General features: G+C 45.0%; 4 protein-coding genes and 4 non-coding genes across 9 annotated transcripts; 3 read left to right on the forward strand and 5 right to left on the reverse strand.

Annotated features, from left to right (window-relative positions):
* Positions 1 to 7,323: 7,323 nt before the first annotated feature.
* On the forward strand, positions 7,324 to 15,754 carry NCOA4 (nuclear receptor coactivator 4). Its single transcript, XM_053451248.1, has 10 exons — positions 7,324 to 7,410; positions 9,118 to 9,252; positions 10,150 to 10,290; positions 11,559 to 11,647; positions 11,778 to 11,886; positions 11,997 to 12,098; positions 12,189 to 12,335; positions 12,801 to 13,760; positions 15,009 to 15,101; positions 15,403 to 15,754. The coding sequence occupies exons 2-10, from the start codon at positions 9,124 to 9,126 to the stop codon at positions 15,406 to 15,408; spliced, it is 1,776 nt and encodes a 591-aa protein (XP_053307223.1). The 5' UTR covers positions 7,324 to 7,410; positions 9,118 to 9,123; the 3' UTR covers positions 15,409 to 15,754.
* A 2,286-nt stretch (positions 15,755 to 18,040) lies between these two features.
* Positions 18,041 to 26,761, reverse strand: LOC128469422 (mitochondrial import inner membrane translocase subunit Tim23). Its single transcript, XM_053451246.1, has 7 exons — positions 26,521 to 26,761; positions 25,228 to 25,286; positions 24,493 to 24,586; positions 23,274 to 23,358; positions 21,822 to 21,880; positions 20,999 to 21,109; positions 18,041 to 18,535 (listed from the first exon to the last, which is right to left on the reverse strand). Exons 1-7 carry the CDS (start codon positions 26,627 to 26,629, stop codon positions 18,420 to 18,422), a joined length of 633 nt encoding a protein of 210 aa, XP_053307221.1. The 5' UTR covers positions 26,630 to 26,761; the 3' UTR covers positions 18,041 to 18,419.
* On the reverse strand, positions 20,670 to 20,870 carry LOC128469530 (small nucleolar RNA SNORA74). The gene has a single exon (XR_008345951.1). It is a non-coding gene; the product is annotated as a small nucleolar RNA SNORA74 (small nucleolar RNA).
* On the reverse strand, positions 21,588 to 21,789 carry LOC128469529 (small nucleolar RNA SNORA74). The gene has a single exon (XR_008345950.1). It is a non-coding gene; the product is annotated as a small nucleolar RNA SNORA74 (small nucleolar RNA).
* LOC128469528 (small nucleolar RNA SNORA74) lies at positions 22,356 to 22,560 on the reverse strand. Its single transcript, XR_008345949.1, has one exon. It is a non-coding gene; the product is annotated as a small nucleolar RNA SNORA74 (small nucleolar RNA).
* LOC128469526 (small nucleolar RNA SNORA74) lies at positions 24,002 to 24,200 on the reverse strand. The gene has a single exon (XR_008345948.1). It is a non-coding gene; the product is annotated as a small nucleolar RNA SNORA74 (small nucleolar RNA).
* A 131-nt stretch (positions 26,762 to 26,892) lies between the features above and the next one.
* PARG (poly(ADP-ribose) glycohydrolase) lies at positions 26,893 to 71,023 on the forward strand. Its single transcript, XM_053451132.1, has 20 exons — positions 26,893 to 27,172; positions 31,501 to 31,567; positions 34,456 to 35,005; positions 35,098 to 35,211; positions 37,762 to 37,874; positions 42,067 to 42,208; positions 42,741 to 42,860; positions 42,944 to 43,031; positions 43,681 to 43,751; positions 50,135 to 50,227; positions 53,799 to 53,953; positions 60,217 to 60,296; positions 60,400 to 60,460; positions 61,072 to 61,147; positions 62,225 to 62,372; positions 65,101 to 65,179; positions 66,178 to 66,286; positions 68,363 to 68,468; positions 70,285 to 70,413; positions 70,896 to 71,023. The coding sequence occupies exons 1-20, from the start codon at positions 27,028 to 27,030 to the stop codon at positions 71,006 to 71,008; spliced, it is 2,559 nt and encodes an 852-aa protein (XP_053307107.1). The 5' UTR covers positions 26,893 to 27,027; the 3' UTR covers positions 71,009 to 71,023.
* A 17,483-nt stretch (positions 71,024 to 88,506) lies between these two features.
* On the forward strand, positions 88,507 to 120,582 carry OGDHL (oxoglutarate dehydrogenase L). 2 transcript variants are annotated; one of them, XM_053451240.1, is made up of 22 exons: positions 88,507 to 88,740; positions 92,545 to 92,736; positions 94,323 to 94,422; positions 98,201 to 98,316; positions 98,406 to 98,560; positions 98,722 to 98,868; positions 99,742 to 99,832; positions 99,944 to 100,123; positions 100,208 to 100,336; positions 100,860 to 101,039; positions 101,245 to 101,397; positions 101,965 to 102,067; positions 102,146 to 102,274; positions 103,230 to 103,380; positions 107,877 to 108,004; positions 111,392 to 111,570; positions 113,052 to 113,123; positions 118,101 to 118,226; positions 118,314 to 118,386; positions 119,381 to 119,544; positions 120,091 to 120,245; positions 120,364 to 120,582. In XM_053451240.1, exons 1-22 carry the CDS (start codon positions 88,534 to 88,536, stop codon positions 120,485 to 120,487), a joined length of 3,054 nt encoding a protein of 1,017 aa, XP_053307215.1. In that variant the 5' UTR covers positions 88,507 to 88,533; the 3' UTR covers positions 120,488 to 120,582. The 2 variants fall into 2 exon arrangements, with proteins under 2 accessions (XP_053307215.1, XP_053307214.1); XM_053451239.1 differs by lacking the exon at positions 94,323 to 94,422 and adding an exon at positions 94,507 to 94,609.
* Positions 120,583 to 127,915: the final 7,333 nt, after the last annotated feature.

The raw sequence follows: 127,915 nt of genomic DNA on the forward strand, positions 1-127,915 counted from the left end.
GTAATATATCCCCCAGCGCTGTATACAGTAATATAACCCCCAGCACTGTATACAGTAATATAACCCCCCAGCGCTGTATACAGTAATATAACCCCCAGCGCTGTATACAGTAATATAACCCCCAGCGCTGTATACAGTAATATAACCCCCCAGCACTGTATACAGTAATATAACCCCCCAGTGCTGTATACAGTAATATAACCCCCAGCGCTGTATACAGTAATATAACCCCCCAGCGCTGTATACAGTAATATAACCCCCCAGCGCTGTATACAGTAATATAACCCCCAGCGCTGTATACAGTAATATAACCCCCCAGCACTGTATACAGTAATATAACCCCCAGCACTGTATACAGTAATATAGCCTCCAGCGCTGTATACAGTAATATAACCCCCAGCGCTGTATACAGTAATATAACCCCCAGCGCTGTATACAGTAATATAGCCTCCAGCGCTGTATACAGTAATATAACCCCCAGCTCTGTATACAGTAATATAACCCCCAGCACTGTATACAGTAATATAACCCCCAGCGCTGTATACAGTAATATAACCCCCAGCGCTGTATACAGTAATATAACCCCCAGCACTGTATACAGTAATATAACCCCCCAGCGCTGTATACAGTAATATAACCCCCAGCGCTGTATACAGTAATATAACCCCCCAGCGCTGTATACAGTAATATAACCTCCAGCGCTGTATACAGTAATATAATCCCCCAGCGCTGTATACAGTAATATAACCCCCAGCGCTGTATACAGTAATATATAATATAAACACCACACTGAACTGAGGCTTTATGGCGATGGTAATGAACTCCATTCCTCCATAGGCTTTTATTTATCAGAGTGTCCGTCTGAGTGATTAAGACCGAGCTATTCTATTGCTCCCCACAGGCTGTATGATAAGGAGTCGGGGTGTTTAGTAGATCGGGGATCAGATAACAGAGGGAGAAGCTCATATAAGTGGCTGATATGCAGCTGCCCGAAAACATTATGCAAATCAACAAAAATAACCTCTGTTTTGGGGAAAAAAGCAGAATATGCGGCGTTACTTCCTCCCGTTTTGCTGATGTCGGCAGAATTCCCTTAACGGGCTGAATTCGTGGAAAGAAAGGATCGGCTGCCGGGAGGGAATGTTCCTGGACTCCGTGTCCTTGCTTTGTCCGCTGCCACCCCAGCCGGTCCTCCTCACCTCGTTCACCATGAATGCTCCTGCCAAGCTTATCTCCCTTACCCCTTGCTCTCCCTCTCCCCTCTGTCCCCTCGCTCCCTCTGTCCCCTCAATCCCCCTCTCCCCTCCTGTCTTCTGCCCCGATGTCCACCTTTGGTGCTCCTATAACAGAACGTCTCAATGTTATCAGACTCAAGTCCTTCAAATAAAATCCCTTAAGAGCCACTTCTTCTGGGAAGTGAATCCGTGTTTACTCTGGGATACTCTTGCATGGCTGGTCCATCTTAAGCACTTTGCACCTTCACCTCTTGTGTAATATACACCCCCCATCCCCCCCGCATCGTTTAGCCGGTCCGTCCTCGCCATTTGTTTCTGTAAGTTACATCGTGCGACGCCATGGACTATGATGGTGCTATGACGATAAGAACCAATAATAACCATAAGAGTGATGATGTCATATCGCTGCCTGCTGATGCGTTCATCTGAGGCATCGGGAAGAATTCTCAGGATCAGGTTGATAATCCTGATTTGCTCGGGTTATAAAGGTCCAGCCCCGGCTAATTTCTATGCAAGAAGGGCTGAGCTGGCCCTGCATAATGTATAGCGCAAACAGGGATCGCTTTGTGTACATCCCATAATAATAAAGATCCCTGCATGCCGGCAGCTGATCTTTTTGGAGATTTTATACTGCAGCATTGAAGAGGTTAAAGATGCTCTTCCTTGCATATGATAGCTGAGTGGTCCCTTTAATCCTTTATATAAGGCGAGTGACCCCCCCCAGAGACCACCTGTGCGCATGCATACAAATATATCTTATGTATTTTAACGAGGGTGCTTGCCTGCCGCTGATAGGTTACAGGAAGCATATGAAGGTATATCATACCTGGGATGTGTTATTAGATCATTCCTCCATTGCGTTAGCCTCTATTACTGTATATAGCGCTGGGGGGAGGTATATTGCTGTATACAGGGCCTGGGGGTGTTATATTAGTGTATACAGCGCTGGTGGGTGTTATATTAGTGTATACAGCGCTGGGGGGGTGTTATATTAGTGTATACAGCGCTGGGGGGTGTTATATTAGTGTATACAGCGCTGGGGGGTGTTATATTAGTGTATACAGCGCTGGGGGGTGTTATATTAGTGTATACAGCGCTGGGGGTGTTATATTAGTGTATACAGCGCTGGGGGGGTGTTATATTAGTGTATACAGCGCTGGGGGGTGTTATATTAGTGTATACAGCGCTGGGGGTGTTATATTAGTGTATACAGCGCTGGGGGGTGTTATATTAGTGTATACAGCGCTGGGGGGTGTTAAATTACTGTATACAGCCCTGGGGGGGTGTTATATTAGTGTATACAGCGCTGGGGGGGTTATATTAGTGTATACAGCGCTGGGGGGTGTTATATTAGTGTATACAGCACTGGGAGGGTGTTATATTAGTGTATACAGCATTGGGGCGGTGTTATATTAGTGTATTCAGCGCTGGGGGGGGTGTTATATTAGTGTATACAGCGCTGGGGGGTGTTATATTAGTGTATACAGCCCTGGGGGGGTGTTATATTAGTGTATAGAGCCCTGGGGGGGTGTTATATTAGTGTATACAGCCCTGGGGGGGTGTTATATTAGTGTATACATCGCTGGTGGGTGTTATATTGGTGTATACAGCGCTGGGGGGGTTATATTAGTGTATACAGCGCGGGGGGTGTTATATTAGTGTATACAGCGCTGGGGGTTATATTACTGTATACAGCACTGGGGGGTTATATTACTGTATACAGCGCTGGGGGGGTGTTATATTACTGTATACAGCGCTGGGGGGGTGTTATATTACTGTATACAGCGCTGGGGGTTATATTACTGTATACAGCGCTGGGGGTTATATTACTGTATACAGCGCTGGGGTTATATTACTGTATACAGCGCTGGGGTTATTACTGTATACAGCGCTGGGGGTTATATTACTGTATACAGCGCTGGGGGGGTGTTATATTACTGTATACAGCGCTGGGGGGTGTTATATTAGTGTATACAGCGCTGGGGGTTATATTACTGTATACAGCGCTGAGGTTATATTACGGTATACAGCGCTGGGGGTTATATTACTGTATACAGCGCTGGGGGGTGTTATATTACTGTATACAGCGCTGGGGGGGTGTTATATTACTTTATACAGCGCTGGGGGTTATATTACTGTATACAGCGTTGGGGGGTGTTATATTACTGTATATAGCGCTGGGGGGGTGTTATATTACTGTATACAGCGCTGGGGGGGTGTTATATTACTTTATACAGCGCTGGGGGGTGTTATATTACTTTATGCAGCGCTGGGGGGTGTTATATTACTTTATACAGCGCTGGGGGTTATATTACTGTATACAGCGCTGGGGGGTGTTATATTACTGTATATAGCGCTGGGGGGGTGTTATATTACTGTATACAGCGCTGGGGGGGTGTTATATTACTGTATACAGCGCTGGGGGGGTGTTATATTAGTGTATACAGCGCTGGGGGGTGTTATATTAGTGTATACAGCGCTGGGGGTTATATTACTGTATACAGCGCGGTGGGGGGTTATATTACTGTATACAGTGCTGGGGGGGTGTTATATTAGTGTATACAGCGCTGGGGGGTGTTATCTTAGTGTATACAGCGCTGGGGGGTGTTATATTAGTGTATACAGCGCTGGGGGGTGTTATATTAGTGTATACAGCGCTGGGGGGGTTATATTACTGTATACAGCGCTGGGGGGTGTTATATTACTGTATACAGCGCTGGGGGGTTATATTACTGTATACAGCGCTGGGGGTTATATTAGTGTATACAGCGCTGGGGGGTTATATTACTGTATACAGTGCTGGGGGGGGTTATATTACTGTATACAGCGCTGGGGGGTGTTATCTTAGTGTATACAGCGCTGGGGGGTGTTATATTACTGTATACAGCGCTGGGGGGTTATATTACTGTATACAGCGCTGGGGGGTTATATTACTGTATACAGTGCTGGGGGTTATATTACTGTATACAGCGCTGGGGGGTGTTATATTACTGTATACAGCGCTGGGGGGTTATATTACTGTATACAGCGCTGGGGGGTTATATTACTGTATACAGTACTGGGGGTTATATTACTGTATACAGCGCTGGGGGTTATATTAGTGTATACAGCGCTGGGGGGTTATATTACTGTATACAGCGCTGGGGGGGTGTTATATTAGTGTATACAGCGCTGGGGGTTATATTAGTGTATACAGCGCTGGGGGGGTGTTATATTACTGTATACAGCGCTGGGGGGTGCTATATTAGTGTATACAGCGCTGGGGGTTATATTAGTGTATACAGCGCTGGGGGGGTGTTATATTACTGTATACAGTGCTTGGGGCATACGGCTCCTGAAGACGAGACCAACGACTGATTAAGGTTTTAGTCTTTACAAAAGGAAAGAAACAGGCAGACTAGACAGGGCCAAAAGGGGCCGACTCGCCGGTAAATTTTTTTGTCTATTTTTAACCCTATAATAGAGGTGTAGAGTCAGAGTGGGACCTCATCGCCATCCAGTCCCAGAGACAGCCACGAGAAGGTTAAAGCTGCTGTTCCACCTAACTGAACTCCGTGGGATCTTTGCTGCTGTAAGGACCGTAATCAGTCGTTGGTCTCGTCTATCCCTCTCACTGTATTACCCTCTACCACCTCTGCTGTGTGGCTGTTCCATTAGAGCTTACAGGGGCAGAAGGGGTTAGCAGCGGTTACCAGGTCCCCTGGACCCCTTCCTAGTAGCCAGACCCCTCCAAGGCCATATTCTGACTTAAGGCGATGTTCCCATCTAATTGGGGTGGATAGATTGGTTATTGATTAGTTTTCCTGTGCGAGACGCTGTTGGATCATTGAGCGCTTCGTAATTCTAGAATAGGAAAATTGTATTTTTTTATTTTTTTATTTCTTTTCGAGTGGCCAGTGACCCTCCCGCCCGCGAGTCATTTCGTTATACCGGGCCAATGCAGTTTAAGCGTAACATTTCCTCTCGTTCCTGATTTTGCCGGGACCGCTCAATTGTCATGTGACTTAAAAGCAGGCTCTGATAGGCCGCAGCTGTGCAAAATGGGAAAAGCTTTGTTTTTTTTTTAAACGCTTGTGGTGGTTTTGTGCGTTTAAACCTTCGGATGAGAAGATAAAACGAGCGGGCGACCCGTTTGTGTAAGTGGAACATCGGCTTTAACCATTTGTTTGCCGGAGAAATAAATATATATATTAAATATGATTTTTAGCTTTAAAAAAATTGTATTTTTTTTTTTTTTTTAGCACTCAGTTAACCCCAAAACTACTGACCTACGTACTTATAATTTATGTCTTATAATTAAAAAAGGAGCCCGAGTTCGGCTGCCATACCGGACGCCAGAGTTATGTTGCGCCCTCTTTTTTTTGGGTGTGGGGGGGAGTTGCTGTTGCTGTATTTCCTGATAAAAGTGAAAATAAAAAAAATCTATTTATACTCCTGATGATGAAATACGTTCTGCGCGTGAAAACGAACTTCCTTAACGCGGGGAAACTGACCGAACTGAGCTCTACCAGACACGGAAACATAGAATCCGCTGGCAGATCGGCCCCCATCGGCCCCCATCTGGCCTGCCAGTTTTTCTGACCTAAAGTCTCAGACCTTAATCAGTGTTTGGTCTCTTCTTAGATTCAGGAGCCGTACGCCTGTCTCCTGTGTGTGTTTAACCCCTTCATGACACAGGACGTATTACCCGCCGGTATTATTATTATTGTCTTTTATTTATATAGCTTGGGTATCCAGAGACCCTCCCAAAAAACCTCTGAGAAAAAAAAAACAAATTAAAAAGGAAAAAAAACAGACTGCTCTGATGTCACCATGACATCACAAGGGGTACTGTCTTGTTCCAAGAGAGATCACTCAAAGACCTTAAAGGGATCTACAGTAAAAATGAATAAAAAAAAAAAAACCCCTTAAAAGTGTGTATATATATATATATATATATATATATATATATATATATATATATATATATAAATGGCCCCTTTCCCTACAAATATACCTAAAAATATGTTTTTTGGTCCCCCAATCCAAAGTTCAAGAATACTAATAATAATAAAAAATATAATAATAAAAAAAGAATGTAATAATAAAAAGAATATAATGATAAAATAATAATTATTATTTATTAAAGCTTTATTAAAGCTCCGGTGACTTAGAGGGGTTAAGTTCTCGCACTCTGTTAACCGCTACCACCCCCCAGTAAAAAAAATAAAATAAAAAGATATTGCGTTTCAAGTTATGCCTTGGGAAAGAACTCCTAATTATGTAAATTTCTGGGATTAGCACATTTTAGAATAACAGACATAACGAAATACATAAGGGAAGGCAGCGCTATAATTAGCAATCAGATAATTAATTATGCTGTCAACCAGCAATTAACCCCTCGTCAGCCAGCATCCGTTACAAAGTGTTAAATAGCGTTCGATGTGTTAAGCGTTGTTATTAGTAAAATTATTTATTATTATTAGTAAATTATCGAATATTTTTGTAATATATATTTTTTCCTCTTTCTTGTTTATATACATAGCACGCTGCTTGTATACAAAGAGTTAATCTTTTCAGGGGTATTTAATTATTTATCGGGTATTTTATATTTTTTTATTAACCCTGCTTTAAAAAAAATAGGACTTTGCTTGTATACAAAGAGTTAATCACAAAAAAGGGAACTCATTTTGGGTTATGTAACCATTTAGTGGGCATTTTAGATTTTTTTAATATCCTCTGCCTTTAAAAAAAAAAAATAAAAAAAAAATTGTGTTAAACTTTTTGGGAGTATTTAATCATTTATTTTGTTCTCATTTTTTAATATATATATATTTAATGCTTTTCTTAAATATAGGACGTTTTGGGTTATTTAATCGTTTATTGTTTATTTTATTATTTTGTATATTTATTGCGCTTAGACCTTTGTGCAAACAGGTGATTACTTCCAGACAGCGCAGCGACTCCCTGTCGTCCCTCGCGTTCCCCCCTTTAGGTTCCCCCCCTCAGGTTCCCCCCCTAGCACCTCCCCTGTTTCTCTGCTGCGTACGTGAGCCGGAAGGCTGCTCTGGTGGCCGCTGTCTGTGGGCCCTGGCTCCGCCCACTCCTTGCGTCATCGGCCTGTCTTTAAGCCGCTGCACATCCGGCGCCGGTTTTTTCCAGCTGCAGCGGGATCCGGGGCTTCACGGCGAGCCAGGTACCGGCCGGCGCTGCGTGTTAGGGCTCGGTGTACGGGTTCCGGGATCTGTATCGTGTGCAATATATATGTATATTGGATCTGTTTGTAGCTCGGTAATCGGTGTTCCGGCGCGCTCTGTTTATGCTTCCCCCGGTGCGTCACTCTCCTGCGTGTGTCCGTTGTCGCCGCTGTCAGCGCTGTCGCCTTTGTCATGACATTGGACGTGACGTGTGCTTGAACTCTAATATCCCCCTTATGTCACCCGTAGAGAGCGCCTGCAGAGGCCGTAGCGTTGTCTGTGTGTTTTTTTTAACCGTTTATGGCGCGTGTGACACGTCTGCCGTTTGATTTTGGTTATGTGCAGCGCTGCGGTATGTGTTTGCGATATGTAAATGAATAGCTAACGTGTAATGTGAATAATGCGTGACTTTGTTGCTGTTATACGCGTCCCAGCGGATCCGCAGGCTCAGTAGCTCTATGCCGTGACTCTCTGTATTATGTTGTGGTTCTATGAGAGGGTGGTAACTAATGGAACAGCCTCCCAGCAGAGGTGGTAGAGGCAAATACAGTGAGGGTATTAAACATACATGGGATAGACATACAGCTCCTGAATCTAAGAGGAGATTAATGACTGATTAAGATCTGACTATTTACAGCAGGAGAGAAGGGGGACTAGACGGGGGCCGAATGGGGCCGGCAGGTTGCGTGTAAAAGGCATGTTGTGGGCAGCGTTCCTTTCTCGGGGGCTCCGGTAAACACGCAGGAATTTGTGAGGCAGCGGAGCGTCTGACAGCTGGAATGTCACATAGTCTGCCCCTTCATTGTGTGTTAAAGTACATGGAGCTCGCACTCATTCACACGCACACTCGCACTCATGCCCGCACACTCACACTCATGCCCTCACACTCATTCACACACACACACTCATGCCCTCACACTCATTCACACACACACTCACTCTCATGCCCGCACACGTATGAGAATTCCCAGTGCAGCAAATCTAAATTCACCCCAGATGTTTTCTTTTCATTGATCACTCGAGGGGTTCTTTATTGGCATGTATTGCCCCAGAGTTTTTGCCCCAATCTCGTGCCCCCAGTAGCTTATGGTGGATATCCCTGCTTGAATGCAGGTGACTCCATTCCGCGTGCCCTCCAATTGCCACGAGGGCCGGTATTCGAGACGGTTGGTGAATGACTACATAGAATCTTCGTGTATAAAAGGGTTAATATTCCGGGATCACCGAATGCCCATCCCATGCATGCTTAGATTCCCTCGCTGTATCGGCCTCTACCACTTCTGCTGGGCGGCTCTTCCGCTTATCCACCCCTTCTCAGTAAAGTAAAATGAGTGGAGACTCGGATTGGTGCGCCCTAGGGGCCGGGAGGAAAGTTTCAGAGGATTAACCCCTTGTTTATATATATATATATATATATATATATAATATAATTGTGTATGTAATATACAGATATGTTGGCCCGTTGTACCGTGCTGTGGAATATGTTGGCGCTATATAACTGGATGATATTGCTGAGCTTCTGATAAAGTCGGCGGCCGCCGGGCACCGTCTCCTGCCCCGCCAGCCTCGCCGATAACGAATGCATATAATAGATGAACCTCCTATCCGGGGGCCGGCTTTGGCTGGCAGACTCGGCCCTCCGGAATCCCTGCGCGCGTCGGTCACACAAGTCGATTCACTCTCCTGTCTCTGTTTTTTCTTTACAGAGGGACATGGACTTCCAGGTGGGCTCGTCTGCCGGGGATCCGCTCTCCAAGTGCCTCCGCGCAAGGACCGAGCTGGAGGGGGCCATTTCAGCCGTTCTGAGGGCCGAGCATGAAGTGAAAGACAACGGGAGAGAGGTAGCGCCTAAAGGAACACTCGCCCGTCGGAGTGCCTGCGCTCCGAGCATTAATAGGGCTGCTCGCCCGTCGGAGTGCCTGCGCTCCAAGCATTAATAGGGCTGCTCGCCCGTCGGAGTGCCTGCGCTCCGAGCGTTAATAGGGACACTCGCCCGTCGGAGTGCCTGCGCTCTGAGCGTTAATAGGGCCGCTCGCCGTCAGAGTGCCTGCGCTCCGAGCGTTAATAGGGACACTCGCCCGTCGGAGTGCCTGCGCTCTGAGCGTTAATAGGGCCGCTCGCCGTCAGAGTGCCTGCGCTCCGAGCGTTAAAGGATCTGCGCGCTGATGATTGGGATGAGTGAGCCCCGAGCCCCTGTTTGTTTGTTTTTTGCCGAGCGGCCGGTTTAGTGCGATAGAGCGAGGTTACTTCATCCCGCCTCTGGTGATAAGAGACACTCAGCAAAACTCGCCAAGTCAGCTGGATTGGTATCTCCCAAAATATTGGTATCTCCCGACATATTGGTATCTCCCGTAACCCCCTTTCTTTGTGTTTAGATAAAGTCCTCTGGTTCGAGTCGATGATGTCATTTGGTAACTAGTGATGAAATTAAGCAAATAAGTAGCTGAAGGGGGAGGTGTGGATAGGGTTAAATACACATGAAAGAGTACCCCCCAGCCCCCCCTCCCATAGGGATCGATATACGGCAGCACTGAGGGGCAAATCTGAAGGTTTCGAAGCCAATTGCTCTGTTTGGGAAAAGATCTGGGAGATCTGTGTATGAGGGTCCTATATATCCGTATACAGCTTAGTCGTATGGATGAGGGTCCATGTTGGCAGACCCTATATACCCGTATCCAGCACGTGTTCATCCCGTGGCCTTTGTTGGCTTCTTCTATAGCATCTGTTTCTGCTTTCAGGTAAAGGCTCAGATCCACTCCTGCGTCAGCCGTCACTTGGAGTGCCTGCGCAGCCGCGAGGTCTGGCTCCTGGAGCAAGCGAACCTCATCCAGCAGTTGAAGGAAGAGACCCTCCAGCAGCAGGCCCAGCAGCTCTACTGGGTAAGGCAGCCGGACCCCCCCCACTGCTCGGCACATAGGGGTCCTCACACCCAGTCGTTCTTAGAAATAACCCTTAATCATGTGACATTTTGCTTCCTGCTTTATTTAACGGGGGACACACTTAATTGTCACGTGTCATGAATAATAACCATGTGTAATATGTATGGTGTGTGATATGTATAGTGTGTGATGTGATATGTATAGTGTGTGATGTATGTATAGTGTGTGATATATGTATAGTGTGTGATATATGTGTCTATATGTATAGTGTGTAATATTATGTATAGTGTGTAATAATATATGCGTCTATATGTATAGTGTGTAATATATGTATAGCTGTAATATATGCGTCTATATGTATAGTGTGTAATATTATGTATAGTGTGTAATAATATATGCGTCTATATGTATAGTGTGTAATATATGTATAGCTGGAATATATGCGTCTATATGTATAGCTGGAATATATGTATAGTGTGTAATATATGTATAGCTGGAATATATGTATAGTGTGTAATATATGTATAGCTGGAATATATGCGTCTGTATGTATAGTGTGTAATATATGTATAGTGTGTAATATTATGTATAGTGTGTAATAATATATGCGTCTATATGTATAGTGTGTAATATATGTATAGCTGGAATATATGCGTCTATATGTATAGTGTGTAATATATGTATAGTGTGTAATATTATGTATAGTGTGTAATAATATATGCGTCTATATGTATAGTGTGTAATATATGTATAGCTGGAATATATGCGTCTATATGTATAGCTGGAATATATGTATAGTGTGTAATATATGTATAGTGTGTAATAATATATGCGTCTATATGTATAGTGTGTAATATATGTATAGTGTGTAATATATGTATAGTGTGTAATATATGTATAGTGTGTAATATATGTATAGTGTGTAATAATATATGCGTCTATATGTATAGTGTGTAATATATGTATAGTGTGTAATATATGTATAGTGTGTAATATATGTATAGTGTGTAATAATATATGCGTCTATATGTATAGTGTGTAATATATGTATAGTGTGTAATATATGTATAGTGTGTAATAATATATGCGTCTATATGTATAGTGTGTAATATATGCGTCTATATGTATAGTGTGTAATATATGTATAGTGTGTAATAATATATGCGTCTATATGTATAGTGTGTAATATATGTATAGTGTGTAATAATATATGCGTCTATATGTATAGTGTGTAATATATGTGTCTATATGTTTCCCCCCCCTTCTAGTTGCATGGACAGTTCAACTGCCTCATTCACCAGCTGGAGACCCCCCACAGCAACGATCTGGCCAATCAGATCACAGTTTGCTTGGAAAGGTAATTAGCATTTTTTTCCTCTTCTACTAATGCAGTCAACTTGAACTCTGTCTTCTCTTTGCGCAGTAATATATATTTATATTATTTATATCATTTTATATTATTTTTATTATTATTATTATTATTTTAGATTGGGAAGCCTCGCTCTCAAACCAGAGACGTCCTCGGCCTTGTACTTCGAAGCCGATGCCGCTTTCCTCCGTCAGGCTATTACTTCCTTTGGTTCTGTCAAAACTGAGGTGGGTTAAAAAACAAACAAACCAAAAACTCGACATTTGAGGTTTTCTATAGTCTAACTCATTTTTATATAATTTTTTAATTTTTTCCCATAATTTTTTTAATTTTTTAGAATTCCGAAGAAAAACCAGCCCCATTTAACGGCGCCCCGTGCACTTTCGTGTCCCAAAATCCATGGCTTCTCCAAAATTGTTTTGTTCCGGCCGCTGCGCAGGTACGGTTGCTTCTAATAAAAATAAGTTTTTTTTATTCGGGGGACAAACAGCTTTTTTTTATTGTAATTTTTTTATTATTATTAATACAGAGACCTCTATCGGAAACGTTGTCGGACAGCTCACTCTCTGATTGGCTGATGGAAAAGAAGTCTAACCAATCTCAGAGCTCTGGTGTGTGCGTTCCAAGTTTTTCCCCCCAGGATTGGCTGCCAAAGAGTCGCGCCGACGACACCCAGGTAATTGGCGCTCGGCAAGCGACGGATCCGGTTTATTGGTCATGGAGGGGCAAAAAATACCAAAGCTTCTGAGAATTGCCCCGATGTGTTTTCTTTTCTAGCCGTCGTCAGGGCTTCAGGTTATTACATAGGGGGTATAAAGTGGGGGCGGGGGGGGGGATACGTTACGTATGAGTAGATCCTGCCCCAAAGAGCTTATGGTCCAAGTCCCTTGCAGTAGGTCCATATCTTCTGGATGTTCTGCTCCTCCAGACAGGCAGACAGAATGGGCCCTCGTCTGGAAGTTTAATAAACTAGGTGGACCCCAAAGAAATCTGTTTTACGTTGTAAGCGATCTCGTGAAGAAGGGGGTCCTGTGGAGTGTTGTGTGTTTGGGGGTCCGCAGCGGTTTAACGCAGGTGGGAGGAAATGTTGCGACGTTAATGTGTTTGGTGGTCTGTAAACATCCCAAATCTCCTATTGCAGGACGGCTCCTCTAAACCCCAAGTCTTTAGTATGGAGAAGATCTGGGGTCAGCTGGGGGAGCTGCACAACTGGCTGCTGCAGTCCAAGCAAGCCGAAGATCAGACCGAGGAGGCTTCTGCCCGTCCGCGCCTCAGCTCCCTCTCCGGCTCCTTTGAGAAAGTTTGCGACGAGGACTTTGACCTCCAGGACCAGGAGGACGTGGATATGTCCGAGTGGCTGGTCTCCCCCGTAGAGCGAGAAGATACGATGGACGCGGCCGACAAGTGGAGGCTGGTATTCAAGCCCTTCTTCGACGACTACAGCCTGAGCGACTGGCTGCCGAAAGTGGAGTCTTGCGGCAACTGCTGCGGCGGTCAAACCGCCGCCCTGGAGATCGAGAACCTCGGGAACCTGAAGTGCCTCAACGAGCAGCTGGTCGGCAAGGCGGCTTCCGGTTCCGGTAACGACATGTGGCTGCTGCAGCGGAGCCAGCCGGCGCTGAGGGTGAGGGACGTCTGCAGGGCCAACGAGCCGTGCTCCAGCTTCTCCGAGTGCGTGTGCGACGACAGCTGCGAGAAGGACGCGCTGAAGAAGTGGCTGCTGAAGAGAGAGGGCAAGGACAAGAACGGCGTTCCGCAGCATCCAGAACGCGAGCCGGAGAAAGCGGGGCCCCCCGCCGACGTGTGGCTGCACCCCTGCAGAAGAGCTGCGGAGGACCAGTCCCACCCCAAAAATCTAAGCCAACACGACCCCTGCCTCAAGCAATTGAAAGCCTTGCTCGAAGCCCCCCTGGCCACTTGGGTGGCCAATTCTGGTAAAACCGAAAAGGCGTGCGAGGAGACGGCCGAGAGTAAGTGGAAGCCCCCCGGTTTGAGTCCCCCGCCCCAGAACTCCGGCACCTGGGTGTTGGCCTCCCAGAGCACAGATAAGTCGGACCTGCCTGTGGTGGAAGATAAGTGGTTACTTCGCAAGAAAGCACATGTAAGTGTCCGATAGCGGAGCCGGCGAGCCGCCCGACGGCGACCGCGTGTAACCCCACCCCCTTTTTTTTTTTTTCTTCACGTTTTTATAAATGTATTAATACATTTTATTACTTTTCTTTTTGATGTTTTTGTGACATTTTAGTCCCACGGTGCGTTCCGAGCCCCTTCTGCGGGGTTGGTTGGGGGGGCTTGGTGGCTTTTAAGGCTTGGTGTTCTCGGCTCCGCAGAGAGCCCCCCTTTTTTTTTTTCCTTTCCTTGCTTCTCCAGCAGCTTCCTTCTCGCAGCTTTTGCCCCGAAGAGCCGGAAGAAGTCTCGTCGGCTGTGCAGACTCTCCGCTCTTTATGATGTACTATGGTCCGTTGCGCACGCTCTGTGGAGCGTAGTTGGCGGTATCCATGGAAATGGGGTGTATCTATGGAGATAACGCCTTATTTTCTGTAGCTGACGGAGACCAGGAGCCGTCGGATCAATCTTTTCACTGCTTTTTACAGTGTTTTTTTTTTTTTTTAGCAGTACCAGTTGCCCCCGTGATTATTAACCCCTTAAGGACCAGGCTGTTTGGTTTTTATGTTTTGTACCCTTTGGGACCCTAGGCTGCGGTGCTCGTGTTTAGTGGTCATTTTTCTCCTCGCACGTTATAGGTTTTTTTTCTGCACGTACCATAGATCACTTTCTAAGCTTGTTTAATGAAATGACGTGCCTGGCCCGTCATTGGACATTAAGGGGTAAAAAAGCACAAGGGTGCTAAAGTTTTTTTCTTTATTATTTAAAGGGACACTCCATCCATTAGATGGACTTTAAATGCACATGAGAGCCGAGTGTCCCTTTCACATTTTTGTTTATTTACCCCCTCCAAATGCATTGGGGGGGGATTCATCACAATCAGCCCCTAAGCATTTGTCGTCTTTACCTGCTGCTCCACTTCCTTGGTTTGCGCCTCCTATTTATTCCTCCCCTTACAGGTCAAGAATGCATATGTAACGTACTCTTACCATGCTATACTGCCTCGCCTGTGAAGAACGCACCTTAAACAACTACTTCTTAAGTCTTTTGGACGAAGGGGTCTCATAGCGGCGGTGATGACCTCGACGTTGATGCAAATTAGGATCAAGCAGCTTTTTTTTTTTTTTTGCAAAATATACACAAAAATTCTCTTGTTTTTGCATTATTTTGCGAATTTTCCTGGAGTATTACTGCTGCCTGCTCGTCGCGCATGATCAGATTATCCTTTCTCTTTCCTTTTCAGGACTATTATGGTCTAAACAGCGTCTGTGACCTGTTCACCTGCATGAAGTTAGCCGCCGACAAAGACAAGTGGTTGTACCGCAGTCCCCTGCAGGTAACCGTCCCTTTAACCCCTTAAGGACAATAGGCGGTCCCTTATCCCATTGAAAACAATGCATTTTGTCATTAAGCGGTTAAATTCCTGCCTTAAAGTAAGCGAGGTTGTTTTGCCCTTGTTTGTGGGGCGGGGGGGGGGCTTCTACAGAATCCCTCCATGCATTTGCCAAGTGCCCCTAGGCTCTCATACATTTAGTGTCCCTTTTAAATTATATTCACACTGTATAAATGATTTTTTTTTTTTTACCTTCTCTTTCCGTTTTTTGCCATTAACCCCCGAACGATCTCTCTTTTTCTAGATGTGACGCACCTTATGAATCCTTGAACCCACTGTCGACCTTCTCGCCGAGGACGCGCATCCTTAAAATCTTCCTGCGCTCTCCTGCCGCAAATATTTTACTAATCATTTATACGCATTAATATATCGCCCTTATTATTAAAAAAATAATAATAATAATAAAAAAAAAGCAAAAGTGGGGGACAAAACGCAAACCGTCATAATTTCTCTTTCCATGGTCTGGTACACTCGAGTTGTAGCCAACCTTGCTGCTAGGGTATCGGTTTTTATTTTAATTATTTTTCCTCCACAATTCTGCAAAAACATCAGCGGTGATGACATCAGAGGGTAATTGAGATTATCCTCATTTTGTGTTTTTTTTATTTTATTTTAATTTTTAAGTTTAAAGCGCACAACATCCACGTATGACCCGATAAGTAGTGTTCAGCCAAATCAAGCCACCGTGCGAGTACACTCCAGCCTGATTACACACCGCGCAGATAGCAGCAAAGCAGACGAATAGCGCATTTATTTTATTTTTTAACTTTTTTTTCTGCATCCTTTGGCCGGTAGGAAGCGGTTGGGTTCAACAATAGCAAACTTTTTTTTTATTATTATTATTTTTCTTCAAGTTTAATGTTCAAATTGTTGAGTTATCATAGAACTTAAATCTTAACCACAAATCCAGCCTTGACAGCCAACAAGCAACCAAGAATAATCGTCGTTTTATGAGGTTATGACTGGTTGAACAAGGTTTTTTTTGTTTTTAATTATTTTGCTTTGTTTTTATTTTTTTGTGAAGTTTTTTTTCAGGCTTAAAGCTAATTAAAATGCAGAAAGGAAAAAAGTCTGCATTCTAAGGCAAAATTAAAAAACACTTTAAGATAACGTGACTCGAGTGCCGGGGGTAGATTCCGTCACAATAAACACGCGTTACCGTGGTATTTGTAGGAGAGATCTCACAGAAAAAGGCAATTTTTTCTATTTTAATCAAACTTTTGAAATATTTTACGTGCTGTTTGGATTCTGGGAACGTCCGGGGGGGGGGGATGTTTTATTTCTCATTTGCGTGTTTTTAGGGTTTCTTTTTGTGTCTCTTGGACCCGTCGCGTTCCCTGCAGCGAAGAATAATGTTCTCCGTGTAGAAGTGCCGCTGTCGAATCTCTTTTAATTGGCGCCTGTGTGCTTTTTCTAACCGCGTCCGCCCCCCCCCCGATTCCGAGCGACTCATGTAGTTAAGAAATGTTACCGCATAATGTTCAGATTCTGTTTCTCATTAAAGAAATTCAGCAATTATTTTGACTTTTACATTTTTTTTTTTTTTATTAATAACCAGCGTGTGATTGGTGGCTTGAAAGTCTCGAATGAATGAATGAATGAACGAATGAATGGGTTTCCATATCGGCGTTAAAGGCCAATTCAGTACCCAAAAGTGTGTGTGTGTGTGTGTGTGTCGGGGGGAAATATATATAATTAATACAATTTTATTTTGTTTTTAAATGCGAGTTGGGGGGGGTCTATTTTTTTAAATACATGTTGGGGTCTCTGCAACGCGTTTGTCTGCGTGAGAGTCAGTGCAGGTGTTCTTAAGTTATCGGTGTTCCGTCTCCTATTTCCTCCCCCAGCTGCCTCTACTGGAAACAGGAAGCATTCCTAGGTATGCCTCTCGCACGCGCTCAGTATCCGTCCCAATGAAATCCATACAAAACGCGCTCCATAGGTACATTTGACATGAAAACATTTTTTCTTTTTTGTAGCGTCTGTTTTGTGCAGGTTAAGTGTGTTTTTCAGAGATCAAGCATTCGTGGAATTCTCTGACTGGTAATAATTACCGCTCGGCAGCAGATTTAGTTACTTGTATGAGTTTCTCGCTTTGTTATCTGAGCCCCAATCTACTAGACACCCCTCCCGACTCCTTAGCAGCATGCTTGTGGTAAACAATAGAATGGCTTGGTCTTAATCACACAGAAGGACTCCATTGAAAGTCTATAGGAATGCTAATGAAGTCAGTTCCTCCATACAGCATCAGCTCGGTGTGGGGTTCGAGCCGGGAAAGTCACCCCCCGAAACATTACGTGACTGACAACAATGGCCGCCTTGGGATTTGCAGATAAAGGGAGTTTATTGGGAGAAAATGAGGTCTCTGACATTACTGTATACAGCGCTGGGGTGGGCTGCCATGTGACATGTCGGGTGGTCCTGTTCCCAAATTGGGAGCTGTAGTCTTGGAGAACACGTTACAAGTACCCTACTCAGCTCCCTGATTAAGCACCAAGCTGCCGAACACCTAACGTACCGGCTTGGGTTGGTTTCCAATGTAGGGACTGCCAGAAGCGCTGCTGAGAGAGTTGCCGCTATATAAATAGATATGGGGGGGTTTAGAAAAAAAATCCATATTCTGCGTTGGAGCCGACGGAGTCCCGCAGGATATATTTTAGGGGTTTTGTCGCATTTGATGATCCGCAGGGAGTGGAAAAACTTGAAGCTCCGTGAATTTGTCTTGAAAATAAGCTTTTGCCGCCCAAAGTGAATCCACACGACGGCTAAAAGTCAGCACCATGCTTTATTACAGCCACCCAGATCGCTCTGGTGTGAAGAACATGTATAATATATAATATATAGAGCCATGTGCTCTGACCGACCAGTCCTGTAAAGCATGGTTTTTACAACATACAGCTTTTATTCGCCGGAGAGGGGGGAGGAAAAAACAAAAATCACTATTTTCGATGAAGTGGCTTGATTTAACAAAAAAAAAAGTGCAGAAATATCATTACAATACACAAAATTCTTAAATATATATCTGGTTGGAATTAGATTTACTTAAATATATGGGGGTTTTTGGCCTCTCTTATTGAAACAGACCACGCCGCCGCGCATGTTGGCGATACCCGCCGCGCATGTTAAACTTCTTGCCCCGGAGAGCCAGCGCTTTCTGTCCGTCCACGAAACGATCCCCAAAGTAGGAAAAGAAAAAAAGACGACAAAGGTCCGAGAGGGCCGACTGAAACGACAGTTCATACCACGGAGTCCAAAACGTTCTTAGAGGGAGATCTGCGCCGAGGAACCCTTGATGTGCTCCCAGTTGTTGTAAAGAGCATAGATGCCGGTGAGCGCGAGACCGGCGAGTCCACCCCGGGTGACGCCGCGCAATCCAGCTGTAAAAAGAAAGAAGTTAAGTACTTAAGTAGAAGCTGCAGCACAGAGCGTCGGCTTACGAGATATACCGATATATATATATATATATATATATATATATATATATAATACACATTTATATTACAGGGTATGTGATAAGCTGGAGCGTCCCTTTATGTTGCTTTAACCAATTAAAACACAGTTTTTGGTTGTTTTTTTTAACCCTGTTGCTAGGCAGAAAAAAAAGTCTAGCTGTATTTAGTTTTGCCCCATCCCCCCCTTAAGGCACCTCCCTGCCTGTCCCGCTGCGATAGACTCGCATTCCTCCGAGTCACGAGATCCAATCTGCCCCGGCCGCGGCTCACATGGGGTTCATTTCCTTATCTGCCTCCGGAGAGCTGCAGACCAGGGCAGAGTCGCTGCTGACTCGACGTTTCCAGGGAGACGGCGGATACTCCGAACCGGCTTAACTGGAGCCCAGCCCGTCAGGGCCGGAGAGTTTATTTCCCCTCCCTGGCCTTGACCTCCGCAGAGTTTCTTGAAGTATTCACGGGCTCAGGCTGCCGAGCGCATCGCCGACTGCCTGCCTAGAAGGAATATCCTTAAGGGAGATGCAGATACCCTTAGCAGGCAGCGCCAGGCAGGCAGGCAGGCAGCGCCAGGCAGTCAGACAGACAGCGCCAGGCAGGCAGGCAGTCAGACAGCGCCAGGCAGGCAGGCAGTCAGACAGACAGCGCCAGGCAGGCAGGCAGTCAGACAGCGCCAGGCAGGCAGGCAGTCAGACAGCGCCAGGCAGGCAGGCAGTCAGACAGCGCCAGGCAGGCAGGCAGTCAGACAGCGCCAGGCAGGCAGGCAGTCAGACAGCGCCAGGCAGGCAGGCAGTCAGACAGCGCCAGGCAGGCAGTCAGACAGCGCCAGGCAAGCAGTCAGACAGCGCCAGGCAAGCAGTCAGACAGCGCCAGGCAAGCAGGCAGGCAGTCAGACAGACAGCGCCAGGCAAGCAGGCAGGCAGTCAGACAGCGCCAGGCAGGCAGTCAGACAGCGCCAGGCAGGCAGGCAGGCAGTCAGTCAGACAGCGCCAGGCAGGCTGTCAGACAGCGTACGGGCTTTGTCATTAAGGGGTTAACTACGCTCACTGTATTACCCTCTACCACCTCTGCTGGGAGGCTGTTCCACTCATCTACCCTCTCATATGTGCTTGTTGCATAGAATCACATTTGATACACTAACATAACAGCGCTACGGAACCTCCTGATCTGTGATAAAACGTAACGATAACTTAATGACATTAAAAACATTGCCCGTTGATATTTATACCTGGCGCCGACATTCTCCCCCGAGCCGGGGCAGGACTGCAGTTATCTGCCCTTGCGCACACTTTCTGCCCCAGTAGTCTTATCTTTGGCTGAGACAGCAGGTATAAAGCTGTAAAAACGTCAGGCGGCCCCTGGTCGGCTGAGGGAGGACTTTAAAATCCCCCGTTCTTTGTTTTAACAGTCAGGAGGGGGCGTTTATTTCCTCGTTAACACGCGGGGTTATCGTAAAGTAACCGGGCAGGCGATTTTCCATCGCCTCTTTAAATGCCAGAGAGGGAAAGAATAAAGTTAGAGTGTCAGCTCTGTGGGTTGGGTGGAAGGGTTCATTGTTATGACCGTGACACTGGCGCTAGTGGCTCGTATATAATATATATATATAAGGTTTATAGACGTTTAAATCCGTAACGAGGTATTCTGAGAGCAGCGTACGTGTCTTACTGCACCCGCAAGCAGCAGAGATCTGCCCCATGCCCCACTCCCAGCTCATGGAAATTACCCCTCTAGGCCAGAGGAGCCACCCACACAAACACTTACACATTCATTCTCATTCTAACATATACACATTCATTCATTCTCATTCTAACATATACACATTCATACATTCTCATTCTAACATATACACATTCATACATTCTCATTCTCTTACCCATGCATTGCCCCCCCCTCCCCCATATCAAAAGCTGCCTATTGAATGATTTCTTATTACTGGCATGGAAACAGCCGCAAATGCCCAGGGAGGGCATACACCCCTGGGCATTTGCCTGGACTACACAGACTACACAGAGATTCAGATAATCAGCAGCCAGGACTGGGACCGCGTCTAGGATCCGGGATTTATTTTGTAGACTTCCACTGCTACTGGTCAAACAGTCAATGCTTGGCACGATTTGGCGGAAGTCCGGCACTACCTGGCACCAGCGCCACGTGCCACCAAAACGATAGCAGCGGCGTCTAGTGCGTGGCGGCAGCGCTTTAATCTGCCAGCAGTGTAACACAGTCACAGGCATGGACAAGCGCCGGACAGCTGACTACCGCTGGAGTGGCAATGTCTGTTCTCCTACACGTCTACTGGCGTTGGCTCGCTCACTGTATAGGTGAGTGGTCACCCCCTACAGAGCGGCGGCCCGTCGCGTTTCCGAGGACGGTATGAAGACTTTTCGCACATACCTGTAGACTTGTAGAGCATCCCCGTCATCGTGCCGGCAGCTACGGTGTTGAGGTCATCTTCCGCCCCTCGCGTCTTCTCTATGATCACGCCGAAGGCGCTGTACAGCAATGCTGGGCACGGAAAGATAAAGCAACGGTTAGCGCGGAACCCCAATAAACCCCAAAATGCCCCAAATACAGCGGGCACGATTGGCCAGCTTTTTGTATGGGCGTCTGAAGCACATTATGCTTTTTTTTTTTAATCAGGTTCTACCATGAAGTCATTATGATTGTAGCGAATAAATAAAAGGGCCGATTGTTCCCCGCTGAGGGCCGTGGACCTGGTTTGTGGACAGAACGTTCTGTTACAGGTTGTTGCGATTAAAGCAAACACAGCTGGGAAAGCAGAGGCGCTGAAAGAAGCCTCGACCCCCACACCCCAGCTCCACGCTCCTTTCACAACGGCACAGATTAAACTTTCTTATCAGAGAGGCCATCATCCGCCGGGCCGGCGCGAGGTTAACGAGGATGGTGAACCACAAAACCCCATCCTAGACGACACTCTCGTCACATGCAGACCAGTCCCTACACGAGGGCCGGCGTCATTAAATCTGTACGCTTCCAGACTAGCGCCAACAGCCAAGATCGGGGTGCGGCGCACTCTCGAGGAAGCGCGACAATGCCGGGGTCCGGCACCACGCGCCCCCAGAACAGGGGCAGCGTGGGCCGGCATTGGACGGCAGCGTCTTCATCTCCCAGCCCCGTAATACCACCGCCGGCACCTGCAAGCACAGCGGCTGACTACCACTGGGAGCTACAGACAAAACGAGGGGCGTTAACTTACCCACGGACCCCAGGGTGTTGGCCCACAATGCACCTTGCCTCGTCACCATGTTCAAGATCCTAGAGGGAGACACAAGGTCGTGGGTAAAGTTACACAGAGTATTGCGCAACGCAACCGGCCTTCAAAACCGGACATGCAGCTACATCGTCGCAAGGAAGGGAGGGGGGGGGCGACATCCCTCCATGGAGTGCGGCCCCCAGAACGCTCCTCTGGGTAATTAGACCGGTCTGAACAATTAGCCTCCGCCTATTTAGGAATTAAACCCCCCCCGGTACAGAAGGGGGTCTCCTACAAATGCACGTATTTGCCCCCCGTCCCCCACCACCCCATTTTCTGCGCAGGAGATGCATTTAGCAGATCTTACCCATAGCAAACACTGTCAGGGCATGGGGAGGAGGGAAGCTGCACCACTAGCTGCAGCTTCTACCTTGGTAAGAGTTTTTTTTGTTTCTTTTCTTATTATACTATGGTTCTGTGCCCGAGACATTAAACTGCCCCAGCACGTTATCGGTTTATCCTTAGCCCGTGGGAATAAATGTCCGCTTCCAGACTAGCGCTGCACAGCCGAGGATAGCGTCCAGCGCACTCTCGAGGAAGCCCGACGTTGCCTCATACCGGCGCCGCGTCCGCCAGAACGGGGGCCGCGACGCCGCGCATGCGACGGCAGCATCTCAATCTCCCAGCAGCGTAACACGGTCGCGGGCACGGGAAGAGCACCGGACAGCTGACTACCGCTGGAGAAGCCGGGCCAATCACGCAGCACGGGAAGAGCACCGGACAGCTGACTACCGCTGGAGAAGCCGGGCCAATCACACAGCACGGGAAGAGCACCGGACAGCTGACTACCGCTGGAGGAGCCGGGCCAATCACGCAGCGACAAATTGCTCGCAAAACACACAATTCTCAGTCTAAAACACGAGAATTTCCCCAATAATGTGAAATATCAGACGTTACTAAACCCAAAGAGCGAGAGCCGTCCGCAGGGCCGGCCAACAGACTGACGGGGAAACGGGGACCATGCGGTCACCAAACAAAGCCGGCTACTGCCATCTGCTGGCGGCTCCGTGCACTGCGGCCTCAAAACATCCATTTCATGAAGATCAATGGGGGGGGGACACAACCAACCAACAAAAAGAAACAAACAAAACAAAACAAGCGCACATTTCTACACACTTTCACTTGTTTAGAATCGGCCAACAATAGAAACGACGCAGTTGGTTTATGGTCGTTTTATTCTGCCTCGAAGGTGCAGTTCCACTTCCAGCCGCACGCTATCCGAACTCCTTACGCAAGATAAACGCGACCCGGATTATAAGAGAACCCCCCCAAAAGCTTGGATCATATTGACAAATAAAGGTCATGCGTACAAAACGTTGCACACCGACGCGCAGCGCGGCTTTAGGGACACCTCGGACGCTGGATTTGGTTAAAAAGTCACATTTTTAGACTCACTGGACATTTTTGGGTTTGGACCAAGCCATGTTCTGCGTCTCTTTCAGTCCGAGCCGGAGACCGTTCAACGTGCCAAACGCGGCTCCTGGAAACGAAACAAAGACACTTACTGTGACGCACCGCATACTGCAGCTTCTGCCCAATTCCTGCTTCCAGAATATATAAATAAATATATAATCATACATCGTAACCGCTGCTGGAGAATGACGCTTCAAAATGAAGTCCCTCCGGCTTTTGAAAAGCCTGTTGTGGTTTTACTTTCTGTCCCCGAAACCTGGACAATTATTCCTCCCCATTAACCTGTGCCCCCCCACCCCACGTTACTGGCCCTCCTTGGTAGTGGCTACACCTGCAGAGCATTGCTCCTGTAACGGTTAACTGCTACAATTTAACAAATAAAACTATGGACGGTATCATAATAGACCAGGGGCGTCCAACCTACGGCCCTCCAGCTGCGGCAGGACTACATCTCCCATCCTCCTCGGCCAGCCCCTTAGCTGAGAGAGCATTATGGGAGATGCGGCCCTCCAGCTGCTGCAGGACTACATCTCCCATCCTCCTCGGCCAGCCCCTTAGCTGAGAGAGCATTATGGGAGATGCAGTGCTGCAGCAGCTGGAGGACTACATCTCCCATCCTCCTCGGCCAGCCCCTTAGCTGAGAGAGCATTATGGGAGATGCAGTGCTGCAGCAGCTGGAGGGCCGCAGGTTGGACGCCCCTGTTGTAGGAGATGTCTGCTTCCAGACTAGCGCCGAGTAGGAGGAGACCGCCGAGCGCACTCTCAGAAGCAGGACGCTGCCTTGTACCGACGGCACTTCACCAAAACGGCGACCGCGCCATTCGGCACGTCACGGCAGCGCCTTTATCTGCCAGCAGTGTAACACGGTCACGGGCACGGACACGCACCGGACAGCTGACTACCGCTGGAAACATTATATATACATTTATCACAGAAGGGCAGATCAGACGCTTTCAGTCCTGTCTCCCCCGCTGTATCAGCGGCTACCACCTCTGCCCGGAGGCCGTTCCATTGGAAAAGCAGTAAATATTTTACATCGGTTCTGGCGGGAGGTAAGGAGGAGTGCTCATGGGAAACGTCCTTTTAGATATGCTCCGTGAGCCGGCCTTATTACTCATACATGTTACGGGCTTGTATTAGAGAAGAAGCCGAGCCCTGGTCTTCAGCGATGCCGGCGTTTCCGTCGCCCGGGGCTACAAACCTGAAATGCAGCAGCCGCCGATCGTGAAGAACGCCAGCTCAAACCTCCCCCGAGTCTTGTTGGCGCCCGTCGGCAGGATGAACTCGTCCGTGTCCTAAAAACACAGGAAAAAAATGAGGGAATCGATAAAAAATAAGATAACACCCCGAAAACAAAGCCAGGTTTATTTTAATCATTAACCCCTTCCTTACAAAGGCTTTTTAAGCGTCAGAATTGCCATTTTTTGCCATACACGGGTCTAATTAAGATTGCAGTTTTGCGTAAGAGGCTTGGGGGTAGCGATGGGGGAAGGGGATAAGCTTTTTTATTTTCAAAGAGGGCAGAAATGAAATCCCAATCTAAAACTAGGGGGTCAGAGGCTTCGATGTAACATAAGGAAGTTTTCCTTTACTTAATAAAGGGTTGTAGATACATGGACCGGCCTCCCAAGCAGAGGTTTTGAATACAGCGCATGAATTTAACCCTTTGCGGCCCTACGTCGGAATATATCCGATGGAATATTTTACAGCTTGTGGGCTAATGTTGGACCACTAGATGTCGCTATTATACCGTCCATGGCGCAATTCAAGTATTCTGGCGCCCCCTGGTGGTGAAGAACACAAAGGCCACCTGCTTTTCACACAGTAGTAAGTTGAGGGCACGCTTGATTTCTGTCAGGGGTCCCCAGGAGCCACTCAGCGAGCACATTAATTAAGTGATTGACACAAACTAAACGGACGGCCGTCGTTCGCTTACCTGCACCAGATACCGGGGATCCACGTTCAGATACGGGGAAAGGGGACTCATTCCGGTAACTGCAAAGGAAACGGAATACGGGTTTTAGCTTTGTTTTCATCTGGGGGGTGTCAAGCCCTCGACATGCTTGAATCCCGCCTAGCCTGCCCCACCGTGCGCCTACCCGGAATCTGCATTCCAAAAATCTTAACGTCCCTTCTCTTAGTTTCATCGCCTTAACCTAGCCATTGTACAGCGCTGCGGAATATGACAGCGCTATATAAAACATTAATAAAAACGCCAGCTCTCTTTTTGAGACTTGTGGCCCCGTTTCATGTAACGGGCCCCCTTTCTCCCCAATTCTCTCCCATGCATAGCATCTTTAGCTGCGATCCTACGAGCCCCAGATTTGGGCTTTATGTATAGCCCCCCCACAGGGTTCAAAGGGGTCAGATGTATTTCTGCACCTACCGCCTCTGACTGGAAGCCGCATACTTTCCTCGTAATACGTATTGGGGGCCATTCACTAAAGGGAGTTGTTTCAGCTCCCGTAGATTTACTAAGGGCCATCCCGATAAGCATTTGCTGCAAGACCACCTTTGGCTGGCCCTGCATAATGCATAGTTAAATCAGCATGTCTACTCATCCATTATACAGGGCCAGCCTTCATAACGTAATTATTCTGGATAATATATGAAATTATTATTTTACTTTCCTTGAGTACTGTATTTGTCACTAGCCCCCCCCCCCACAGGCCGAACTTTTAGGACATTAGCCTAAACAGCTAGGGCTTCATAAAACCTATCATTTTTTTTTTCACTGCGCATGCGTGTTGAAGAATTGAATCTGATCACTGCAGTAACAGCCACGGTGGCCCTCATGGGTGGCCCTCTCCCTCAGCTTAAAATCTGCCACCTTTGCAGGTTGGGAGCAAGGAGATCTGCCCCCCCCCCCCTGGCAGGGAAGGAGGGGGCCACATATTGTTTTGGGGAGTGTGGCCCTTAATAGACACGTGCGTTAACGGACTATATATTCAGCGCTTCGAGAAAAATAAAGGCATCGGGGATAAAATAGGGACAGAAGAGTTGGCGACTAAACTGGGACTGACCCGCCTAAACGCGGATAGATAGGACGTATGGCATCCCGTGTTTGCCCGGGAACATAGGTAACAGGGACCTATCGTTACTCAAACGCTTTTCTAGGCATCATTAACGAGCCTATTAATCTCCTATACGAGCTTCTATATGTCTCCTGACCCTGCACGGATCCGTCTCCTGGCCTCCCCACGTTAATGCCCCTCAGCTTAATACTCACGCGGGACCCCGGCGAGGTCTGAGTGCGAATAACCGGAGCCTCCTCCACCAAACAGGCTGCCAAGCCCTCCTCTGCCCCCGGCTGCCCCGGGGTAGTTGTCGGAGTCCATTTTCCCCCGGGCCCGAGCACCTATCTGCTCTCGTACAGCACACTCGACCTCGTGCCTACGAATCCCCTCTCTGACCTCTCGCGGGTACGCCGTAAAAGAAGGTACTTCCGCTCCTGCTCCCCACTTCCGCTTCGCGCTGGCTCAGCTTACTTTCCGACAGCCGGAAACCTAGCGCACGCGCACGGTGTCCTGTCAACAGGAGCGACGTGCTCCAAGCTCGTGAGCCCAGGGTCGCTTCCGCAGAGCGCTGCGCATGCGCGAAGGGTTATGCCCTGTGGTAAACGTCGCTGCTTTACGGCAGGGAGCGGAAGCGTAATCGTTTTGTTTTGACGCGAACAGTCAAAGTGTCTATTCGGGATGCTGAGCTTCCGGTGGATCCGCGTGTCCCGTGAGAAGCGATGAGCTCGAGCCCTGACGTGGAAAGCGAAAAGCCGCGAGTCAAAAGAGTTCGTACCGAAGGGCCAACGGAGGAAACAGAGGGTCCTGAGGAACAAAGGGCCCCCCCGGGGAGCCGGGGCCCCGACAGCACCGTGGGGAACAAAGGTGAGTGTTTGCTTCCCCTAGTGTGCGCAGGCAGTACTACGCGTCGTATTTCAAGCGGCTGTTCCACCTACTTTCCTTACTCTTGTCAGGAACGCTTAATGATCATGTGACACATCCAGCAGGCGCTGATAGGCCATTGCCGTAGCACCTGAAAGAGCTTCTTCTTAAAAGCTTGTGTTTTCATGCACGTTTTGTCTCTCTACGCCCAAATAGTTCCGCAATGCACTGCATACGCCCCGTTTACTCGTTGTACAGCACTATGGAATGTGATGGTGCTATACATACATAGAGATCTGGACATAGACAAACGCTTCCCGTACTAGAAAGGGTTAAGGCGAGTAAGTTCATTCAGGAAGTAATGTACAGTTGGAAAGGAGCGGGGTCCGCGCGGGTAGCTCGTGCCTCTGCGATTTAGTTAATCGGGCCCTAATCTAGAGCCAAACCCAGCCTCGGCTGCCGCTTTCGGTTTTGTTTTTAGCGTTTCACCGGATGTCCCCTGGTTTCGGGTCCCGTTTGTCCTGTTAACCTCCTCATGTCATCCCGGGTTGCTGTCTGATCCAGGCATTTCTTTACCTTGGAGCCAAGACGACAATTTACTCTGCTTGGCTCCAGGAGCTACTGCGGCCGGGACCACGCACCACTCCTGTAGGTAACTGGGCTGGGGCGACAGGCTGGCTGTTTGAGGGCAAAGATGTCACTGATGAGCTGTTTGGGGGGGAGGGGCAAAGATATCACTGACGAGCTGTTTGGGGGGGCAAAGACGTCACTGACGAGCTGTTTGGGGGCAAAGATGTCACTGACGAGCTATTTGGGGAGGGCAAAGATGTCACTGACGAGCTATTTGGGGAGGGCAAAGATGTAACTGACGAGCTGTTTGGGGAGGGCAAAGATGTCACTGATGAGCTGTTTGGGGAGGGCAAAGATGTCACTGACGAGCTGTTTGGGGGCAAAGCTGGACATGTTTCTGGGTGCTCTTCTTTCTTCATCCCCCTTCTCCGTGCACCAGGCCTCCTGGAGAACTTCCGCAAAAGGGTGGTGCCTCTGAGCAAACCCCCACCCCGATTGGAGGAACAGAGGAGAGGCTATCCCCGTGGCCCCATCCTTTATCGGAAGCACCAAGAGGCCAGAATAATGTCGTGGAGGAAGAGAGGTGCAGAAACGCTTCTCTTATTCCATTGTCTGCATTTGAGTCATGTGACATTTAAGCAGTTCCCTGATAAATGATCTGCTGGGAATTATATTTGTTTTGCTGCAATTAAAACGGCGCCTTTAACGCCTCAGATGGAAAGCAATATTTTTATTAATGATAAACCTGAATGTCACAAATCTCCTCCCGATAATCCTGTCGTGAATATCCTTTGGGTTTCCCTCTGTTCAGTTATGGTGTCTAGAAATGACACAAGAAATAGACAACCCCTCCCCCCCGGCACTGTATACAGTAATATAACCCCCAGCGCTGTATACAGTAATATAACCCCCCAGCACTGTATACAGTAATATAACCCCCAGCGCTATATACAGTAATATAACCTCCCAGCACTGTATACAGTAATATAACCCCCAGCGCTGTATACAGTAATATAACCCCCCAGCGCTGTATACAGTAATATAACCCCCAGCGCTGTATACAGTAATATAACCCCCAGCGCTGTATACAGTAATATAACCTCCCAGCGCTGTATACAGTAATATAACCCCCAGCACTGTATACAGTAATATAACCCCCAGCACTGTATGCAGTAATATAACCCCCAGCGCTGTATACAGTAATATAACCCCCAGCGCTGTATACAGTAATATAACCCCCAGCGCTGTATACAGTAATATAACCCCCAGCACTGTATACAGTAATATAACCCCCAGCACTGTATACAGTAATATAACCCCCAGTGCTGTATACAGTAATATAACCCCCAGCGCTGTATACAGTAATATAACCCCCCAGCGCTGTATACAGTAATATAACCTCCAGCGCTGTATACAGTAATATAACCCCCCAGCGCTGTATACAGTAATATAACCCCCAGCGCTGTATACAGTAATATAACCCCAGCGCTGTATACAGTAATATAACCCCCCAGCGCTGTATACAGTAATATAACCCCCAGCGCTGTATACAGTAATATAACCCCCAGCGCTGTATACAGTAATATAACCCCCAGCGCTGTATACAGTAATATAACCCCCAGCGCTGTATACAGTAATATAACCCCCCAGCGCTGTATACAGTAATATAACCCCCCAGCGCTGTATACAGTAATATAACCCCCAGCACTGTATACAGTAATCTAACCCCCAGCGCTGTATACAGTAATATAACCCCCGGCGCTGTATACAGTAATATAACCCCCGGCGCTGTATACAGTAATATAACCCCCAGCGCTGTATACAGTAATATAACCCCCAGCGCTGTATACAGTAATATAACCCCCAGCGCTGTATACAGTAATATAACCCCCAGCGCTGTATACAGTAATATAACCCCCAGCGCTGTATACAGTAATATAACCCCCAGCGCTGTATACAGTAATATAACCCCCCAGCGCTGTATACAGTAATATAACCCCCCAGCGCTGTATACAGTAATATAACCCCCAGCGCTGTATACAGTAATATAACCCCCCAGCGCTGTATACAGTAATATAACCCCAGCGCTGTATACAGTAATATAACCCCAGCGCTGTATACAGTAATATAACCCCCAGCACTGTATACAGTAATATAACCCCCAGCGCTGTATACAGTAATATAACCCCCAGCACTGTATACAGTAATATAACCCCCAGCGCTGTATACAGTAATAATAACCCCCAGTGCTGTATACAGTAATATAACCCCCCAGCGCTGTATACAGTAATATAACCCCCAGCGCTGTATACAGTAATATAACCCCCAGCGCTGTATACAGTAATATAACCCCCAGCGCTGTATACAGTAATATAACCCCCAGCGCTGTATACAGTAATATAACCCCCAGCGCTGTATACAGTAATATAACCCCCAGCGCTGTATACAGTAATATAACCCCCAGCGCTGTATACAGTAATATAACCCCCAGCGCTGTATACAGTAATATAACCCCCCAGCACTGTATACAGTAATATAACCCCCAGCGCTGTATACAGTAATATAACCCCCAGCACTGTATACAGTAATATAACCCCCAGCGCTGTATACAGTAATATAACCCCCCAGCGCTGTATACAGTAATATAACCCCCCAGCGCTGTATACAGTAATATAACCCCCAGCGCTGTATACAGTAATATAACCCCCAGCGCTGTATACAGTAATATAACCCCCAGCGCTGTATACAGTAATATAACCCCCCAGCGCTGTATACAGTAATATAACCCCCAGCGCTGTATACAGTAATATAACCCCCCAGCGCTGTATACAGTAATATAACCCCCAGCGCTGTATACAGTAATATAACCCCCAGCGCTGTATACAGTAATATAACCCCCAGCGCTGTATACAGTAATATAACCCCCCAGCGCTGTATACAGTAATATAACCCCCAGCACTGTATACAGTAATATAACCCCCAGCGCTGTATACAGTAATATAACCCCCCAGCACTGTATACAGTAATATAACCCCCCACCGCGCTGTATACAGTAATATAACCCCCCAGCGTTGTATACAGTAATATAACCCCCCAGCGCTGTATACAGTGATATAGCCCCCAGCGCTGTATACAGTAATATAACCCCCAGCACTGTATACAGTAATATAACCCCCAGCGCTGTATACAGTAATATAACCCCCCAGCGCTGTATACAGTAATATAACCCCCCAGCGCTGTATACAGTAATATAACCCCCCAGCGCTGTATACAGTAATATAACCCCCCAGCACTGTATACAGTAATATAACCCCCCAGCGCTGTATACAGTAATATAACCCCCCCAGCGCTGTATACAGTAATATAACCCCCCAGCACTGTATACAGTAATATAACCCCCCAGCGCTGTATACAGTAATATAACCCCCCCCAGCACTGGGACATTTTAGTATTTAATAATCCTCTCAATGTACCCCCCCTTGCCGTGGCCTTGTGCAGTTTTTAGTAAATATTTCCTTTCAGTAATGGAATAAATAGTTTATCGCGCGAGGGGAAGCCCAAAGTCGTCACTTCGTTTGTTTTTTCTTCTGTTCTCCTGAAGCGCCAGCGCTGGTCGGCAAAAGGAACGTTTCATTTGCTTTCGTTTAAGTTTTATTGGCGGGACTCTGATCTTCACACGCGTGACGTGCGCCTGACGACACGAGAAGAACGCGTCCGTTTATCTTTCTAATGCCTGCTGTTGTCTGCTTCCCTCCTGCCAGTTTTCAAGCAGCGGACCCTCCACTCTTGGCTGGGACAGAAGCGGGCGCGATCCGACGAGCACAGCAGGTAAATCCTTCAGCTTCGTGGCGTCACCGGTCGGTATCCGTAACGAGCCAGCCCTGTATGATGCATAATTCAATCAGTCTCAGATTTTATTATACATTATACAGGGCCAGATACACTGGGAGGTCGCTGCGGTTGACCCTCCGTAATGCACCGGCGAGCCGATTCGCTCCATAAACCCCACGGATTATTTTTATTTATTTCATTTATTTTATATATATATTTATTTTTTGTTTGTTTTAATGCATTGTAAATAGCGATTATATTTTTAACATAAAAACAGAATTTAGTCTGCTGTAAAGACTCGGACCTTAATCAGTCGCTGGTCTCGTCTTAGATTCAGGAGCCAAATGCCTATCCCATGCATGTTTAATACCCTCACTGTATTACCCTCTACCACCTCTGGTGGGAGGCTGTTCCGCTTATCTACCAGCCTCTTAAATTTCCGCCTCTGTGGTTCCAGACCGCGGCCGCGCGTCTCCTCTTTCCTCCTGTACTTTGTGAAATCGGTTTATGGATTTAGCGCGACTTATAGAGGAGCCGGTTTCACAGCACAGCCGCGTTCTGTCCGTTGTGTTTCCCAAGGGCCAGCAGTCATTAAATTATCCAGATTAATAAAAGTCTCATTAGAAAAAATATATACACACGCTTGAAATGATCAGAAATCCAGCGCAGACGGTTAATGTTCTAAGTGACTATTGTTGCTGAAAACGGCTGATTTTTAATGGAATCTCTTAATAGGAGGAGGTCCTTTATCACTCCCATCACTCCTGTGTCCCAATGGCCCTTTATCACTCCCATCACTCCTGTGTTCCAATGGCCCTTTATCACTCCCATCACTCCTGTGTCCCAATGGCCCTTTATCACTCCCATCACTCCTGTGTTCCAATGGCCCTTTATCACTCCCATCACTCCTGTGTCCCAATGGCCCTTTATCACTCCCATCACTCCTGTGTTCCAATGGCCCTTTATCACTCCCATCACTCCTGTGTCCCAATGGCCCTTTATCACTCCCATCACTCCTGTGTTCCAATGGCCCTTTATCACTCCCATCACTCCTGTGTCCCAATGGCCCTTTATCACTCCCATCACTCCTGTGTTCCAATGGCCCTTTATCACTCCCATCACTCCTGTGTCCCAATGGCCCTTTATCACTCCCATCACTCCTGTGTCCCAATGGCCCTTTATCACTCCCATCACTCCTGGGTTCCAATGGCCCTTTATCACTCCCATCACTCCTGTGCTCCAATGGCCCTTTATCACTCCCATCACTCCTGTGTCCCAATGGCCCTTTATCACTCCCATCACTCCTGTGTCCCAATGGCCCTTTATCACTCCCATCACTCCTGGGTTCCAATGGCCCTTTATCACTCCCATCACTCCTGTGTTCCAATGGCCCTTTATCACTCCCATCACTCCTGGGTTCCAATGGCCCTTTATCTCCCATCACTCCTGTGTTCCAATGGCCCTTTATCACTCCCATCACTCCTGTGTTCCAATGGCCCTTTATCACTCCCATTACTCCTGTGTTCCAATGGCCCTTTATCACTCCCATCACTCCTGTGCTCCAATGGCCCTTTATCACTCCCATCACTCCTGTGTTCCAATGGCCCTTTATCACTCCCATCACTCCTGTGTTCCAACGGCCCTTTATCACTCCCATCGCTCCTGTGTTCCAATGGCCCTTTATCACTCCCATCACTTCTGTGTTCCAACGGCCCTTTATCACTCCCATCACTCCTGTGTCCCAATGGCCCTTTATCACTCCCATCACTCCTGTGTTCCAATGGCCCTTTATCACTCCCATCACTCCTGTGTCCCAATGGCCCTTTATCACTCCCATCACTCCTGTGTTCCAACGGCCCTTTATCACTCCCATCGCTCCTGTGTTCCAATGGCCCTTTATCACTCCCATCACTTCTGTGTTCCAACGGCCCTTTATCACTCCCATCACTCCTGTGTCCCAATGGCCCTTTATCACTCCCATCACTCCTGTGTTCCAATGGCCCTTTATCACTCCCATCACTCCTGTGTCCCAATGGCCCTTTATCACTCCCATCACTCCTGGGTTCCATTGGCCCTTTATCACTCCCATCACTCCTGTGTTCCAATGGCCCTTTATCACTCCCATCACTCCTGGGTTCCAACGGCCCTTTATCACTCCCATCACTCCTGGGTTCCAATGGCCCTTTATCACTCCCATCACTCCTGTGCTCCAATGGCCCTTTATCACTCCCATCACTCCTGTGCTCCAATGGCCCTTTATCACTCCCATCACTCCTGTGCTCCAATGGCCCTTTATCACTCCCATCACTCCTGTGTTCCAATGGCCCTTTATCACTCCCATCACTTCTGTGTTCCAACGGCCCTTTATCACTCCCATCACTCCTGTGTCCCAATGGCCCTTTGTCACTCCCATCACTCCTCTGTTCCAATGGCCCTTTATCACTCCCATCACTCCTGTGTTCCAACGGCCCTTTATCACTCCCATCGCTCCTGTGTTCCAATGGCCCTTTATCACTCCCATCACTTCTGTGTTCCAACGGCATGTTGCGTTTGCTGATCCAAGTTTAGCAGCCCTGACAGTGACAGTAATCTGTTTATATTATAATATATGTATAACAGGATATTAAATTGTGTAGAGAGAGCTCTGCCCGTAGTCACGCTCCCAACCACCGCGTTTCACACCAGCCTTTAGACCGCGTGGGGTTCCCGGTCTCCATGCTTTATAATCATAACTGTGAAGTGGATCTCGGTAAGCCCCCGCGTTCCTCTGTCGTTTGCCGCGACCCCTCTGCTCCGTGGGTGGGGGTGGGGGGTCTCATTAGATTGGGCCATTAATGTCCTCTGCGGGTTTCGAATGCTTCTCCAAAAAACGTTTTTTGGTGTAGTTTGTTCTTGTCCCGCAGGTATCACCACAAACGTAACCACGGCCTAACCGCCGCCAAGATGAGCTCCGAGGGGAAAACGGATAACGGCGATCAGAGGAGGAACGTCCTGGAAAACATCTCCCCGCGGAGCCCTCAGAAGCCCCAGCGTGGCCACCCATGTCTGACCCTGGCAGAAGATCAAAGCTTAAACAACAAGCCAGAGGTTGACAACCAGCATCCCGCCTCACCCGAAGACAACGTCCTAGACGAAGAAAGAAATGTGAAGTTAGTAAAAGGGCGTCCTTCCAACGACCCTCCATCCGGTGACCCGACGTCTCCTGCTTCCCAAAGCCCCGTAACGGACGCGGTCGACTGCGTTCCAGAAAGTCCCCTCTCCGACGCGGACCACGGAGAGTCAGGAAGCAACACCCAAGACACGGAGATATATCCCCGCGACGAGGCCCGGTCTCCCGCCGAGCGTGAAAGCGAGTCCGAGTCTTTGATGGAGGTGGATCAGAAGAGCAGCCAGGGCTCCGAAGAGGAACCGGAAGAGACCGGCGACGATGACGACGTTCCGCAGCCGGACTCCCAAAGCTCCGCCCGCCGACGGGCTTCTGAGGAAGAAGGCGCGGGGGCCGACGTACAGAACTCGTCCGTGGCTGACGGAGCAAAGGATCTTCTGGCCGCGACCTCTGGAGCGAAGCATTCTGGGAAAAGCAGGCTGGGCGTCATTCAGAGCCACTTGTCCGACGGAATATGCAGAGCCAAGGAGAAAAGGTAACCCGTTTCTCGGCCTTGCCTCTGTGTCCGGGCTCTTAGAATAAACGGCGTATCTCGCTGAGGATTCAGATAATTAATATCAGCAAATCTCACATGATATTCAGATTTATTTATTTTTTCCTCCCCTATTTTAAAATACTAGGACACCTGGTTCCTGCCGTTTTATTACTAATTCTAGCGCACGCGTTCCAGCCGCGTTTCACGGCAGCTCTTGAAACTTAAAATTGCAGGAATGACTTAAAAAGCAGTGGAGAAAGTTGGATTTTTATTTCCATTTTGTAGTTTTTTTTTTGTTTTTTTTTAATTTTATTTGTTTTTGAGACCACAAAGGGGCCTTAAATAGAATTTTTAGGTTTAAAAAATGCATTATTGGTGTAAAATTATTTTTTTCATGATAGATATATATCATTTTTTATTTTATGTCTTTCTGGGACTGCAATTTAGGTTTAAAAATGCATTATTGGTGTAAAATTATGTTTTTTCAAAATATTTTTTTTTTATTTCATTCTGGGACTGCAAAGTAGAATTTTTAGTTTTAAAAATGCATTATTGGTGTAAAATTCTTTAATTCTTTTATAAGATTTTTATACTTTTTAGAATGTGTTGATCGTATCCATCATTTATTCTTGCGCGCTGTCCAATGGGTAAACAGAATGTAACAAGTAAGGCATCACATGACCAGCCAATTTCTTTCACATACTTTGTTCCGAGTGCCTATCGCATAGACTACGTTTTCTAGGGAATGCTTGGCTTCAAAGTGCACGGCCATTTTGTGGTTTAATTTAAATTTAATGAAATTAATTTGTTTCTTACCCTGAAAACCCCATTATTTTTCCTACCAAATACCGTGGAGTGGGGAGAAAAAAGGCTCCTGCGCGATTAATGTCGTTAAGTGGAACAGCACCTTAAATTCTGTAATCGGAAACCCTTCTTTGAGTTGGGACCATGGCAGGGGTGGATGGGACTTTTGGCATCTAAAGGGTTACGCGCTCGCTCATCGTGGCTTCAGGGCCGTCGCCGGAATAGAAAGAAGAATGTAAAGCGAAGGGGCGGAAGAAAAGAAAGTGAAAATAAAACGGGGCGAGGTTTGCCTTTGGCCCCCGGCTTACCATCCGCTGGAGCGAGCATTAACCTCTTCAGTGCCAGCGCGCAGCAGCGTCTTTTGTTGTTTTCTCCGTGGGGTAACTATCGTGTCTTCCTGCCGGTGGATCTCATCGCCCCCCCCCCCCGGCGTCGGGGATGTTTCCGGTACTGCTTCCAACCTGTTGTTGTGAAATAGATCTCCCGAGTTTGGAGAATGGGCTTCAGGGAGATTGTTAGGAAGTCGGCGGGGAGGAAAAACATTTGCATGTGCTGTGTCTGCACGTTACCGCGTGTTTTATGTGTGTTTGTTTTAACTGATTAGGTGTTTTTTTTAAATTCACCGAAAAATATTCCCTTCCTTTCAAATTCAGGCAGTGGGGGTTTCTTTGGGGGGGTTATTTTTTTGTCCAAATTAGACTTGTGCGTTTTGGATTCGTCCAAATTTTATTTTAACACAATCTGCAAATTTCGTTAATTGCGGCACGAATGTCCGAAAACGAGGAGAAAACCGAACAAAACAAACTAAAGCGAAGCAGGGAGCTCGGAATTCTCGTTTTGCATTTAGTTGTGTGTTCACTCTCACTCACTCTTACTCACTTTCTCTCTCACTTTCACTCACACTCTCACTCACTCACATACTCTCATTCACTCACTCTCACACACTCACTTGCTCTCACTCACTTTCTCTCACACTCTTTTTAATGCCTCCCTGCTTTCTTCGCCAACTGCTTCCGTGTCTCCTTTTCCGCAGCTCAGTTTCTTCTTTCCTCTTCTTCTTCTGCGCCTCCTTTCTTCGTCCGCTTCTCCCCTGTAAAGACAGTTTAATGTCACCGGCACCCAAAGTGTAGAGGAGTTAAAGTGCTCTGAGTTACCCTTACCCTCGGTGAGTGCTTTAGTATCCATTCTTCAACAGAAAAATATGAGGTTACTTACCTGAAGTGGAAGCTGCAGCCATGTCTGATAAGGAGCAATAAGTGGCAAAGTCTCAATATAGCGCGCATTGCAAGCTAAATAGTGGGCTTTGGGGGCAACTTGTAAATAAGAGGATTCTGACTTATCCCTCCCCGAATTTCCAGGGGTAAAGTAACGGCGTTCATTTAGAGGAGACACTCGGCTCTCGTACGGCTCGAGTGTCTCTTAAACGTGATCTCTTAACACTAGTAGCCAAAAATGGCTGGCTATGGTAGCGGTTCAGGGTGGCCTAGTAGGCCTTACTGTGTAGGTGGGAGGCAAGCGGAACAGCCTCCCAGCAGAGGTGGTAGAGGGTCATACAGTATTAAACATGCACGGGATAGACATACGGCTCCTGAATCTAAGACGAGACCAGTGCCTGATTTCACGGGCGTACCGGGGCCTGATTTGACGGGCGTACCGGGCCTGATTTGACGGGCGTCACATGTTTCTGGGTACATCGTGGGCTTGTGTTGGGGGTTCAGTGATCTGAATGCATTGTGTCCTCGCCAGATGTTGAGGTACGTTGTACCCCGGGGGTTGGCGGCGGTTGTCGGCGTGAAACTTAAAAGCGCTGCCCGGAAGCGGTCTGTTGTCGTGGAAGGCGAATGCTCCCCCGCGGACACGTAAGTCACCGCCCCCGCGGACACGTAAGTCACCGCGGACACGTAAGTCACCGCCCCCGCGGACACGTAAGTCACCGCCCCCGCGGACACGTAAGTCACCGCCCCCGCGGACACGTAAGTCACCGCCCCCGCGGACACGTAAGTCACCGCCCCCGCGGACACGTAAGTCACCGCCCCCGCGGACACGTAAGTCACCGCCCCCGCGGACACGTAAGTCACCGCCCCCGCGGACACGTAAGTCACCGCCCCCGCGGACACGTAAGTCACCGCCCCGCTTAGCTGGAATCCGATTTTACTTTTTCGCCCTTAAATCATCCAAGACGCTGTAAATGGCCGTTACTGCTCTATTATGGCTGTCTCTTAGTCAGACCTCAGATCCGCATCACCGCCGCTCTCTCTCTCTGCCGACCGCGTCCTCCTTATCCACGGCTCCGCTTCTTCTTTTGCCTCCTTTGTTCTTCTTCTACCTTATTTCTTCGTCCGCTTATCCCCGGTATCGCCTCCCGTTTTCCAGGTACTTCTGCAAAGGGGCGGGGCCTCGGTGGGAGGGGGTAACAGGTGTGTGTGTGTATATATGTGTGTGTGTGTATCTGTATATATATAGATTGTAAGACTGTCACTGAATATATGAAAATTGCCGCAGCCTCTCCGATCCCCGGGAGGTTTTTCCTGCCGGGTTGGGTTTTGCTTTTCTCTCAGGATTGCTGACATTATTTGGTTAATAAATGACTGAAGGAATTTGACACGAAGCGCTGGTTACTTTCATTCTGAGGTCAGTGTTTGTGTTCCTGGGTGTGTTTGCTTCTACCCAGAACTGAAACTTGCCCTGTTCCCATGCGCGATATTCTTCATGCGCGACGCTTCCCTCTGCGCGACATCAAACTTTGACCAATAGCATCGATTGCGCCGATCGCGAGCTATCCTCCATGTGTGCACAATATGTGTCGACTTACATGGCCCACTATGGCCCTTCTAGTGGCGGGGGATGCACAGAAGCGAAAAGGTAAGCATCAGACCAAGAATAAACCTCTCCATGCGTAAATTAATATTTTAACTTTTTTTTTTTTAAAACATTTTTATATATAAAATATAATATATTAAAACAAAATATAATAATATATATTAAACTATAAAATATAATATATTAAAACAAAATATAATAATATATATTAAACTATAAAATATAATATATTAAAACAAAATATAATAATATATATTAAACTATAAAATATAATTTTAAAATATTATATTTTATATTCATATATTAAATTTTAATATATTAAAATATAATATATGAAAATATATAAATAATTTTTACTTTTGGGCATGGAGGAATCGGTGCGCTGGGGCTCCTAAACTGGAAGGTTAGGGGCTCGGATATACTGTTGATAAATTAAGAATGTAGTGGATGAGTGGAACAGCCGTGCCGAGATAGGCCTGGTTGACAGAATGTAGAAAAAGAATTATCTCGCTCTGTCTTCTCCACTGGCTTGTCACTGATGCTCTCCTTCGCTCTCTCTCTCTCCACCTTCTCCGCTGGCTTGTCACTGATGCTCTCCTTCTCTCGCTTTCTCCACTGGCTTGTCACTGATGCTCTCCTTCGCTCTCTCTCTCCACCTTCTCCACTGACTTGTCACTGATGCTCTCCTTCTCTCGCTTTCTCCACTGGCTTGTCACTGATGCTCTCCTTCGCTCTCTCTCTCTCCACCTTCTCCGCTGGCTTGTCACTGATGCTCTCCTTCTCTCGCTTTCTCCACTGGCTTGTCACTGATGCTCTCCTTCGCTCTCTCTCTCCACCTTCTCCACTGACTTGTCACTGATGCTCTCCTTCTCTCGCTTTCTCCACTGGCTTGTCACTGATGCTCTCCTTCGCTCTCTCTCTCTCCACCTTCTCCACTGACTTGTCACTGATGCTCTCCTTCTCTCGCTTTCTCCACTGACTTGTCACTGATGCTCTCCTTCGCTCTCTCTCTCTCTCCACCTTCTCCACTGGCTTGTCACTGATGCTCTCCTTCTCTCGCTTTCTCCACTGTCTTGTCACTGATGCTCTCCTTCGCTCTCTCTCTCTCCACCTTCTCCACTGACTTGTCACTGATGCTCTCCTTCTCTCGCTTTCTCCACTGACTTGTCACTGATGCTCTCCTTCGCTCTCTCTCTCTCCACCTTCTCCACTGACTTGTCACTGATGCTCTCCTTCTCTCGCTTTCTCCACTGACTTGTCACTGATGCTCTCCTTCTCTCGCTTTCTCCACTGGCTTGTCACTGATGCTCTCCTTCTCTCGCTTTCTCCACTGACTTGTCACTGATGCTCTCCTTCCTTTCGCGGAAATTCTCCGAGACGCCGGAATATTGCAGACAAGTTTGTGGAGAAAGAAGCGATTCTGTGGTCTTTCTCTGCAAATTGAGCAATTACGGTACTCTAAGGTTGTTAAAGTACAAGTTTGCTGTATGTGTGTGATAAATATCTACACGCACGCACGCACACACGCACACACACATACACACACTCACTGGCCGCTTTATTAGGTGCACCTGTCCAATTGCTTGTTAACACAAATAGCTAATCAGCCAATCACATGGCAGCATTTAGACGTGTAGACGCGGTCGAGACAACTTCCTGAAGTTCACGCCGAGCATCGGAATGGGGAAGAAAGGGGATTTAAGTGACTCTGAGCGCGGCCCGGTGGTTGCTTGGTGGTCTGAGTGTTCCAGAAACTGCTGATCTTCTGGGATTTTCAGCCAAACCAGAGAACGGTGCGATGACAGCAAGCCAACAGTGACTCAACCATGAAGCAGATCGGCTACAGCAGCAGAAGACCCCGCCGGGGGCCGCTCCTGTCAGCTGAGAACAGGAACCTGAGGCTACAATTCACACAGAATTGCCAACATTGCACAGTGGAAGACGGGAAGAACCTTGCCTGGTCTGATGAGTCTCCATTCCAGCTGCGACATTCAGATGTCAGGTCAGACTTTGGCGTAAACAACATGAAAGCAGGGATCCGTCCTGCCTTGTATCAGCCGATCAGGCTGGTGGAGGTGTAATGGTGTGGGGGACATTCTTGGCAGACTTTGGGCCCCTTTGTACCAATTGAGCAATTCACTGGACTCCAACGGCCTCCACAGCCACCTGATCTCAATCCAATAGAGCACCTTAATCGGGATGTGGTGGAAGATTCGCATCCTGGATGTGCGGCCGACAAACCTGCAGCGACCGCGTGACGCCCTCATGTCCACATGGACCAAAATCTCTGAGGAACGTTTCCAGCACCTTGTAGAAAGTCTGCCACGAAGAATGAAGGCTGTCCTGAAGGCAAAAGGGGGTCCAGCCCGGTACTAGCAAGGTGTACCTAATAAAGTGGCCAGTGTGTGTGAAAATATATTATATAAACAAAATCCAGCACCTAGGGAATTGATAGGAGTATGAGTATACGAATGATTGAATGTATGTTTGTGAATGAGTGTGATAGCATGGATGTGTAAGTGTGTGGGGGGGGGGGGGTAGCATGGCATAGGGAGCCTGTAATTGCACTCCTATCATGCCAGCATGTTCTGGCTGTCTGGGCATGATAGGAGTGTGATTGGTAACAATTGTACATGGCTGTCCTGTTTTTGGTTTCAAAGTGAGGATTTTTCCCCCCAATATACTTTATAATGGGGTTTGTATTTATGTATATTTAGGGTGCCCAATAAACCATGGGCAATATGTGTAGTTATGTAGGGCAACAGTGGACGTAAGCAAAATTCACCAATGCCCTGCGCATGCGCACAAGCCTGACATATTGAGATTCCTCGGTCATTCCTGACCATTTTTATCCAGCCCTCAACTGAACTCTCTCCAGAATGTCAGTATCCTTCTGGAGATGGAGGTCTCCTAAACACCCATTGTACAGTGCTGCGGACTATGATGGCGCTATATCAATAACCAATAATATTCACCAGCGCTCTGTCTAGTTGGGGAGCGCGTTCTATCTTTTGGCTTATATCTACGTCGTCCCGGGGAAAAGGAGAATGATTACGGTGTAGGCAAGAACAATTTGGGAATAGTCCTATTCTGTGCCGTGTAAATAATAAACTTTTAAAAACTTTTATTTTTGTATTTTTTTTAAAATATCTATATATATCATTTTTTTTTTATTTTTATTTTTTTTTTAAAAGGAAGTCAATTCATTTTCTTTCTTTTTTGTACCTGTAGGAAAGAGCCTTTGAGCTCTCCGTACCATTCTACAAATGAAACCTGGTTAGGCGCACCCATCGAAGAGATGAAGAGGATGCCGGTGTGCGGCTTGCGTCTGCCGCCCCTCAGGCAGTCGGGCCAACATACCGTCACCGTGCGGGTAAGACCCCCTTCTTTATAGAAGATAAAATGTCCACGTGTTTCCTAGGAATTTAGCGATAAAGTTTAAAAACAAAAAAAAATTCTACTTAAATGGATGGTCTGGGGTAGAGGACTGCATCGGGATGCGCGTCTCTTCTCTTGTTCCGCCCAGGAACCCAGCGGAGTCACGTGAATTTATGCCACGTGACTCTGCTGGGTCACATGACTCTGCTCCAGAGAAGAGACGCTGTGTGCGAGCGGCGCAAAGGCAGCCTTGAATGAGTGAGTGGGGAAAATCTGCAGTTCAGGTAAGGGGGTTTGGGAGTTTGTATGAACCAGTATGCGTGACTGAGGGAATGAATGAGTATCTGTGAATGAATGAGTGAATTAGAGTTTGCGGTAACGGGCGGGAGTGGAGCACACATGTTGCTGGAGCGAGGAAAGAATAGGATGACGGATGCCCCCGGGGGTTTGTGCGCGTTATATACCGGGGCATATAACGCGTTCTCAGAGTGGGACGGCAGCCTCTCAGATATTCCTTCTTGTTGCAGTATGACCGGTTACAGGAGAACGCGGAGCCCGAGCCGTATCCGCCTCGCTACAAAGGTCCCTGGGACCACAGCTTTGTCAAGATGCCCTGTCTAAGCAGCAAAGAGTTCTACAGCACTAAGGTGAGCGCTTGCCCGCGCGGGAATGGCCGGCAACGGTTTGTCGACGATGTCCCTTTCAATGTTTTACACTCGTTTTCTTATAGAACGGCGAATGGGCCTCTGGGAACCGGTGGAAGTCCATCGTTAGATCGCTTGGACGAAGAATCGAGAGTGCGCAGGAGCTTAAGGCACGTTTTTATTTATTTTTTTATTGTTAAAAAAGCGGTTATGTGACGCAGAAGCTGCCGCCCTGCTGCTGCAGTTGCCCATGTCATCCGTAGCTCGACTATTCTTGCCAGTGATTGGCTGCTTGGAGCAGCCGGTCACTGGGAGGAAAGTGCTTGCATTGAAAGCGATGGGTGCATGCAAACAGTCCCCGGCAGGCAGCCTTCCCTGAGCCAGCCCTGAATCCGAGTGCAGGTGAGTATATCGCATGAATGCATCTCCTGCACCACGTTTAGCCGGGGGGCCAGGGGAAAGGGGACAATGAATGTGGGGGGATTCTGCAGAACCCCCCACCATGTATTTGTAAAGGGGACTACGCAGCAATTGCATTCATTAAACTGCATAGGATGGCTGCATCGTCCCTTTACGTTGTCTGCCGCGGCCTCCAGGTGGCGCTGTTTCACCAGGAATATTCTCATGGCTTCTGGATCGTGATCTAGATGCCCTTTAACTATGAACACCGCGCAGTGTCTTTACACGCAAACACAACATGCTAAGGTCCCGCCGTGTCTGATTGTGATAACTATGAATGCTGCGCGGTATCTTTACACGCGACATGCTTGTTACCCACCGCTGTGTCGCTCTAATGACTGTTCTCCGTGTCCGTTTCAGGAAGCGATCCTGGAATACAACTCCTCGTATTCGAGAAACTGGGACTTCACCGCCCTCCTGGATTTCTGCCAGAAGGTAACGTGTTTTCGTTAGACACCGGCGTGTTTAGGAACCGGTCGACCGCGGCCTGCCGTAAGAACGTCCGCGGGCAGGCAGGGAATTTGAACGTTCGTTGGCCGTGGCTCTGTTCTCCGGAACACGTCGTAGGTTATATTTCCTTTAGGAAAAAAATGTACTCTGCAACGAGGCATCGTATGTAAAAAATAAAAAAAAACGAAAAAACGGAATTTTAAGGCTGATCAGACCCTTTCGGGCAATCATTCTGCCCATTTTTTCTGCTGTAAAGACCTTAATCAGTCGTTGGTCTCGTCTTAGATTCAGGAGCCGTATGCCTATCCCATGCATGCATTTAATACCCTCACTGTATTAGCCTCTACCACTTCTGCTGGGAGGCTGCTCCACTTATCTACCACACTCTCCGCAAAGTAAAAACCTCCCTACCTTACATCTAAGCCGCTGACCCTCTACTTCTAGACTTTAACCTCTTCTTTTTTGAAGCAAACTTCCCTCTTGTACTTGGTTTGAATGCCTTTAGTCCCTTTTAGTCTTTCCTGACCATTTCTGTCCAGTGTTTTAGTTGCCCCCCCTCTCCTTTTGGTGATGGGGGGTCTCTGGAACTGTCCCCAATTCTCCAGGTGAGATGTAATCAGAGACGTCTCCCTCTAGCTATGAGATATGTTGTATGAGTGTATGTAATAAATACATGCGCGATACGGTGTCGCTGAGTCCTGAGACCCCCTGTGTCTGTTGAACGTAAGATCTCTGGGATTTTATGTAGATTGGCGTTTATTTTTTTGTCCACCAGGTGTCGCCGTGGAGCCGCGCACGGTCTTCATACTATTTACATTAACCCCTTAACGACAATCCCCGTACATGTACGGGGTTGCCGTGCAACGGGTTAACGACAATGCCCGTACATGTACGGGCTGCCGTTAAATAGCTGCATCGCCGCGATCGCGGCGTTTTCGCCGCGATCGGCGGCTTTGCAGCATCCACGGAAGCCTCACAAGTGAGGCTGACCGTGGATCCGGGGAGGGCAGCCCTCGGCAGCCCTCCCCGGAAGAAAAATGGCCGCCGCCGCACCGATCATCAATGATCGCGGCGGCGCCCGGCTAAAACTGCTTAGGAAGCGATCGGAATCGCTTCCTAAGCATAAACTGTGTTGCTGACATGCCTCAGTATCGAGGCATGTAGCAACACAACCCCCCGACCCCCGATCGCCTTGTGATTGCTCCGAGGAGCAACCACAAGTGCCATCCTGTGAATGACGTTGCCGTCATTCACAGGATGGCATTAACAAGAGATTTGAGTTCACAGAGGGTCAATCCAGACCCTCTTGAGAACTCTCGAGCTCCTCCTGCAGGTTGAATGCAGGTACTGCATCCAACCATGCAAGGTCAATGGAGCCCAGCTCACTAATGAGAGTGACTAGTAAAAAAAAAAAAAATTAAAAAAAAAAAATTAAAAAATGTTTCAAAAAAATGTCAAAAATATGGTAACATGTAAAAATACCCACTGTCACCAAAAAAAAAAAAGTTTTTAATAATAATATTAATAATAATAATTTAAAATTTTTTATCTTTACAAAAATTCCATTATGGAAAGAGTTAAAATATTGGCATTACAAATGCCCATAGGGTGTCTAGTATTAAAAAATATATGATTTGATGGGGTAAATTGAATTGGCCGGGTTCAAAGATGTCCCAAATATGGGACATGGGGCAGATGTCTAAATGGCAAAAAAATACACACCTCACAAAGGCAGCCTTTTACCTCCCAAATAACCCTACAAACCCATGCATGGGGGGTATCGCTGCGCTCAGGAGATGTTACTGAACACATATTGGGGTGTTGTGTGACACGGACATATACCAGGAGCGATAAATTTATACCTGAAGTACAACATGTGTGAAAAAAATACAAAAAGAATTACTACCCTAAAGTTTCACAAAGGGTAGTGGTAAAATTAGTGCATTGAAAGGGTTAAAATACCAGCATTTCAGATACCTTGGGGTGTCTAGTTTTTAAAAATATATGATTTGATGGGGTAAATTGCATTGGCCGGCTTCAAAGATACCCGAAATGGCACATGGGGGGAAGAATTACCAGATTTGGAAAAAAAGGTTTTGAAATAGCAAAACGCTACCTGTACTTATTGCCCCATAACGTGCAGAAAAAAGCAAAAAAACATAAAAACATTGGGTATTTCTAAACTCAGGACAAATAGTAGAATCTATTTAGTAGGTTTTTTCATTAGTTTTTGCAGATGAGTAAAAGTTTTCTGTTTAAAAAGTGAGAAAAAGTAATTTTTTAACAAAAAATCCCCATATTTTATCATTTTTTTTATAGTAAATTAGATGATATGATAAAATGAATGGTATCTAAAGAAAGCCCTGTTTGTCCTGAAAAAAACAATATATAATATGTGTGGGAGCATGAAATGAGAGAGAAGAAAATCACAGCTAAACAGTAACACTGAAAAACGTTAAAAGAGCCATTGTCCCACAATATACTACGAGTAAAAACCCCTATTGTCCTTAAGGGGTTAAACACTTCTCTTTTTGTATTGGTGCGATTGAACCTCTAGACCAGTGCTGTCCATTTTTGTTTGTGTAGAGGGCCGGATTTGGACAGACCGACAAGTATATCGTTATTTTGTGTATTTTATAATTATATTTTTAATTAATTTTGTCTTTGGTATCGTTCCCGGTTTGCCTACATTTTTTTGGATAATTCTCTGATTGATTCTCTGAGATGCCTTATACCCCCAAAAAATGACCCCCACCCCACTCCCACCCGAATTACTGATGCAGAAAACCTCCGTTGCTACCCGGGACTTCTATGGCAGAGCACCGGAAGGTCATGTGAAGGCGGCGCTCCGTCATAGAAGGCCCGGCGGAAGTGTCGGGTAGCAGCGCAGACGTTCACCGGCTGCCGGAGAGGAGGATCTGGGTCCCCTGCAGAGCTGCGGGGGATCTGGATCTTAGTCTTGTAGTGGCCCTTTCTTCTTCCGGCAACACATTTTGTTTCCTGCCCACTCGTTTCGGACAAAAATCCAGGGGCGTCTCTTGTCCTTTTTTCTCTCTCTTCAATCCTTAATCTGGTATTTCCTTTCTTTGTCTCTGCGGACATAACCCGGCAACTTCCACCAAAATGGCAGTGCTTGCGGTGACGTCCTCTCCCCCGATTGGAGGATCAGGAGAATATCACCACGTTGTCCTCAGTTTGCGATTTCGGAGATATTCTCATCCCCGATTTGAGGAGATGACAGCACCACCATTTTGAAGAAGATACCAGAGTAAAGATTGCAGATAGAATGGAGAAGAGACGATAGAAGAAGCGTAAGTGGTCGCCAAAGAAGGTGGAGAAACATTCAGTGGGAGAGTGAATGAGAATGCGAGGGTGAGTGAATGAAGACCCTCAAAATTCTGACTTTTTTTTTTTTATGCGTTTTTTTTTTTTCATTGCCTCACTTTCGGGCCTACGTACAAATAGCAGAATTTACCAAAAATCTGCAAATTTGCAATTCGTACGCATCGGGAATGCACAAGGCCTGCTTATCAGTAAATGAATAGAGGAAGAATTAGAAATTCCTGTTGTATTAATTTCCTGAGTGCCGTATGATGAGAAACGTCATCGCCGGATAAATTTATGCCGTGTCTTGGCTTTTAGTTCGCGTTTCTGCCACCCATGCGTTCTCCCATAATGCATTTTGTCAAAGAGCCACCAGTCGATATGAAGCAATCACTCTGAAAGCCCGGGGTTCGATAATGATTACATTACGCGCCTGCGCATGTATATATATAGTAGGTTCCAGCACATTCCAAGGTCAGTGTATACGTGTAATTGCGAATGAATAATCATTTACTGCCGAAGGGTATACCAAAGAAGTCACCGCCTGCTTTTACGGGAATGAACCAAAAAATTACATTTTTCTTTTTTGTTGTGGAAAAAAACTAACGAAATTGGCAAACTTCCCTAAAATTTCTGCGAATGCCCAAGTGGAATATACTTATTTTGTACGTTGATTTGCGCGTGGAAGAAAGTATAAGCTGCTGCTCTGCTTCCCGGAGATAATTATTTCATTCTGTCGTATTTCTCAGGGAAACCTCTAATTGTCACGTGACACCAAAGCGGCCACCGATAGGCTGCCGTGAAGCTGAAAAGGCTTGATAGATTTTGGACATAAAAGCGTTGCGTTAATCATTAGTATGCGCAAAACTTAAGATTTAAGATGCTGTTCCACTTATACAACAAATTAATTGTACCATGTAAAGTAGTTTTCGGGGTGGAAAAACCAGATGTTTTTATTTTTCCTCATTTCTCGAAGTCTCCGTATTGCAGGATTATTGCTTTTTTTTATTATTATTATTTTTTTTTATTTTTTTTTTACTGTATTACTCATCCATCCGTAATAGGATTTTTTTTTTATTTTTGCCTTTTACTTCATTGGAATATCACCGAGAACAGGGAGATTGATTGCTCAGCCGAGGAGATGGCCGAGCGAATTAGCCGGATGTGATAAATTATTTCTCCCCGCCTGACGGATCATCTCTCTCGTGGCGTGTTTGATGAACTAAGGATTGAAGTGTGTAGTTACAGGTGAAGAAATCCGGCCATAAAATGCTTCTATTCTTCTTGACAGTTTGTCAAATAGGCTTTGTGCAGTTTTTTTTTTTTTTTTTTTCCTTTTTTGATCCTTTTCAGCTAGTAGAGATTTGGAATAAAGGGTGCAAAAGATCAGAGGGTTTTTTTTGTAATAAAATATAATAAAATTATATATATATATATATATATATATTCAAATAAAATATAGTATTAATATATATATATTCAAATAAAATATAGTATTAATATATATATATATATATTCAAATAAAATATAGTATTAATATATATATATATTCAAATAAAATATAGTATTTATATATATATATATATATAAAAATAAAATATAGTATTAATATATATATATATATATATATTCAAATAAAATAGAGCATTAATATATATATATATATATTCAAATAAAATATAGTATTAATATATATATTCAAATAAAATATAGTGTGCGTACTATTACGTCATCGGTCACCTGGGGCATATTTTCAAAGAATGTAAAAGTATATCCTCTGTCACAAATGAAACAAAAGTTCATCATTAGAAAGCGCTCCTGTAGGACTGGATTCTTCGAGCAATCAAAGGTGCTGTGAAAACTAAACCATAAAAGGAGAGGAGTAGTGCAGCTCTGGTGCTGCAGCTTCTCCGAAAGCCCCCCCCTACATGTTGTATCGTAATATACATTCTTCATTGGTGGGGCTGCACAGGACACTGGGCTGTCCCTTTAAACAAGTCTTCTGATATAAACGGGTGGAATTGGGACACCAGTGGGGTGCTTTATAAAGTCAAAACAGAGCAATCTGAAGTCGGGGGAGGGGAGCGCGAGAGCAAAATTCTGCAAACTGTATAACAATACGGGAGAGGAGCGCCGAGTTCTGACACTCTTTGCATGCAGTTGCCATTCCGTGGCCGTGGCTCTAATTAAGACTTTTTGCTTAATTGGCATCGATGGATGCCTCCCCTCCTTAACGACTCGACGTACGGAATGAATATCGTTAGACGCCTGTCCTCTTCCGAAGGGGGGCGCGTCTCGTTAGCATTTTGCCGTCTGCAAGGCTTTTTACCAGAGCCATCAAACGCCGACAGCTGAGTTCGGGGGCCACGGCGTACAATCTGATGAATGCCGTAAGCCCGCCACTCACGTGTCACTTCAAATGCAGCGTGTCGACCCCCCCTGACCGCACGGGGGAGGGGGGGCATCCAATCATCGGCGGCAAGCTATAGCTTTGATGTAGTCCTCAATCATAGACGGTACGCGGCCCGTGTCATTCATACCTTAGTGATTTTTGCCGGGAACACTTAATTGTCACGTGACCACGAATGACCACTGATAGGCTGCTGCCTTAAAAAGTGGAAAAAAATGCCTTAAAAGTCCTTTCAATTTTTTTTTTTTTGTGATTAAGCCTTTTAGAGGAGAGGGTGAAACGACAGGTCGGCAAAGGTTTGCTGGCTTCGTTAATGTAGTGTCACGAGTCAGATGAGTGAGCGCGTATTGACTCCTCCAAAGGGTTAAACTGCAAGGATTTGATTAACCGCGTGAGACCGTGTTTTAACGTACAGAGACAGTGGTTGATAAGTAGAGCAGCTTCCCAGCAGAGGTGGTAGAGCTAAATCCGGCGAGGGAATCTAAGACGAGACCGACGACCGATTAAGTTCAGAATCGCGCATGTTGTAGCGCGTTAACAGCGATAACGCCGCCTCCTGATCTGTGTGTAGGATTTGCTGCCTTATTGCCTTGTTTACGCTTCACAAAGTCTTTGTCTTCTGCTTCCCTGCAGGCGCTTGATGAAGACGAACAATCCCATCTCTTCGAGGTCGTTCTGCCTAAGATGGCCGCGTTGGCCCTTGAACTTCCAAATCTCTGCACGCAGGTAATCGGCGCGGCCCTCGTAATATCTCGGGGGGGGGGGCACCGCTCACGGACGAGGCGTCCGGGATTAATCCAGATGAATAGCCGAGGCCCGCGAGTCATGGTTAGCGCTTGCTTCCCGTGAACATTTATCGTTCTGGTGTCGCTTGCGCTGCTTACATCGGCTGGACGTTGATGAGCTGTTGGCTACACTGTAGATCCTTGATGTTCCACTCCAGGCCCCAAGGGCCACAATCCGGCCAGGAATTACGCTCAAGGTGGTTTGTCTGATAATGATCAGAATATTATAGTATTCAGCTTTATTATTATTACTATTAATATTATTATTACTATTAATATTATTACTATTATTATTACTATTATTACTATTAATAGTATTATTATTATTACTATTAATATTATTACTATTATTATTATTAATATTATTATTATTATTATTATTACTATTATTAAATAATAATAATAAATAATATTATTATTTTTTCCTTTACTATATTGTGGGAGATATTTCAGGTCGGTGCAAAGGTCGGGCATAGCCGGACTACCCATTCTACTGACTTGGGCCAATGGTGAGAGGGACGCCCTGCCTTGGGTCGCAGGGATTCTCTCGCCTTCGTAACGCGTAGCAATAACCGAGTTCGTGTATCGGGGGGCGATCTCGTGTCTGGTCCTCCGCCCCATGCGCAGAGTAATGTTATCCATGTAATCCCAGGCAGACTCGGCGACGTTGCCCTCGGGGCTCCGTGGGGGCCATACCGCCACTCCCAGGACTCCTAATGGCTGTAGCAGTATGTTTGGGGTTGTGGTCATGTTGCGGTCTGACCGTGACCCCCAAACATACAACCGCAGCCATTAAGGACCATCTTCAGCACAAAGACAACTTGTTTTTAAAGGCATTCTCGCTTTTACATACAGTACACATGTCATGTATGTATATATGTGTAGGTATGCACTATGTGTATAGCTTAGTTTAGTAAATCGCTTGCATTCCCTCCTCCTGCCGCGATAACGAAACCATATTTCACGTCCCGAAGCTTCAATGCCTCATTTCCAATTCCTGCCCCCCCGTTCATTCTCTCGCAGATCTATTCCGGTGTTTGTCTGCTTGCATATTTCTTTCCGCTTGATGAAATTCACGCTGTCAAAAAATAACAATAAAAAGAGGGGGGAATCCACAAAATCAGAAAGTTCAACACTTTTTTTTGTTTGTTTGTTTGTTTTGTTCCCGTAAACAGCTTTGACGTTGGTGTAATGAAGCATGAGGCTGCCGAGATTTCGCTTACTATATCATATCTGAAGTTTCTCTGCCGTCAGTATACTCCCTGCTGCTTTCTTACTATTGTTTGGAGAGTTTACCTCTCTATTTTTGGGGGTTTTTTTCTCCGTTTAGACAAATAATTAGTGAATCCAAGTTGTCCTGGTCTGGGACGAAGGAAGCATCGCCAGTAACACGTAGGGTTAATAATAATAATAAAATACCCAGCAGTGTCTTCCTCGCTGATCCTACTCTTGCTGCGATTAACCCTTTTGTACACTAAATCCAGCATTGGAAACCCTTTTCGTAGCGCTGGGTAACTCCCAATCCCTTTGAGATACGTCTTTAACTTCTTTAATGTCAAATTTTGCCCCGATTGATCATTTTTGCCGGGAACCCTTAATTGTCATGTGACACAACTGTAGGCACCGATAGGCTATTGTCGTCAAACCAGAAACCCACTTATGGTAATGTTCTGTTTTTTTTTTTTATGTGCTTAAACATTAAGAAGAAAGGAAGCCCCCCCCATACTAGAGAGTGCCATTTTATGTTAGTGGAACAGCAGCTTTAAACAGGGTCAGACCTGAAAACCAGAGGGTGTCGTCGGCCCTGTGTAATAAGTCGGTTATAGTCCTTGATCTCGTCTTAGATTCAGGAGCCATAGGCCTATCCCACGCAGGTTAAAATTCCCTCAATGTATTGCCCTCTGCCGCTTCTGCTGGGAGGCGGTTCCACTTATCTACCACCCTCTCAGTAAAGTAAATTCCACCAAGCCTCTCGCCGTCTGGTTTCCGATTATGACGCATTTTATATCCTGCAATCCATTTACTTTTAGTAACTCTCCCCGGTGTATGAATGTCCTTCTGGAGATGGGGGAGGGGGAGTCTTCAGAACCGCCCCCTTCATTAAGAACGCCCTCGGTCTATGCTCTCCCTGTGATTTATTGCCCTCTAAATGCGAGAAGCAGTTTTGTCTCTTCTCGTTACCCGAAACAGAAATCCTAAACGGGCTGAGGCCGGACCGGTAGCTAAACCGGCTTTGGATTGGATACATTGAGCCGAAACCAGCGGAGTCATTCATCAGCTGGGAAGCGCTGCTCCGTAATAGAGATAAATGGACAGCACCCGCCTTTTCTCTGTTCTGATTAGAAACCAGCAGCGATGGTGAATGATCCATCATTAAATATATCGATTATTTATTTTTTTCCTTCTTTTTTCCTTATTTCCCCCCGTAATTTACAGAGGACAGTAACGCATCATCGGTAACTGGAAAACGAATTATTATTTTTATATTTTTTCTCTCCTCGCCATAATGACCAATGACCCACGCTGGTTATAGATTTTATGGGCCGGTGTCTAAAATCAAGCACTTCATCTATGTTGGATGTTTTTTTAACAGTTTTTATTGGTTTGAGAGGTTTTTCTTCCCTGTACAAAGTACCACAACTTGCTAATTTCATTCATTCGCATCAAATTCTTTTTTTATTCTAACTAAACCCATGCAATGATCACAGATAAAAAAAAAAAAAAAAAAAAAATGCCATTAATATGTAATAGAAACTTCCTTTTATGTGTATACCGTGGAGAAAGGTACCTCTTCTCTGGATATGGTTGATTATTCCTCCCCATTGTCGCCTCTCCCCTATTGCAAAGTTGCTGGTTGTGGTCGATTGGCCGGGGCAGCCTTTGCAAAGGGCGGGAGGAGGTAGAAGATGCCATCAGGAAAGGAAATTGATTGGATATTGCTGCCACGGGATGCCACCAATCTCTGGATCCACAAGCTAAAACATTTTGCAGCGCTGAATGAAAAGCCAAGCAAACAAGTTCTGTTGTTTTTGATGAATGAAAGGAAAGCAGTAGGCCTTTCTTTAAGAAAGTAATTTTACTTTAAATGTTAGTGTTGCCTCGGACCGTGATGCGCATGTGAATGAAACCTTAAGATAAGTCCTTTTTGTTTTAATTTGGAGGCGGGGAGCATTAAGATTAAGAATACCGCGCGATTGTTTTGAAATACATTTCACCCCGCCACTGGTTGGGTATTCGTAGCGCGGTAGAGTCTTGATTGCTCGCGATGATCTATAATTCCAAGGCCTGCTGTTATTATTTTTATTGATTACATATCTGCAATCTATCAAAGTAAACGCCTGTAACCAATCGCCACGGGCTTTAGAGGGCTCCTTGATTTAAGAAGCGGCCGAGAGGCGCCCAATTACTCTCCCCTCTACGCAGAATGTCATTGAGTGTCTGTGTTTTTCCAAATCGCCATAAACTGATTCCTTTTTTTTTTTAACATTCCGCCTCCCTCTTTGCTTTTCCAGCCCATTCCGCTACTGAAGAAAGGAATGAATCATTCGCTGACGATGTCTCAAAAACAGATCGCTTGCCTGTTGGCCAATGCGTTCTTCTGCACCTTCCCACCGCATAATTCCAAAAGGTCGGGTTACTCCAGCTACCCCGACATCAACTTCAACAGGTACGGACGGCTACGCTCTATCTGAATGTCCAGCACTGTATATAATATAAATATATGATATGATATGATATATATTATATGATATGATATGATATGATATATATTATATGATATGATATATATTATGATATATTATATATGATATATATTATGATATATATTATGATATGATATATATTATGATATGATATGATATATATTATATATTATGATATATATGATATGATATATATTATTATATATGATATATTATATATGATATATATTATGATATATTATATATGATATATTATATATGATATATATTATGATATATTATATATGATATATATTATGATATATTATATATGATATATATTATGATATATTATATATGATATATATTATGATATATTATATATGATATGATATATATTATGATATATATGATATATATTATGATATATTATATATGATATGATATATATATATATATACATACACAATAAATATAAAGTTGCGGCTGTACCAGCAGACTCCAAAAATATTTGGAGAAGAGACCTTGCAGACAATACCCCCTCCCCTACCTATATTATAAATAGTGCCCGTAATATCATTTATCCCTCCCCGAGAACCCAGTCAGGTCCGATATCGTGAACGTCCCCGACGTCTGATTGTATTCTGTCACGACCTTTTCCGCGGGACCCCGACGTGATTAGCATTGATTGTACGGGGAGACGGACGTCTCAAGATAAATGGCCGCTTTCTTGTTGCATCCGTCTACCCATTAGAATGAAGCAGAGTGACTGACGCTCTTGTAAAAGCAGATCTGACTCACCGGGGAGGAAAAAAAAAATCTCTACGCTACAAGTAATTAATCAATTACTCCATTTCCCATTCACCTGGTGTTTTTAAGAATGTTTTATTTAAAGCTCTGACGCCGTCTGATCCGGCGACGGTCTTGTTCCTTAGTATCGGCGGGTAGGTGCGTAACTGTATGGAGGCACAGGGGTAGGTGGCAGCTTGTTCTAACACTTCTCCTCCGGAAATAATAATAATAAATAAAAATAGTTTATATTTCAATGTACTTATCTGTGAAGATTTTAACGGGAGGCTTCTGTGGGGTTTTTAAGCCGCACGTTTAGTGCTTCGAAGTGATTGGACTCTTCTAGTAGTGAACCGATGAGGCATCCTCGTTGCCTTTATATTATGACATATACCTGCCCGAAATTCCCTACCTGCCCAGCAGAGGGCAGTAGAGGCTTCCAGCGCATGACCACCGCTGGTAACAAAACAGGGGGGAGAGAGAGAGAGATCCGTGCCTTGCCACGCCTCGAGACGCCAGTCGTGTTGGTATAAAACGTTGGCTATTGAGGGGCAGCACCAGACAAGAAATATACATCCCGTATAGAACGCTGCCGAGGGGTATATTACCGTATATAGCACTGGGGGGTTAATTTATACAGTGCTGGGGGGGGTTATTTCTGTATACGGTGCTGGGGGGTTATATTACTGTATACAGCGCTGGGGGTTATATTACTGTATACAGCGCTGGGGGGGTATTACTGTATACAGCGCTGGGGGGGTTATATTACTGTATACAGCGCTGGGGGTTATATTACTGTATACAGCGCTGGGGGTTATATTACTGTATACAGCTCTGGGGGGGTTATATTACTGTATACAGCGCTTGGGGGTTTAATTACTGTATACAGTGCTGGGGGGGTTATATTACTGTATACAGCGCTGGGGGGTTATATTACTGTATACAGCGCTGGGGGTTATATTACTGTATACAGCGCTGGGGGTTATATTACTGTATACAGCGCTGGGGGTTATATTACTGTATACAGCGCTGGGGGTTATATTATTGTATACAGTGCTGGGGGTTATATTACTGTATACAGCACTGGTGGGGGGTTATATTACTGTATACAGCGCTGGGGGTTATATTACTGTATACAGTGCTGGGGGTTATATTACTGTATACAGCGCTGGGGGTTATATTACTGTATACAGCGCTGGGGGTTATATTACTGTATACAGCGCTGGGGGTTATATTACTGTATACAGCGCTGGGGGTTATATTACTATATACAGCACTGGGGGTTATATTACTGTATACAGCGCTGGGGGTTATATTACTGTATACAGCGCTGGGGGGTTATATTACTGTATACAGCACTGGGGGTTATATTACTGTATACAGCACTGGGGGTTATATTACTGTATACAGTGCTGGGGGGTTATATTACTGTATACAGTGCTGGGGGGTTATATTACTGTATACAGCGCTGGGGGTTATATTACTGTATACAGCGCTGGGGGGTTATATTACTGTATACAGCGCTGGGGGTTATATTACTGTATACAGCGCTGGGGGGTTATATTACTGTATACAGCACTGGGGGTTATATTACTGTATACAGCGCTGGGGATTATATTACTGTATACAGTGCTGGGGGTTATATTACTGTATACAGTGCTGGGGGGTTATATTACTGTATACAGCGCTGGGGGGTTATATTACTGTATACAGCGCTGGGGGTTATATTACTGTATACAGCGCTGGGGGTTATATTACTGTATACAGCGCTGGGGGGTGTTATATAACTGCGCTGGGGGGTTATATTACTGTATACAGCGCTGGGGTTTATGCTGAGGGAGGAAATATCCGGAATTTGTGATAGGAAAGGGGGAATGACTTACAGGGTCTCGTCCATTATGTGCTCTTTCTGAATGTCGGATTCCCCGCGTGTAACACGCTGATCCCCCGCGTGTAACACGCTGATCCCGGGCCACACGCAGTCCTTTAAGGGTTGCAAAGCACAACAGTCTCCTCCGTTACTTCAGTTGAGAAACATTTTAGGGGAGATTTATTTTCGGGGGGGGGGGGGCTTTGCGCAGTGTAATTGCCGTAGCTTGAGAATAAACAGGAGGAGTCGAGCGAGGACATTGATACCAATTATCCAAAATACAAAAACACATTATACGCTAATGGCCTTAGATTGGGCTAATGAGGGCCGATTGGCCTGGAATCCCGCGTGCTGCCCGCTTCTGAGTGAATTAACGTTGACAGCAGGACAGTAAAGCAAAACACGGAGTTGCTAATAGAGTTTGCTGCATGGAAGAATCCGACCGTCGTCTGGCAGCTCGGCCTGTTTGTTGCTGTATAGTAGTTTGCCTCCGTTTCCCCCAAGGTCTCCGTCCATTATATCTTCTTCTCTTTCACTCACAATTCCCTCCAATGAAGGCTTCCGGTAGCAGTCCTTGTATACGTTGGGTCTCCATCATTTATCTCTTTACCTCCTTCTCCCGATTTACTCGCACGCTCCGATGAAGGCTCCGGGCAGCAGTCCATGTATACGTTGGGTCTCTATCCTTCCTCCTCACCTTCTCCTTGACTTACAATTTTCAGTGAAAGCTTTGGCTGTCGGTAGCAATCCTTGTATTTCGGGAATTAACAAATTTGGTTCGGATATTGGAGTCAGCCCAAAATTTAGGTGCAAACCATTTATTACCCCCTGGTCTACAGTTAAAGGATCTTTATTGGAGCAAAGCGACCTAAAACCCACCTTTCTTCGGTGCTGCACCGCTTAATACAGTAATGCAGGTAACCCCCAAATGGAAGGGGTATTTAACACCGTAAAGACTCAAGCTTGTATGTTTAACTATTAGTCTTACACGCACACACACTAACACCTGAACACACACTAAATGCTGACATACACGCTAATGCTAAAGCCATACTGTCGCATTCACAACACCATACACGCTAACGCTACACACTTATACACACACACTATCCAAAAACACACACACTTGCTAACACTATACATATATGTATAAATACACACTACATACACACTGAATCTGCCACTACAGTACAGTAGACATACAGACTTCAATACACGCATGCACGCACACACTGACTCTGGCACAGTACACGTACACACACTCTGACTCTGAGCGCAGTATACACTCACATACAGCACTCACTTTCACCTCGTGGCGGCCTGCCACGCTGCTGCATATCTTCTGTATAGTGAACTCGGCACCCTACGCGTTTCTGCGGGGGCCGTGACGTGCGTTACGTGACCCCGCTGGGCCGGGTGTAGGGTGCCGGATTCACGGTGGCAGCTCTGGACAGTTTTTACCCCCCTTGTCCCGCAAAGCCCCGGGGGCCAAGAGGTGGTTTCTAGTCGCCATGGCGACCTGGCACTCCCAGGTTTGGCGAGCCCTGGTCTACATCAATTATCTTTTTTTATTCCTCCTCTCCAGTGAAGAATTGGGTCAGCAGGTCAGCTCGTCTCTTCGTGCCACAATCCGCATGTTATACTTCCATTGCGTTAAAGTTCCCCAATTAACCATTTTTTTGACGTTGCATCAATTAATGTAGTGAATCTCTAACGTTCAACAATCTGTCCATTGCAGCCTCGCCAGCAAAGAATGCATATAAAAAAAATAATTGAGAAATATTTATTATTATTATTAAACTTTTTATTAAAATTACATTTTTTTATATGTCTGTTTCAGCCTGTTAAAAATAAATACTTATTATAAATACCCCATCAATCGGTTAATCAATAAACACTTTCCGGGTAAGTTCTCTAATCATTGTGTAACAATAAATGGCATAAACCACGTTTGTCCTTCCTAAATATAAATGTGTGTGTGTATATATATATATATATATATATATATATATATATATATATATATATATATATATATATATATATATATATATATATATATATATTTTATATATATAATTATTATTTTATTTTTTTTACTTTTTATTATTTTTTATTTTTTTTTACTGTCGGAGGCTAAGCAAACCACGCACAAAAATAAATAAGGAGTCACAAAAATATCTATTCCGTAGAGGATGAAGACAATCGTTCTCATGGCATCTACTGGGTCAGCATTCAGCCCGACTTCTTACAAAAAGAAGAAAAGAAAAAAAAAAAAGAATGTCCTGAAATCTTTAATTACCGTCCCAGAACGACCGGGAAGCTGCAGTCCTCCTTCTATTGTTTGTCCGTCGGATGACATTATTTCCGCGCGGCGTGCCCGCTCTGTCCTCGTCTCTGCAGGCTAATGTTTCTTGTGTTGAGACTTCTATAAACTTTACCCCCGGGTGGCTGGAAGTAATGCTTTCAGCCGACCTACTCCCGCTATAAAGTGCATCTCCATTATTCTAAGACCGGTTCCTCTGCCGTCGGACATCAAGGCGTTCGAGTCTGATCCTGAAGTATATACTGCATGGACAGGAGCTTTTATTTGATGAATGCCTCCCTACTATTTTTTTATTTTTATTTTTTTTTTATTTTATTTTTTTTAGGCTTAGGAACCGCATATGGTGTTTTTATATATTTTATCTGAAATTTTCACTTAGCGTCGATTGAAAACCATGAAAATGGCCCGGATTTTACCCCGGAGATAAATGAATCACAAGTAATTAAATAAAAACAGCCTTGATTGGTTCATGTTAATTAAACCAAGATTTATTACTATTTTATTTCATTTTTTTTCTAAAAAAATTTGCCCTTTTTTTTTCCCTCTTCATTTTGTCTAATTTTTGTCCATGGCAATCTGCATTACCTACGATAGATTTATTTAAAACATCCAATCCATCCCGATGTACGTGATTTTTTAATTATGCACGGCCTTGGGCCTACAGCGCTTGAGCTCTAGTCATGACAAATGTAGCGAGCAGAACAGATATTGTGTTCAAAATTTAGAAATTTAGGGAATGAAATATCCTCTTAAAAATGTTTTTTTTTTTACATTTTTAACACAAATGGTTCTTAGATCAGTCATGTCGGCCGTAATCCCACTTCTTACACCAATGCGTAAAACTTTTTTAATTTAACTATAAATAAAATACTCCACGTTTTTCTGTCGCGCTTTATGAAAGCTGGCGTTTTGCTTTCACGTCCCCATTTAACCCGCTCTGCTCCCTGTTTGGTGAATAACTCGAGGAGCTGTGATTTAGCAGTATCTTGCACAATGCGATAAAGCCACCTACACCGAGAACAGGAAGTACGTTTAACTTCCTGCTTGGGCCGACGGTAGAATTCTACTGCAGTCTCTGCTAGGGGGATGATGGGTAACGGAGGACAATTTGGATAAAATGATCCGGCTATGCTGTTGGCGAAGGCAGGGATGATGATTGGCAGGATTCAATGTACAGAATATTAAAAAAGTGAATATAATTATTTTTTTAACATTTATTTTATTTTTTAATATTTTTTTTTATTTATTCATTATTATTTCAGATTATTTGAAGGAAGAAACCCAAGAAAATCTGAAAAATTGAAAACACTCTTTTGTTACTTTCGAAGGGTTACAAATAAAAGTAAGTACAACTTTTAGGGGTTTTTTTTTTGTTTTTTTTTGGCCAAGATCGTAATGAACGCATAATTAAATATTTACTTTTTTTCCCCCTCGCTTAATCTCAGGTCCCACAGGCCTTGTGACATTCACGAGGCAGTGTCTTAAGAGCTTTCCGCAGTGGGAAAGGTGAGCCTTTTTTCCTTTCATAGCTGTGGCAACGTTATTGTGAATACTTACTGTTTTTAATTGTATATTTTGATTTTTTTTTTTTTTTAATGAAATATTAAAAATAAAAAAGCATCAAGATGGGCAGGTAATTCTTTTGATGTAATTACGTCATAGATTGCCCCTGATCTTTAGAAGGCCAAAAGCGAGCACAGATGAATACCCATTTACCCCATCTTTTATCCCAAAAAAAGATGGGGTAAATGTCCGGTAGGCCTATAATTCCCAGAATCGAGGCGCGCGTTAACACCTGACCTTATTCTCCGCAGGGTGTTCCTATGTGAAACACTCTGCAGGAAGACCGAGCCTCATCCCCTCCACATTAATTGCTAGAGTTCTGTCCCGCTGGACAGATTGCCGGCATGGTCCGATCCTTCGGAGCTGTTGGACGCCATATCTAGCGTTGACGGTTCGGCAAACGATATTTGTTGACGTAAACACCGCTTGTTTACGCGTAGATCGGTGAAGCAGGCATCGTAGGATTTACTGCCGTTGTTGACTTACAAGCATTGCTTACGGACGGTGTGTTATCATACTGGTGTTCTTGACCGCTTTTGTTTTCGATTTTGCAGATCTCCTAAAAAGTTGACTAAAATCCATGTCACCTGTGAAGGTACGATTGAAGGCAATGGGCATGGCATGCTGCAGGTGAGTCTTACATGAATATAACTATACGGTAAGCAGGGACACGTGGACGATATGGCGAATGGTGCATTGTCTTGCGCCATCGCTTGCATACCCCAGTCAGGGGTATCGTGCGATTTATCCTATATACAGCTGCATCGTTTATACCAAACTGGTTTATTCCCCCTGCTTCCTCCGTGAATCGTTTTTTGCCTTCCTCTCCGTCATCTGACATTTCCCCAGAGCTGTTCATAGTTTAGGAGTACATCGTATTCACACGTAAGTGACTGCTCTGCGTCTTTTGACAGAGCCGGAGCGGTCCCTGGGACCTGTTTTTCTGCTGCAGCATCTAGGCCGGTGACCCTTGGCTGAAACGTGACGCGTGAGCGCTCGACACGGACAGCTTGGGGTCTCCTAGTTCAGCCGTTGACGAGTGATTGATGGTTGTAACTGTCCTGGCAGAGCATTTCCGAGCAATGGAAAGCGTGATGCGAACATAAATGTCCTTCAAGACGTAGGACTTTGGTTTTTGGGGGCTTTTTTTATTTTGTTAATTTAAAAATCACTATTTATTCCGGATTAGACGAGAGTAGTCAAAGGGGCAGAGCTCCAATTTTTTTCCTTTTAATTCACATAAAATGCAATTATGATGAAGTTAGAAGCCACCTATTAAATTGAAAATATTTTAGTTTTGGGCAAACTGAGTGATATGGACTCTCTAACCTTGATTTCAAAAATAAAACCCAAGGAAAGGAATGAAATGACGCTTCTTTTGGTGGTGTTTTAAGGATTATCATCCAGTCACTAGAAGTGTGCGTTCGGATTTGTACGAAACAAATGAAAACGAGGCAGAGAGCTACAAATTTTCATTTGCTTTTCACCGTTACTTTAAATTTCCGTCTCATTCATGCTCTCACGCTCACTCATTCTTTCACATTTTCTCATTCTGCCTCTGTGTCTGTCTTCTTTCATGCAGCTCTGCTTCTTCTCTTGCCTCTTCTTGTCGTCTTTCTTCCTCCCGCTAATCGCTCCGAATATTTAATTTAAATGTCATGCTCTGCAACATGTAACATATTAACAGACACGTCGACCTCTCAACAGGTGGATTTTGCCAACCGCTACGTCGGGGGAGGCGTTATCGGCTCAGGTTTAGTTCAGGAAGAAATCCGCTTCATCATCAATCCTGAACTGATCATATCACGGCTGTTTACAGAATCCTTGGATCCCAACGAGTGCCTTATCATTACAGGTTAGTAAATACCGAAACGCAGAATTTGATGGCGGATAAAGAACCATCCGGCCTGTTTTTCCCGGCTGTAAAGACTCAAACGCTAGTCGGTCGTTGGTCTCGTCTTCAGGAGCCAAATGCCTATCCAATGCATAGTTAAGTTCCCTCTTTATATTAACCTTTACCACTTTGGATGGGAGGCTGCTCCACTTATCAACTGCATTTTCAGTTAAGTAAAATTTGCATTCTTGTCAATGGAAGTACCAGAAGCCAATCTTACGCCTGCTCTAACAATAAATGTGATTGACTACTACTTTGGTGTGCCGCTGACTGTGCAAACGCTTGCTGGTTGTTATTGTTATATATATATATAATGATAATTTGTTTGTGGTCGCTTTAAGCAAAGCTGTGTTCGGTGTTGCTTCATCGGCATTAGACTCTTACGCCAGTTACTGTTGAATTGCTTCAGAAACCCGGCGAGGTTTGTAAATGATTTGTTACCGGCTGTTTTATGCTCACTGGGACTCGCGGGGGCAGAGGAGACGAGCCGCTTGGTTCTTTTCTGCTGTCATCTGTGTATAACTGGAGGTTTGGTCCGTTTCATATGCAGTGAAATCTGAGAAAAAAAAAAACCACTAGCCACAGCGGAGATCATAACATATAGAGCGAACCACATCTGTCTTTCCATCATCATTTAAAGGACAGCTGCCATGGATCAGTGCCCTTTATACATACACACTATATACATACACACACGTTTATACATACACACACACGTACATACGTTTATACATACACACACACGTACATACGTTTATACTTACACACACACGTACATACATTTATACATACTATATATACACACACATACATACAGGCATACATACATTTATTCATACGTACACAGACACACGTGTACACAAATTTATACACATTATATATACACGTACGTACATACATTTATCCATACACACACACACATACATACTTGGGTGTGCATCGGCAGCTTAGTTTGCAGACACACATTTTCGGTATGATTACACTACCTTTACATTTGGGTAGTGACACGTAATCACGTGAATATTCATCCCAAATGCAGGTAAAACACACAGGGGGAACCATGTAGGTTCCTGCTCTTCTGCCACAATATGCCACGTACGGGGGAAACATGGTGGACGTTCTCCTTTGAAGTGTCGTACTATTTAGGGGGTGCATCTAATGTGTTAAACGTTGCCGTCTTGTACACAGCGTCTTTGGCTTTGCCCCTATTTTGGCTTCTAAAACACCACAAATTTAACTCAAAGAAGATCATCCATAGTCTTTAAACCTATAAAGAAATACGGGTAAAAATTAATGTAATTAATATCTAGAAGAGTGAGTGGCGTGTGTTATGACTGTAAAAAGTTTTCTAATTTCATTTTTTTTTTCATTTATTTTTGGCAAATAATGTAATTTCTCCGTCATTCTGCTTGTTTTATGAGAACTTTTACCCTTTACAAAATATATTTAATCACCCAATTTCAACTGAACATAGTCTTAAAAACTGCTAAATAATTAAAAAGAAAATACATAAAAAAAACGGGCAAAAAGGACAAGCAGGTTCTAATTTACTGAGCGTTTTTTTTTGTTTTTTTTTTCTTTTTCCAATCCACTTTACTTTATTAGCGCGTCTGCTAATGAATTACAACGATACGATGTTCTGTTCCGTTAATGGAAACGACCATTTCATCATCCCAACTAGATGGCTGGCTGGCTTCCATCTCCCATTTCTGTCTCCTCGTTCTGAACTCGTGCCGCACCCCCCCCCCAATAAATCACATTCCGTATGACGGGGGCTTTGTGACTCCGCTCTAATGGACGTAACTATGCAGCTTTAATTTGCACAAGAGCTTGAGAAATTGAAATTAAATTCAATTTGTTGCGGTTCTTGCTGCATCTGCATAGCATCAGCTTTATAATGGTTATTGCAGGAGTCTTAATGTCTCTATTTTTTTTTTATAGAATTTTATTATATATATATATATATATATATATATATATATATTTTTTTTTTTTTATTATTATTATTTTATTATAATTTTTTTTTAATTTTTTTTTTTTATTTATTTTTTTTTAGCCCGAGTTAATAGCTGAAGCACAATCGTTATACAGCGCTAGGAACTGGGTTTCTCATCCTGGATTTTGTTTAACTTGTGAAAGTCTGGGTCACTTTAACACAAATGCTGATTGGCCGCTGCCCAAGCCCTTTTAGCTCTGAATGTTAATAGCGGTTTTTAATATATAAAAAAAAAAGTGTATGACTACACTGGATATGGCATGTCATCTTTTCCGAAATGCAGTATTTTCCCTATTTTTTTAATTATTTATTTTTGAACCTATTCCATACAGGTGAAAATGGTTCATTTTAATGAATACATAACAAAATAAAAAAAAACAATATTTTGCTCTGAATTAAAAATAATCAAATTTTTTTTAAAAAAAAAAAAAAAGAGAAAATAAATAAAAATGCGCAATTTGTTTTTTTATGCTGGCTGATGTTTGTTGTGTCTAGAATCAGCTGGCGATGTATCTAGGATTTTTTGGGGGGGGGCTGCAGATCAGAAATGTTAATTGACCAGTTTCATTCATATTGTTTTTTTTCTTCAAAACCTTTTATTATTATTATTATTATTTATTTATTACTTTTGTTCCTTTTAATGCTTTTGTTTCATAACGTTGATTGTGTCAATGCGTTTAATCTTTTGCGCAGGCGCCGAGCAGTACAGCGAGTACACTGGATATGCCGAGTCGTACAAATGGGCTTCGAGCCACGAGGATGAAGCCCCGCGGTAAGTCTACACGCAGCTTATCAACGGTTCGGGTGGGCCGAGCCGGTGTTGAAAATAAACTTACCTTTGGTTATCTGTGACTTCCAGGTCCCCAATGTGGTTTTAATAGCGAACACAGAAGAATCTGTGCCAGTACATCACAAAATATAGATGTCCGCTATTTGACAGCAGAGCCCATAAGCCTATACGATATAAATTGAGGGTTCGGCCTATAATCGGGTTTTAGATCTTCTCTTTGTCTCCCTGCCTTCTCCGTTGACCGCCTCCGTGTCCTTTTCTCCTTTTCTCCAGCTCTGCGTCTCCTCTTGCCTCTTCTGCCTTCTTTCTTCGTTCCGTTATCGGCTCCGTTAGCCAGGTACTTCAGCGCAAGGGAGGAGCCTCGGCGCACACCCTCTGCCCTGATTGGAGGAATGTGGGAGAGGATCCCCATGGCCTCGCCTTCGTGGAGAAGAAGATGCAATATTCCATCTTCTCAGAGAACTTCCACAAAAGGGCAGAGCCAAGGAGTGGCCCACGTGGACAGCCTTTCCCCCCTTTCTTCCAGTTGGGGGAGAGGGTGCGCCCCTGGGGGGCCTGGTTCACGGAGCTGATACCGAGTGAAACGAACAAAGACCATTTAACAAGAAGAGGCAAGAGAGGAGCTGAGGAAAGGAGACAAGGATAGGAAGTGGATGCTGGGAAGGTAGGGAGCCAGTGAGAGAGAAAGAGAATACTTTTCTACCCTTCTATCGATGTGTATTTAAAAGAAGATACATAGTAAATGTGTCATTGAGGGGGAGAAAGGCAGGCCAGCGCAGGCATGTTTTAAAGAGGGCATTAGTGTCGCCCCCCCCACCTGGGTTCCGCTGGTCGGCCTCTTGAAGCAGCCCAGTAGATCGAAGCGTTAGATCGCTGCAGCTTCTCCGTCCGATAACTCATTTCATTTATTTATTTATTTTTTAATTAGTAAATGCATAATAACGTCTTAAACAAGTTTCTTCTCCGTCTAACGAACGCAGAGACGAGTGGGAGCGACGCTCCACGGAAATCGTTGCGATTGACGCTCTCCACTTCCGAAGCCACCTTGAGCAGTTTGCCCCCGAGAAGATAACGAGAGAGCTGAACAAGGCACGTGAGACGCTCTTACTCGTTATGGTCTCCTTCCGACGGGACGCGGATATGTTTGGAATCTGAATTTGTCGTATTTAATAACATAAGAATCATTTAATGATAAGTTAACCACTTCTGCTGGAAGGTTGTGTATAATAAAGTGGTGTCCCGGGGGGCTTTTTCATTAGCATTGCGGCCCCCCTTTAATCTCACTGATAGTTAAGATTCTAGCCGTGTTCTGTTATTCCTTCCCGCTAATAAATGATCCCCAGTGAATTATGGAAAGCTCTCCAATCTGTCGGCGGGGCTTTACAAATCCCCTCTCCGGCGACCGTCTCGGCCAAGACGGATTTTGTTTTGAGATCCCTCGTTCCTGCGCTGACTTTGCGTAGATCAATCCTAGGAAGGAGGAAAAGAAAGCACCGAGTCGGAGGGGAGAGCTTCGCGGGGAGCGCATTTATTTTAAGAAGCTCTGTGACGGCTTAATTGACAGCGCAGGTTTCCCGAGCAGCAATGCGCGTTGAATGGGCTCCGGCTCGCCCGTCGCTCATCTCGCTTCCAGGTGACGTCTGCACTTTTATCCCGATTGGTTGGGAAACGGATTGCTTGTCTCGCGACGGAGTTAACAAGGCTCCCGGCCCGTTCGTTTTGTTCCTTTCTGCGTGAATAATGGTCCCGTTTTTATTGATGACGGCGTTGGGGAGTGGTGTCATTACACGTTTGTGCGATGAAGTTCTTTTCATCCGGACTTTCCACATTTCAGGAGGTCTGATTCACCGGCCGGGTCGAGCGCTGCTGTGTATTTACCCAGGGCAGCTTCCCCAGTTGCCCCTTCCACAGCCACCATCCTCGCTGGAGGGGTCGCACCGTGCCTTCTAATTCAGTCTATGGGGGCTGCGCTGGTTGAGGAGATCAGAGATCTTTAGAGCAGGACCTCAGCGGGAGGTCTGATCACCCAAGGGGGTGCTCTGCACCTCAGTTTTGCCCCGGGAACGGTGCCACCCCTTGGATGTGTTGGCTTACGCCAAGATACGTCTCTGGCCACAGGGGTATGCCGTGGCTTGTACTTGCATTTTGGGGGGGTTTATGTGTGGGGTGTTACACTCCATCAGGTGAGGACTTACAGGACAGAGACCTCCTTGGCCGGTACTTGCACCGGGATCTGATGTCTAGCAGACTTCAGCCAGAAATCAGGGACCCCCCCCCATGTTTACTAACCTCTCCACGGACTAAAATAGCGGCCCCCTACAGGCCAAGTGCAAAAACTGAGCCGTGTGCAAAGGAGGACCTGATGGAGAACTATGCGTGGTTTCCCGTGTCTAGTGTATATAACTTACCCCTTTTCCTCTCTAGCATCTAGTCTCGGCTGCTGTTTCTCCAGGGGAAAGCGATAGCGGCTGATACTCAGCTAGAAGTCCAGCAGTCGGGGTAGCGAAGGAAGCCGACTTTAGGGGACGGACCCATTCGGGGTACCGACATCCGTTATACATGTCACAGCCGAATGCTGAAGTAAAATCATTTGCTTCAGACAGTAGAAAACTGAGCATCTACTGGAACTAATCTCTTAATTATAGGCCACGCTCTTTCACACTCTCGCACTCTCTCTGGCAATGTCTCCCCACCTTCTCCACCAACCACTTCTTCTCTTGCCTCTTCTTGGCCTTCTGTCTTCTTTCTTCGTCTGCTTCTCCCCGCTATCGGCTCTGTTAGCCATGTACTACCGCAAAAGGGTGGAGCTTGCGTGCACTCCCTCTCCTATTGGAGGAATGGGAGAGAGGCTGTGCCACTTGTGCTCGTCGTGGCTCGGCCCCTTTGTAGAAGTCGAAGGTGGGCTGCGGGATCACAGTCCCAGGTAGCCGGCCACAAGGGCCAGTGCGGGGGCCCATGACAGATCCGGGAAGCTAGTCACGGTAGGGAGACGTTTCAGAAAGACCATACAGACTGGCTGTGCTCCCCGCCTGTGGCTCTGTATCTTCTTTCTTGTTTATTGTTTTATTTTGTATCATTTCTTTTTGTAGATATGGATACCTTTTGTATTTTCCCCTGCAGTACCCGTCTATAGTTGTATTGTATGTTTTTTCTTTTTTAATCCAGGCCTACTGCGGGTTTTTCAGAGCTGATATTCCCCCTGCAAACCTGTCTGCGGTGGCTACAGGCAACTGGGGATGCGGTGCGTTCGGAGGTGATCCCAGACTAAAAGGTAGGCCGAAATGTCTTCTGCTGTTTATACAATAGCAACACAACATGAAAAAAGACACAACCTCGCTGTTGATCCAGAAGGCTCCTTCTTGACTCCAAAATAGCCTCTGATTTCATATCATATAGGTGGGGGTCTCCAGAATTGCCCCCAATACTCTAGATGAGGTCTGACGCGACTCAAACCACCTCTTCTCTTTCTAATCTTTGTCTGCTTAGCTCGTCGCGCGTGGATTATTATTATTGATGTCATCTAAACAAACCCCGGAGATGAACGGGTCGTAAGGCGTATACGTTCATGCCAAATAAGTCATTTATAATTGGCAGATAAATGAAAGCTGCCAACGAAATAGCTTGGTTAATAGTTTCATTTAAACGCTGTTTACGATCATTACGTATTAATCTTGTGGGTGATCGGTGTAATTAAGATAATTTATAATCCTTTTTTTTATTATTATTTCTCTGCTTAAAAAAAAAAATCTGTTGGCTCTTAATTGTAGCCTTTGGTTATGTGATTAACCGCGTAATCCGCATATAGGTAATTACTGTGTTAATTAAAGAAACCGCAAATAGGTATTTATAAGATGAATAAAAATAAGAAGAAAAATCTAAATTAAGTCGATGTTTGCTGTGTGGAAACTCAGCCTTTATAGATAATTCACATCGCCGTTGAAGCGGCGACCAATCGCATACATGCTCTCAAAATAGAAGTGTTCTGATACCCAACATGAGATTGGCTGCTTGAATGGGAGCCCTACTGAGCGTGTGCAAGAAGCATACCCCAGTATGCTCCCAGCTTTCGCTGGAGGAGGAGCTAAACGAGATGGAAGAGCTAGAAAGGCTAAGGAACACCGGCACCTGTTTGCATGCAGCGAGAAGCACACCTGAGTCCATACAGCATGGACTCAGATATTCGTTTGACATGAAAATGGGGCCGGAGTGGAACTTTTATAAAAAAAATAAAACCCTTAAGAAGAAGAAGAGGTGTCCAATGGCTGGGTAGCCATCAGTATGTGGGGTTGAGGAGCACCCGGAGAGGTCAGGTTGCAACAGGATCAGTCTCGTTAAATGGATTTTCCCGGATTTATTCGTCACGTAGGGAAATAACCGAGCTTTGCTGATTGTAAATCTACATGTCTGATGCGGGCACACGCGTGCCTCCCTGCAAAGCGACGTCCTTCCGAGCGGGGTCGTAAATCACGTCGCTTGAAGGAAAGGAACGCGTTGACTGATTCGCCCTTCAGGGGATAAAAACCCCGCTGTTCGACAAGCCATCCGTCGGCAGCCGTAGCCAGATTAAAACGGGAAATGTGGCTCAAAATATAAGATTCTGATGAGAACAGGAAAAAAAAATGGTTTACGTCTCCAGAAGTGACCTCTCTCTCACATGAATGCATTAGAAATAGATTTCTGAATACGGTTTATATTAATGGTAGTTGGTACCTGTTTTGTGCCCGTTTGGAGGTGGATTTTGCTTTTTATTTGGCCAGAATAGAAAAAGATGTAAAGTTACCTAGGCTTTAGAGACCTCCGAGGTCTCTTCTTCAGATGTAATCAGACTTCCCTCAGGCCAATAGAGCGATATCTATTTTTTCATACTAGGATTTCAGATTGAATACAGTTCTTTTTTTTGTGCCTCCTCCTTTTTTGATCATTTTAAGTCTTAGAAGCTAAAACAAGGGGTGTATCACGTAAAGTGAGTATTTGGGGGGGGTTTGAACGTTTCATTATAAAAGGATGATTTCAGTGATTCCCCTATGCGCAGGACCCCATAGGGATAGCAGAACTATGTGCTGTTAACACCGCGTGTCCCTCTGCAGCCTTAATACAGCTCCTGGCGGCGGCCGAAGCCGGACGAGACCTGGTGTACTACACCTTCGGAGACCGGGACCTGATGCGGGACATCTACAACATGCACGCTTTCCTGACGCAACAGGACAAAACAGTCGGTGAGAATATCCCTTCCGCGTTCTTGTATTACGGTTACGGCAATCACCTGGCGTCCGCCGTCAGACTGACCGTACGTTCTTTTACTGCCGCTTTTTATAGGCAAGCCTTGAATTCAGGTTTCTTCATAAGTCTGCCGGTACAATAACCTAGTTTTAGGCTAGTCTTACTCATCAGAGCTGTGTTGGCATTGCTTGCTTACCCAGAATGCAGCAGGGTATTATTGGATGGGGCATAAGGTCGGCTCTGCCCCTTAATTTCCATAAATCTCCATATTCCTGTCCCCTACTACTCCGCTCCTGAAAGCATTTTTTATTATTTTTTCTTTTCTTTAAAGTGTGGGTTTTTTTTATTTTTTTTTAATCTTGTATTTTTTTAAATTTTTTCATAGTTTTTTTTTTTATTATTTTTTTTTTTTTTTTTAAGGATTGTATTTATTTTATTTATTTTTTCTAATTTGTTTTAAATTTTTTTCTTTTTTTAGGTGATATTTTCCAGTTGCTGATGTGCTATTTCTCTGACGTATGCAAGAACTGTTCTTCTCCGCGGCCGGATGTTAAACTCTACGACTTTATATACGAAGCCTTAAAATTCTAAAAAAAAAATTTTAAAAAAAAATTCTCTAAAGGATCCCTGCACTGGTGTTGAGAGAAGACATTTTTTTCCTCCTGTCCACCACAATACTCATATCAATTAACAGTTTTTTTTTTTTATTATTATTATTTTTTTAATAGAATGTGCTTCTGTAATTTTTTTTATTTTTTTTTTTTTTTATGAATTCATGTTTGAATTGAAATATTTTTTTCCATTCCCAAAAATTTTCCCATTTTTTTTTTTCTAATCTGTTGCAGATAATTATTTTATTAGATTGTTTACAGGGTTGAAATACCTGCACTATGCTAAACTCTGTATATCTATAAACATTTGTAGCAATTACTGTTTTATGGAATGATGATGGTTACGGCAATCAATTTGCCATTTTTTTTTCTGACAATAAATATTGTTTATTTCCTTGACATTTTATTTATTTATTTATTTATTTTTTTTTTTTATTTCTGTCAAATTCAGTTTTGGGTTTTCACAGCTGTGTGCTTAACTACATAGGATGCCGTATTAAACGAAAATATCTGCTCGTGGAAATAATAAGAATGCATTCATTTTTTATTTCGTTAACTCCGAATATGCCTCTGATCTCCTTTGTAACATAACGTCTATATTTTACACGTGCTATCCAATATCATGGCAGACTCCTGTCTAGCCACTAGATTAACCATTAACCTCCTCCAAAAACAGGGTTAGTAGTCGCATAACACATATCAAGGTTATGTAGCCCGGTCTCGGGGACCGGGGGACGATGGATTATTGGAGGTTGTGGGGTTTTAGAGAGTTTCAATAAGTAGGAGAAAGTCTGCCAGAACAAGGTAGAGAATTCTGAAAAGGTACGGCACGGGTTAAATCTTGAATATGCGAGTGGGAAGAAGTAGTAACGGTTGAAGAGAGATGCAAGTTGCGGTGAGCGGGGGGGGGCAGTAGGAGTATTTTTGGGGTAAGAACGGAGACGAGAAGTGTTGTGATTTTTGAGGGCATTGTTGGTGAGGAGTTCCATTTTATTCTGGAGGCCAGTTAGAGATTTTCAAGCTCATCTCATTCAGTGGTTTTATTAACGAGCGGTAACGCGTTGGGTTTGTGATGTGGTTGTTCCCCGTTTGATCTCCTCTCCGCTCCCGGACGGTGCGTGTAGCGCTTTACATAAATAAGTCATTTTTATGGTGGATTAAAGACCGGCTGCCTTCAAAAGCAAGATGAGGTTCTGATCAAGAGTCCCTTTGTCTTCTGTCTCAGTGTGTGTCCAGGAGGTGATGTTCTCTGATGTTCTCCTCATACCATCTGTGACCTTTTGTTTGTTTTTGGTTTTTTTTTTATTAAAGTGAAATGTCAGAGCTTCATTACCATAAAACGATCATCAGAACTCTAGTCTCCAGAGGAAGATTATCAGGTCTTCTCAATAAAACGCACAGGGACACGCAGCCACTAAATCTTGAGTTGATGGGGTAAGACGAAGATGAGGGTCATCTTTGGCCATCATATAGAGTCTGCTTGGGATTTCCTCTTGGAGAAACTTTGCTTATCAAACCCATACGTTGGTGAATAAACTCCAGAGTTGTCCCCCAGATGCATCAACCAGGTTCCGGTTCACAGGGATCTATTGGGAGGCTATTGAGGAGGCCTTGGGATTTTTGAAGGACGTTACATTTGAAGAGGGTTGAGGACCTAAGCACATCAAAGCGAGTACGATAGATGTAGAAACACCAAACATTTGGAAGGTTTTAACATTGGAAGTAAATATTGTGTGCTTTATGTTGGTCATCCCACCGCCATTGGTCCCTCAGGGTTCCAACAACTATGATTTTACAGACCAAATACTAATATTAAGACAAAACGCGGTCCTTTCATAAAGCATGGACCTGCATCGTAACGTTCTATCTAGAATAGTAACTCTCTTCAAAGGAAGCTTCATAATTAGGTTTTGAGTTGTTTTTTCTCTTCCCAAACTCCATTGCTCTAATCTAACGTAGAAATGTAATCAATATTGGGATGTAGCACAGATGCAGCGCTAACAATTAATCACCGGTAGGCATAACCTCATTTGAAAAGGTGGCACGGTAATTTCTTCTGCAGTAAATGCCTCCGAACACATTGATTTCCTGTAGACTTTTCCAGCAGTAACATTTTGTAAAGGTATTTAAGAGAATCTGTTAAAAAAATATATATAACCTTGATGATCTGTCGATCCCGGCTTTCAAGCCTTCGGTAGACGATCTCCTTAATACATCATTTTTGAAGAGTTCTGTGCGACGGTGAGGTCTGCAGCCCAACCGGCCAGCCCCAGGGGCTCCGATATACTCTGTAATCATCAGTGTGGGTGTCATGATGTCACCTAGCTTAATCCTGATGAGGTCATGAGGCTGAGTGCCAGGAAATGACATCATATCCCAACACACAGCATCACTGCATTGTGAGGAGGCAATGTGGCAGCTGCGATTTAAGATTTGTGCTGCAAAAGCACAGACCTCCGTCGATGGGTGGCCCAACTGACCCGTGATCCCCACTGCCTGCGAAAAGCCATGGCTGGCCCACTGTAAACGGGAGGCTGCAGAGAGATATAGGATATATCAGATGATTACGAGCATGGTTACTTGGGTCTTCTGGTCACCTTCCTATCCTACCCTGGCAGGGAAGTGGCATTTGCCATGTTTCATTCTCATCCAATCCTACCCTTAGCCCAGATATCTGTGGCTGCCCCCCCACCACTCACCCAGAAGACAAGGCAGCTCCAGGTAGCCTACCCTGGGAAGATCCCAGCTATGGTCGTGAGTGATCCAGAGGGGATTATTGTTTGGTTTTTTTAACCCCTTAATGCCAAAAAATGCATTGTTTTCAATGGGTTTAGGGACCGCCCATTGCCCTTAAGGGGTTAAAAACTAACATTTTTTATTTTCCATAGAATTTAAACCTGCCCGTGTTTAACCCATCGGGATTGGGAAGCCTCACGCATTTTCATGCATGTTGAACACCCTCTCATTACAATCATAAGTCACACGCTAGAACCAAACACATTCATAAGACAGAAGAAAACAGTCATATGCAAATAATAGTGAATGAATGAGAGGATACAATCCATAATGAAACATGCAGATTTTATTGCGATTTCTGCAATTTTCATGGAAATAAACTGAATATATCTGAATATATATATGTATGAATATATATAAATAAAGCCACATTTCCACCTGACTAGAGAAGATGGAAGAGAATGAGTAGATTTAATCAGGGCCCCCCGAGACGCCCGCTTTAATTGTCGTATTTCATACTTTATTTTGTGTTTATACATGTATTTCGCATCATTATTGTTTATTATTGCAGCCCAAGCGTTTTGGCATCCACACAAGAATGAAAAATGAAACTTTGCAGGAGATATGAATAGTTTATAAGGGGCTGTATAATGGGGGCTGGAATTGGGCCGTTGGGGTGATCCCTAATGGCTTGATATGAGTGGTGCAGTGCGCGGCCATTTTTGTGGTTGGTGTACCATCTCCGTCTTTGAGAAGGATGCGGTGGAGCAGGGTCTAGCCCTCCTCGGGTCAGAGCAACCCAACTCTGAGATGGTAGTTTATCACCCACCCACCGCATTGGTGTTGGTTTGCAGCCGGTGGCATTTGGCAGGCCCCTACCCAATAAAATTGGAGGAAACAGGTTGGTCGGGTACTAAAAAATCTTTCATGCTTTCTTAAATAGCAAATGAGTGGACATGGAACCTTTATCACTTGTTTAAAATATTTGATTGACAGACATAGACTGGACCCAAGTGCAGACATTTACATTTTTCTATGTTTTATTCATTCACATATGCAATAAGTTGCTGCACGTTCCTAATAAGGGACTTTTCCAGGTTTAACACGGAGTCTACAGATGAAGCTCTTCTTGCTTTGGGTCTCCAGAACACGTTCCTCTTTCTCTGGACAGTTGGCCACGCCCACTCCCCACCCACTTCTCATCTACTTAAGACTGGTGTTAGCTCTGCCCCTACGTGCAATTAAACCACATCCATACCACACCTCAGACCACGTCCAGGGCCCATAGGAGGAAGTGAGGACCCGGGTCATTTTGCTCCAAAAGTGGCTCTAGGCACTTTCTCTACTCTCTTGTATGGAAAACCCATGCCTACAGCGACATTACAATATAGCATATAGAATTCGCACCCCGGGGTGATCCCATTGGCCATGTTGTCCGGGACATGTAGAAGTGTTTCATATTGATGACCAACACTGGTGCTGTCTTGCAGTATGTGGGATGCATGGACTCATGGAAGGGAACCAGTTAGTCGGTTATACGTCCTCCATACTGCAGGGCCCTCTCGGCAACTGGCTCACCCGTCGATTGCCTGGTGTGCCTATAACACCGTTCCCTGGTGTACAGTGTGGAGCACATCTGCCTCACCCCTGCCAAAAATCTTTGTCGTGGACCATCAGGTGCCAACTACCCCCAAAGAGACCCCCCCTCCTTTGGTAAGGTGACAGCAAGGGGAGAGGGATCAACCACCTCCTTCCCGTCATCCGATGGCACCTGCGACTGTGACCCTAGGCCCTTGAACGATCATGATTGATATTCTTTTCTTTTAAAGCATGTGACTTCACACAAGGTCGCGAATGTCAACCATTTATGAGCGCCGTTCCCAAAAAGAAGTCATAAATCCTTCCAAGCCCATGACTCATACCGGCTCCTCGGATAATCAGCTTAATGCGGTAGCCCCGGAATGACTTCATTAGCCCGATGCCAACACTTAGCATTTAACCCTTTCCTTATTCCCGCAAGCTCACCAAGTACCAAAAGAGTGAAGCTTTATTATTTCTTTTTTTTGGGGGGGGGGGCGAATGTGCAACAGATCTGCCGGAGAAGTGGATCAGCACTGCTTACCGTGATGGGTATTGATTGGGCGTAAGTGAAATGTCATTTAAATGAATTAGTCTAATCATACAACCCACATGCTATTTTCGGAGGGCAAACAAGCCGACCAAACAAATTCCATTAGCGAGACGCAGGCCTTTGTTTATCAGCGAACTGCTTATGCACTAAAGTAATTACTCTCGGGGAGTTATGTGCCGTTTCTTCTGCTGTTGCCCGAGGGGCCTTCAAAAAAAAAAAAGAATAGAATTAATAAGATGCCAAAACGAGAGGTTCCTGACTTCATCTCTGTCATAAAACAGGAGTTATTATAATCACAAAATGGCGTTTTCTTTTATGATTGCTTGACCGGCGTCGCTTCGAGGTCAAAAAGTCTTCTCTCGGACTTTTGTTTCACTCGTGTTCTAGAGTCCTTATGGATGTAGGAACGTCTACTCGTTGAGTATCAAGAATCCGGTCCGCCCGTTTCTCCTGCCGTAAAGACTCAGTCGTTGGTCTCGATTCAGGAGCCGTACGCCTGTCCCATGCGTGTTTAATACACTCACTGTATTACCCTCTACCACCTCTGCCATCTTGCCTGAGAAGACTCTTCCAAGCAATGTCCACTTGGCTTAATTAGTAGGCTATTAGTGGGTTTTTTGGTACTGGGCAAGGTCTGGCCCTCCATCTTTTTTCTCAATCAAGCTGCACAGCACAAAAAAACAGAACGTGAGTGAGTAGAGTGGGAGTAGATTTATGGTCCACGTCACCATAAATGATCACCAACTCCAATCAGCTTAATGGCCTAATGGATTTGACGCTGATCCACCATCAGCTCTCTGAAGTGTTTGATGGATACTCGATGCTCCAGTTGAGTTGCCCTGCCCTGTCATCAATTAACTGGGATTTTGGAGATGACATGTTATACATGTTAGGGGCATCAAGGCCTACAAAAAGCCACGAAGAATGAGATAGATGTCTTAAAAATGTAAGTTAATCGCAGGGGCTACAGAGGGTGGTCCGAGATGTTTTCAGTCCGTAAGTTCAGGGCAGGTAGAACGAAGTAACAAAAGTCCAAGAGGGAAAGGATAGGGACCAGTAAGCATCAAGAGGTTACTAGGATGAGAAGAATGCTTAGTCCCAGAGGTTCTAGGTTGTCCACAGACAACGGTGGACGTATTTATGATTGATTATTAATTGATTAGTATGGGACCGTCGCACTCTGCAGCGTTCGCCGAGCCATTGCTGGAGTTGACTGATCATGTGCATGGAGATGTGGTCAGCTGAACACGTCTAGCTCGGGGTGGGGGGGGAAAGGGGCAATAGCATATGGGGCAGAATCCCAAGGGGGACGCCACTATAATGTAAATGCATTAAAATGCCTGTGGCGGCTGCATTGCCCCTTTAATTGGTTCCTTTAGACCGCCTACTAATGTAATGAAGGAAGTTTTACAGAGTCAGCGGTAGATAAGTGAAACAGTCTCCCAGCAGAGGTGGTAGAGGGTAATACAGTATAGGCATACGGCTCCTGAATCTAAGATGGCACCAATGACTGATTGAGATTTGAGTCTTTAAAAAAAAATGGGCAGACGAGATGGGGGCCGAATGGGGCCGGTCTGCCGTTAGATTCTATTCTCCGGTTCGTTGTAATATGTTTGCCGGAATAAGTTTTTTTTTTCTTCTGTAAACCCAAGAATACTTTGAATTGATTGATGTAGGGGGAGGGGGAGGGGGGGTTAAAATTGCGGGAAAATAAATATGAGGCAAAAGGAAACAACGGAGGCCCCTGAGTCGTTGCAGACATCGCGGTCAGGGGGGATTCCCTCGGAGAGAAAGTCGGCTTTTAATCGCCGCGTGATGTTGATTAGTGCAAATAATCACGCTTTGAGTAATTATAATCAAACAAAGAAAGGACTTCAAAGGCTTCGTTAATAAAGCCCCCTAAAGAGCCCTTCTAAAATACCACAATACGCAAATAAATTCACTCGACTGGTGAATGCTTTTCCACGTTTGTTATTTTAACCCACTGTGATTTTATGTCGGCGCTGAAAGGGTCGAGTATTTTCCCCACTCATGGTCTTGTTGAGTTGACCATTTCATCTCTGGCCCCGAGTCCCGGGCACTGAAAGTCCAGCGGCCGCCTGATGAAGACGCAGCGGCCAAAGTCTTATGGAGCGGCAGAGTACGGGGCGCGGATGCGTTGGATACGACCCTGGATATGAAATGGTTTTCCTGACTGCTTCCTGCAGAGGGCCCCGGTTGGAGTCCCAGCTTCAAAAGACAAATTGGTGTTAAAAGACCTTTCGGCACCACATGCCTATACAATCAAATTAACCCCTCTTATACTGAAATTGGCCATGCCATCTCTACCGGGTAGCAAGTGCATGTATGCACTACACAAGTTGGCTGAGAGGGGTTATTACTGTATACGGCACTGGGGGTTATATTACTGTATACAGTGCTGGGGGTTATATTACTGTATACGGCGCTGGGGGGTTATATTACTGTATACGGTGCTGGGGGGTTATATTACTGTATACAGTGCTGGGGGGTTATATTACTGTATACAGCGCTGGGGGTTATATTACTGTATACAGCGCTGGGGGTATATTACTGTATACAGTGCTGGGGGTTATATTACTGTATACAGCGCTGGGGGTTATATTACTGTATACAGAGCTGGGGGTTATATTACTGTATACAGTGCTGGGGGTTATATTACTGTATACAGCGCTGGGGGTTATATTACTGTATACAGTGCTGGGGGGTTATATTACTGTATACAGCGCTGGGGGTTATATTACTGTATACAGTGCTGGGGGTTATATTACTGTATACAGTGCTGGGGGGTAATATTACTGTATACAGCGCTGGGGGTTATATTACTGTATACAGTGCTGGGGGTTATATTACTGTATACAGCGCTGGGGGTTATATTACTGTATACAGCGCTGGGGGGTTATATTACTGTATACAGCGCTGGGGGTTATATTACTGTATACAGCGCTGGGGGGTATATTACTGTATACAGCGCGGGGGGTTATGTTACTGTATACAGCGCTGGGGGGTTATATTACTGTATACAGCGCTGGGGGTTATATTACTGTATACAGTGCTGGGGGTTATATTACTGTATACAGCGCTGGGGTTATATTACTGTATACAGCGCTGGGGGTTATATTACTGTATACAGCGCTGGGGGTTATATTACTGTATACAGTGCTGGGGGTTATATTACTGTATACAGCGCTGGGGGTTATATTACTGTATACAGTGCTGGGGGGTTATATTACTGTATACAGCGCTGGGGGTTATATTACTGTATACAGTGCTGGGGGTTATATTACTGTATACAGTGCTGGGGGGTAATATTACTGTATACAGCGCTGGGGGTTATATTACTGTATACAGTGCTGGGGGTTATATTACTGTATACAGCGCTGGGGGTTATATTACTGTATACAGTGCTGGGGGTTATATTACTGTATACAGCGCTGGGGGTTATATTACTGTATACAGTGCTGGGGGGTTATATTACTGTATACAGCGCTGGGGGTTATATTACTGTATACAGTGCTGGGGGTTATATTACTGTATACAGTGCTGGGGGGTAATATTACTGTATACAGCGCTGGGGGTTATATTACTGTATACAGTGCTGGGGGTTATATTACTGTATACAGCGCTGGGGGTTATATTACTGTATACAGTGCTGGGGGTTATATTACTGTATACAGCGCTGGGGGTTATATTACTGTATACAGCGCTGGGGGGTATATTACTGTATACAGCGCGGGGGGTTATGTTACTGTATACAGCGCTGGGGGGTTATATTACTGTATACAGCGCTGGGGGTTATATTACTGTATACAGTGCTGGGGGTTATATTACTGTATACAGCGCTGGGGTTATATTACTGTATACAGCGCTGGGGGTTATATTACTGTATACAGCGCTGGGGGTTATATTACTGTATACAGTGCTGGGGGTTATATTACTGTATACAGCGCTGGGGGTTATATTACTGTATACAGTGCTGGGGGGTTATATTACTGTATACAGCGCTGGGGGTTATATTACTGTATACAGTGCTGGGGGTTATATTACTGTATACAGTGCTGGGGGGTAATATTACTGTATACAGCGCTGGGGGTTATATTACTGTATACAGTGCTGGGGGTTATATTACTGTATACAGCGCTGGGGGTTATATTACTGTATACAGTGCTGGGGGTTATATTACTGTATACAGCGCTGGGGGTTATATTACTGTATACAGCGCTGGGGGGTATATTACTGTATACAGCGCGGGGGGTTATGTTACTGTATACAGCGCTGGGGGGTTATATTACTGTATACAGCGCTGGGGGTTATATTACTGTATACAGTGCTGGGGGTTATATTACTGTATACAGCGCTGGGGGGTTATATTACTGTATACAGTGCTGGGGGTTATATTACTGTATACAGCGCTGGGGGTTATATTACTGTATACAGCGCTGGGGGGTATATTACTGTATACAGCGCGGGGGGTTATGTTACTGTATACAGCGCTGGGGGGTTATATTACTGTATACAGCGCTGGGGGTTATATTACTGTATACAGTGCTGGGGGTTATATTACTGTATACAGCGCTGGGGGTTATATTACTGTATACAGTGCTGGGGGTTATATTACTGTATACAGCGCTGGGGGTTATATTACTGTATACAGCACTGGGGGTTATATTACTGTATACAGCGCTGGGGGTTATATTACTGTATACAGTGCTGGGGGTTATATTACTGTATACAGCGCTGGGGGTTATATTACTGTATACAGTGCTGGGGGTTATTACTGTATACAGAGCTGGGGGTTATATTACTGTATACAGCACTGGGGGGTATATTACTGTATACAGCGCTGGGGGTTATATTACTGTATACAGTGCTGGGGGTTATTACTGTATACAGCGCTGGGGGTTATATTACTGTATACAGCACTGGGGGGTATATTACTGTATACAGAGCTGGGGGTTATATTACTGTATACAGCACTGGGGGGTATATTACTGTATACAGCGCTGGGGGTTATATTACTGTATACAGCGCTGGGGGTTATATTACTGTATACAGCGCTGGGGGGTTATATTACTGTATACAGCGCTGGGGGTTATATTACTGTATACAGCACAGGGGGTTATATTACTGTATACAGCGCTAGGGGTTATATTACTGTATACAGTGCTGGGGTTATATTACTGTATACAGCGCTGGGGGTTATTACTGTATACAGCGCTGGGGGGTTATATTACTGTATACAGCGCTGGGGGTTATGTTACTGTATACAGCGCTGGGGGTTATATTACTGTATACAGCGCTGGGGGTTATATTACTGTATACAGCGCTGGGGGGTTATATTACTGTATACAGCGCTGGGGGTTATATTACTGTATACAGCACAGGGGGTTATATTACTGTATACAGCGCTAGGGGTTATATTACTGTATACAGTGCTGGGGTTATATTACTGTATACAGCGCTGGGGGTTATATTACTGTATGCAGTGCTGGGGGTTATATTACTGTATACAGCGCTGGGGTTATATTACTGTATACAGTGCTGGGGGGTTATATTACTGTATACAGCGCTGGGGGGTTATATTACTGTATACAGCGCTGGGGGGTTATATTACTGTATACAGCACTGGGGGTTATATTACTGTATACAGCGCTGGGGGGTTATATTACTGTATACAGCGCTGGGGGATATATTACTGTATACAGCGCTGGGGGGTTATATTACTGTATACAGCGCTGGGGGTTATATTACTGTATACAGTGCTGGGGGTCATATTACTGTATACAGCGCTGGGGGGTTATATTACTGTATACAGAGCTGGGGGTTATATTACTGTATACAGCGCTGGGGGGTTATATTACTGTATACAGTGCTGGGGGTTATATTACTGTATACAGCGCTGGGGGTTATATTACTGTATACAGCGCTGGGGGTTATATTACTGTATACAGCGCTGGGGGTTATATTACTGTATACAGCGCTGGGGGGTTATATTACTGTATATAGCGCTGGGGGGTTATATTACTGTATACAGCGCTGGGGGGTTATATTACTGTATACAGCGCTGGGGGTTATATTACTGTATACAGCGCTGGGGGTTATATTACTGTATACAGTGCTGGGGGTTATATTACTGTATACAGCGCTGGGGGGTATATTACTGTATACAGTGCTGGGGGGTATATTACTGTATACAGCGCTGGGGGTTATATTACTGTATACAGTGCTGGGGGGTTATATTACTGTATACAGCGCTGGGGGATATATTACTGTATACAGTGCTGGGGGTTATATTACTGTATACAGCACTGGGGGTTATATTACTGTATACAGTGCTGGGGGGTTATATTACTGTATACAGCGCTGGGGGTTATATTACTGTATACAGTGCTGGGGTTATATTACTGTATACAGTGCTGGGGGTTATATTACTGTATGCAGTGCTGGGGGTCATATTACTGTATACAGCACTGGGGGGTTATATTACTGTATACAGCGCTGGGGGTTATATCTATTGGTCGCCTGTGGGGGCCTCCTCTGTCATCGACCAATAAAGTACACTAGTACTTCATTGGTCGATGGCAGACGAGCCCCCTGCTGGCGACCAATAGAGTCACTCGTACGGACATTTAAAATCCTGGCGCTGCAACTTGGCCTGCAGAGACCACTGGTCTCCCCTCTTCAACAGTTTAAGGTCCGTACAAGCGACCAGTGGTCTCTCCCGGCCAGGTTGCGGCCCCAGGATTTGAAAAGTCTGTACGAGCGACTCTATTGGTCGCCGGCCCGGCCCTTTAACTCCTGACGGGGAACTTGGCCTGTCTCTCCGCTCCATGTTTAACTCCTGACGGCGAACCTACAGATCTCCGCTTCCGTTATCTACTCAGCATCACAGGGGTTAACGGGAGCGGAAATCCATAGGCCGCGGGCGTGAGCCTATTGGTCGCCTGCAGGGGCCTCCGCTCCTCATGTAAGCTTTGAAGGATTTAGGTGTGATGAGTGACAGGTGTGAGGGGTGTGAGAGTTAGTGCTGTAGTGTGAAAGAGTAAGTATGAGTGCTAGTGTGTATGAGATACTGGGGAGTGGGCAAGAGGCCGGGGGGGGGGCTGTCAGCTCTCCCTCGCCCCCCTTCTCCTTGCAAATTACCCCAGAGTGTAATTCGTTACCCAGTAATTATCAGAGATATCAGCTATCCTTTCGACGCCTCTCTTCCATTCACAGACTATTAACCCCGCGTTCTCCAAGCAATTACCCGTGGGTTATGAGACACGCCATATGTGAATAGTTCATGAGATATAACAGATGTTAAGAACGGTGATGGAGACAAATGGGGCTGTCACTTATAGTATTCAGTCTATTCATGTTATCAGTGAGGTGTTGTGGCCTAGGGTGGCAGGTCCAGTGGGGCGGTGGCCCGGCGGGAGAGCAGATTGCCCTCTTGGGTGATAAAGCCCCCCGGCCCCCCGGCTGCTGCTGCTGCTCAATGGGCTCGTTGCATAGAAGGGGTATTTAAATGGTGGGGGGGTTTAATGAGAGGATGGTAGATAAGTGGAACGGCCTCCCAGCAGACACGATCTATGACTGATTAAGGTTTGAATCTTTACCGCAGGAATAACAGGCCTGATTGGGTCTTTTTTTAAAACTTTTTAACCTATTGAGTGAGGCATTTAAAGGCAGACCAATGCATTCAAACTGCAAGGAGGGATATAAGGCTGTGGGAGAAGGGACAGTTGGCAGGTATGCTTGGGTGCCAGGCTTCCTGTAATGCACCCCTTGCAGTGTTTCAGCACCATAGACAGCGGCTTCGGCCAAGCCCCGCCCCTCCCCACGTCTCCGCCCCGCCTCCCTTCTAATTAAACGCAAGGCGTTCGGCTTTGTGACGTCACAAAGGCTGCTAAACCCAGCGTTCCATTGAGTCCCGGGCTCCAGGTAATGATCTCATCATGCAATGCATCCCAAACAAGGACCCCCACACGGGTGGCTCGAGGGCTCACATTCGTCAGGACCCCCCACACGCAGGTGTTTACATAGCTGTTCGGCTAGGAGAGGGTTAATTCCGGGATCCCCTCCCCTAAGCTCCATCTTTGCTTCCCATGCAGGTTTTTTTTTTTAATTTTTGCTGTTATGGCGCAGAAAGCCCTGATTAACCCTTACATTTCATGATAAATAAATCTGGAATTGAGTGGATTGCAATATTTTGTATTCTTTTTTTTTTTTCTGCTGCTGACCCTAAATCATCTTAAAAAGTAACACCCCCCCCACCCAATATCCCCTGTTTAGACCACAAAATACTTGGTTGTTAAGTGATCTGGTATGTGAGTGACATCATAAGCTAATAGATTATACGGCTATTAGGTTATATATGTTATTTATGAGCGCGGGTGGCTGTAATGCAATGTGCATTGTGAAACATGAATGTTTGCCCACCCTGACATTGCCATTTGGGTATCAGAACCCATTCGGCCCCCCGAGTCCGCATGTTAAGACTCAGACCTTAATCAGTTGTCGGTCTCGTCTTTCAGGAGCCGTATGTCTATCCCATGCATGTTTAAATCCCCTTCACCCGCCATATTACCCTCTACCACTTCTGCCGGGGCACTGTTCCACCTATCCACCACCCTCTCAGTAAAGTAAAACTCTCTTCACGTTACATAAGGATATAATGCCTGTATGCTGGGGTGTTGGGTGCCGATTATCAAATTCAAGCTTTTTAATTCCATGCCTGACCTTTTGTGAATATATTATATATATATAATAACATATAACGGACAGATTTAACCCTCCACGCGCTGTATACAGTAACATAACTCCCCCAGCCCTGTATTTAGTAATTTCAGTCGACAAAAACCTGATTTTATCTCATTTTGTCCCAATAAACTCACCTGGAGGCTGCCGTTGTTACCAGTCATGTGATATTTTGGGCGACTTTCTCCAACACCACACCTAGCTGCTGCTTTATGGCGATGCTAATGAAGTCCCTTCCTCTATAGACTCTCATTAGTTAGAGTCTTTCTGGGTGGTTAACACCGAGTCATTCTATTGTTTCCCAGATAAGGCAGTATGATAAGAAGTCAGCGTATTGTCAGCGGGAAACTCATACAATTTACTAATTCTAATGCTAAAAATGAGGCAAAAAACACTATTTTTATAATCTTATTTGTAATTCAATGCTAGTAATAAAAAGAAAAATAACCGGAGGTCCCCCGTAAGCGCTATTTTCGTAATTATCTATTTGGTATAAGGATTTGCAATGATCTTGAATATATTTGTATTTTTTTGGGTTTTTCTTGTGATTTTGCAATTTGAATTTGCTGATTCAGCCAATATTTTTCTGATTGTTCTTCCATTAAATCAATTAAATACATTATTTTTTTTACTTTTATGGCTGCTTTTTGGGTTAAAAAAAAAGCAGATAATCTAGAATCGACCTCTCCGCTAAAACATCATAATACTTTCCAATAATGCTGAATTTTGCTGGACAGTCCTGATTTCGGGGGTTATGGGCCTGTTTCAGGGGTCCTCTGAGCTGTATAATCATCGCAGCTCCCACGTGGCCACCTTGTGATGTTTTGCAGCCGAGCCCCCCTCGGTGGCTCTTCAGGTATGGTGAGTGGGTGGCCCAGCGTCCAACCTTTGAATAAGTGGTGGCCCCATTTTTAGTGCTCTGTCTAGTAAGTAGGCGGTTAGAGCTTCTTCTGAATGGTTCACCGCTGCCATCTAAATGTGATAAAGGGAGAATACGTTTAGCGTTCCAACACCTGCCGGTTGGGCGTCTCATTCCAAAACGATGCGCCCTTCTGGGAAGACTTTCCACCATAAAAGTTGGGCATTGAAGTTGGCCGGTTAGGCCTGGCTTGCAGCCAGCATTCCAGTCAGTCCTGAGGACGTTCAGATGAGGTTGAGTTGAGGGCTCCCTGCTGGCCACTCAAGTTCACCCCCACTGATCTTACCTTCTGTGTGGACCTTGCTTGCACGTGGTCATTGTCATGCTGAAAGAAGAAAAGGTTGCCACAAAGTTGAAATAATCAGTCATTGGATTCTGTACCCTTAAGATGTCCCTCAGGGGCCTGGACCTAGCCATGAAAACAAGTCCCCAGACCATGTTCTCCATGAGACTTTACAGTTGGCCTTGTTCTGGTTGGACTGTGATTGGGCAAGGTGTGGTTCCTCACTCTAGAAAACGCTTTTCTCCAGCGTTCAGTGGTGGTGAGCGTTTATGCCACTTGTCTCAGGCCTTGTCTTGGAGGCTGGTCGACCATGGAGTTCAACGCTTGGCACTTCTGTCCTGTGAGCTTGTGTGGCCTCCTACTTTGTGGTTGAACGTTTCAATTCACAATGACATTTACTGTGGTTGACCAGGACAGCCCTACCAGACCACGAATGTGAGAAGCTTGTTTAAAGGGTGGCATCCTATAATTTATTATACATTGGCCATTCCATAGAACAATATCATCATGAAGCTGGTGGAACTGGCAGAAATAAAAACCTAACCTACCCGCCACCAAAGCCGGAAAAAGACCAAAAGGGAGGTAGATGAGGCAACCATCCTCATCAGCCCTCGACAGAGTGTCGTAGGTTATAAATGTATGTAAGTAATGCTCTACGTCCATGTTCCTCCATCATCGCCTGGCCATAATCAAACACCGGCCCCGTCGCTGACGGCTTTGGACACAATGGCTGAATCCCTACTAGTTAGAAGGGGTGTCCACATACTTGGACATCTCGGGAACCACATCCGTAAAGCGTTGGTGTCTCAACTATCACCAGAAAGCTGGACTTTAAGTCTGAACCCCGTATCTACGAGGGCCCCCACAGCGCCACTCCTTGCTGTTCCACCTTTCATGGTCTGAGTAGAGCAGAACACTGAGATAGACTTCACGGCCCAGCCCTCTTCTGGCCACAGACCCGCAGAGGTGGAACCCTACTTCCTAAGGTCCTTACTAAGGACAAAGGGGTCCCGCAAGTTGTTCTTGGCCCCCAACGGCAGTTCTGATACTTGATACTTAATGCATTCAGTGACAACGTATCAAGAACATGAGGCGTCATCTCTATTCTGGATCCACCATGATTGATTGAGTTGATCGTTGACGCGATGGCCGTTTTCTACCAATGTGTCCCAGGCGACATTGACTCGGCTGCCAGGAACAATAAAACTCAAACTTTATCCCAATGAACGATATTATTTTCATTAAGATTCAAAGAGGGGGCCGGGTAAATGAATTTGTCTCTTTACCGGCTCGCCCCCGCATCGCAAATCTCTCAATGATGAAATTAATTTGGGAAGGCGCCACTCGGCGTTGGATTTAACGCAGACCGTCCTTGAAATTGCAAATTTTACGAGGAGAATCATTTACTTCCTAAATGATGTCATAACTAAAATAAATTCCCATATCCTTGCCTTATCCATGACTTGGCACATCTTGGTAATGAAGCCCTTTTTATTTTATTTTTTTTTTACTTTTTTTGACTAATATGCCTCTTAGTTCCATATTTTTTAAAGTTATGACATTACTTACACCTTCCCGGAACGGCGAGGTCTTGCCAGCCGCAGGCTTAATGAAAACAAAATGTGCAAATTGATATTTTGGCTGAGTTGTGCCGTGGACATCAATTTTAAGAGGAGCCATTTTAATTAAATCTCAGTAGATCATTTGAAAAAGCGACTTCGCGTTTTCTGTATAATTTACTCATCTTGGTGACCTGAACGTTTAGTATTTAAAAACCATGTCCTACAGGTATTTTGGAATGAGGGGTTGGTTGTGGACAGCCTCGTATTTTGGCCTTGGTTGGATGGTGGCACCATCTCGCTTGGCTGGTTGGGTTGGTAAGCCCACCATCGCACCTTTTGGACTCTTCGGCCTGGACTCTTCCTTTTTTGTTTGAATCCTCACATTTAAAGTGCCCTAGTCTATGGCTTGTGGTGGTGGGGAATTTGTAAAAGACCAGCCATGGGCTTGGGCTGTGATGACACTTTTTGCATTAGTCCATTTTGTCGGATGGCTCACTAAAACTGGAGCCAGGTTCCAGAAGTGGTTGAAGGGATGGTCCGTGCCTTTCAGCCACTACCCCCCTCTGAAAACTTCAGTGGGTCTTCTCTTCAGGGGAACCTAGAAGATCCTTAGGCTTTGGCCTGGGAGGGAAGGGGCCACATACCCCGGCCAAGGGCAGTGCAGCTCCAGAAGAGCAAAACTGAGGACCTGGTTTCCACTACTTCATGGTCTTGGTTGGTGTAGACTCTTTACCGCGTTTCTAAGGAAGTTTGCCCTACCAGACAGTTGGCTCCCAGGAGTACCCCTTATGAAGTCATGTCTCCATGCTCAGAACTTAAGGTTAAGGTTTTCAGGCCTAGGGCAGCAACCTCCATAAATTCACCACTAGGTGCACCTCGCTTATAACATTCATGTATTTGCTCATAAAGTCAACTGAACTAGTTATGTTTCATAGACTTTGGCCTTACCGGGTTTCCTAAATGATTCACTAAAGTTGAATATTATCCTCTCTATGACCCGTAGGTTGGACCGGAAGATTTGGTGTAACACGAGAGTAGCCGGTATACACTGATGTTGTTTTTTTATTTTATTGTATGCTCACAGGTCGCAAAGAAGGTTCTCAATGAAAACAAAATGAGTCGCCTCAGGTCACTCACATCCAAATTAAAACCCTACGGCGTTGGTCTTCTGGTGAAGCAGACAACTGCCCCGAGGACCGTACTCTCAAGATGTTGCGTTCATTCTTCGGGAGGCAAAGAGCCGTTCTTAAGTGGCACCAATTCCAGTTACGTGGAAGAAATGTATTACGCATGGTTGGAGAATCCGAAAAGTGTCCACAAGGTAAATACGCTCTAAAATGTTTTGTGTGTCCGATGCAAGCAACATAATAGGATCTGGGGAAGTTCTTAAAGGTCCTGTTCCACATATGTAGCAGGCAGTGATCGGTTGTTGCCGTATAAACGGGGAAAAAAAAACTCCTTAAGAGTTTGAGACTCCAACTGTAAAATCACACATCTAAGGGTTAATTTGCCAGGGATGTGCAGTTAATGCTTTATCTAAATGGGGTAGAACTTTAACATGTCTCTAGCGGACAGCTGAATGATCCATCAAACTGGGGCAATTCAATTCAAGCCTCTATCCATATTCCTACAGTGTCAATTTTTTATATTATTATTATTATTATTATTATTTATTATTATTGTTTTATGTAGCGTCATCAAATTCCGTAGTGCTGTACAATATTACAGGTTCTGCTAATTGTGTAGTACAAGATCAAAAATGTATCCCAAGGTATAGATCAAAATGTATCCCAAGGTATAGATCAAAATGTATCCCAAGGTATAGATCAAAATGTATCCCAAGGTATAGATCAAAATGTATCCCAATGTATAGATCAAAATGTATCCCAAGGTATAGATCAAAATGTATCCCAATGTATAGATCAAAATGTATCCCAACCATAGTTAGTGTATCATTAGTGGTTAACCTTAGGTTAAGTTTTAGAATTTGACAGCAAGTAAGAGCAATCAGTCGTCGGTATCGTCTTAGATTCAGGAGCCATATGCCTGTCCCGTGCGTGTTTAAATTCCCTCGCTGTATTAACATCTACCACCTCTGCTGGGAGTCTGTTCCACTTATCTACCAGCCTCTTTGTAAAGTAAAACTTCCTTTACGTTAAGGATATAATCCTGCCTGTTCTGGTGGTTGCTAATTATTGCAGCCTCTCCTGGAAGTCATTCAAGCTATAAGTTAAGCAGATATCTGGATGTCTTTTTTTTTTTGTTTGTTTATTGTGAAGAACAATTGTTCATAAAAGGCAATATTTTATGTTAGATTTTCTCTGATACTCTAACTAATGATGGGAACTTTACCGGGTTTCCCTATATAAGGCTTAGCTTGTAGTCTTATCCATCCGACGGCTTTTCTTCTGGCCGTTGAGAGGATTCCTTTTATTCTCCTGTTGCATTGTATCTCTGTACTGAAAGTCTCTGTATTGTAAAGTGTTTATGCCTCATAGCTAAATTTTCCATTTGTAATGACTGCGGTGTATTTTTTTCTTTTAAAAAAATCCTATTTCTTACATTTTTTATTTTTTATTTTTTTTTTTACTCAACAAAAATCCAAATACCTTTTTTTTATTTTTTATTTTTTTTTTTTTTTTTTTTTATATACAAATTTGAGATTAGGGGAAAAGTGCTTTGGAGAATTGAATAGAAAACAGGAAAAAAATCTTTAAATTATGCTGATTTAATAGATAGCAAATTTATAGTATAAAATGTTTTAAAACTGTAGGACTCTCCGATTTTAGGATTTCATCATGTGATCAAGCTCGTGAAATATTTTTTTTCTATTAAGGAATTTTGTTTGCATATAAGGCTACATTTATATTGATATCATAAGTGGAGGACACTTAGTTTAGGAATGAGAGCCAACTCAAGCTCCTTCTGTGTGACACTGCCGGTTGACTCTTCCACCTTTAGTTTGTCTATCATTTTTGGGTATATTCACTAAAGAGAGTTTTTGTTTTTACTAACCTCGTTATTAATGGCCAACACTGGTCATTTTCTTCACCAAGAAGGGCTGAGATGGCCCTGTATAATGGGTAGCTCAATGGGTGAGGAGACTTTGAAAGATCCCGATGATTTGACTATATACAGGACCAGCCAAGCTTTTCCTTCAGCGGAAGCTCGCTACGGTTGGACCCTCGTCATTAGTGGAGAATTCAATGAACTCAAACGCAACTCTCCCTTTAGTGAATGGACCTCTTTCTGTAGATCAATGGTAAAGAATAGGCAATGTTTTGATGATTGGTCTACAGCTTCCATATCCTTAGTCAGACATTTCCCAAATAATTATTTGTAAGGCTCATGGTAGCAGTAGATCAGACTGAGCTTTACCCATGGTATACCCCCTTTGTTGTATGTGTGCGTTCGGCTGTAGGGTGAAAACCGTTTCCAAAACCAAGACTTTGTTTTCCTACTTGTTCTTTTTGTTTACACCATTAAGTCTGGTGCCTGTTGAGGAGGACACATGAGTCTTTCAATACAAGGCAAGACACAGGTGTTCTCTTCAAGAAAGACCACAGTCATGCCAATACTGTATAGCATAACGTAGACTATATCCGCTTAGACCATTCAACATTTTCATTGCAAGTCTCTTGAAATAATTGGCCTACTTCACTAAGATCAAGTGAGTACCTGCGAGAGGGGGGAAGCTTGCTCCTCTGGCCCTAAGGTAATCGGAAGCCCAAGGTCTGAGATGCACGGATTATGTCAGTGTCACAGGGGAGCTGGATTCCTAGAAGATTGTGTTGGGAGAGTCTGTGATGCCTTATGGCTCTGGTCTCTCCTTTAAGATGTCAGTGGTTCTCCCCATAGTACTTTGAGAAGGACCAAGAAGATCCAGCCCTTGTTTAGGCTTGGGCTTAGAAGGGATGGAGAGTTGAGACATATCTGTTTGGTGATGACCTATTCAGGGGCTTTCAAGGTCTGGGTTCCCGTTGTGGCTCTTCGTCAAGCTTTTGGATCATCTCCTCACTTCTTCACAATGAAGCACCCGCACCTTGATGGGATCTAAGATCCAGCAGTATGAAGGGTTAACACGATGGTTTGTAACCAATTGTCATCTGATTCATTGCTTAGTTTATGGAGTCTCTCATGGCGCAGTCAATAAAATCCTTGAACTGAGGATAGATGGTGCAGGATTGACAGCCTTAATGGCAAGAGGTCTAAGGGTTATGTTTCCAGCAGATAGGACTATGTCAAATGCACGAAACCCTGTTAATCATCTTTAGTAAATAAGGGCTCCCTTGGCGCAATATGTTGTTGAGTAACTACGTATTCAGAGATGGGAAATGCCTCGATGAATAAGAAGCTATGGATTATACCATAACTTCATCGCAGGTCCTGCAGACGGTTTATTTGTGTTTTTTTAGCAAGGCTATTGAGAAGAACTTTGAACTTTTTATAGTAGTAACAATTTCAAATTTGTTTTATAAGCTCTTTTATGTGACAAAAAAAAGTCTAGTTTTTCAGTTCTCCGTGTGTTGTTTAAAACGTCTATCCTTAGTTGGTCTTTGGCCTAGCGAAACATGTCGGCCAAATGTCGTTCTTCAAGAGGAACAGCCTCTCCCTGTGTCCCTCTCTCCTCTCCTGATACTGGGTACAGTCCTTCATGGTGTTAATGGACTGGTTGTTGAGGTCGTATCCTTTTAAGCGGGGTGTTGAGCAGTGCCAGCTAACGGGGAGAATGGCTTCCAGTTATACAGAATAGGGGATGTCTCTAGAATTCCTAGAAGAAGAGGGCCTTTGGCATCCAACACTACACGCTTGGTCATTGGTCACCATCAAGATACTTCATAGCACATTTTGTAACAGATAAGATTCTAATCTAATGTTTTACTCCAAGAAGAGTTTTTGGTTGGCCAAGCTCGCTGGAGTTTGTCCCATCATGATACATAGTGGAGACTCTGCAGACCACCACTGTGAATGGAAGAAACCCTTTGTCCAGCCTCTCCTGCATCACAGCTAGGATGACTTTATCAACATTCTACCCTAGATTCTAGAAATGGGTTTTCTGAACCTTTTAATTGTTCAATGTAGTGTTGACTGAAACTAAGTATGATTATTCTTTCATGTTTTGCAGTCATGGGATGCGTTTTTTCGGAATGCCGAGGCTGAGATGCCGCTTGGTGGCACGAATCACGTCGCTTCCTTGGTTGACAAAGATAATAAAACCTCGTGGACGCTTGGTCAGGGTCTTTCCATGGCACCAGCCAAAGCGGAGAAGCTGGTGGAGGACCATTTGGCTGTCCAGTCGTTGATCAGAGCCTATCAGGTATGATTTATCATGGGTAAAAAAAACCAAGAAAAACGTTGTTGGCGTTTGTAGAATGTCCTCTCATTGACCTCTCTAATTCTACCATTAACCACAATAGTGTGGTGAAAGGAGCCATAATACCTAAACACAGCATTGGAAACATCATTTATAGTACTGTTTAATGTCCAAATGTCCTGTTTAATGTTTGTGTGTCGCTTTTATATGATTAACCATTTAGCTCCCTTATGGACGTACAGACATGTCCACAAAATAGGTGCCGGGATGCCTTTTAGGATGTACCTGTACCTCCTGACTTTTTTTTGCATCGACAACCTAGCCTCTCTCCTGTCCGCAGAAGCTATCCTGCTGACTGATTATGTGTAACAGCGCTTGACGTGTAAAGATTGCCATAGGGGGTCTGGCAGGCCCCTGTAATCTGGAAGGGGTCAATGCTGACACCCACGGAAAGTTCACTGAAGGACAGGCGAGAGGCAGCAGGGTCTGTCTAGACCCTGATGGATCTGATTGCTGCCCCTGCTGGCTGATCGTACACATTGCGATCAGCAAGGCAGGGCTATGGAACTCTGCATGCTGATTAGATGGAGACGCAAAGTTTCTAAGTAAGTGGAAAATAGTATTAAGAACCCCCAAATGTTTAATAGGACATCTGATTGTCTACTGCCTCTTGGTCATCTTCTGGTTTTCACAAGAACTGTGCATGTAGTAGCCTTTTACCAGGAGTTTCCAGATTTCTCTAACCCATATCTCCTAAATGTCCCATTTTTAGTGGAACAGTCACCATGACAAAGGTGTCCCAATCAGGACAAGGGGGTATGTTTACTCGAGTAAGGGTTCTTCACCCATCAGTTGGCGAAGATAATCAATGTCATTATCTATAGCAAATTCTATTTTTACTTTTCTGTCTTTATTATCTGATGATGTAATGTATAATTGATTACAGATCACATTATGTACTCCACAGACCTCAACAAAAGTGTTTCCGCTTCCAGACGTTTATTTTTTTTTTCCTTCAAAAAAGGGTTAATGGCAAAAACCAGCCCGCGGGCTCACTCACTGCTTATCCCTCAGGGGCCCGGGGCAACTACGTTCACCCCACGACCCCCAGACTTTATTCGCTGCCACCACCAAGTTCTATTTATAGTTCCCAGGTTCCTGTTCTTATAGTCTGTGGCCCAGGCACTTAAGGACCTGGGTCGTAAAACCCAGCAGCAAACTCCTGCCTGATATTTTAATGTCTCATATTTTGCTGTAATGGCACCATGTACGTTAATTGTGGCCACCATCTGATTAGAAGCATACAGGTACCATTTTGCAACCCCCCCCACCCCCACCCGTGCTCTCGGACAGCAGGTAGTGAGTAGGACTCATTGGAGGAAGTTTTAGGAGAGGTCTGTGCCGGTGGTTGCACAAACTGACTGTGGGGTCTGTTGAGTTGGCCCAAGGAAGAGCTGCCATTGGACCCCAAAGGTAAACTTAGGCCCAAAGCAGATGCCCCCTTTTGCCCTTCGTCCTGGATAAACTTTAGGCATAACGTACGTTTAGAGAATGGAGAGATGAGCTTCGGGTGTTTTGCTTACTTACAGATCAGGGGCCATGATGCTGCAAGTCTCGACCCTCTAGGCATTAATGAAGTCTTCTCTGATGGTTCCTTGGATGAACACGCCATTGGGCATGCAAATATTGGTGAGCGTTATTGTGTTCTGTTCCGTGATTGATTTTTCTTGTATATTTTTTTTGTTTCCTTTGGTTAATCCTCAAACTGGGCAGATCCGTGGCCATCATGTGGCTCAGCTGGACCCTCTGGGAATCCTGGATGCAGACTTGGACTCGTTCGTTCCGTCTGATCTAATAACAACACTTGATAAACTGGGTGAGAACTCGCCTGATATGCCTGAAGGTGGCGGCAGGTCGCTTTTGGTGGCTACCTTTGTCTGCTTGGTATTTTAGCTGCCATTTGCCCCCCCTCCCCCGCTTTGCATATATGTGCCTCCTGATTAGCATGGACCTACAGGGTCTACAGTATTGTCGTCCTGCTTGTATCTGGCATTGCTGTCTGTTGTGTCGCTTGTCTTTAGCTGTTCCTTTGGGCTCTAAGATACAACCTTTACCACGGCTGCTGTAGATAAAGCAGAATTTGACGATAAAAACCTTAATCGGGCCTTGGTCTCTTCATAATATACCCATCCGATGCATATTTGAATTCCCTCGTGTATTAACCTCTACCATCATATTGAGATGCTAAATACACCATATGTCCAAAAGTATGTAGACACCTGACCATCACACCTATCTGAGCTTAGGGGTGAGCCTAGGGCTACTGGTGACTGGGTTCAGGATTTCTTCAAATACCAAAATGCAAACTCACTCTAACACACACACTAACACCCTACACTGACACACTTGTAGCCGCCGTTATGGCGCCATTTTGGAGCTCGTTGATGAGGTAAAGTGGGCGGGACTGTGTGTGGGAAGGTACATATCACTGACTGATAGGTAGAAGTAGAAAAAAATGGGGGTTGTCTCATTGTTGAGACCCAATAACCTGTGGGAGTTTTTGCTTACTTTTCCACGCTGGCCGATCAGGATTTACGGGGCATTCGATATATAAGTGCGCTGGCGCCATTTTGACTCGTCGGTAGTAGCAGTTACAGACTGATGGGAGTTTAAGTGTGAGACAGTGACAGCTTAGCATTGGCTGAGATTGATGCTCGTTACTCATGTACAATACTGCAAGTTAATGAATAGTTTATTTTGGTGCAGAAAATGTGCTATTGTGTGGTGGATTGGAGAAGCTGTAGTGACTACTGTAGAGTAGAAATAAGTTGCCCGTTTAGGCTACCAGCCAAACCTGTAATTTGTGGACAGGTCCATTTTTTTATATCTTTCTATCATATCATCTATTATCCTTCGTTGATAAATATTGGTGACAAAACCAGGCATTAAAAAATGTAATATTGCTCCACGGGGCTGCATGTGCCTATGGTGTGCCGGTGTCTGAGGCCTGCCCAGGCCCAGGGCTCTACTACTCCTGCTGCTGCTGCATTTAGGGACTTGATAGCCAACTTGTGACACTAGATTCGCAAGGAGGCTTAATGTAAGGTGCCTTCAGCAGCACGGACCACCATTACATTGTCACCTATCTGGGATGGTCAGGGGTGATCAGAGGATCTCCCCACCCAGACCATGCACCCCGCTGCCTGCAAAAGTGGGGCAGCTACCCATGACAGTGGGACAGTGCCTGAACATCATGACTGTCCCACAGAATCTGTGCCTGTTGGGAGGTAATGGGGTCAGGCCACCACCCACCATAGCTGAAGAACCACCTTGCGGCACTCAGCTGCTCAGCGTCACAAGGAGGCCACGTTGGAGCAACATAGACCTCCATCGATTTTTAGGCCCATGAGTCTGGGATCTCTTCAGCTAGCACATACGCGAATCCTCTCGGTGGAGGGGGGTCACTGATTCTTTGGTTCTGCTGGTCACTGGATTGTGAGACAGGCGCCCTATTCCCCTCTCACCCTCCTACAGATTTAAGCTACGGTAAATCCTCAAACGGGGCAGTTCCATGGCCATCATGTGGCTCATCATGTTGGGTAGTTAAATAACTCCACTCACCCTGAGTCTGGAGAAGCTGCCCCTTTCGCCCCATTACAGCCCTTCCCGACTATGCCTACACTTGCCCATCGTTTGCTGGTTAGTTTTTTTTTTTTTTGCTTCGTTCTTCTTTCTTGTTGTCCTCGTCCCCTCCTAAGAAAACTCTGCCCTCTTGTATTTGTCTTCGTGGTGCGTCTCTAGGTGCCGAATTTTTATATATTTTTTTTTTGTTATGGATTTTGAACTTTCGGTGCTTTTTTTTTTTTTTTTTTTTTTTTTTTTTTTAAACATAAATACCGGTTTGGTTTGTACATGCGTCTCTCGCGCTGCCCACGCCGGTTCCTGCACATGTTCTTGCCCTTTCCCGACGTGTCTGGCACAAAGGATGCTTTTTTTTTGATGCCGGTTTCTGCTTTAGCGACGCGGGGCTGTCTCTCCAAATGCGAGATGTTTTCCGAATCCTTTCTTTTATTATCTCTCAGGGCTAAGAACTGTCTCTCGCCGAGAAGCCTCCTTGAGTGATTGATGGTTGTGTTTTTGAGTGTAAGGTATTGCATCTGTCATGAAGAGGTGGATGATCTGCGCTGGCTGAATAGTATCTCGCATATTAAAGCCACGGATTAATGAGCTCCAGCTGCTTGCAACGCTTTGAAAAGCTTTGTTGTTTTTCATTTTACCAACTTGATCTTTTTTTTTTTTGGAGCTTAAGCAGGTGATATATGATTTCATTCTTGACTGCGTAGATTGATAAGCGATCCTAGAGATATAGAACATGACATTCCTATCGTTCATTATAAGCAAGGAGAAGACAAATAAAATCAATGTTTCATGGTTGTTGACGTAGCCGCGTGACCCGTTCTTCTGAGTTTGCCGACGGAGCGGAATCTAGAACGGTAACGTTCCGGATCGGTGGTCCGGCGCTGTCCTCTTTGATACATAAAGTCCCAAATATCCATTAAATGTTAATGAAAATGTACACTGCAGCTGACGTTCAGGTTTGCATCAGATCTTCAGGGTCAACGCCGTAGACAGTCGACCTTCCTAAGCCTACAAGAATAGTCTTTAACCTTTTATAAAATATCTTTTTTTATTTTTAATGGAATTTGTGTAGTGTCGTGTCGGCTTGTTGTCTTCATTCTTTTAAATACTGGAACCGTGATCTAGCTGTCCGGGTATCGATCGTGAAATGCTTTGTTTTAAGAGGACGGTAATTCATAGGGTATTTAAACTGTCAAATGCAGTCAGTTTCCATTAGGATCTGACCTTTTTAGTGGGCTTTTTCGGTAATTTTGCTATTCTTTTTTACTCTGAAAGACACCAAGGATACGTCTTGAGTGTTATAAATCCAAACTCCTAGGCCCTCGCGTCATTGGGCTCCAAAGAACATTGATACTCCAAGCATGGACGTGAAGACTTATTTCTGTCATCGGCGTTCCGACATAATTCAACCAGGGAGGGGGAGGGGGACAAATCCAGCCACGTGACCCCGTAATAAACCAGTGGAACCCATTTGTCAGACCGTGTGCACAATGTAGGCTGCCCGGAACATCTAGAACATCTGGTGGCTAACGGTTCAGATACTGGCCCAAAAATCACAGCAGCCTAGGCAGCTATTGCCCTCCTGCCCCCTTTTGCCAGCTTTAGCCTTTCTATTATGTTTAACCTCTTGCTGATGATTTAGGATTTCTTTTATTTTACTTTTTTCTTTTAAAATTCACATTTTTTTTTAGTTTTCTCTGCATATTTTAAGTGACTCTTTTGTTGGCCTGCTGCGTTGTCACCCTCTGCCTGTACAGTTGATTCCCGAGCTTTGCTTGACCGGATATTATCTTTTTTTGCTTTTGTTCTATAACTTGGCCCCCAACAGGGTTTTACGGTTTGCACGAAGCAGATCTGGATAAGGTTTTCCGTTTGCCAACCACCACTTACGTTGGAGGTAATGAATCGGCCCTCTCGCTCCGAGAGATCATCAGGAGGCTGGAGGTACGGCTCTCCATTTATGTTCTTCATGGGTTGCTTTCTTGGTAGGAGCGACATGACCGTATAATTATGTATTTTTTTTTATTATTAAGGATTCATATTGTCAGCACATTGGGCTAGAATTCATGTTCATCAATGACGTCGAGCAGTGCCAGTGGATCAGACAAAAATTTGAGACTCCGGGTATTATGAAGTTCACAAACGAAGAGAAACGCACTCTCCTGGCGAGGCTAGTACGTTCCACCAGGTATCTCTTCGTAATAGCCACGTGTTTTATTGCCTATATTCAAATTTTCCAGCTTGGTCTTGACCGTTCGATGGTTGATAACCCGGATACGAGGCAGCCTGGACCTGTTGTGTTGATGTGGAGAAGACGTCTGCGAAGTGTTTTTGTTTGCCCTTGTTTAGGTTTGAGGACTTCCTTGCACGCAAATGGTCTTCGGAGAAAAGGTTTGGGTTGGAAGGCTGCGAGGTGATGATCCCAGCTTTAAAAGCAATTATCGACAAATCCAGTGAGATGGGAGTGGAGTATGTGATAATGGGCATGCCGCATAGGTAAGGCTTATTGTATTGTTTCTGTTATATACAGGTTTCCTCTTAGAGCATAATACGGATACAGAAGAAGCCTTATTTCACTAGATAGTAAGGCAACAACTTACATAAAATATTATTACATAAAGTTAATTTGTGTCCAAAATAATTTTCTTGACTTTATTCAGAAAAATAGTGTTGTACAGAAAATAGACAATTGATTGTTGTATGGATCACTGAAAGAGAAGCTGAAGTTACATGGAAGAAACCTTAGCCTACTATTTTTTTTCTTTCTTATGCTAAATGGCTGATGAGAATACCCAGGGTAGGCTCCCCAGAGTTCCTCTGGGGTGTGGCTTCATGTTTGGGCAGGGCAAATGGGTAATATGGGTGGGGCTAACACTTGACAGGCTTTAGTGGGAGGTAAAGGGGTGGGGAACAACCAGAACGTTGGTAGTCGGTGGGTGCGTCCTGCCCGGGGAAACTGACTCGGAGACCCAGGCAAGCAGATCCTCACCCAGAGACTCCAGGTCAAACCTAGAGCGTTCCCAAGCATGGCAATAGGTAAAATTGATTTATAATATTTGTGGAAGAAAGCTCTAATTTTATACACTATGTACCTACATTTCAATATATATTGTTGTCTGGTTGAAGAAATGTTGGAGGAGGAAACTATTCTATAAATGTAATTTTCTTACAACAAGCGGTTAACATTCTCTGTGAGGCTGTTATGTCATATATAAAATAGATAAATATACTTTAAGGCAAAGTAGGTTTTGGGTATTTTCCCTAAAATACTGGAGAATTCATAGAATGTTTAATTTTCTGGAAGATATCAGACTCTTCGAAATGTCACTCAAATGTATTGCCAAATGTGTCATTCTCTTTGCTTGTCAGGGGCCGGCTTAACGTGTTGGCCAACGTCATTCGTAAAGATTTAGAGCAGATCTTCTGCCAATTTGACCCCAGCCTGGAAGCTTCAGATGAGGTAATTTTTTTTGTTTTTTTATATTTAACAACAAAAACGGCTTACTTAATGTTATAAATTGGACCATATGTATACAAATCCTTAATGGTATTGGTTCTTCTTCTACTCCAGGGTTCGGGGGACGTTAAGTATCATCTGGGAATGTACCACGAGAGGATTAATCGCGTCACAAACAAGAAGATTACTTTGTCGCTGGTTGCCAATCCTTCCCACTTGGAGGCTGTGGATCCAGTGGTTCAAGGAAAAACGAAAGCAGAACAGTTTTATCGAGGGGATGTTGAAGGAAAAAAGGTTGTTACATTGATTGAAATCCCAAGGGAGCGTAGAGGGAGTCACCAAGGTGATGCACAATAACACAATTTGTATGTGCTGCAGGTGATGTCCATTTTACTTCATGGAGATGCGGCATTTGCTGGACAAGGTGTCGTCTACGAAACGTTCCACCTCAGTGACCTCCCTTCCTACACTACCAACGGTACCATCCATGTTGTTGTGAATAACCAGGTAAACAAATATAAAATTGACCTAATCATTGCCTCTACTACCAAGCTAAGCAGAAGAAGTGGGTCAACCTTAAGCCACCATCCATGATACTTTTACATTTTTTCATGACCAAAGACGAAGCCCCAAGTGGTCTTCTTGAGGCGTAACATCGAGATCTGAGGATGCTCATAACATTTGATTGTGAACATGTAACTACCTGGTGATGTGAGGATTATTTGAGGTGTAGATCAGAGGAGCAATTATAAGCATCATGTGATTTATGTGTAGATTAACAAGAAATGTTATATTTTCGGTAAAATAAGTAACCTCTTGTATATCTAATACCAATACGCTTCTTGTTATTACAAAACATGCACAGTACATTTAGGGTTACATGCAAACTTTTATGCACAGTGTCGTCTCAGTAAGCCCCAAACATGTCAGAACCTAACCAAAAGGTCTGGGATAAAAGTGACATTGTCCTCAACGTTCTAAACCAAACCTTGTGGACGTATATGTAATGCGAGGTTTGTCACCCATCCAGATCGGCTTCACTACAGACCCTCGAATGGCACGCTCTTCCCCATACCCTACAGATGTGGCGCGGGTGGTTAACGCGCCCATATTTCACGTGAATGCAGATGATCCCGAAGCAGTTATGTATGTGTGCAACGTGGCTGCGGAGTGGAGAAACACCTTTCACAAGGACGTGGTGGTGGATTTGGTAAGTGACTTCCTTTGTTGTTAATATCAAAACTTATCTAACTTATTCCTCTCTCACCTCTCTCACACATAGACAGTGCCAGATTGAGACGGGTAAATCATTATATCTTTGTCTGCATCTCATATTAGACATCTCATATTAGACAATAATGAAACATTAGTAGTGTGGATAGAGGTCACCCTCGCATGTGCCTGTTCTTCTGCAGGTCTCTTACCGTCGCAGCGGACACAATGAAATGGATGAACCCATGTTCACGCAGCCTCTCATGTACAAACAGATACATAAGCAGGTCCCGGTGTTGAAGAAGTACGCCGACAAGATGATTGCCGAGGGCATAGTTTCCTTACAAGAGTTTGAGGTACTTGTGACTTCAAATATTGCAAATACCAGTTTAGTACAGTAGTCTCATCAGGAGACGCATTTAGTTAGAGGCTAGAAAAAAACAAATATTCCATTGCCCTCCTAACCCTGTGAACACGAGAGCAGAAATGTCCTCTATGTTTTATTGGAAAACAAGCTCTATTTTCTGAAGAAGATATATAGAAAAATATTAACTTTAAAATGGTTTTTATTTTTAAACAATAACATTGTCGTTATGTAAGTTTGGCAGAATGACCATGGAATTGTAGACCTCTTGATTTGATAAAGTTAGGGGCTAAAAAGGGAATGGGACCTTATGGTGAAGGACCATGTGGTGCTTTGGTGGCCTCTTTGAACTATCATGATCATATTTTTTGTAAACTTTTTAATTATGTTCTAGATTGATTTTTTATTTATTTTTATTTTAAAGTGGTGGAATTCTGCTAAATTCTGTAAATTGATTGCACCAATATAGACCTGTGAATGTTGCCCCCCCCAACTCATTGGTCTAGTAAGGTGAGCAAATCAGGATGATTTTATTCCTGCGTAATGTTTTATCTCTCAGGAAGAGATAGCGAAGTACGACAAGATCTGCGAAGAATCCTATACTCAATCCAAAGATAAAAAAATTCTCAATATCAAGCACTGGTTGGATTCTCCATGGCCAGGTGAGAGAGGAGAGATTTGCGTTGATTAGGGTGGCTAAACAGGTGGTTAAAATGTATTATACCCTCCTTGGCTTCCAGGATTTTTCACTTTGGATGGGGAACCGAAAAGTATGACCTGTCCCCCGACTGGGATACCTGAAGATATGCTTTTGCATATTGGCACTGTGGCCAGCTCTGTGCCCGTAGATGACTTTAAAATTCATGGAGGTGAGTGAAGTCCCTGCAACTTTTAGTCTACTAGAATGTCATTTTTGGTTAGGCTATTAATCACGCTTAAAAAAAATAATTGAAATACAACGGTTAGACGTGAATAAGACTGAAACAAAGACAAATGAGGCCACTGGATATCTTAAATAAAAGATGTCCAATCTAAAGAAATTTGAAGAGTTACAAAGCCATTTCTAAGGCCCTGGGACTTCAGTGAACCACAGCAAGAGCGTGGTGAACCTTCCCAGGAGTTACCGACCCGCCAACGTTCCTCCAAGAGCCCACTGATGACTCTTCTAGGAGACCACAAAACAACCCAGACTAAAATGTAAACAGCTGGAAGCCTCAGTTGCATCCGTTAAGGTCAGCGTTCAGGATTCCATTGGGGGAGGGGGGGGAGTCGCAAGCTGAAAACTACTGCTCACCAGAGAGAACATAAAGGCTCATCTCGCGTTTTCCAAAAAAACATCTTAATGACCCCCAAGACTTTTGGGATAATACAAAAAATGGGCAAGTGTAAGGATCTGAGCAACGTTGACGAGGGCCAGATTGTGATGGCGAGACGACCGGGTCAGAGCATCTCCAAAACCACAGCTCTTGTGAGCTCTTCCTGGTCTGCAGCGGTCAGTACTAAAAGTGGCCCAAGGATATAAAAGCGATGAACTGGCAACAGAGTCATAGGCGACAAACGAGCTGCTGGAGCTACTGGAGCTCAAATTGCAAAAAAAAAGTGCCAGACCAGTCAGGGTGCCCAAAGACTCTACGTATTTTTTGTCTTTGCCCAGTTAACGGTCAGCGTTGACTGAAGACTTCACCCAAAATAGTTGGTGATATTTTGGTGCCACCTATGCCATCAGTTGAAACGTTTTAACAAAGTACAGAATGATCAGGGGAACATGTAATAAGCCTCTGTATTATATCGCCGGCATGCTGATTGAACTGTGCTCGATTCCAGGGCTCTCTAGGATTTTGAAAAGCAGAATGGAAATGACAAAGAACCACGTCGTGGACTGGGCGTTGGCGGAGTACATGGCCTTTGGATCGCTACTGAAAGAGGGGATTCATGTTCGTCTCAGTGGGCAGGATGTGGAAAGAGGAACCTTTAGGTAAGTGGCCGTGCCAAGGGTATGTTGGCTTGCCGTTCCTGCCAGTTCATTTAGGTGTTGGAAGGTTGGAACCACCTCGGCCTAGGGCGACCACACTTTATTTATTTTTGGAGTTTAGGGACGGCAAAAAAATTACTTTGTAGAGTTTGCCAGTTTTCTTGATTTGTGTTATTTTCCGAGAACCAGGAGGGAGCCCTAATGAAAAACAAGCAGAAAGCTCTGAATTTTTGTTTGAATTTAGTTTTTGTCATTCTGTCACGCTTTCTCACTCTTTCGAATGTATCTCTACCCTCTTTCTTCTTGTTCTCTGCTTCTTCTCTTTCTTCTTTGTGCTATCTGCCTCTTTATTCTTTCTACTCCGGTGATCAACTACTTGCGGTGATGATCTGCGTTACCCCTGCCTCCTGGAGCGCTTCCGCATCAGGGTGGAGCCTTGTCGGGCACCACAGGGGTAACTTCTCCCCAATTTTAAGGTGGTCCCTGTGGTGCGCGCTGAGGCTCAACCCTGACATGGAGGCGCTCCAGGAGGCATGCCAGATGGATCTGCGGAGAAAGAAGTGCAGGAACTCTTCTCTTTCTTCACGGATCCATCTGCTTTCTCTTGGCCTCCTAGAACACTTCTGCAAAAGGGTTGAGCCCCATGGGGACAGCCTCTCCCCTATTCCTCCGGAGTAACGCAGTGGATCCCCGGAGAAGAACGTAGAATGGAGCACCAGATAACACGAAGAAGAAGCAGCTGAGCTGTGAAGACACAGAAGCAGTTGGTGGAGAGGATAGAGACACATTGAGAGAGAATGTACGGGATCGTGACAGAGAGTGAGTGAGGATGGGTGACAACAAATTTTGTTTCCAAGTCCAAAAAAAAAATCCTTGCCACGGTGCCTCCATTACGCATTTCAGGATTCACCCCAGAACATGTGGTAGATTCTTAACTTCTATGACTGTGGTTGACCATGCATGGTCACCTTGTTGTGTAGACCTGTCATAAAATTATACTTTTAATTGGCAAAAGGCTGGCAAGGCTTACCGGAGTTGGATATTTTGGTCAAAACCTTTTTGTTTTGTGTATTTTGAGCTTTTGGAATTCCAGATGTAGCCCATGGTGCATTTGGGCAGCATTTACACCCTGACTGGGTCGTATCCCTCTTCTATGAAGTACCTCAATAAGAACAGAGATGGATCATCATGCTTTCTTTGTGACACTTGACCAGTGTTCTGTGAACTGCCTCATTACTCAAGTCCCTTGGTTGGGTCTGCCCCGGGCTGACAGATGCCAGCTTTTCTCATATTTTAGCAGCCTCCATCTAATGGCATTGCAGACCGGCGTTGACGTTCACCATCTCGCTCTCCTCTCGTTATCCCGAACCAGAGATTGCTTCTTGTCGATGCCTGTGAAATGTTGAGGCGACAGAACGCCGCATCTAATTCAATTAACCCTGTACCATTTCACCTGTCCTGAATTATGCTAGTAATCGCCACCTATTAAAGAGACCAATTTGTTCCTGACATTCATTACAGCAGGGGAGGGTGCGAGAAGGCGCTTGCTTTCATTCCGTCTGACACCGGCAGATACCTTGCAAGTAATACAACGATAGCGCCTATTATGTGTAATGGCCCATTTGCCTGACTGCCTACGGAGCTGAACATATTGGTGTGATTCAGTCAGTTGGCCCCACTCATTACTCAGAGAGTTAATGGATTACAGTAATTGCTTCAGTCATCTCTGTTTTCATAACGTGCCCTGGTGTCCCCTTCCCCCGTTGATTAATGACGCCTCAGAGCACCGTAGGAGGAAGAGTAGAACGCTCAGCTCTTTTGATGTATCCGTAGAACATGTTGGAAAAGACCAAACACAAAATCGCTTAGATATTGGCTTTGTTGGTTAATGGTTAGCAAAAAAAATACCAGTTACTCTACTACAAGAGCTGATTACGGGGCCGCCAGGTTAGCGCAGTGGCGGATTTTGGCTTATAGAGACTAGGCCCGAAGCAGCCTTTTGCCACATAACAGGGAGGCTGATTGCCCACAGGCAGGTTAAAAGAGAGGTCCCTGATCTCCTCAACCATCCAATTAACTCTATGGACCACTGTGCCTCCATAGTTAATATCTACCTCCTTAAAAGGCGGAGCTCCGGGATGTTCTGTCATGATATCCCAGTGCTCGCCAAAAGATGGCAGTGTGGGGGTTGGTCCTAGGGCAGTGCCAAAGGTAAATACACCACTCAGCCAATGGATTTAAAACCTGGTGGCATTTGGCCACACCTTCTCCCCGCCCAGTTTACTCCCACTCCTTGTCTCTTTGAGACTATTTGGAGTTAGCCTCTCATTAAAAAAAAGGTGCCCCCCCCTTGTGTCGCCATGACACCCCCTTTTTTATCTCCTGTAAAAAGCAGGAGGATGATGGCCTCTCAGGAAGTTCCCAGGTACGCGCATGAACTGTTTTGTAAAACTAATTTCTGTTGTCAACGTATAGTGCAGGCTCTCGTCTGAGCCTATCGCATGCATGTTTAAATTCCCTCACTGTGTAAGCCTTTACCACATCTGCTGGGAAACTGTTCCACTTATCTACCACCCTCTCAAAGACATCCGAATACAACATCGTGGGGTGCGCCTGTTGCTTCTAAACATGTAATTGGAATGTGTAATCTAATTTGGCCAACGCTTGCCACCCGAGGTGCCTCAAGGGTGCATTTTTTTTGTCTGTTTTCCTTCAGAAGAGAACAGATGGCTCATTCATTAGCAAGGCTGTCGATCAGACACTGATTGATTCACCTGTCCTCTTCTGAGTAGATCCTGAAGCACTCTTGGGCATGATGACCAGATGGCTCCTTAACAAGAGACACGTGTAGAAAATCTATGTACAGGGCTGCGTTAAAGTCATAGGTGCCCCGCGCAATGGATTCTTTGTATTTATCCTCGTTTTATTGCTTCATGTTGTCACCCTCGGCTCTTATTAGTAACGATGGTGCCTTTTTAGTATGTCATGACATCTTTGTGTTGGGGTCCATTTTGTGTCTCTAAATTCCCGCCCACTTACCGTGGTTGGGGATTCTGTGGTGGTCATTCGAGCTTGTGTGTGTTTTTTTTTTTCTCCTAATATACCGTATTTGCCCGAATATAGGCCGCACCCCCGCGCCACTTTAAGTCTTTAAAGGGGGGGTGCTGCCTATATTCGGGGTTTAGCATAGGAATGCGCAATTCGTATCGCCCGACGCCCGGGACATGCAGTTTCGGGCGCCGGCCAGGCAGCAGGGTTAGGATCCAGATCCCCCGCAGCGCTGCAGGGGACCTGCATTCTACTGCCCGGGAGCCATGGACGTCTACACGTTGCGCTGACAGCCTCCCCTGCCAGCACTTCCCACAGGGGGAGTGCCGGCAAGGGAGATTGTTAAAGCACATCGCGCAGACGTGCCGGCGCGTATCGCGCAGATGTCCCCCGTCCGCCCCGCGTGACACCAGGGAGACTGCATTGGTAAATCTGGGGGGGGGGGGCATATCTAGGGAGCAGAGTGGCACCATATCTCGGGGGGGGATATATGGAGGGGGCAGAGTGGCAGCATATCTCGGGGGGGGATATATGGAGGGGCAGAGTGGCAGCATATCTCGGGAGGGGGGGCATATCTCAGAAGGGGCAGAGTGGCAGCTACTGCTCTCTTATACAAAGATTTATAAACCACTAAAAACATTAGAGAATTTAAGAACAAAAATGAATCGTTAAGTTCATTTTGCCAGCAAAAACATGTATTCAAATTCATTTTTTTTAACAAATTTATTCCACGCATTCTAAATACTATTCAATAGCAACGGAATTCTAATTCAAATATAGAACCTTTAATATTTTACACTACCGAAGGCTCCATTAAAAGATAGAAATATAAATAATATATTAAATTATTAAAAATATACGATTATTAATGAAAATATATTCTTCATTAGCTGGCAACAGTAATAAAGGGGTTAAACAAGGGTAATCACATGGTATTTTTATGGTATGCTTGTAGTTTAAGTGACATTACAGAGAGGACTAGGCACAGGAATAATAGCCATGAGATATATTTTGTTGCTGGACGGCTGAGCTTGTGCGCGCGTTGCTCTTCCCGTCATAGTTAATAATTATTATAAATGGTAAAAAGGACCTTGCTGTAATTTTGCGTTAAGTGCTGCGTTGCGGCCTTTCCCGTTCCATCATACTTAACTCTTCCCCGATGACGATCATGGATGGGATTTTTGAAAATATGACTTTACTGCTAGGGTGGTAGCTACGTGGAACAGCCTCGTAACAGAGGTGGTAGAAGGTAATACAATAAGGGAATGGAAACATGCATATGGTTACTGAACCTAAGAAGGGACCAACGACGATTAAGGTCTCTACAGTAGAAAAGATGGGCCAAATGGTCCTTGTCCGCCGTCAAATATCTTAATTGAGAGTCTAAGATATCCCTGACGTCACATTGTAATTGGTAATCCCACACCCATAATGCATCTCTGTTCTTGCAGTCACCGGCACCACGTGTTACATCATCAGGATGTGGACCGTCGTACTTGTGTCCCAATGAACCATCTGTGGCCGAATCAGGCTCCGTACACCGTGTGTAACAGCTCGCTCTCTGAATACGGGGTTCTGGGTGAGTGAACGCTTGTTGTGAATCTTCTTTTTTTGTTTTTATTTTTTTAAACATTAACCGATTTTGAAGGCTGTGGAGATCCAGCAGCTGGTAGGGAAGACCTCAAAGACCTCAATCGCTGTTCCCACGCAGCCACCTTCACTATATCACAAGGGGTAAGGTAGGTGGCCTTGGTCATGCCTACAAACCTTACCCCCATTAGCCTATGACCTCAGCCTCACCTTCCGATAACACATTCTAATAATCCATCCAATGAAGATGTCCCGTTTTGGACACCTGAAGAGGAGTATGAGTCCACGTGAAGAATGCTAATGTTGGTGTTTTGTTAGATGTACAATTTCCCTGGTCCTGAAGGCACCTTAGCTGGTCAGCAGCACAGTGGCTGCTTCGATGGAGCCTGGACACAAGGTTACCATATCTCTCGAGTGTCCCCCCTTTTTAAGAAGACCGTTCCTCTCTAAGACCCAAGTCCTCTGATGGCCCTCTTTTCCAGGAGCTCAGACGGTTTGCTCGGCGTGTGTGTATGACAGGGTTCTACAGCTATCGTCGAGCGTGCGTGGAATATATTTGGTAAATTTTGTTAATGTCACGGTATGTTCTCTGTAAGAACGTGGAAGTGAAGATAAATCACTCTATAAGTAGGGAGCAGCATATGCGCAGGAAACCCTCAGACCAATTAGCCATATTGCAGATCTCCTCAGCCATGTCTCCCAATCAGCTGAAATGGGCCCTTTATGCTGCAGATAAAATTAGACTTGGGTTAAGAGTTGCCAGGGGAAATTCTTCTGTGTGTTCTGGGAAATTTGTGGCTACAGAGCTTTAGTTTTTACTTTAAGTCTCATATCGGTGAAAAATACTTGGTCTGAAATCCTTCCTTTTGACTTTATTCCGGCTGAAATCCTACCTACCAAAGACTGAGACGTGACTTTTAATTGAGTACGGGCCATGCCTGTTTACCCAGACTCTCCGGGTAAAGCCATGCTTTCCTGGGTCTCAGAGGCCACGCCTACTCTCTGCCCAGTCCCCTCCCCCGCTCTTAATGCTTTCTGTGAGTAGCCCCGCCCCTCACGCAGCTACCCCACCGTTATGTGGAGCCGCTCACCCTTCTCAGGATTTATTCTTTCATTTGTCTCAGTGATCACCTTTGCCAGGGACTCTTAATTATCATATCGCGTGGGTACGGATACGCTGTTGCCGTATAAACTTAAAAAATGCAGCCGTCTGGGTCACGTCATCAGGTGCCGGGGCTGCTGCATGATCACCTCTCTGGCCCTGGCGACACATTCATGGCACTCTGCAGTACAGGGCTGCACAATTGTAGTCCTTGAGGGCTGCACACAGACCCTGGATTCTTTAATATGTCTCAACTCAAGCTGGGATAGGGGCCTGTTGGCGGCCCTCGAGGACTGGAGTTGTGTTGCCCTGCGGTTTGTTAGGTAAAGCTTAGCAGGTGTGTTATGTTATTCTTTCCTCTGGGTTTCAGCCAGGGCCGTACCTAGAGTATTTGGCATGCTGGGCGGATCCTATATTTGATGACCCCCCCCCCATTCTTTAAAATGTAACACTTTCACTCGCTCTTATCCATGTTGTCTAAAACTCTCTCACACTCTCTCAATGTCTCCCCACCTTCTCTACCAGCCACTTCCGTTTCCCTGTCTCTTTTTTCCCCGCAGCTCCTCTTCATCTTCTTCCTCCTACTTTATTCTGTCTTCTTTTCCTTTGTTAGCTTTTCTCTGTGTCTTCTTTCTTCGTCCATTACTCCATGAACCAGGCCTCCCGGAGCACTTCTGCAAAAGGGGAGGAGGCTCAGGGCAAACCCCTCCTCAATGGAGAAACTGGAGATAGGCTGTCTCCGAGTCGGAGTACTTTCACAAAAGGGGGCGGAGCCCCTGGGACAGCCTCTCCTCTGTTCCTCCATTCAGAGAGAGGGTGTGCCGGGAGGCCTGGTTCACGGAGGAGTGGACGAAGAAAGAAGACGCTGGGAGAAGTGGAAAAATAAGAACAAGAAGATGCTGCGGGAAAGGGGACAGAGAGGGAATTTCAAGGAGCCTAAAGACCTCTGTGTGCCTCTCCCCTGATGAGTGGCGCCCGGGGCGGATGGTCCTAAATACACCGCTGGTCTTGGCACATATAAACTACATCTAAGAAGCCTTTTTCAGTTTCTATAGCAACAACCTATCAGTGCCTGATTTTGTGTCATGTGACATTTAAGCATTCCCGGCAAATATTACAAATGTTTTACTTGAGTAAATTTATTCTTTTCTGGAAAGGGTTTGGGCATCAGACTGGACTAGAAATAAGGTTTAAAATAGACAAATAAATAAATAAATGTTAAATCTCCAGGGCAGCTGCTACGGCGTCTTTAAGGAGTTTTTCCCAGAGGCAATTTTAGCCGGTAATAGAGGAGATGACAGGTACATGACACCTGCCATTGAGATCTTACCGGCGACTTCCTTTGGCGTCGCTCTGTGTGAGGTGAATAACAATAGACGCCGGCCCTGTCCGTCATCCCAGCGAGATCCGCCGTGCACCTTGCTGTCGGGCATTAATTAAAGGATCTCCTCCAATATATTCACACATAGTTAGGGAGTGCGCTGGTGTTTCTAGAAGACGTTGCGCAATAGCCACTGAGTCCAGTGTTGCAATATTGTCTGTGCGTGAATGAAAATGAACAGTTATGTTACTCTTGTTTTCATTTTTTATTTTATCCATGATTATATTTCATATAAAAAAAAATCATAAATTTCATATAAAAATAATCAAAAATAAAATTTTAAAAAAACCTTTTTTTAAAAAAAAAAAAAAGATCATATCTTGCTGGAAAAAAACTAAGAGATATACAATAATTTATTAATTGAAATATAATAATAATGTTTATGGCGTATGTGTGTGTGTGTAATTTATATATGTAACAATTTTTGTTAGATTTGTGTCTTTTTAATAAATGAGCTTTCACTTTCATACGCTAGAAAGAAACTAAAACTCAAAGATAAAATAATTACTAATTTAATGATAATGTTTTATATACCTATTATATAGATTAAAAAAAAAATCCAATTTTTTTTTTTATTTAGCTTACTTTTTTATATGCTGCTGGGAAAAACTAAGAATAATCACGAGAAAGTGGTATATTCCATTCTTTGCCATGGTGACAAAGGATTTTTTAAACTTTGCACTAGAATCACTTTTTTATACAGAATAATTAAGATATCTGCATTCTTAGTGGTTGGTTCATTGATTTTATGAATGAATGCGTGAATGAATGAATGAATGAGTATGTATCACATGGATCAATCAATTTGATATTGTGGTCTGGCTCAATATATAATAAAAGTATATTTTAGGTAATTTAATTATTTTAATTCTTTTATCCTTTTCATCTCTCAGGATTTGAACTTGGCTTTGCCATGGCAAGCCCCAACGCCTTGGTACTGTGGGAAGCTCAGTTTGGAGATTTTCATAATACCGCCCAGTGCATAATCGATCAGTTCATCAGCTCAGGACAGGCCAAGTGGGTTCGGCACAATGGGATTGTCTTACTTTTACCCCATGGAATGGAAGGAATGGTGAGTCAGTGGCAGTAGCACATCTGTTCAGCTGTCTGTCTTTCTCATTCTTTATGCAGCAATCAGAAGTTTAAATAATAGCGAGTGTCCCAGGAGAAGAAGCTCATGAATGATTCATTGAAAGCAATCTATTGTCCGGCCTAAAATCTGCTTGCGCTTTATGGAGGGCTGGATATTTAACTGGAACACGAGATTTATGGCAAGTCCCAGCCGAGGCCGGCTTTAGAGCGTTTGTGTCATGACACTTCAAGAGTCTCAGGCTCTTCTCCCTGATTTACCTGATTTGCCCCCAACGTCCCTGTTATCTCCAGAGATTTCCAACATAGAACCATTTGGCCCGTCTAGCCAGCCCTGATGTAAAGTATTTTTAATAAAAAATTGTGTTTCCTGACCTTTCGGTTTCAGACGAAATTCTGAGGTTTGTTGTCTCCCGCACACTCTCTCACATTCACTCACTCTCTCACATTCACTCACTCTCGCATTCTCTTTCAATCTCTCTCTCTCTGCTGACTGCTTCCCCATCCCCATCTTCCTTTCCGCACTTCTGCTTCTTTTGCCTCCATTCAATCTTCGGTCTTCTTTCTTTTTCCGCTTCTACCCTGTATCCACTCTGTTAACGTGAAGGTTAGGGGAGAAGGTAGGAATGCATCAAGACGAGATTGTGAATGAGATTGTGAGTAGGAGTGAAAATTCAAGGAAGATGCAAACGAAAATTCTGAGCTCTCTGCTTCGTTTTGATTTGGCAAATTTCGTTAAAATTCGCACGAATCTAAATGCGCAAGTCTAATAACGACTCAAACCTTAAGCAGTCCTTCGAATTGTCTTAAAGTCACAATATCTTTATGCCTATCCAATGCATGTTCACTTACTGTATTGACTTCTATCGCTTCTGCTGGGGGGCTGTTCCATTTATCTACTACTGCGTAAAGTAAAACGTCTTTACATTACATCTAAGCCTCTGACGCTCTAGTTTTAGATTCCGACATCCTGTTTTTATTTCTTCTGCTTTGAAATAAAGCTCCCCTCTCTCTTTCCTCTAATTCGATGCCGGCAAACCCTTCATTCATACTCTTCCTTGTTGCACACGGCCGCTTAGCTGACCCACACAGGTCGCAAAAGACTAGGCAACCCTTTGAATTCTGGCGGGGTGTAAATCTAAGTTGCCACGCTGTTACTTAAAGGGTTAACTTCAACCAGTCCAATTTTACCTATGAAGTTAGCCACAATTAACCCATTAATAACTTCATGATGTTCCATGTATAATTGGTGAAAACACCTGGATTCAAGCAGGGCTATTCTTGGCTTATTGCAGAGAATTATATCATATTAGGCCAAGTGTTATCAATCAGATCTCCTCGCTGAACGTTTTTGGGAATCAATGGCTTCCTCGGGCCTTTAGGGATTCGCTTCTATAGCCGCCTGTAATATGTTACCCCAGAACGAAGCTTCTGAATTCCTGATGTTCCTAATGTGATTACCAGGGGCCCGAGCATTCTTCAGCCAGACCCGAGAGGTTCCTGCAAATGAGCAACGATGACTCCGACGCTTATCCGGTAAGTTGATTTGTCTCCCATTATGCCGCTCTGCTTCTCGTCTCCCCGTCGCGCGTGGAAATTATTTCTCTCGGGCTGCCGATTACCCTTTAGCTCAATATATTATGTCCTTGTTTTGGCTGATAATGAAATCACCGTTACAGTTCCAGCAATAGCCACGCAGCGCTGTGTACAGTAACATAACCCCCCCACGCTGTATATAGTAATATAACCCCCCAGCGCTGTATACAGTAATATAACCCCCCCCAGCGCTGTATATAGTAATATAACCCCCAGCGCTGTATACAGTAATATAACCCCCAGCGCTGTATACAGTAATATAACCCCCCAGCGCTGTATACAGTAATATAACCCCCCCGCGCTGTATACAGTAATATAACCCCCAGCACTGTATACAGTAATATACCCCCCCAGCGCTGTATACAGTAATATCACCCCCCAGCGCTGTATACAGTAATATAACCCCCCCACGCTGTATATAGTAATATAACCCCCCAGCACTGTATACAGTAATATAACCCCCCCCAGCGCTGTATATAGTAATATAACCCCCCAGCACTGTATACAGTAATATAACCCCCAGCACTGTATACAGTAATATAACCCCCAGCGCTGTATACAGTAATATAACCCCCCCGCGCTGTATATAGTAATATAACCCCCCCGCGCTGTATATAGTAATATAACCCCCCAGCACTGTATACAGTAATATAACCCCCCAGCGCTGTATACAGTAATATAACCCCCCCGCGCTGTATATAGTAATATAACCCCCCAGCGCTGTATACAGGAATATAACCCCCCAGCGCTGTATACAGGAATATAACCCCCCAGCGCTGTATACAGTAATATAACCCCCCCCAGCGCTGTATATAGTAATATAACCCCCCAGCACTGTATACAGTAATATAACCCCCAGCGCTGTATACAGTAATATAACCCCCAGCACTGTATACAGTAATATAACCCCCAGCGCTGTATACAGTAATATAACCCCCCCGCGCTGTATATAGTAATATAACCCCCCCGCGCTGTATATAGTAATATAACCCCCCAGCACTGTATACAGTAATATAACCCCCCAGCGCTGTATACAGTAATATAACCCCCCCGCGCTGTATATAGTAATATAACCCCCCAGCGCTGTATACAGGAATATAACCCCCCAGCGCTGTATACAGTAATATAATGCCAGCGCTGTATACAGTAATATAACCCCCAGCACTGTATATAGTAATATAACCCCCCAGCGCTGTATACAGTAATATAACCCCCAGCGCTGTGTACAGTAAGATAACCCCCCCAGCACTGTATACAGTAATATAACCCCCCAGCGCTGTATACAGTAATATAACCCCCCAGCGCTGTATACAGTAATATAACCCCCAGCGCTGTATACAGTAATATAACCCCCAGCGCTGTATACAGTAATATAACCCCAGCGCTGTATACAGTAATATAACCCCCCAGCGCTGTATACAGTAATATAACCCCCCAGCACTGTATACAGTAATATAACCCCCCAGCGCTGTATACAGTAATATAACCCCCCAGCGCTGTATACAGTAATATAACCCCCAGCGCTGTATACAGTAACATAACCCCCCCAGCACTGTATATAGTAATATAACCCCCAGCACTGTATACAGTAATATAACCCCCAGCGCTGTATACAATAATATAACCCCCCAGCGCTGTATACAGTAATATAACCCCAGCGCTATATACAGTAATATAACCCCCAGCGCTGTATACAGTAATATAACCCCCAGCGCTGTATACAGTAATATAACCCCCAGCACTGTATACAGTAATATAACCCCCCAGCGCTGTATACAGTAATCTAACCCCCAGCGCTGTATACAGTAATATAACTCCCCAGCGCTGTATACAGTAATATAACCCCCCAGCGCTGTATACAGTAATATAACCCCAGCGCTATATACAGTAATATAACCCCCAGCGCTGTATACAGTAATATAACCCCCAGCGCTGTATACAGTAATATAATGCCAGTGCTGTATACAGTAATATAACCCCCAGCACTGTATACAGTAATCTAACCCCCCAGCGCTGTATACAGTAATCTAACCCCCAGCGCTGTATACAGTAATATAACTCCCCAGCGCTGTATACAGTAATATAACCCCCCAGCGCTGTATACAGTAATATAACCCCCAGCACTGTATACAGTAATATAACCCCCAGCGCTGAATACAGTAATATAACCCCCCAGCGCTGTATACAGTAATATAACCCCCCAGCGCTGTATACAGTAATATAACACCCAGCGCTGTATACAGTAATATAACCCCAGCGCTGTATACAGTAATATAACCCCCAGCGCTGTATACAGTAATATAACCCCAGCACTGTATACAGTAATATAACCCCCAGCACTGTATACAGTAATATAACCCCCAGCACTGTATACAGTAATATAACCCCCAGCACTGTATACAGTAATATAACCCCCAGCGCTTTATACAGTAATATAACCCCCCAGCGCTGTATACAGTAATATAACCCCCAGCGCTGTATACAGGAATAATAACCCCCAGCACTGTATACAGTAATATAACCCCCAGCGCTATATACAACCTCTGTTTGGGGTCGTAATCTGTATTCCGATATAAAAAAAAAAACAAAAAAAAAAAAAACGGTAACTTCATATTTAGTAGTGATAAAATGTGAGCATTTTGCCGTAGGCTTTGTTGGCGATGCGTGTATTATTGGTGCAGCCAATGGGTGGCCTGATAATCAATACTGTTGACAAAAACCATGTTCTATGACCCAAAGGCAGTTTATTTTCTATTCATTTGGTTTCGTGGAAAGGCATTGACGCCGTTGCTCTCTGGGCGACCGGTGAACATTAAGTTTAACTAATTATGACCTCCCAGTAAGTAATTGGAGTATTTCTCCAGGACCCCTTCCTCGTAATTCGTAATTTCCCCTCCACTTCTCTCACGCACCACTAACCCTAGGCCTATCCTTAACACGCTCCTATACACAGACACGCACTCTCACTAACACCATACGGTATCACACACGGGTTAAAATCATACTAACACCACACGGTATCACACACAGGTTAAGATCATACTAACACCACACGGTATCACACACAGGTTAAAATCATACACAAGACTCATACACAGTTGTCAACATCATATACTAACATACACACTAATACTGTATGACACAAGTGCGTACATGTAACACATTCCCTCCAACTTCATACACTAACACACATGAACACATTTTTCACTCATGCTAACAAGATACTCGCGTATACATGGTAACACTCTACAGTAACCCCCACTCACTTTATCAACATACACTCATCCTCCAACACCCTACACTTACCCACGCACAATCTTCAACACCATACACTAACATGCTAACACTCCCTCTAACCCCATACAGTTTACACACACACGCACACTCGGTCACTCTCTCCTACCGTCATCAGAGCAGCTTGCCAGCTCTCCCTACCTCTTAGCTTCCCCCCTACTACCGCTCAGCTTCCCCCCTACTACCGCACAGCTTCCCCCCTACTACCGCGCAGCTTCCCCCCTACTACCGCACAGCTTCCCCCGACTACCGCACAGCTTCCCCCCCTACTACCACACAGCTTCCTCCCCTACTACCGCACAGCTTCCCCCTCCCCTACTACCGCACAGCTTCCCCCTCCCCTACTACCGCACAGCTTCCCCCCGACTACCGCACAGCTTCCCCCCCGACTACCGCACAGCTTCCCCCCCGACTACCGCACAGCTTCCCCCCCGACTACCGCACAGCTTCCCCCCCTACTACCGCACAGCTTCCCCCCCTACTACCGCACGGCTTCCCCCCCTACTACCGCACAGCTTCCCCCCCTACTACCACACAGCTTCCTCCCCTACTACCGCACAGCTTCCCCCTCCCCTACTACCACACAGCTTCCCCCTCCCCTACTACCGCACAGCTTCCCCCCGACTACCGCACAGCTTCCCCCCCGACTACCGCACAGCTTCCCCCCCGACTACCGCACAGCTTCCCCCCCGACTACCGCACAGCTTCCCCCCCTACTACCGCACAGCTTCCCCCCCTACTACCGCACAGCTTCCCCCCCTACTACCGCACAGCTTCCCCCCCTATTACCGCACAGCTTCCCCCCCTACTGCTGCACAGCTTCCCCCCCTACTACCGCACAGCTTCCCCCTCCCCTACTACCGCACAGCTTCCCCCCGACTACCGCACAGCTTCCCCCTCCCCTACTACCGCACAGCTTCCCCCCCTACTACCGCACAGCTTCCCCCTCCCCTACTACCGCACAGCTTCCCCCCGACTATCGCACAGCTTCCCCCTCCCCTACTACCGCACAGCTTCCCCCCCTACTACCGCACAGCTTCCCCCTCCCCTACTACCGCACAGCTTCCCCCCGACTACCACACAGCTTCCTCCCCTACTACCGCACAGCTTCCCCCCCCTACTACCACACAGCTCCCCCCCCTACTACCGCACAGCTTCCCCCTCCCCTACTACCGCACAGCTTCCTCCCCTACTACCGCACAGCTTCCCCCTCCCCTACTACCGCACAGCTTCCCCCCGACTACCGCAGGGTCCTGTAACGTGACGCTACTATTACCAGGGGCCCGAGGGCTGTTCATCCGTGGCACCCGCCTAAGCGCGCCCTGCAAAAACGAATGCTTCAGGTTATCAGCTTTATAAACACAATTTATAGCTTTTTTATTAGGGCAAAATGTACGAAAGAGAACTAAAAAAAAATTGACATTTAGGAACCTGAATTTAGGCTTGGGCTTAGGCTTTCAAAAAAATCAAAAACTTTGAGCCACCTCTGTTTGTCACAAAACTTTACAACTTCTTTAAACCGGTTTATGCTTCTTGGCTTGAGGTGATGAGGAAGGAATCGACTGGGAATATCTCTGTGTGCTAATGTAGATGATAAAATTCATGAAAACAATACATTTTCAGGACTTTACTCAAGACTTTGAAGTTTCGCAACTCTATGACTGCAACTGGATCGTTGTAAATTGTTCTACGCCCGCCACTTACTTTCATGTTCTAAGGAGACAAATTTTGCTGCCGTTCCGAAAACCCGTGAGTATGATAAAGACCGGGAAAGTGAGACGTAATATGATGTCACATCGGCTTCTAATAAATCCGCGTTCCTGGTTTCATTTCCAGCTGATCATCTTCACGCCAAAATCTTTGTTGAGGCACCCAGAGGCCAAATCGAGCTTCGATGACATGAAAACAGGTCAGTAGGATCTACAGGTAAATGCTGGTTCTGTACCACCTCTTCCATGAGGTAATACTTAATAAATCTATACATACGGGGGACATCCCACTACTGACCCCTGCGCTCCTCATTGATGGAGCATGAGGCATGTCGCTGAGATAAAAGAGTAGGGCTGGCTTCAAATCACCTTGAAAGTGGTGAGAAGAGGTTGGAACCCACCAGGAGATGAAACACGCGGACTCTGATCTCTAGAAAGTCGAGATGTAGTCTGGAGAGATCCTAAGTAGTTATCTAACCAACTAGGTTTAGACGATGGCCACCAGGCGTAACATTTCTCCTCTCTTGAAATGTACCGGGTAGACCAGAGGGTCCCTGCCCATTGTCGCCATCTACCGAGCACTCTGAGCCGGCTACGGATGGGCAGCTGCTCTGGTTTTCGGAGTTAACTATAGTCCCTCCGCCGAAAGGGTCCTATGAACCGGGTCACAAGGAAGGACACCCGGCTGAACTAATATGGAAAGCAAATTGAATTGCCCACCAGTATCTCTAGCCAAAGGATATCAAGTACCTGGGGAGTGGAGACCAATCAGTTTGAGCATTGTTCGGGGGAGGGGGGGGGCACCACAGTACTACATATGCTGTTACAATCTCTACTTTTATTCATATTAACCTTTTTTTTTTTGTTTAGTTCTCTAATATTCTGTATGAAAAAAGTGAAGTCATTATATGTTTTTCCTGACGTATTGATGAGTTATTGTGCTCCTTGAGGAGGACTTCTACTTTTCTCAAATCCTACATGTTATTACAAACATGATATACAAGCAATCAAAATATAATATCATCTTCTTCTTAAAAAAATATTCCTGTAGGAGTTTTTTTTTACTTGAAGCCCATGCGCCCCACCGTCGATTTTAAACAATAGTGAAGAACGGCCATGATGTTCTTCCAAAGGCTAAAGCCTTACCGCTACTCTTAACGAGGGGGGGAATAAAACTCTTCCCGTATTCTCAAGGTACAAACTTCCAGCGAATGATTCCTGAAAGAGGACCGGCTTCCCAGAATCCTCTGGGTGTTAAAAGGGTCGTTTTCTGCACCGGGAAAGTCTATTATGAGCTTGTCAAGGAGCGACACCTTAAAGGCATGGATAATCAAGTGGCAATTACGAGACTGGAGCAGGTAAAGTAGCGTCTGGACGATTCTGTTCATACCTGATCTAATAAATGTGAGGGCGAAATCTGGTTAAAGAACGCCAGATGTTATTGGTGTTGTGGCTAGTCGGCTAATGTATTTCATTTTGTGCTTCAAAGGGTTATTAGTATAGACATGGAACTGATTTAAGATGGTGAAGGACCATAATAAGTTGTCTGGAATGATATGACGGCCTGTGGATACATTAGTACACAATGGAAATATATTGGAGGCTTTAGAGGGGGCAAACATCCCTCAAACAGCCCCACCAATTGCTAATAAAGTATAGTTTTTGGGGGGGTTTTATCTGTAGAAAAAGTTATTGAAGCTGGCAGGAAAATGCTTCCATTGAAATCAATGGAAACACTTTCTACGCATGCCTGGGGGGGGTAATAAGGAGTTCAACATCCATTGGCTTAAAAGAGTTAACATGGGTTATATTGGTCACGTGGAAACAAAACAGCACATAACGTGTTAATGGTCCCTATGAGAACGATGAAGTAAGATGTCCACGTCTATGATGTCATCACACAGATATCCCCGTTTCCATATGATCTGGTGAAGGAAGAGGTCGAGAAGTATGCCGCGGCGGAGCTGGTGTGGTGCCAGGAGGAGCACAAGAACATGGGCTATTACGACTACATAAAACCCCGCTTTCTGACCCTTCTGGACCACAAAAGACCCATCTGGTAAACGGATGACGACGTGAAATTCTGCGTGTCATTAACATTCTAACAGAGAAAATTTACGAAGCTTTTTAATTGAATCATGAGCCCCTTGTCTTTTATTCTTTTTCTTTTTATTCAGGTACGTTGGCCGAGATCCAGCCACGGCTTCGGCCACCGGGAATAAGAACACTCACCTGGTAGAGTTACGAAGGTTTTTAGATGCTGCCTTCTGCTTGCATTCTTTTAAAGGGAAGATATTCTAATGCGGTAGACCGAGGAACTCGATTAACTTGGAAGAATAACGTAGCGATGAATTAGTACATTATATGAATGCCTCCAAATAAATAACATCGATATATTTCAATATCGTTTTTTCTCATTCATTTTTGTTCTCTGGTTTTGCGGTCAAAAAACTTGTAAAGTGACCGGAATTATTACTACCTGATAAGGATTTTTTTTTTTATTTTATTGTATTTTTTAAATATTTTTTTAATTTTTTTTAATTTTTTTTTTTATTTTAAATTTCCACTTCCAGCTCTGCTGATTTAAGCCATTTTATATTGTTGGTCGTTCTCTAATGACAATCCTATATTAATTTATTCCAAGATGATCAATAGAAACATTACTTTGGAAGCAATTAACTAATTATGTCATCAGAATGAAATCGCACCCTAAAAAATGTTAGTCTTAAATACCCTTATGATACAGGTATGGCCGCGTGTCACCATTTCTAGTTTTGTGAAAATGCCTATGTTCAGTAACCAATTTACCAATATATAGACACCTGACGGTAGATCTGACCCATTCGGCCTGTCTGGTCGCCGGTTCTTCCTGCTGTGAAGAACTCAAAGCTCAACCAACGCCATTTGGCACATCTAGTCTGCCCATTTCTTGAGCCTTCAATCATTCCGGGGTCTGGTCTTAGATTGAGGAGCCGTATGCTCATGAGTATTTAAATCCCCTCTTTGTGTTAGCCTCCACCGTCAATACCATTGTTACGACGCTGCTTATCTACAAGGTCTACTAGCCTACTAGTTGACTCTTGCAGTTAGTTGGCTTTTTTGGGACCGAAACGAGGTCACAGCCGCTCCGCCATTTTTCTTTCCACATTACTCATAGTTATTAGTGGAAAAATAACATATCTCCTGGTCAAGGGATCTACATTTTTCTCTGCTTTCGCAATTTCCATTAAACGTTCTAAAGCCATCTACAGCAACATGTTATTTGGATCGCTAAGTGAAACCTCTCAGTTTCCATCAAAGTAAAAAAAAAATATATACCACCAATTAGCAATTAGTCCAGTTCACATCAAACGGCCTGTTTATGGAATTCAATCTGCCTAATTTGTGTGTTCCGAGCCGGTAAGCGATTAATTTTTTTCCCCCTCCTCATTAAAACATTAGCGTCCAGAAGAAGAAATAAGATGTTTCATTAAGAGTTTCCATCTCGTGTATTTCTGAGAATTTTAAAGGGGTGGCCAGCACGTTGAACCCAAACTGTTGAACAACAAATCCCTTGACTCTCAGCGAAGGTTCGGTTGGAACGTGAGGGTCCGTGGGAGTTGTAGCTCAATAAGTAAGCTACCCACATGTCCTTCATGATAAAACCAAACCACGCAGCTGCTTCGTTAATGGTGTCCAGAGAAGGCTTTACATTGTTTGAGAGTCTCATTTGGGTTAAAGTCCCACTGATTCAGCTCCTTGGTGGAGGGTGACAACCCAGGCTGTTGTCCTCTGGTGACCTGTTTTTTTTTTTTTTTGTTTTGCTCCCCCCCCAACACACGTGGAGCTTGCTTTCCACCTTGAGGAACACTCTGCCGGAAGCAGAGGTTAAGGCTCTTGTGGGGGGTGAGAGAGAAAGGGCTCAAATGAAAGCGGACACAACGCAATGACGTTCTAGTGATGCCGCTGAAGTATCCTTCAGCAAAAGTCACAGCGCAAAGAAAAAAATTGAGCCAGATGAGGCTATTTCCCAGTTATCTTTGTGTACGTTTGTTCTACCTGGAAGATACATCTGGTCTGCTTTGTCCAAATGACCTTAGGGGTGGAGAGGAGCCCCAACAAAGCATGGCTAACTGGGCAGGCGTATTTTCTGGAAAAAAAAGGCACTATCGCTGGGTAGATCTGGTTCCTGCTGCCTACACGACCCTAACACTAGGCACCAAAAATGCTGTACAACTATTCAAAACTCTCTTGGATTCGGTCCATGGAGCAGCGGTGTGCCAAGAGAGGTCCTATCGCCCACTAGGGCGATCTGTCCATGGTTATACAGCAGTGCTTTTGAATCTCCCTATGCCAACTTTGTATTATAAAAGAGTAACCAGGAACTTGTTGGGGTGGAAGATCACGGAAGCTGGCCCTCCATACTGTATGGTGAAGTCATGGAGTTGCAATGATTAACTCTCCTGCCTGTTTTAGTGAATAAATCCCAATGTCTCAATATTTGAACATATATATACACATAATATGGATTATCTGGCTTTAGAGAAGATGGTCTATTACAGTAGCAAAGACAAAGAACGCGGTACACGGATGGCCTTGATAGCCACATGCCAATTCCATGCATGCTGGGAGGCTATTCCATTTAGCTCTAGTTTAAGATGACCCATTGTTCTAACATTTCTCCTCTGAACGCTCTCCAGAACATCCATATCCTTCTGGGGAAAACCTTCAGAACTGTACACAGTACTCCATCTCTCAAGCTTTTAATGCCTCGAGCCATACACCCAAGCGCCCTGCTTGCGTTATCCGATGCTTTGTTGCAGTGCATTATGGTTAATTTACTGACGTCCTTTTGTTTACGGATGCTTCATATGCCAGGCATGGCTTTACATGCGGTGGTCAGCAACATGTGAACGTTCTCCACGTCTCGAAATGGAGAAGGCGTTAGCCATACTTGATATCATTTATTGGTGCTGATGGAGACTTCTAATAAAGTTATAATAGATCTGAGAAGATTGCTCCACTAGTCATGGCCTTTCTTGATATGAGACAAGTCATGCAGCTACATGGGGTGCCCTATCATGGAGCAGAGTGGGGCAATTGCCCCAGGGGGCACTTTTGAAGGGTGACAAAAAAAGCGCCTTTTTTTTTTTTTTTTTTTTAAGCAGGGGAGAGAGAGGGGCGCAGAGTGGTTCTCGCTTATCAAGTTGTCAGTACCCGCTCGGCGCCCCTCTCTCTCCTCTGCGAGCCCTCTAACTCGGTCTCGGTGCCGGCTTGTAATGCCGAGCGCCGGAATATGACATCATTTCCGGCGCTCAGCAGTGAAGCAGCGCGCACCGCGGCAGAGCAGGGAGACTCTCGCCGCAGGACTGCTGGAAGGTAAGTGAAGTACAAAGGGGGGGAGATAGGGTAGATAATAGGGAGGGAGGGGGTAGATAATGAGAATGTAGGGAGAGGAAGGGGGGGGCGCATTTCAAACTTCGCCCCAGGCAGCATTATGTCTTGGGCCGGCCCTGCCTGGGGCAGTAGGGTGTAGTTACCCAATGGATCCAGAACGCATGGAAGTCGATATGGTACCTGATGAGGGTGAAGAAGAGACATGATATGCTATGTGCTTGCGTGGCACGACAAAGTTCTTTCTTGCCTTGGTGCTATCGGGTTTAGGACTGCTGTTCTACCCAAGTTAATCCCATCCTGTTACTTACAAGCATGGAATTCAGTTCAGGCAATGAAATTGAGCGCGCCGTGAAACGTCCCCGTGTGCTCGGCGGGTTGATCAATATGTATTGTACGCGAGCCCCACCACATCAAGTATTTTTTATAGAGTAATTACCGTGTAGGCTTTAAATTAACTACAGAGGCGAGAACACCGGGGGCTCGAGTTACATTTTCATTCTGAATAAAGAAACTCGAGGACTCTGTTTAATATTGCTTCCTTTTTTTTTTACTTGTCAACATATTGTAAATGGATCCAAGCAAAACACTATTTCATTTCTATTTTTTTTTTTTATTTTTTTTTTGCCGCTGATGCATTTTTAACAATATTTTCGACCCAAAGTGTATTATTTATTTATTCCTCCTTGGGATAAAAAACGTTTAAAATAGAACACGGTAAAAAAAAACCTTAAAGGGTTGCTTTTTAATTGTTGGTAAAATAAATGGTCTTACGATGGAATTTGGAATTCTCATCTTTCATGTCAGGTCCTGGCACCTGAACCCTTTCCTTACCGAGGCTTTTTAGTGCCAGATGTACAGTATGTTTCTTGCCATTTTTTTTAGTTTTATTATTATTTATTTATTTATTTTTTACCATACGTGGCTTTATTCGAGATCCCCCTGTCCGGCGTTTGACGAACCCACGCAAATTACACGTCGCGTTTTTCAGAAAAAAATAGGAAACCACAGAAACATGCAAAAAAATAATAATTTTTTTTTTTTTGGAATTTCTTCTACATGGTAGCTGCCACTAATGAACAACGATCCAATTTATGTAAAATCCCATGATTACAGACATTTCCCACATACATATGTTTTATGATCTAGAGTAGAGTCCTGCACGGGACTGCTTTTTTAAGCCCGCTCCCGCTGTTTTTAATCCCGCTCCCGCAATGTGGGTTTTCCGCTCCCGCCACATTTGTGGCCAATCACGCAGTCCCGCAAGGCTGCCCTCGAGTTGTTCCCTCACAGCGTCTCTTCTCTTGCTCTGCCCAGGAACAAGGCGGAGTCACAGGACGTGACGTCACATCACGTGACTCCGCCTTGTTCCTGGGCGGAGCAAGATAGGAGCAGCGAGAAGGCAGCCTTGCGGGACTGCGCGGGATTACCGGGACCCGCAGGTACAGTGCCTGACCGCCCGCGCCCGCAAGTGCCTCCCAATGCAGTCCTCTAATCTAGAGGGCCGCATCAATCCCTTACATAGCACCGTATAGGGTAGTATTTTAATACTTCTGGGTTAACGAGTCTGGGACTATTGAACAGGGGAGGGGGGCATCATCATTTTTACATGTCATGCTAGGGTAACGGGATTATATATAGATAGATAGATCTAATACTTTTAGGAATCTCTCGTGCATTTTATGTATGCCAGGTATGTCACAATGACATCACTGATCTCACTGTGTTGTTTATTTGTTATTTTTTTTTCATTTTTATTTATATTTCAGTAAAAAAAAAACTTTTAAGGGGAGAAATGTTTCTGATTATGTTCTATCTGATCTCCCCTGCGCTGATCACACTGTGGTCAGTAAGCAGGGCCCCATAGACTTCCATCGCTAATGGCAATGTGTGCGATCAGCCAGCAGCGGGAGCAATTGGAGATCCCAGCAGGACCTGAGTGTCTCCTGTCCTCCAGTGTCCGGCTTCACCCCACCAGCCCGGACCATGCGATATTTATTCGCTGTCATATGTTTCTGAAACCACTAGTGTCCACTCTTCCCTCTCTGGAGCACCCGTTATCAATTAGTTCAATCAGCTGAGCCGTGTTACCTAAGAGGAGCCCTGCCTTTATATACCTGCTCGGCCCCTCAGACAGAGCCTTTGCATTACAGTGTCAGCAACGTATTTGCTTTGGCTCCGTACCTGGTCCTGGTTCATTCCTGGTATCTTGTTATCTGCTATCCTACTCGGCTACTGACCTGGACTGCCCTTTTGACTCTGCTTAGACAACCGCTGCCTGCCAACCGGCCCGGATTGCCTTTTGACCTTGCCTTTCTTCCTGCCATCTGCCCCACCAGTGAGCTTCCTGCCGTCTGCCCCACCAGTGGGCTTCCTGCCGTCTGCCCTGCCTGAGGACTTCCAAGCCGTGTCTCCTCACTGCAGCTCCCTTATATTCTGTTTCCAGTCCTGCTATTCCATCTGTTGTGTGTCTCCCTAGTATCCCCTACAACTGGGCTCCTACTCGACCTGCTTGCTCGGGTCCTGACATCCAGTGACTATTAAGTGGGTCTCAACAGTGTTCCCTGCTGGAAATTAATGCCCCATCGTGCCATAGGCCATTCCTTATGTAAGAGTGTAACGGCGCTCTCCCTGAACGCCATTACACACAATCAGTCAGCAGGAAGCCAATGATGCTGGTTTCTGCTGACCAGGGGGAGTCCAGGAGATGTCCCTGTGAAAAACCCAGGACATGCCGGTTCATAGGGTAATAAAGGGCAAGGACCAGGTCCTTAGTGGCCATGGTGGGTCTTTATCTGACACTGGCTGACAACCAGGCCAACACTGGCTATTTCCCACACCGTGGGACCTTGGCTGACATCATCCCATACTTACATATGGCTCCAGCGTGTTGGAGCCAGATGGATATGCCAGGTGGATGGATGGATGTGGACCCTACATGAGTATAAAAGCATCACGTGAGGCTTGTCATATGCAGCTATTGGCCGCACTTAGGTCATTAGGAGGCCATCATACTTAAAGTGCTAACAACCTTACTTGTGTCATTCAGTATGGCTTGGACTGGCCATTGGCAACACCGAGCCTGGTGGGCCTCTGGCTGGCAGAGCTCCATATTAGATATGCAAGACCACCTAGTCGCCCCCAGCTCTTCATTCAGCAGACATGTTGATGCTTCCTATCTGTAGAGGTTTTTCCCCACCTTAGTACATATAGACTGTATCTTATTTTTTTGCGTAATATTTGTAAAAATTTGAGCATTTTTCTAGGCAACATGCCAAGCGTCAAACAAACGATCCAAGGAAATATATCTATTTATATTAATAGATGATCATGACAGATTAGAAAATATTTAAAAAAAAACATTGGCCTAGAGCAATCTGTATTCAGGTAACGGTTTCCATTTTTTTGTTTTGTTTTGTTTTTTTTTAAAGATTTCAGTAAAACGCACATAATTTAAAGCCCAGTAAATATTAGCAGCATAAAAAATACGTGAAAATCAATATCTAGAAGGCCGTAAATTTCAGCTCGGATAGAATGACATTAAAATTCAGACAAGTTAGTAGGCGCCATGATACATAACTGCGGGAATGATCGTCTGTTCCGTGTGTAAATCAAGTTGTAAAATCCTTGAAATATACTTGTCATGTCTTTGTTGTGTTTCTAATCTGTACTTAGATAACTTCATTATATTTCAAGTGTCCTGGATTCCCCATATAAAACAGTTTCTTTCTTTGAAGGGATCAGCGATGTATTCTGGCCAAGGTTGACTAGGCCTCAGTGGCGTTCCTACTGGGGTCGCGACTGCGACAGGGCCCTGGAGTTCTGCCAGTCAGAGGGGCCCAAGGGGTGCCGAGCGCCGGGGCCCTGAGGTTTCTAGTTACGCCCCGCCTAGGGTGGCAGTCAGGGAAGGACTGGCCCCTTATACCCCAGGGGTAAGTATAGCCAAATAGCCCGATTGCCCTCGACCTCCCCCAGTAACCAATGTACATACTGGCACACGTATTTACACACACACACCCTCGCACCAACGCTAACACACACCATGGGCAGATCCAAAGTGGGGGCAACTGGGCAATTACCCCCCCACACCCTGAGTAAAGAAGAAAAAACAAATACACGTTCCACCTGGACGGGTGCACCAACATGAAAAAATAACTCCCACAAAAGATAGCTGTAGACCGAATGGGGGCGCAGAACTTGCAGGAAACAAAAGTAAATAGAAACACAACGAGCGGTCCTCATATCCGACCTTTGTTTTCCCTGACAAAGGACATGACACTCCATCATTTTACTGATTCTTCGCCCCCTGTATTATTGGCTGCATCATACGCCCCTATCGGTAGCTACGTACAAGAG

Source organism: Spea bombifrons, chromosome 11 (genome assembly GCF_027358695.1).
Source record: "Spea bombifrons isolate aSpeBom1 chromosome 11, aSpeBom1.2.pri, whole genome shotgun sequence".
Taxonomy (NCBI): Eukaryota; Metazoa; Chordata; class Amphibia; order Anura; family Pelobatidae; genus Spea; species Spea bombifrons.

What these genes read in the sequence shown, in the direction of transcription:
- NCOA4 (XM_053451248.1), top strand. Translation starts at nt 9,124, where the DNA reads ATGGACTTCCAGGTGGGCTCGTCTGCCGGGGATCCGCTCTCCAAGTGC. An exon ending in TTGTTCCGGCCGCTGCGCAG is followed by an intron (nt 12,099 to 12,188) that starts GTACGGTTGCTT and finishes TTATTAATACAG; the next exon opens with AGACCTCTATCGGAAACGTT. An exon ending in GTCGCGCCGACGACACCCAG is followed by an intron (nt 12,336 to 12,800) that starts GTAATTGGCGCT and finishes CTCCTATTGCAG; the next exon opens with GACGGCTCCTCTAAACCCCA.
- LOC128469422 (XM_053451246.1), bottom strand. Translation starts at nt 26,629, where the DNA reads ATGGACTCCGACAACTACCCCGGGGCAGCCGGGGGCAGAGGAGGGCTT. An exon ending in ATCCCCGGTATCTGGTGCAG is followed by an intron (nt 24,587 to 25,227) that starts GTAAGCGAACGA and finishes CTGTGTTTTTAG; the next exon opens with GACACGGACGAGTTCATCCT. An exon ending in CGGCGGCTGCTGCATTTCAG is followed by an intron (nt 23,359 to 24,492) that starts GTTTGTAGCCCC and finishes TTTCGTTTCCAG; the next exon opens with GAGCCGCGTTTGGCACGTTG.
- PARG (XM_053451132.1), top strand. Translation starts at nt 27,028, where the DNA reads ATGAGCTCGAGCCCTGACGTGGAAAGCGAAAAGCCGCGAGTCAAAAGA. An exon ending in GAATGCTCCCCCGCGGACAC is followed by an intron (nt 37,875 to 42,066) that starts GTAAGTCACCGC and finishes TTGTACCTGTAG; the next exon opens with GAAAGAGCCTTTGAGCTCTC. An exon ending in ATGGGCATGGCATGCTGCAG is followed by an intron (nt 61,148 to 62,224) that starts GTGAGTCTTACA and finishes ACCTCTCAACAG; the next exon opens with GTGGATTTTGCCAACCGCTA.
- OGDHL (XM_053451239.1), top strand. Translation starts at nt 88,534, where the DNA reads ATGAGTCGCCTCAGGTCACTCACATCCAAATTAAAACCCTACGGCGTT. An exon ending in ATAATGGGCATGCCGCATAG is followed by an intron (nt 98,869 to 99,741) that starts GTAAGGCTTATT and finishes TTTGCTTGTCAG; the next exon opens with GGGCCGGCTTAACGTGTTGG. An exon ending in ATGTTGTTGTGAATAACCAG is followed by an intron (nt 100,337 to 100,859) that starts GTAAACAAATAT and finishes TCACCCATCCAG; the next exon opens with ATCGGCTTCACTACAGACCC.